The 121,896-nt window shown below is 35.2% G+C and overlaps 1 protein-coding gene across 2 annotated transcripts; it reads left to right on the top strand.

Moving 5' to 3' along the window:
• Positions 1 to 60,591: 60,591 nt before the first annotated feature.
• GABRA1 (gamma-aminobutyric acid type A receptor subunit alpha1) lies at positions 60,592 to 115,668 on the top strand. Of its 2 annotated transcripts, none has more exons than XM_015141354.3 (10): positions 60,592 to 60,897; positions 63,282 to 63,370; positions 66,629 to 66,741; positions 80,249 to 80,316; positions 87,862 to 88,082; positions 90,293 to 90,375; positions 97,621 to 97,764; positions 106,969 to 107,121; positions 111,375 to 111,577; positions 112,821 to 115,668. In XM_015141354.3, the coding sequence occupies exons 2-10, from the start codon at positions 63,297 to 63,299 to the stop codon at positions 113,130 to 113,132; spliced, it is 1,371 nt and encodes a 456-aa protein (XP_014996840.1). In that variant the 5' UTR covers positions 60,592 to 60,897; positions 63,282 to 63,296; the 3' UTR covers positions 113,133 to 115,668.
• The last annotated feature ends 6,228 nt before the right edge of the window (positions 115,669 to 121,896 follow it).

The following is a 121,896-nucleotide window of genomic DNA, read 5'->3' on the forward strand; positions in this document are numbered from 1 at the left end:
CAGTAGGTTGGGGACTTAGAATTTTATTTTGAGTTCATTGAAAGAAGCATATGTGTTGGTTACAGAAAGGATGTGGGATGGAGCAAAGGAAGAAGAAAGGAGGACACAGAATAGGAAAATCAAGAATTAGAGATATGTGTTCAAGGACTGCAATTGTCCAGTAGTAAGCCTGAACCAAGGTGAGGAGGACTTTGGAATGACTGTCTTTAAGTGGTAAAAACTCTATACCTCTTCTTCATAAGAGCTCTGTAAGGCAAGGTAAAGGTAAGAACTCTGTAGATCTCTTCTTAAGGTCAGATTTCTGAAGCCCTAAAATGATAACTGCTCCTTTGGTATCTCATAATTAAGCCCCAATTTTGAGAAATTCTTGTAGGAGTTTTACCTTATGTATATTAAAAAAATCATAAAGTCTAATAAAGCTCTCATCACTTTTACACCAAATGTCTTCTGAAACTCATAGAAATGAAAAAGGTGGAAAAAGTTAAAGGCCAAAGACAGTTGAAAAAACAAACTATTATTAAAATAGAGGATGGTCAGGCGTGGTGGCTCACGTGTGTGATCCTAGCATTTTGGGAGGCAAAGGCGGGCAGATCACTTGAGGTCAGTTCGAGATGAACCTGGCCAACATGGTGAAACCTCATCTCCACTAAAAATACAAAAAATAATAATAATAATAATTAGTGGAGTGTGGTGGCAGAAGCAGGTAATCTCAGCTACTTGGAATGCTGAGGCAGGAGAATTGCTTGAACCCGGGAGGCAGAGGTTGCAGTGAGCCAAGATTGTGCCACTGCAATCCAGCCTGGGCAACAGAGTGAGATTCTGTCTCAAAATAAAATAAAATAAAGAAATAAAATAGAGGAAGTTCAAGCATCCTGGTCATCTTGAGATTCCCAATTTTAGTGCTTAAAAGGAACATGCACAAACGTTCATCCAGAGCTACATATATTTTGACCACTATTGCCCTTTCATACATAAAAATGCTCATACACTTGGACAAACCTTCCTATCAATTTTCTTCTTGTTAACCTGGACAAAACATAAGCCAATTTTTTCACTTGAGCAATAAGGAAGATTTTATTTCTATAGTTCTCTAAAGCAGTGAAAACAAACATGTAGAAAAAGTTTATTACTACTATGAGAAATACAATCTGTCTCTTAGTAAACAAAAGAAGATGTCACTTATCTTAAAAATATTCAGTAGAAAATTAAATTTTGACTAATTTACTGTTCCATGAACAGCGCTACCTTTGTAACTATTTCTCCTGGAAGATCCACAAGTCTCTGAAAGTGTTATTCAAGTTTTCCCTAGAGTCTAAAGAAAATAATTTGCTAATGGACTTTCGTTTGATCTGTTTTCAAAAGCAAAGAAGGGCACAAATGATTAGCATCTGAATGTGAGATATAAGAGAACTTCCTTTAAAAAATGATGCTCTCATAATAAAACAAAAGGCATGATAAATGTTTTTGTCAAATCCATAAAAGAAATAATAGAGAGGACACTGCCTTCCCGCATGAAGGATGTACAAGGATGAGGAATATGCCTTGGCAGATCATTTGTACATTACTTTTGGATATGGGACTAGCTCACCCTTTTTAGTATAGAGTTGTAAACAACTGAAGAGGCTTCAACATATTAATCAATACTTAGTTCTGCTCTTGCAACTTCCATGTTTTTTAAATGTATGGCTTTAGGCTTGTGTTACCTGAAATAAACTGATACCATGATGGAATTAGGTTTGAGATAATATTTTTAAAAATACATTTTTGGAAAAATATTTTTAGAGTAAAAAATAAAATTTACAAGGATACATAGAAGTATAATGTAGAAGTTTTCTTTTGTTTTTAGCACCCTCCGTTTTACTCACCAGACTTAACTGCTATTAACAGTTTCTTATTAAATAAAATACGAAACATAGAAGAAATTAATTACTAAGATTACATAAAATAACAGTACGCATATGCAAATTATTTTGTGATTTACTGATAACTTTTATATACTTTTAAGATCTTCATACAACTTTGTATGGAGGGGAAACAAATTTAGAAAGAAAAGTGGCAAATTATATCACTTAGCTAATGACTGGGGGTAGAATTTTGATATACATCTGCTGTCTTTAAGACTATTATCCAATACAAATGGACATGCTTATGCAATCTGCAGAGGATATCACTATGCAGTGGAAGAAAACAAGACAATAAAGATTCCTAAAAGCCAGTTGGTAAATGAAATTAATTTTAGAAAAGCAATCTTATGGTAGCATAGTACATAAACATCATTAACATAATGTGAGGAAATGGCAATATAAGAAACAGGAAAATCGAAGAATCTTTCCTATGCTGTTAAACTAAGCACTAAACAAATGAACGATCAAACTCAAGTTAATATTGGACTCTTGCCCTCAGCATAAGAAATGGTCCATTGCAACTGATAATCCATTTCCAAACACTATACATTATATTAGATATGCCTGGAATTTCTACTTCAGAGTTTTCAACAGTAACACCATGGAATACAGATTTCAGAAGATGCAAAAAACAAAACAAAACAAAACAAAAACCAAAAAAAAAAACCCAAAAAACAAAAAACAAACAAACAAAAAAACAGGATTACACAGACTTAGGTTAAGCAGTATACCATATTTTTTGTCCCATCCCTTTGGATATCACAATAGACACAAAGATATTAAAAGCTCAGTGGATTTTTACAGAAAAGAAACCTATTTAATGTTGTTTATACTAGGTTTTCTCTAACTTATTTGACTCTTCGTCCCATTATTGAATTTACACTATTAAGTTCACTGGACAATATTTTAGGAAATGCATCTACTTATATGTAGGAAAATTGGGACTGCAAGCATAGCAAGTCAGTTAATGGAGTAAAGGACACTGTCTATCACATGTCATTTTATACTTTGTTCTTGTTCTTGATTTTGTAGACAAAGGTAAAGAAATCTGTGGACACTTTGTTGAGAACTCTCACAATTAATTCTAAACACTAACATACTCAAGAAAACTTGATCTGTGGAAAGACATTTTTAACCTTTTATTGTATATACTGTTTGACTTATTTCAATCTACATGGATACAATCAATCAATTAAATAATGAATCAACACACATTTTCTTTGTTTACGATTCATTCTGCAGGACTGACGTGAAATCTGACTCAAGAGACTTGCAATTTAATTGAGATGGCTAGGGCATGGATACACTGGCAAATTATAAAACTATGAAATGTTAAATATACATTATGGGAAATGTCACAAGCATGAATGATTAATTACTGAGAGTGTTATGCTGTAAGTTCGGAAGCAGTGAGATCACAGTGGGCTGGTTGTGACCTGGGCTGGTGATGAGGTTTCTGAGATTCATGTATGCTAAAGCATATATTTATGGCTAAGTTCAGGCACAGTTTGAAAAATGGCAAAATGCTAAAAAGCAGGCAAGTATACTTATAAATTTGCATTTTTGAATTAGAAAAGACATTTACTGGTAAGAAAAAAAAAGAAGCTAGGAAATTGGTCAATCCACAGAACTTCAAGAAGATGGCTTTGAATGAAAACAGTGAAACAAATGGAATGAGGGACTAAAACACGTGTATTAATTAGTTGAGCACATTACTCAATCACAGTTCATCATCTTTGCCCACTTTTAAAGGACGAAATGCACAAATAGGTATCCATTTAGATGGGGCTGAGAGTTAGGAAAGGAATGGAAATTTCCCAGTGAGGCAATTCTAAGTTTTGGCTCAAGGATTGTAAGTAAAATTAGACATCAGAAATTCATACAGAGATATTTCTCTGAATCTATAAGTCAGGAATTAATTTGGATAACAAAACTGCTTAGAAAACATAAGGAATGTAGCTAGATGGAATAAATCTAACAATGCAGGATTTGCTATATTGTTTATATGTGTAAGTTTATTTGGGCTTATAATCTCAAATATATAGGTATTATTGCTTGGCATACTTTAATGAAATCTGTGTTTTCACAAATATGAATATAGGCCACGTAGATTACTTTCCCCAGAATTTTAAAGCATAAAGGAAATTACATCTAATTGAGTCAACCATCTTTTCCTTCATGTAACTTATGAGAGCGCTAGGCAGAAATAACTTGATGTATACAATGAGTTCTCCCAGTTCTGCCTCCTACATTATTTTGACAATACTGTAATCCAAAAAAATAGACATTAAGCCCCAGAATAGTGCATTTAAATAAATATTAATTTTTAAAACATAAGATTTTATATATATATATGTTTTTCTTACATATATGCATGTAAGTTTGCTCAAAGAAGCATGCTGAAATGCAGTTTACAATCAGGAAACATGATCTGAAAACTGTTAGTTAAAAGCTGAACTACTTAAATGCTCCTCCTTTACTGAATCCCAAACCATATCACAGTTCAAGACATTTTTACAGAACAATTAAAAATGCTAATCCAATAATAATTTGCCAGACCTAACAATGATCTAAACCGTGTCAAATCTATTCTGAACCAAAATCATCCACAGTGAGTCAGTAGCTCTAATTCCCTTGCTCAGTTCAGACTACTCTGAGCTGTGTTATTTCCAGTCATGAGAATGAGCCAGACTCATCAAGGAACCAGCAACTCATTGAAATAAAAGGACTTAAATTAAGCAGTTGGATGATCTGCTTTTTGCTTCTTCTGAGAAAGCTGATGACATGTCTCACGTATCCATTTGTTCATTTAAAAATATTTGTTGAACACCTACTATATGCTGTGTACTGAACAGGGCACTGGGAAATAAACGGGAAAAGTTGACAGTGATGTTGCGCTTGTGGAACATACTAGTTTAGTGGAAGAAAGTAGACACTAAGCAAATATTTTCCCCAAAATTAGGGCATTTGATTGTGACATGCATGCAGAAAAAGAAACAAAAGTACTTATAAGAGTAAATGATACAGGGGGTCTCCTAAGCAAATGTTGCAGTTAGAAACTGGAAGCTGAATCCAAAAGCAATAGTCTCTTAAACTAAATTTGGCTGGTGAGCGAGTAAAATTTTTTTGAATGTGTAAGTGATGCAAATCTATGCAGATACTTTATATCCTGACTCTTCACACCCCTTTTCATATAATTTCTGTATTGGGCTCATTGCAGTTAAAATAATGTTTATACTATAGAGAATGGCTTACAACTGCATGAGCTATGGAAGGATGAGAAGATCTAGAGCCAAATTTTTGTTTTGGCAGCTTTACAAGCCTATAGTTTTTCAGATTGTTTAAAAATGCGATTATTATATTTATTTTAGCACATCTATTATTTTAATCTGACATCTCTGGATCATATTTAAGTTAACTCTGACTTAAAGCATATGACAGTGTTTAATTCTTGTCTAATTAATTTTACCTCTTACTTTGACTAGTGGAGATCAAACTATGTATTACGACAACATAGCGGTATGATCATGTTTAGAGAAAAAATACCATTGGAAACTAAGAAAAGCATAAACCTGAGCATCATTCCATGCTGGAAAAATATAGTACATTTGAAACCATTTGTCATCTCTGAGTTACGGATTTGAAGAATTTAAAATTGTGTATAATTTAATATATTAAAAACATATGGGTATAGATGCATTTCACTTGCATCTATTTTGCATTTATATATGTTTCCATTCTTCAGAGTACCTTTCTCTTTGTATTTGTTTCTTGAATGGCAGGCCGTTTTTCATTACACCTTGCTTTGTAAGACTTGCAAAAACAAAAGGAAAAGGAAAACTCCTACACTTCACGAATATAAAGGGATGTAATTTGTGAGGTTATAAATGGCATCTTTTTACTGTAATAAAATAAGCCAAGAATAAATAAAACAGAATTAAACTGAAGCCCATTAGTGAGCTATGAAACAACACAAAAAGGGACTCAAAGGATTTAATAGCAAATCTTCAAAGAGCATTCTTTTGTGTAATAAATGTTTGACGAAGGAGGAAAACCTGCTCAAAATGCCCTTCAGCATCCCAGGATTTCCACTGCAGGTAGGTGGGGGAGAACCATGTTTTCCACATAGGTAGTAGCGGCTTCCTTGTTTCTATTTGAATTCAAAAAAGGGAAATTGGGAAGCATTGCAATAAAGTCTAATTCTAACATAATTTATTTTTAGTTCTGTCAATGACTTAGAAAGTTACTTAACTGCCGGGCGCGGTGGCTCAAGCCTGTAATCCCAGCACTTTGGGAGGCTGAGACGGGCGGATCACGAGGTCAGGAGATCAAGACCATCCTGGCTAATACGGTGAAACCCCGTCTCTACTAAAAAATACAAAAAACTAGCCGGGCGAGGTGGCGGGCGCCTGTAGTCCCAGCTACTCGGGAGGCTGAGGCAGGAGAATGGCGTGAACCCGGGAGGCGGAGCTTGCAGTGAGCTGAGATCCCGCCACTGCACTCCAGCCTGGGCGACAGAGCGAGACTCCATCTCAAAAAATAAAATAAAATAAAATAGAAAGTTACTTAACTTTCCAAACCTCAGTTGTCACATCTGTGAGTGGGTACTACAACAGTCTACTGCAGGATGTGATTGTGAAGAATTCTTTGAAATGCAGCATGTAAAGGGCATTATTGCACAGTGCAGCATACAATAAGCTATCTATTATGAGGAACATTAAAACAAAGAAATTGTACGCTAAACACAAAAGAAGTAGGAAATAGAGATACAGTGATTAAATAGAAGTCAAGAGAAGAGGGGACTGTAAACATAGTAGCATTTGATATATTTTTGTGGTTTCAACACATAAAGAAAGGAACCATATTTAATAGTCTTTTGAAGTCATATTTTGTTTTCAGAAGCTATGTAATCCAGAATCTATCCCTCAACCCCGAGCACCACCCCAAGTTTTATATTATGCTCTCAATTTAAAAATGTGCTTTGTTGTAAAAGAATATCTTATTGGTTAAAAAATTCACATGGGTATTACTAGTGACTACCAGGTGCTAGAAATAATGAAGAGGGTTTGAAAGCATCTAATTTGGGATTGAGATGATTCTGCAATAGTTTCTTAGTAACTGTATAATATCCTGTGGTGGAACTTTATATTGTAATTGATACTTGAGGAAAACTTAGACATTCTGGGGCTAAACAATGATTTATTATGTTAAATATGTTTGAGAGTTTCAGTTCTAAACATTTTAATGCATTGGACAAATTATCATTGCCTAACCCTGTTCTGTCTGTGAGTTAGGTAAACCGGTAGTCATCAATTGGATGATAAGGTGCAAATGAATTGTTCTGTTCGCCCTGAACATAAATGCAGCTGACTCTCCTTAGTGACAGAGTATAAATAGATCATGTTATATAAGGCACATTGAGCTTTTTTTAACCTTTCAAAAGAATTAGCATTGCACATAGCATTACTATTTAGGAATTTCCTCCACATAGAACATGGTGTTTAAAAGTCTACTCCTACTGACACCCATCAAAACCAAGAGAGCAAACAGAGATTGAGAATCTGTATTTTGAGGAGTCTTTGTAGGTGAACATAGATTTATGTAGTCATAGGCACAGATACCTTGCCCAACACTGCAAATTGGAAGCTGGTTAAGTGAAATTTCTATTTAAGAGAGAGACTAGCACAAACTATTTCCTTAGTTGCCTGTCAGGTGGCTATTTTTACTGACTTAGTAAAAAGACAGATGGCTATTTTTACTGACTTAGGAAATAGAGTAGTACACAGTACAGTCCTTAAATTTCATACCTACTTTGAAAGTCCTAACTGCATTGTTATACGTTGCTAGTAGTAGTGACAGCCAAGAGATATAAATCTGTTTAATATGCAGAGGGAAGACCGCAGCCTACTGAGGATGCAATGCTTTAGAAATTCATGATTCACCCGGAAATTCATGATTCATAGTTATACTCGTGGTTCTCCATAATTTGCCCCAATGAGCTGTGTCTAAAAAAACACTGTGAAGATCCAGGAGAGTGTAATCCTCTTTTATCCGATGCCAATCAACATGATAATGACAAGACCAAGCTTCTTGAAGAAGACAGAAGCTTTACACGAATCTTGCGGTATCTTTGGCAAGTGGGGACCATATTGGGCGCTTACGGATCTGGGCAGTTTTCCCTGCAGATGGAGATGCAGTGTTCCCCTGATCTATGTGTACTTTGTGTGAGCCAGGTTGTTACCTCACCCACATGAAAGAACATCTGTTCATTTCCCTACATCTATGGTATCTTTCTATCAATCTCTTTCACCATTGCATGTGACAAGTGTGTATTAGCTGGAAACTTTGGTGGAATCCAGATATTATATTCTGTTCCTATCATTGTACTGCCTTGGCAACACCACTGACATGAGAGACAAGTGGTAATTGTGGATTCAGAAATATTGGAAACTGGAAGAGTTATATTTTCTCACCTGGAGCACATTTTAATAATACTTGGAAATGTCTGGACATATTTTAACTTCATATTTGTTCTGCCAGAAAATAAATTGAATAGTCCTTTAGGAATTATAAGGCCAAAGTGAGGGAAAATCAACCAGAGTACTGAGTGAATCTCATTTTATTATAGAATCTGGGACTGACTGTCCATATAATTAGGTAACTAATTAGGAAAAATAATTAACATCTTAAGACTCTCAGTTCATCATCTGTACATTGGAGACTATATTTCTCTGGAACATTTTTTAGAGAATTTTTAATTTCTAAGAAAATGTATATCAAATAGTCATTTGAAGATTATAAAATACCATCTTGTAAAAAATAGTTAGCAACAATTATTTGTATATAAATTAAGAATAAATGGCCAAGAAAGAAGTTAATTACATTAGAGTCTGAAATTATTTGATAATTAACCAACTGCAAGTGCATGTATTTGTGTATGACAAAATGACATATGAGGATAAAATATAATTGGAATATGTTGATTTGTTTATTAATATTTTTAACTGAACTTATCCTGAGTAAAAACATGATAAGAAAGTAACTGTTTATTGATTACCACAGGGTTAAATTTGTCAATTCCATGACTCTTTCTTTTACTGAAGACCTTGGAATAAAATAGGAAAAAAATGGGTTAAAGTTTAGGAATAAAGTGAACATACTTTTGAGCTGATGAAAGAAAATATCATTATAGAGATGAAAATCCAAAACAACAGAAAAATAAATTAATGGCCAAACCATTCAGTTCCTTTTGAACAGTCTGTTTTAATGGCAATTGCAAAACATTAACCTGAGAAAAAAGGAATTAGTGAAGCGAAGGTGATTAGATAAAGGTGCTTTAACTAGTCATTTTTCAGCTGCCACAAGATATAGCAGTTCACCAATTCATCCAGTCTTTTTCCTTGCTTTCGACTAGTATTCAATATAAAGTCTTTTATCTGTGGATATAAGTTAGAGTCGCAAAATTCAGAGAAGGCCGGGGTTTCAGTAGAATAAATGTTTGGATTCATTCTCGCATCTCTACAGATGATGGCAATGAGGTCTAGAATTGTTCTATGCTTTACCTGAGGCAAGTCTCCTGACAATGGGTGTTTCTTTTCCAATACACTATGCTGAAAACTTTTGAAACTTCTTAATAAAATACTTATCAATGAACTCTCTGGTGGGTTCACCAGTGATTTTGCTAGAAATTAAGATATGACAATGTAGTTTTCTAAGGAAATAGCAAAAGGGTATACTATTGAAAAAACCTTTTTCCCAATACTTCTATTTTTTTACATTTAAACACAAAGCAATACATATTTACTAAGTGTTCAGAAAGAAGTATATTGAATAAAAAGTAAAGAGCTCTCTTATTTTACCCAATCCCACTTTTTCCATGTTTTCTTTCTTAATTCAAGTGTATTCTTCCAATCTTCCTTTAATAAATTGATGTGCTCATACATATATATCCACATACAAATCCTCAGAAAGACTTTGGCTACAACAAGCTAAATATATTAAAGAAGCCAACTTGTGCACTAAGAAAATTCATCAGCTCATTTTACCTAAAAGTTTAGATAAAAGTAGGCTTCAAGGATATACTAATTCAGTGCCTTGGGCAACATCTCCTGGTGATTTTCTGTTAAGCTCTGCCTCCCCTGTGAATTGAGCTATTAGCGGGATGGCTTCAGCAGTCCTGTGTCTTACATTCCCATACAGTGACATCCTGAGAAAGAGAGGAGAAGGGAAAGAACTTTCCTAGAAGGTCCCCAAGAAACTTCTTTTTATAACACACAGGCCTATACTGGGGCACTTTCCTGAACCAATCACTGTCAAGGAAGATGGGTTTGGAGAATTTTGGGTGAGACTACTTTCTATGGAGGCATGTGATACATGAAGAAATATGAATTCTTCAAGACAATTTGGATGATCAAGAAGGGGAAAGAAAGGTATGGATGATAAGCGGACAATTTATCATGTTCACTACACACATACAAATAAACAATTCTTTCTCTTTTCCTGTGTCTCTCTCTCTATATAAACATAATAACATATCTTGAACGTCTTTTGTGCCATTGTATACAGCTCTACCTTACTGTTTTTAATTGCTTTATAGAAGGCTATAGTTCAAATATACCACAGTATCTTACCAATCTCCTAGAGATGTGAATCACTTTTTATATTTGTCAAGCCTTTCTCTTAAATTTGAAGGAGGCTTGAGTTAAAAACTTTTCAAAATTTGGAGGATGCTCAAGTAAAAATTTTTTAAATGACCCTCATTGCAATGTTAAAACCAAATTAAAAATACAATCCTAGGTTATCTACATCTTATAAACATTTATATGAAACTGCTGTAGGGGACAGCAATGTGTGCCTGGTCCTGTGAGCTTAAAATACATACTGTAAACAGTAGTTGGTAAAGTTTCAGACACTATATTTCTCTGGTTCTCATGTAAAGCAAAATGAAAATTCATTAGCAGTGAAGAAAAGGAAAATGAGTGTGGCAAAATGCTTTTTTCAAAAAGCATAAAGATCCAGTTGAAGCCAGTCATAGCAGCCCACACCTGCAGTCCTAGCTATTTGGGAGACTGAGGTAGGAGCATCCCTTAAGGCCAGTCCAGCCTGAGCAGCAAAGTGAGACCTTGCCTCTGAAAAAGAAGAAAAAGATCCAATTGAGACAGAATTTCTTCCTAGGAATTCATTTTAGATAAAATATTATGAAACCAACTTTGAACTAATTAAATATCTAACTTTCCCAACTAAGTGAACAACATTTAATTTATCCCTTATCTAATGTCAATGCCTGGAATTTACTTCCGTTCAGTGGACTGTAAGTCTCATGTGATCAGGGACAATGACTGTCTTGTCGATTATTATATCCCCAGAGCCTAGCACTGTGTTTGGCCCTGGAAAATAGTAGTCCCCAATGATTATGTATTGACTGAATAAATAAATGAATGAAATCAAGAACAGTAAAGAATAGTATTGACCTTGAATTTTACTGGGGGTGACAGAATAAAAGTAGTTGTATTTCAAGATCAAATCCTAAGTGCTATAAGGAAGGGCAAAGGTCCTATGTGACAAGGGAAATTAATAACAGTTAAAAATTAATAAGTTAAAATTAATAGAAATAAGGACTCACTGAATGTTTAAATGATCATACTCCTATATCCTACCTATATGAACTATTACAGTCTTATTTTAGGGTTATTTTGTTGCAAGGAATAGTGAAACACTCAAGTAATCTCAAATAAATAGAAGGAGAGAATTTACTATAATGAGAGGTGTATTTCATGGGGATTGAGGTACACAGACCACTACTCAGCTGGGAATCATAGAAACAGAGCCAGTTCTCTCTCTACTCATGCCCAATCATCTTCTCTCACACTGACACATTACTAATTCGGCTTCTTCATGCTCTGAATAAATCATGGCTAGAGATTCCTTCTCCCTCCTTGTGTTCTTTTGCCTCTTTCTTTATCAATTTATTTGAGACATGGTCTCACTCTGTCCCCGAGGTTGGAGTGCAGTGTTGTGATCTTGGCTCACTGTGGAGTCTGCCTCCTGAGTTCAAGCAATTCTCCTGCCTCAACCTCCCAAGTAGTTGGGATTACAGGCATGCACCACCAAGCCCGGCTAATGTTTGTATTTTTAGTGGAGACAGGGTTCCGCCATGTTGCTCAAGCTGGTCTTGAACTCCTGAGCTCAAGTGATCCACCCGCTTCGGCCTCCCAAAATTCTGGGATTACAGGTATGAGCCACTGCACCTGACTGCCTCTTTTTAAAATATAGTAATTGTACTTTGTTCCAAAGTTTCACTGATTAACACCTTTAATATCCTATTTTAAAAATGCAAACTAAAATATCTTTTTTTACTAAGCTTCTATTTTCTGTTCAAACAGTAAGTAGCCAGCCACCCTCTGTAGGCTACATCTAGGGCAATGTATGGCTCAGAGTCATGTAACATACTAATCTTTCAGCAGGGTTGTAAACTGACAGCCTTTCTGAGGAGTTCGTGGGAAAGTGAACAGGCACAAAATAGATACAGAGCAAACATTTCCTTATTGGCTATTTTTTGAAACTATAAAATCAATATATGTTTATCTCTATATTTCATTATATATACTTGTATATTTTCTTCCAGTGTGATTTTATTTACATAATTCCAATAGCATATAAAAATTTTAAAAAGAGATGTAGGTTCACACTTTGCTTATTTTTATAGATATCTCTTTTTCTGGTTGCTTATTTATATTACTTACTCCCTTAGAAAACATCAGTTTAAATGACTGTATAATGATCTCTCTTATGAATGCATCACATCTTTATATACTTACCTGGAGATCTCCTACCATCAGACTTGAAGACACAGTAACAAAGTAGTAAATATCATTTTACCTGAATATTTCTATGCACTCTCATTAGATTCTTAGGATTGATACCTAGAAATAAATTTTTGAATTAACTATCGTGAACTTTTTAAAGACCATCAAAATATATTGTCAAATTGCTTTTATAAAAGTTTGTGTTTACTTTTGGTAAAAGTGAAAGATGCTATTATTTCATCTTCAATAATTATCCCTAGCGTGAGGCTAACGACCTTATCTGGTAACTAGACTATTTCTATAAAGTACGAAGAAGGAATTTCTAAATAATAGAAAAGGCATTGATAGTGCTTGGAATACTGAAATCTAGACTTCATTGAGAATGTATTTCTTGTTTTGAAGTTGCTTTCAAATTTACTTTTATAATTTGCAACTTATGTAGGCTAGCCACTAATCAAAATGGTCTTAAAATTTGTATCATGAAATGTTAGACCCCAGACCATCAATACAACCATAATAGTTTTAATTAATTAATTAATTAGTTTATATTTTTTAGTCTCAGATATTAAATATGCACGCTAATCCTAGGCTGTGCTAAGGTAGTGGGGATGCAAATACGAATAAAATGTTTTTCCACAACTCCAAATTACAAGGTAAGAAATAGACAGGAAAACAACCTATTGCATTGCAAAAAGTGACATAAAAGAAGAATACTTGCAGAGCTATGGGTGTTGAAAGGAAAAAATGAGTAATCGCCACGAGAGACAAGCAAGAGCGTCTGCCTAGAGAAATGACATTTCTCTCAGTATTAATACAGAAACTCTTATTTGAAAACAAACAGTAACTGCGTAAGCTCGTGGCTGGAAAAGAGAAAGAAGAGATAGATTTGGCCAGATAGTAAAGTGTCTCTATGTCAAATAGCTTGGAATTTATTGTGAGAGAAAGAACAAGACACCAAAGGCAGAGGCAAATTAGAGGTTGTTGGAACTATCCCGGGAAAGATGAAGAGGTGCTGATAATGCTGAGTCCCTGGAAAGCAGTGAAGAGACTTGGTGATATTCAGGAGATAAAATCAATGATGCTTATCGACCAATTAGATGTGGTTGCTTGAGAATGCAGAGCTGAGTCTTTTTCAATGGGTTTATTAGTAGATGGTGAATCTGTGAACATAATACAGAGCCAGCCGGGGGCAGTTTGAACTGTATTATGTTTTCAGTGATCAAAAGATATGGTGTGTGTATGAATTTGGAACTTTTGTGGGGAAGCTGAAACTGGTGAAAAAAATTTTAGAGTCAATGTGAAAAGCAAATCACCTAATGTTTGACAGATCAGTAGGATGACTATAGTTTACAATAATCTATCATAAATTTTGAAATAGGTAGAAGAGAATAGTTTGAGTGTTTCTAGCATACAGAAAAGGCATATTTAAGGTAATGATATCTAAATAATACTGATTTGATACTTATGAGTTCTATGAATAAATTAAATTATCACACGTACCCCCAAAATATGTACATATGTTTAAATTTTTTAAAAAAGTAGATAAGAAATTTGAGAGTCAAAAGCAAATACATAGAATATAAATCATATTCAAAAATATCAACTAGGGAGAGTATAAAAGGAAAGAATATAATATACCAAATGGAACACTAACAAGAATAAATGTCTTAAAATTATACAGGACAAAAGAGCTACTAAAGGGACAGAATCAATGTTTCTAAAATATTAGTGCAGTGTCACTAAGGAAGAGAATTAGTGTTTCAGATGCTCAAAAATAGGAAATGATCAACTATGTCAAACACAGCAGAGAGAGCAAGTCAAATGAGAGTTAAGCTTTGCACAGGGCAGTGTCACAGCCAATGAAGTTTATCCAAAGTGCAATTATTACTAATTAAAAAATTTTCCAATGCCCCACCATGATATCTTGAAATATACTCAGCATTGGCAATTTTCTTTTTTCACTTGGAGAATGAAAAATAAAACTAAGACTAAATTTGCCCAGGGTTTGTAATTATGGACCCTTGCTGACCTGAGCCATTTACATTAGCTTTTGAGGAGGAATAAGTCAGATTGTACTAGATGAACTAGAGAATAGTGATAATTAGATAGTGGAAATATAGACTACTGTCTCAAGAATTTGATGATGAGATGAAGACTACAGTAGATGTAAGAAACTTCATTGTGGACTGAAAATATAAATGGAGAATGCGTCTGAGGGTGAAGAGTTTGAGGATAGAGGAAGTAAGTTAAACAGTGAGGAGAAATAGATGAGTCTGACAACTCAGTGCTTTAACCCAAGATGACAAAGTCTGAATTTTTATTCAAAATGGCAGTTGTGTTTTTAAAATTCCATAGAGTTAAGATTTAGTAGTTTTATATGGTATTTCTGGTCGACAGAATGAATTTTCTTTCTGACCAGTTCAAGCATACAAACCCCTGCAACTTGCCACCATAGTCAACATGCCCAAAGCATCTGGTGAATTTTTTTTTTTTTTCTGAGACAGAGTCTTGCTCTATTGCCCAAGTTGGAGTGCACTGGCGTGATCTCGGCTCACTGCAACTTCCACCTCCCAGGTTCAAGCAATTCTCCTGCCTCAGCCTCCACCTCCCAGGTTCAAGCAATTCTCCTGCCTCAGCCTCCTGAGTAGCTGGGACTACAGGCACATGCCACCATGCCTAGCCAATTTTTATATTTTTATTAGAGATGGGGTTTCACCATATTGGCCAGGCTAATCTTGAACTCCTGACCTCGTGATCTGCCCATCTCAGCCTCCCCAAGTGCTGGGATTACAGGTGTGAGCCACTGTGGCCTGCCCCATTTGTTGAATATTATCCATGTATACTTTGTACATTTCAAATGCCATGAGCGTGGCCAAGAATAAAATGTAGAAAAGCATAACATTCCGCTGGATAAAAAATTATCCTAGTACATCATGCCTCCTGGAGATCTATTAGGACATACAATCTGTGAGTGGAGAAATTCTGTCTGTCTTCTTCAATACTTGTCTCCAGGACCTAGCACAATTTCTGGTACATGCTGGACATAATAAAGTGGATTGAGTAAGTGGCTTTTGGGAGCACTAGATTGGAGACCTTAGATCCATAGAAAACGGAGTTATTCATTTTCATATTGTAATGGGGAACAGAAGAAGAAATGAAAAGATAAAAGTCTAATAGTTGGTCTCTAAAAGCAAATTAGCACTGGAGAAAAGATACCAAGCGTTAAAGAGAGGAGAGGTGAAGCAGGCATGGAGGCCTTTATATTGTAATCATTCACCTGTTTCCTCTGCTTTTCGATGTCTGCTTCCTATGTAATTTTCTCTAATCATAAATCTATTACCCCTTTCTTTTTCTCCCCCCACTTTTCTTCTTTCCGTTTTTGCTAGTGAAATTTTAGCATTTAATTTCGTAAAGTAACAGCCTGCTGGCTGATATTCTTCTGTGTGTTAGATAAAGAACAACCGGTGTCATTTTTTCCAAATTATAACTTATGTCCTGCTCCACACTGTTTTCAGGAACAAGTCTAAAATCCTTTAATTTCTTAAGCCCATGCTTAATTGGCCATATCTATTTCCCCAGTATTAGTCTATGTCTCTTTTCTCTCTTCCTTATCATGTTTTTCAATTGTTCTCCTTTTCCTTATTAGAGTCTTTGTACCAGCCATGCCTGAAATGCTTTGTTCAATCCACTTTCCTTCTTACAATTAACTGCTACCGACTATGTAGACCATGGTTGTTTCCCTAATTGTAAAACTTCACTCCAGGCTGTGCTCTTCGTAACAAATCTTATTATACATTTGTTAATTAACTGTCTGTTTTTTTCTTGTGTAATATCATTTGCTCCTATAGAATATAAACCTCACAATGTCAAGGATTTGCTGATTTGTTTATCTCTATCTTCTCATTGTCTGATATAGTGCCCAAACATAATGGGCACTTAATAAATAGTTGTTGGAAAAATAAATAAATGGGCTGGGTGTGGTGGCTCATACCTGTAATCCCAGTGCTTTGGAAGGTAAAGGTGGGTAGACTGCTTGAGCCCAGGAGTTTGAATGCACCTGGGCAACATGGTGAAACCCCCTCCCTATAAAAAAATACAAAAAATTAGTCTGGCGTGGTGGCACGTGCCTGTAGTTCCAGTTACTCAGGAGGCTGACGTGGGAGGATCACCCGAACCCAGGAAGTCAAGGCTGCAGTGAGCCAAGATTGGGACTCTGCACTGCAACCTGGGCAGCAGAGACCTGTCTCAATAGATAGACAGATGATAGATAGATAGATAGATAGATAGATAGATAGATAGATAGATAGATTGATAGATTGATAGATAGATGCATACTTACATACATTCATACATATATACATTCATACACACATCTATTCATACATACATAGATGTTGGGGAAAAACCATGAGCCACTAACAATTAGTATAACCTTAAGTGAGTCTCAAGGAAAGGTATTTGGGATCATAGTTCAGAGAAGATTCAGTGTAAGGTTGATTGTCAATATTGTGGTGAGAAAGTGGAAAAGTTGAACTTTTGATTAACTGAATCCTAACTACCTAAAATTCTTAGTAACTAAGAATTTTAGTTACTACCTAAACTTTTTAATACATTTTAATGATCCAGAAATTCATTGTTTCTAAAGATGTTATTCCACCACATTTTTTTATTTTGATAATGTGTATACAACATAAAATTTACTATTTTATCCCTCAATTTTAAGATTTAATAGAGACAATGTAATGGTAAACACTGGTTAGGTTTTATTCTCCAAGTCTGTTTCTTCTATTTACTGTAGTCACTGTTATACTCTGTTTCTCAGTGATTCTATTATTTTGATTTGACCATATGGCTGGGTTGTAGCTCCTTGGATGTGGATTGTGAGCCAAAGCTGATATGCACCCCTTCCATACCTGCTCCATAAAATCCTTCCATTGTGAATTCTTCCATGCCTTTTCCTCATCTAGTGGTTGACTGAGAGGACTCCAGAGAATAACAGACACAAAAGCTGAAATGATGATGGTTTCCTGAATGACCATTTGGATGGTGATCTTCCACACTGAACCACTTTTGATCACTTAGTATGGAGTGAAATTTTCAATCCCCCCCTGGATGCTTTGCAGTTACAGAAACGGCATTACCCTAACAAATACAACTTTCTGCAGCAGATGTAAGTATAAATTAATAGCTTTTCCAGGTATTGGACTAGTGAAACATATGGTGGGTGCTTTTCCTTTCATTTGTTTTCTCTTAATGACCAACATCTGGAAGTTGATGGCAACAATTGGGAAGACTGCTCTATGTTACCAGTGGCAGAAATCCTAGCTAGTATATGGTGTCCACCGTTTTGGAGTTGGCACAATTCTACATAGGATGTCAAAGGAAGACCTGAGTTTACAGCAGAGTATAATGATGGTAGCTACGACAAAAAGGTGGTGGAATTTATTTCTGCTAAAAATATCTGAAGTGCCTGCTGCACCTTTTCCAAATGGAATGCTCCACTTAGAGTAATTTGCACATACATCCAATCCCAAATTGCTGCAATTCCTTACTACAATTCCTTACCTTGCTGAGCTCCATTCCTTACTATTTAGGGAAAAGGGTCTCAGCATAGACTCGCCATGTCACTGTTGGCTCTCTTTTCATCCCATCGGGAAGGTAAGAGGGGAGTACAGGATTGCAGTGACTGGGGAGAACCTGAGCCTTAACTAAAGAGGAAGGGTAGAAAGTATTCCTTGTGAGAGAGAGGGAGGAAGTTACTGCCTCTGCTCTGAATCGCTATATTTGGGTGGTTCTGATAGTGAACTCTGCAATAGAAAATGTAACTAAATTGTCTCTTCTAAAACAGTTAAAACAATACTATTAAGAGGATCTGGGTGTTGGGGAGATATCTAAGTTAGAGAATCTTATTTAGAATGATTTTTTATTTTTATTTTTGGTAAAACAGCCAAAATTACCAAGGTGTGATGATCATACTCCCTTTGCTTAAATTAATTTAGTGGCTCCCCATTAGAAAAAATATCCAAATTCTTGAAGAGGCCTACAGGGATCTGAATAATCTTGCCCCTGCTGAGTCCTGTAGATTTGTCTCAGGACAGTCTCCCTTTCTCTGTCTTTATTTCAGGTGGTTCCTTTCAATTCTCCAAGACCAGGCTCACTTGTATCACATGACGTTTGTACCTGCTGTTCCTACTACATGGTATGTTTTCCTTGGACCACAGTTTTTAGTTAACTAAATACCATCCCTGAAAACCTTACTGAGCTAGTGCTACCTCAGGCTTTCCTTGACTCCCAGGTCCTTTCATATGTCTATTATGGAGCATACCGTTTTATTTGCTTAAAATATGACCTGCTTCTGGGGCTCATTCAGGTAGGACACCTCTCTAGTGTCTTTTCCTATAGATGGAATATATTTCCTACTCCATTGTTGGCCAATTTTACCTTTAGCCTTGCTTTGTACAATAAAATGCTAGTGGAAGTGATGATGTCATATACATAAACCTTTAAGGGTGGGATAGCTAAGGTAGGAGATGCTCTTTTAGCCTGGATCCAGCAAGAAAAATTGCAGAATTGCAGCTGGACCCACATAGGATGTTAACATGAGCAATAAATAAATAAGCCTTTATTATTATAAGCCACTAAAATATTGCATATGTTTGTTAATTCAGCATACTGTAGTAAAAGCTGACTAATGCAGTGTCATAGCATGCTTTTTTTTTTTTGACATGCAAGGAAAGATGACATGATACTATTAGATAGCTCTAAAGTTCAAGTTCCTATAGTCAATGTCTGCTCTGCCACTTGGGACTTTACGTTCTTAGACCACATTATTCAATCTCCCATAGCCTCAATTACTTTACTTGTAAGATTGGTATAATAATATAGAATACTTTCATAGGGTGATGGTAAGGGTTAAAGGAGTTAATACTGTTCAAGTATTTATACCAGTTTCTGGCACAGAACAAGTCCTCAGTAAATGTTAATTATTAGTATTCATACGACTCATCAAAATTTTCAACCATATATTTTCTATGATTATTTGATTAATGTCTGTTTCTGCCACGAGACTGGTAGGATTCTCAGAGTAGAAACTTCACTTACTTTGTCATTTGTACAGTGAGTAAAGAAAATGATTGAAAGAGTAAATAAAAGAAGGTAAAAGCCCAAAGCTATCATCAGTTATGGTAGTTAGAGTAACTCAAAATAAATACTATTAAAATTTTAAATTACTTATAAGAGGAGTAATATTTCAGGTAATACTAGCTTTATGCATCAAATTTTATAAAATATAGACTTAAGTAAAAACCAGACTTCTGGTTGAACTCTACAGGATGCAAGTTCCTATAGTGGTTTGCACCGCTGGCCTAGTGTCAATAGCATTGCTATTTCACAAGGGTCAATGGTGCAAATGCAAAAAGGTAATCATTTGTCAAGATATTTTATATCCTTCTTGAAATCTTTTTATTATCAACTTTTATTTAAGATAAAAGGGATACAGGTTTTTTTTTTTTTTTTTTTTTTTTTTAACCTGGGTATATTGCACTCAGGTAGTGAGCATAGTACCCAATAGGTCTTTTTTTCACCCTTGCCCCTCTCCCTTCCTGCCTCTAATAGACCACAGTGTCTATTGTTCTCATGTTTATGTCTGTGCATGCTCAATGTTGTGCTACTGTAAGTTAGAACATGTAGCAGTTGTTTTTCTGTTCCTGTGGTAATTCTCTTAGGATTATGGCCTCCAGCTCCATTCATGTTGCTGCAAAAGACATGATTTCATTCTCTTTTTATAGATGCATAGTATTCCATGGAGTATATGCATCACATTTGCTTTATCCAATCCATCACTGATGGGCCCCTAGGTTGATTCCATGTGTTTGCCATTGTGAATAGCATGGCAATGAACAAATGAATGCACATGTCTCTTTGATATAATAATCTATTTTGCTTTGAATATACACCCAGTAGTAGGATTGCTGGTGGGATGGTAGCTCTGTTCTTAGTTCTTTGAAAAATCTCCACATTGCTTTCCACAGTGGCTGAACTAACTTACATTCCTACCAACAAATGTGTCCCTTTTCTCCACAGCCTCACCAGTATCTGCTGTTCTTTGACTTTTTAGTCATAGCCATTTTGACTAGTGTGAGATGGTATCTCATAGTGGTTTTGAAAATATTAATAATTAAACATCTAATTCTTGAAATTCATGGTGGCTAAAACCAATCCTAATATCATATAACACTTGTTCTCAAATTCTCCCATTGCAATCGTCAGTCTCTCACAGAGGACTTTTTTTTGGTATAAAATATAAGCCATAGTGTTTCAAATCATCTTCCGTGATTACAAGTCAATGCCCATCCTATCTCTGATAACACATCTCTATTTATCGAGCTGTTGTGCTTCCCAGTTTAGCCTCGTGTGATGGGCAACGCCCTCTCTCAGAGGCTAGAAATTCAAGAATTAGATTACATAGCATAGCGTACATGTCTGGACTGGTAAATTAGTTGAGCATGTCCTCAGGCATAGACACGTAACCTGGGAAGACTCACTGAGAATGGCACAAGCATTAGGTGAGATTAGAGCTGGCAGCAGAGGTATCTTGGTGTTGAGGGCCATGCGTGATATACTATACTAACATTCACCAGAGACAGCATTAATACTAGAACCGGGGTAGGGATTGATGTTGAAAGTAGGACTCAAGAAAGTGGTTTCAACTATGTTCCGATAAATCACCTACATTCCCAAATGGTTTTACTTCTACACGGCACTATTTGGAAACACTTGCAAAGAGGCAGGTTCTTGAAATTAGAAAACTGGGAAGAGTCTCCATGGTAGAAATAAAGTATATCATGTTTCATTATGAGACAAATAACCATAATAAACACATACAAAGTCATATGTATTTTTTTCTTTTTAAAAATATTGTAGGCCGGGCGCGGTGGCTCAAGCCTGTAATCCCAGCACTTTGGGAGGCCGAGACGGGCGGATCACGAGGTTAGGAGATCGAGACCATCCTGGCGAACACGGTGAAACCCCGTCTCTACTAAAAAAAATACAAAAAAAAACTAGCCGGGCGTGGTGGCGGCGCCTGTAGTCCCAGCTACTCGGGAGGCTGAGTCAGGAGAATGGCGGGAACCCGGGGGGCGGAGCTTGCAGTGAGCTGAGATCTGGCCACTGCACTCCAGCCCGGGCGACAGAGCCAGACTCCGTCTCAAAAAAAAAAAAAAAAAAAAAAAAAATATTGTATACATTTATGAGGGACAAGTGTAATTTTGTTGAATGCATAGATATAAAGTGATAATGTCTCGACCTTTAGGGTATTCAACACTCAAATAACATACATTGTACAAATAACGTAATTTCTCATCATCTACCCCTCTCACACCCCCCATCCTTTCAAGTATCCATTGCCTGACGTTCCACTCTCTATGTTCATGTGTACACAATATTTAGTTCCCATCTACATCAGAAATTGGAGTATTTCTCTTTCTGTGTATGATTTGTTTCACTTAAGATAATGACTTCCAGTTCCATTCATGTTGCTGTAGAAGATATGATTTTATTGTTTTATGGCTGAACTGTATTTCATTGTGTGTGTGTGTGTGTGTGTGTGTGTATACATATATATATCACATTTTCTTTATCCAGTCTCTTGTTTATGGAAACTTAGGCTAATTGCATTACTTTTCTATTGTGAATAGTCTGAAATACACAAATGTGTAAAGGTATATTTTTGATACAATGATTTATTTTCCTTTGGGTAAATACCCATTAGTAGATTGTTGGATCAAAGGGTAGTTCTTTTAGTTCTTTGAGAAATCTTCATACTGTTTTCCTTAAATGTTGTACTACTTTACACTCCAAACAACGGTGTGTAAGAGTTCTCCATTCTCTGTATCCTCGCCCGCATCTGTTTTTGTTTTCATTTTTTTCTTTAATAAGGGACATTCTAACTGGGGTAAGATGATATCTCATTATGATTTTAATTAAGTCATGTTTATTCTTGATCTTGTTTTTATTCACTTCCTTTGCCAGGTGAATGCTTTCTCACTTTCCAAGCGTAGCAATTGGAGATACCAATAAATGATGAAATACAGGCACTTTGATTTTCAATTGGTGCTATATTAGAGTATGGCTTCCATCGATTATTCTTTCCGGATTTGGCAGAACTATTCTAGTGTGAAGGTGTGAGGATAGGAAGGAATGGGTAAGATAAGAAGCATAGGTAGTAGAAAAATGCTGGTAATTTTTCAAATAATTAATTAAACAATAATGTACAATAACTAGTTGGTCACCAACTGTGCATTTTTATAGTTACCCAAAAGTAGACGTTAGTTTATGTTCTTAAATGCATATAATTTATTTTTTGAAGTCAAGAATATCCAAGAAAAGGTTAAATCACTAAATAAAATTCACAATAATAAAATTGATTCATATAATAATAGAAGAAAGTCATGTGATTATAAAAATATTACTCCCTAATAAACTCCTAGTATTTGAAAGGCACTTGATTTTTTTTTTTTTTTTTTGAAATAGAGTCTTGCTCTGTTGCCAGGCTGAGTAGTGCAGTGGCGCGATCTCGGCTCACTACGACCTCCGCCTCCCAGGTTCGAGCAGTTCTCCTGCGTCAGCCTCCCTAGTAGCTGGGATTACAGGCACGCGCCACCGCACCCAGCTATTTTTTTGTATTTTCAGTAGAGATAGGGTTTCACCATGTTTGCGAGGATGCACTTCATCTCCTGACCTCATGATCCACCCACCTCGGCCTCCCAAAGTGTTGGGATTACAGGCGGGAGCCACCATGCCCGGCCAAGACTCAATTTTTTAACATACCAGCCTTCATATTATTTAAGAATTATTCTTTCATTTTTACTTTCATATCTCTCCTTCATTCTCTTTTGTCACGAAAGTGATATGATTAATCAGGGTAAAACTACCTAAATGAAAATATGTCTATTTTACAATTGTTTTGCCAAAGATAATGGAAAGGCTATATGGAAGTATTTTGTTTAAAAAATTAGTAATCAAACTTATTTCTGTTTTAAAATACAGTCATGGAGATAGCTTGGGTAAAAAGCAGAAGCGTTTTATAATAATAAATGTTAATTGATTTAAACAAAGGAAGTTTAGAGGTGTGATAAGCTTAAGAATCTAAATTCGATGCCAGGCAACACCTATTAATATACTTGACGTCCATAGAAAAACTGAGGGTTTTGTTCTCCCCCTAAATAGGTGTTTGCTGTATTACATTGTCATCTCTCTAAAGAAAACTTTGATATCTTGGATACATTATGCAAGCCTCTGGCACTCCTGTGTTTTGTAGGATGCCTCCTCTAAAGTGTTTGGATTGCGTTAGACTGTGCTGATTGTGGGCATACTTCGTCTGGGCAGAATACCAAAGGGACAAAAGCACATTCCTGAGCCTTCAACATAAAGCACTCCATCCATGCAGCTCTGGCACCGGAGGGTGAAATATCAATTATTACAAACATATTCTGGGCACTTTAGAGACATTACTCATTCTTCTATGTGTAATGGGAATTTATGTTTTCAGGATAAGAGAGGGAGTTGGCAGGTGCAATGGGAAGCATTGCAGTAAAATTTTTCTCTACAAAGGGAGATGTTGTCTGTAGAGAGCACGTGCAAAACCTCTGGCATTACTTAATCTATTTCTCTTGGGGTAGGGAAGCCAGTTTACATTTTCCAGTGAACCATATCCATTGACGATTGCTTTGATTTCATTGTACAGGAGGCTTAACAAACAGCCAACGGATTTATGTTTTAGTGGAAAACACGACATAACCTTCAGCAGAAAAGCTCCTTCAGAAAGAAACTATGTGCTTAGACTGCCAAGTGCATTTAAATGTTGCAAACAGTCTAAGAAAACAGGACATCTGTGTGCCATGTTCACCAGGCTGAGTGTCCTTTGAATTATGCCCTTGGCGATGAGTGTATGCACAGTAGCCCCTGCTTCTTGACTTCAACTCCTCGTGTATCTCTCTGATTGATGTCATAGAGGCTGGAAAGAAACTATGTAATAGTAAAATTTTCCTGTTCCCCTTTGAGGGATTTATGCATTTAAGAGATACTCCTATTTAACCCACACATTTTGTTCTCTGTTGAGGGCAAAAGCAAAGCAATGATGTGGATAACACAACATGTCATTTCAAAAGATCTTTGTCTTTAATTGGAAAATTAAAATTGTGAACTACCTAATTTTGGAAAATAAAGAAGAGTATAAAGAATTACCTCAAAAAGTTACCCATAATTCCACTGCTGGAGATAACATTTTGTTTTATTTCCTTTATGTATCTGTTTGTATCTGTTGGTACATTCCCATGTATTTGTTCCTATCCAGATACATAAGTATTTACAAAGACATACCACATTATATCACGGTTCTTCACTTATCCTTATATGTTGGACATTTTCTCTTGTTAACATAAGTTATTGTAAAGTTTAATTTTAAATGTTTTTAAAATATTATATCATATGGCTGGTCCAAATATATTTATCCATGTCTTTCCTAAGAGATTCTAATATCCTCATTCCTTTTTTTATCTGTCTATGATATAAAGCATACGAAACAGCATGCGATTGAGAAATAAATTGTGTTGCTTTTTTCCCCTCAAATTTGTTTATTTTTAAAATTGGCATATAAAATTGTATGTAGTTACATGAACAGCATGATGTTTTGAAGTATATATACAGTGTGGAATGATGAAATCTAGCTAATTAGCATATGTATTTCACACAGTTAATCACTTTTATGGTGAGAACACTTCACATCTATTCTCCTAACATTTTTCAATAATACAATATATTGGTATTAACTATAGTCACCATGCCATACAATAGACTTCTTAAACTTTTTCCTCCTGTCTAACTGTAAATATGTGAATTTGTGTTGCTTTTGTCCAGAGAGTTGGCTTTTGTTAAGAGTCTAGGGTAGAAAATATAACAGGTGGTGAAGCTAGCTTGCCTCATAGCTGGCTAGAATAAACCTTCTACGCTGCAAACTTCTCCTGAAACTGTTCCCTAATATCCAAGAAATTTTAATTCCAACTTTGAGCTTTGACCTCTTTAAACCATGTAAGCCATTAGAAGAGATACTATTTGAAGCACTTCTTCATCATTTCATTGTGAATGACTTTTCAAGGGGCAGATTTCAATGCTTACCTGAAGAATCAGTCTGAAGGGACTAAGGGAAAAGTAAGAGGGGGATGCAGTCCAAAATTACCAAGAAACGGGGTTTCCCTGAGAGGGTGTAAGGAGGCTCTAAATCTCGTCTTAACAGAACAGGGTGATCTGGGAACCTGGAGCCTCTTTAGGGATATTTACTAACTTGGATTAGACATATATAGTTCATTCTTTACCAGATGTTATAACGAAAAGAGACAGGAGTGAACAAAAACCTAGGTTTGTTCATTTTATAGAGAGTATAACAACTGCCAAGGCAAGGACTTGGCTAAGTTATCTTGACAACTCAGACTTAATGGATTTTTTGTTTGCTTGTATTATAGGGATAACATCACGACAGTCTGCCTTGTTTTTCAAGCAGAGATACTACATTTGGAACAGCGTCAAGAAAAAAATACAGAATCAAATCTGATGTCTATGGTTGGATTTTATGTAGGTCAAATACCGTGAGATTTTATTTTATGCATATGAATGGAGGGAGTTTTAAAACCAAAAACTTGTTGGTCCTATTCAAATTTACAAGGCTTTGTCTCCAACCTAGGTTCTGTGGGCTGAATTCCAGCTTTGTTGCTTAATTGATGGGTGTAATTAGAAAGTAAATGTTCTCTGTTCCTGTGGCATTCCAATACAACATTTGGAGACATAAGGATATATACGTCATTCATATTTATGTAATGTGTGAGAATCTTGAGAAATATTTTTTTAACTCCTTATTTGAAAAAATCGGAGTCTCTCATTCCTCAGTGTGTATTAGAACATTGCCCATGCTGTTCCTCTACCTGGAGCACCCCTCAAACCTCAACGGAAATCAATCTTTCTTTCTTTCTCTTTCTTTCTTTCTTTCTTTCTTTCTTTCTTTCTTTCTTTCTTTCTTTCTTTCTTTCTTTCTTTCTTTCTTTCCTTCTTTCTTTCTTTCCTTCTTTCCTTCTTTCTTTCTCTCTCTCTCTCTCTCTCCCCCTCCCTCCCTCCCTTCCTTCCTTCCTCTTTCTTTCTCTTTCTTTCTTTCTTTTTTTTTTTTTTTTTTTTTTTTACAGTCTTGCTCTGTCACTCAGGCTGATACGGTACACTGGCGATTTTGGCTCACTGGAACCTCTGCCTCCCGGGTTCAAGCAATTCTGCGCATCAGCTTCCCGAGTAGGGATTACAGGCGCCTGTCACCACGACTGGCTAATTTTTTGCATTTTTGGTACAGACAGTGTTTCGACATGTTGGCCAGGTTGATCGTGAACTACGGACTTCAAGTTATCTGCCTGCCTCTGCCTCCCAAAGTGCTGGAACTGCAAGCGTGAGCCACCACGCCAAGCCTCCCAAAGGACTTCCTCACTTACCCCAAGATGTTGCTCAGATGTCATCTTCTCAGGAATGTCATCTTCTCGGGAAGGACTTAGATGTGATCACTTTATTTAAAATCTCACCTCATGATCTGCAGTTTCTATACCCACATTTGGCTTTATTTTTCTTTCTAGCACTTAACATTTTACAACGTGGAATATAATTTTTATATCATGTGTTTGATTGCCTTCTACTAGGATGAAATCTCCGTGAGGGCAGAGATTTGGAGCTGCTGTTTCACTGGTACTAACTAGCACCTAGAGCACTGCCTTACACATAGTAGGAATATATAGACATATGTTGAGTGAATGCTATTAGTGCAAGATTTTTTTTTTATCAATAGATAAATTCAGCTATATACAGCTTAGATTTATTTTAGAAAACTACCATGATCAAGGACTCTAATAGCAGCAACAACCCAGAATACCTGTCTGAATACTTACAATATTCTATTTCCAGATTTAGGCAATTATTTTAAAATTAAGTTGGCTGCATTAATTTTAAACTGAACAATTTATCATTGATTTGAGTATCAGCTCCCAAAGTCTCAAAATTTCATTTTTGCAAGATGTGTTTTAGCTTAAAGGATATTCTTCCTTTCAAAATATTTTCTCAGTAACAGGAATTTTTTTTACACTTTGAAAGACTACAAAGGAAATTACAATAGAGTATTACCCAGTTTCAATCAGTCTTTCACCAAAAACATCCAAAACAGGAAAGAGAAAATCAAACAACAGTAAATGACATTCTGAGAAAAACAACAACATTGCTGTTTCAGATTTCTTGACTTTCTTTTCTTTCTCTTTCTTTCTTTTTCTTTCTTTTCTTTCTTTCTTTCTTTCTTTCTTTCTTTCTTTCTTTCTTTCTTTCTTTCTTTCTTTCTTTCTTTCTTTCTTTCTTTCTTTCTTTCCCTCCCTCCCTCCCTCTTTCTTTCTTTCTTTTTTCTTTTTCTTTCTTTCTCTTTTTTTCATTCATTCTTTCTTTGTTTCTTTCTTTGTTTCTTTCTTTCTTTCTTTCTTTCTTTCTTTCTTTCTTTCTTTCTTTCTTTCTTTCTTTCTTTCTTTCTTTCTTTCTTTCTTTCTTTCCTTCCCTTCCCTTTCTCTCCTTTCTTTTCTTTTTCTTTTTCTTTTCTTTTCTTTTTTCTTTTCTTTCTCACCCTCCCATCTGTGTTTAAGTGCATGCATTTACTGGAAGAGGACACAAATTCATAAAACTTGTTTTCAAAAACACATTATCTATTTCAGCAATCAAACCTGATGCATGAATTTGTTAGCCACTTTAAATTTGAGTAGGAATTAATTGTCAAATAAAAGATTATGCATTTCACTTATCACTCATTTATTTATTCATCATGTACATATGTACTTATTGAGTGAAAGCCCACTATGCAGAAAATATTTTTCTAGTCTTTGTGTTATCTTCAAGATAAATAGAAGAATCTTTTTATCCTCCAGCAACTTATGCTCTGTGGTAGAAAACCACTTGAAAATTCAGGCTGTGTGTGACTGTACTTAGCCAGCTTCCCACAGGGATCTTTCATAGTGTTGCTCTCTCCATGGTAATTGATGAAACTGTGCCTACAGTACAGAGTCTCTGTGGTCCTAAGTAGTTGGTGTGATGCAAACAACTTGCTAAAAAGGCAGGTGACCATACATGCTATTACAGAGGTATTATCAGTGTGCTGTGGGAGTAATTAATTCTGACTTAAAGTTTGGAGGTTGGGAAAGAGTGGCAAGAGATAAAATTGATGTAATGCGATTTAAAGTCAGGAAAGTTATTTGGTTTAAGTGAACTGTTAGGGCTATTGGACGTAAAAGATAGAAAATATTTATAGATCATTTCTAGTTTAATAAAATTATTGATCAGGAAACTGAAGTTCAGAGGGAGGAAGTGCCATTCCCTAAGTTATAGGAATAGTTAAATGCAGTACAGAATTCTGACATCATTTACTAGCAACTGTTTACTATTAGATATTATTTTCAATTCAGAATTTAGCTTTCCTTTTTTTCAACAAAACTCATGTTTTTTAAAAGAATCTCTTGATTACTAACATGGTCTTGGTCAAACATAAGGAAATTGTAAGGTGAAGTGTGTTTAGTATGAAAAAACTTTTAGATAAAATGATTTTTAAAAATCCACTTCAGGGAAAAATCATTAAAAAGAAAATTTTATGCAGGTTTTCTTAACTATATGAACTTAACATTATAATTTTGTATTTTTTTCTTCTCATGCTTAAAAAATAATTTAACCATAGCAGAAATAGCATGTGATAGCAATAACAAAGGGGATTATCTGAGTTATTTAGAGATTGTAATAATACATTTTAAAATTTAAAAAATCCTTTAAGTCTGCTGCGACAAAAAGAATTAGAGCTGGAAAAGTTGTCCTCAAGAAATATTAGCACATATATTAGGAGGCCTCAATTTGGTTCAGTTGCTGAATTCATCCCATCTGCTTCCTCCCCACATGGTGACTTTCTTGGGAAAAATTATTTCGTTTAAAACTAGTTAAAACTGGAAAAAAATATATATCCATAATATGAAACAGCATTTAAGTCATCTTTTCACTTAAAAAAAAATCCAAGTTCTGAAACCTTCAGGTAAATAGTCATTGACTCTTGGGTTGACCTTTAGCTATGTCTGTAGGCATGGAGAACACTCATATTCTCTAGGAACACACACTTGTAGGGTAAAATTTCATCAGCTCAATACAAATAATATACATGAATGTTGTATATCCATTTTTTTTTTAGTGTTCAAATAAATTACAAACCTCACTCATTAACTCATTCAGCAGACATTTTTGAGCACCTACACTGACAGTAGGCCCAGAATATGTAGTGGTGTACATGTAGGTGGGTTCTTAACTGTAATGTACTTGCATCCTTCCTTCATTTTCATCCATTTGTCTTAAATTCAGCTTCAGACCCTTAATAGTAACCAACGTCTGTATTGCAAAATTGTATTTTCTTTTCCTATTTTTCTTTTTTCTCACGTAGGAATCAAGTGTGACATACGGAGCCATAGAATTACAAATTATGTGACTAATGGCTCTTCTTTTGAGATTATCACTGACTCCAAACAAGAAAATTTTCATTCCTAATCTCAGCAATACACAGCAGGCAATGCTGCAGATAAAGGGAGCAACCAGGTTTGTGTTTTGCTTATTTATTTTTCACTGAATCTAAGCAATTTCATATTATTTTACCGCTTTGTCTACATATATCTTGCCCCATCTACAATATTACAGGCTTATAGAAAAGAAGACAATGTTTTATACCCAATAATTTATATCTGCCCTGGCATGCGGTTGGACTTTATCTGTGAAACTGAATTGAAAATACCATTTGAAAGAAAAGTTAAATGGAAACACTTTATAATCAAATAAATTCATATACTTGAAGAATTATGAATCTGTTGTTCAAATGATAGTCACTAACATGTTTGAAAGACTGCAGTTCTAATAGTGTGCTGAAAATTCAGAGACATTATAAAAATATTAATTAAATAAAATATATTGTCAAATTGTTACAAACCCCAAATCTGATTTCATCTAGTTTATGAGATATCGGATTAACTTTAGAGCCAGATTAGCACCTTGTTTACTAAACCTTTTCTGTATTTCCAAAAGGACTCATTATTTTAAGGCATTTATGAAAAGGAAAAGAGATTATTTGTGTGAATAGTTATTTATTTTCCTATTGACAACAAAACTAAAGACAATCAGAAAATATTAATGTCAGACATAGTTGAAAAGTGAGATTATCATTACATTTTCCTCCCATATTTTAGGATTGTAAACTTTTCACTATTTGAGGTTTTGAGTATATGTTGTATCTATTATTCGAAAAAGCAACCGTGACTTAAAAACAGGCAAAATAACAACAAAATAAAAATAAGTGATTTCTTACAAGATTCCTTGGCATATTGTTTACTTACATATAACTTAGAGTTATTTATAAATAGTCTGAGAATACCATGTAAAAATACCATACAAAATGCAAAATGTAATGAAATGACTGTTAAATAAGACTTTTAATAGCTTAAGAGTACAACTGAAAAGATGTCAGTGATTTATCATACCTTTGAGTTTTATGGAACACTGAAGTACCCCATGATCTTATTCCAGGTTTCAAAGTTCCTAAATTTTAATCTAGGAGAGATACAGGAAGCATAAGCAATAATTCAGCAGATGACACTGATGCCCTTAGGTCTAGAATCAAACCCAATCTAAAGATGTTGGTTTCACACCTAAGTATAGAAATAGCACTTAGATATCTGTAGAAACTATTTATCATAATAGCAGAATGGGCAGCAGGTGTATTTGCAGTGGGGTGGTAGAGTGGGATGAGCAAGCTCATATGATTCTCAGTAAAGAACCGATACGGTTAAATCTGTTAAGTAATTCTGAGTCTAAGAGTGTTCCATACCACTATCATTGGCTTTTCTGCAAAGTCAGTAATTATCATTTTTGGAGAAACTTGTGGTTTAAAACTTTTAAAAATATGTTCATACTTTCAGAGTCACACTTAGTCTTCTTTCTCCTGAGATATTTGACAAATACTCGTTAAGGAAAAGCCATGTGAAATGATGTTGAAAGGTGTTTCATGGAGGGCAAACATGTTTCCCTTTTTTTATATACTTGCTTTGGTGTAGAGTGCAATATGGGACAGAATCCCAATAATGCTTCTTTTTCATCATCAATCCTATGATACTAACTCAATTTCCCATCAAGTATATGAAAACTATAGAACGATCCTGTGGGATAAAAATCAGAATTAAGACTATTTTTAAAATACATGTCTTGTCTTGCTAAAGCACAGTGCTTTCCTTTACCTTTCATAAATTGCATAAAGCTTCGAATTATTTGTTCAGAATCACAAAAATGTAAAGTTTTCCTCTTCAGTGTGTCATAGTAAAACTGCTAATACACACAATTTGCCAATAGATTATGTTCTAAAAACAAACCAATAGTGGTAAACTTTCAAAGTAAGTAAGCTTAGGAAAAGTAAATTTGATTTCTGTATCTTAATGCCATACAAATTTATGAATGTTAATGGAATAGTTTCAGAAACAAGAGTTAAAAGCTGCACCTGTATTCCAACAAAATATCAATAGCTTTCATTCAAAATTTAAGTCGTCTAAATGTTTTGACTATACAACACCCAATACATTGGACAGACTGCAGGTCATAGTCAAGATTCATTTTGAAGAATAAGATGCATACTGTATCCTCCTCACTCAAGGAAAGAATAAATAGAGTCCAAGGGGTATCTATATAACTCACAATAGTGTTCCAGAGACTCACTTTGTCTGAGATCCTCCTCGACTGAAGAGATCCATATTTCTAACATTCAGAGATTGCTGCATGAATCCCAAAAGTAGTTGATCCATGACTTATGGAATATGTTATCAAGTACAAGGAAGGCATTATAACATGAGGGTCAAGAGCACACACTCAAGTTCCTTAGTTTAAAGTCCTTGTTCTGCCACATAATAACTATTTGATCTTGGACAAGTTGCTTATCCACTGTGCCTCCATTTCCTTAGCTGTTACGTGGAAACATTAATAGTACTTACCTCAGAGTAATGATATAAGAATTAAAGTTACTACTTATAAAGTTTCTAAAATACTGCCTATACATAGAAATTGTTACATTAAATATGTTAAATAAAATACACTGGGAAAATGTTTGCATTGTAGCTTCCTCTTTAAGGTCATAATGCATAAATATATTAAAAGCTCCAGTCAAAAATAAACGAAGATATGTCTTGGTAACAAGCAACTCCAAAATATCAACAGCTTACAACAACAAACATTACTTTTTACTCATGTATTATGTAGGATGATTTCAAATATTGGTTCTGACACTAACCAGCAATGCGACCTTGGGCAATTGACTTAAGTTTCTGCACATCAGGGTCCACATCCGTACAATGAGAACAATAATAGTGCCAATGTACCAGAGGGTAGCTGTGAGGAATACATGTATTAGCATATGCAATATGCTAAACACAATAACTGGGAGATGGTAAGCATACTCTACATGTTAACTTTATGATTTAAATTCTTTTTCTATCTTAAAAGCAAGGAAACCAATTCTCAAACGATGAGGTGATTTAAACAAAGGTAACCCAGCTATCAAATCAAATGATGAATTAGAAACCCTCAGTCAGTTTGAACTAAATTAAATCCCCTTTGTACTGTTTTGTTTTCCATTAATTACTGGGAAATTCTAATTGTTATAAATACCTATGATAGTGCTATTGAGAAATGTGATCAAGAATTTGTAAAGAAATAACTTTTTCCTAGCGTGTTATATTTCGGTGAGACATAGAACTTGCCACATTTATATGCACAGAGACAGAATGTGAGAGAATGAGATGGCAAAAAGTAACGATACTGGTCACTACCATTGTGATTTTATGTATTTCCCAGTCTAGAATAGGAGATGTGAACAGTAGGGAAGGAAACATTTATCGAGTACTGATTAGGCTTCTTGCACTATGCTGCACCACACCCTACACCTCACTTACTTCCCAGAACAGCAACCACATAAAATAGGTTTCAGGGTCTACAAGTGTTATCCTGGATCATGGCAATATTATTCCTAGGCTGATACTTTTTGATGTTCTTTCTGTCAATAATTTCAGCTTGCACAATAGCATAAAGTGGAAAATACTATTTTCCACTTTGCTAATGTCCCATTTTCTAAGAAAGATCTCTCTTGATCAAACTATGGAAAAGAAGCTTCATGCTAGTCATATCACTCATCACTCCTTGAAATTGTAATGTACATCGATAATCTGCATCCATCAACATTAATCAAAGCATCATAAATGCAGGGGAATTGTCTGTCTTGTTCATCGCGTAATCCCCAGTGTCTAGGATAGTGCCTGAATAAATGAATTCATCTGGGAATGTAAAATAGAATGAATGAGGCTAAGAGATTAAAGAAATTTATCCAAGCATTCACAGCTTGTGTGTTGTACAACTGGAATTTGCGCTACAGATTTGAGTCCAAACCCGGTGGGCATCCCATTGTGCCAACTGTTTCTACCTTGCTTCAGCAGTTAGTCTCACTGTGGCCATGGAGAGCAGAACAATGTGGTATTAGGTTAAACCATATGGAATGCTTTTCTGAATTCAGTGACAGTAAGTCTATTGTGTGAAGTATACAAAAGAGCTACCCTGCTAACGGGAAGGATATTTTGTTATAGAAGAATCAGTAAGTTCAAAGGCCCATATGTCAGTGGAGAACACAGGTTATTCTAGAAACTGACAAAAGGCCAAAATGCTTGGAAATTAGTGAGTGACATGGGGAGGGTTTGAAATGAGATTGGAGAAGTAAGCAATGTATAGATTGTATATAGCCCTGTAGGTCATGCAAATAAATTCAAATTTTATTCTACATGCAATAGAGATTTACTGGAGATTACTAAGTAGAAGAACTATATAATCTGATTTGAGTTTTTGCAAAGTCACTTTGGCCACCATGCAGAGAATGGACTAGGAATGGACAAAATCTAAGTACAATAAATACATACACACATACACCTTCACACCCTATATGCTGCCTTTGAGGAATGTGTCAAATGGGGAAAGAGATTATTTTGCACAGGTCCAGAAACATAGTGACAGTGAAGTTTCTATCCAGATGATAGCATCCCAAACCTATGAACAGTAGAATATATTGTCTCCCCCCATCGTTCAGATGCCTGCCCTCTGAAGTAGCAAAAATGATCTCACAAAAAATGGGATCCTAACCTATTGATAGCAACTATAAACCAAATATAATTTTATGTGCAAAATAGTCATTGTATAAAAACAACCTATAAATTTCCTATTATCCTAAAGCATTTTATTCTCTATACTATCCAGTTGCTAATACTTTCTTTCATTTTCTTTTTTATGACCATATGATTCTTCCATCCAAAACTCCTCACCAGCTCTCCATTTTCTGCTATTTTCTAGAATGAAATTCAAACATTTGAAGTTCCTCTTGATCTGATCCCCATAACCTTCTCCATTCTTGACTTTATCAGCAATCCCTACTCATCTCTCTTTCTTTCTTTTCTTTCTCTCTCTCTCTCTCTCTCTCTCTCTCTCTCTCTCTCGTGTGCAAGCGCGCGCGCGCGCGCACACACACACACACACACTCTCTACTGAGGCAGTAGTAAATATATTATCACATTCTATTATTTTTCCCATGGTGTAGTATCTTTTGAGAATTTTCATTTTTAAAATATTTGGTCTGACAAGCTTCTTTTCAACCTTCAAAGTCTTCCTCAGAAAGCTATCCATGGTACTTCCTTAATGGGAGGCAGATATACTTTTAAAAAGTTCTATACTCCCTGTGCATGGATATATCAATTTATTATTTATTGAATTATTATTTATTTATTACTAGAATTAGTTTTCTGTTGAGGGACTGCATTTCATTTGTTTTATGTTTAATGGGTACAATGTCATTGCACTCAAGATTGTTTAGTCATTCAACAAATATATTCCAGGTTAAATTATACCTTTCATATATACAGATATTCCAAATATCTAACATGCATGCAGAAATAAAGCAGATTATGTATAAACAGTAGAACCAAGATAACTATTATTAGCCCTTTGTCAATTCCCAGTTACCAAAATGTATTGCAACTTCATAAAACAAAAGAAAATATAAATCCTCAGTGGAACTGAAAATATTCTTAGAAGTTCTAATATTTGTGTTTGTGGTTTTGGAAATCTACATATCTGGCATATATATTATAATGCAAAAAATAAAATGAAGTCAACTAAAAAGCTTTATTATTAAAAAAAAAAAACCTTATAAAGAACGTGTTAATGTATTGTGGATACCACCCTCTTTATTGTTCTCATTTAAGCACTTCAAAAATGATGTTTCCACTGGGGGCCACCACCACAATTTATAAGGGTTTTGGTCTTTATTCATTTATTCAATACACTACTGAACTTTGAAATTTAAAAAAACTGTGAGATGGAACAAAACAATGCACTATTTATTATTTGAGAAAGCAGTAACTATAAGACTGCTGTCAGTTCTGGCAAATGAGATCACACTTGTGAAGGTATATGGAATAGGTTTTTTAAAGTCTCTATTCATAATTTTGGTAATATGCAATACTTCCTGAACTCAGGACCACAGAAATGTGGAAATAGAATATGCATGCAATAAAGAAGAGGCCTCAGTGAATATGTTTTTTTTGTTGTTGTTGCTGAATATTATCATTTCTTTCTCAGAATCCTTTGCTTTCTTTCACAAGGACACTGGAATATCTGCAAATAACATACATGAAAATAGTGTTCTAATGAATTAATTACTTCAGGAAAAGGATCACAGACTTCAGCATAGTTAAGTGAATTCCACTAGAGAGCAGATATTTGTGGGAAGTGTCCTTGTTTGACTTGTTCTCCTCTGTAAACACTGCATCTGAAACAGTGGAGCAAGCCAGGGAGAATCTCGGCATTTGTTGGACTAATGAATGATGCATTGAGTATGCAACTTAAATTTAAATGAAAATGATAGTATTACTTTCAATGGTTACCACATTTGCTGCATTTTCCAATCTGTTTTTTTCTCTGAAAATATATAGACATATATTTCATTTTTTGTGAACTTTTCATGAATAAAATGTAGACACATTGTTCCCTCACCCCAAACGGTACAGTATGTATTTTCCACAAATAACACTTTCTTCAATAACTATTTTATAACCCTCCAGATCAGAAAATAAAAATTGGTACAGTATTACCATTTGAACCTAAGTTCCCATTCAAATTTTGTCAACAGATTTAATAATGAGAGCTTTATCTTGTTGGTTTTGGCTCTATCCAGAAAAGCAAGTTACATTAATTAATTGTTGCAACAGATTCTTTCATCCTGAATGAGCTCCTCAGTGTCTTTCTATCTTACGTGTCATTGACAAGTTTAAAGGGGACACGCCCTACATTCTGGAGGATGACCCTCAACATGGATCCATCTAATGCTTCTTCATGTCCTGAGTAAGGTCATGCATTTTTGGCAGGAGTGAGTTCCACGGAAATGATGTGGCATATTTCTTGGTGCATCATCTCAGAAGACACATGATATAGACCAATCCTTCCCCAGGCGATTTTAGCTTTAACCACTTGGAGACACAGGGTCTACTGAGTTCTTACACCTTACAATCACCATTTTTCCATTTGAATTATTAGTATATTGTAGGGCAGTATTTCACAATCATGCCATAAATTTATTCCTCAGCAAACCACCACTAAATGGCTTTCATATCCACTGACAGTACCTGCTTTAACCAACCATTATCTCTGATGGCTGCCAAGTAGCAATTCTCTTATTCCCATTATTCCTTTAAAATCCATTGGCATTCCATTGTAAATAGAAATTATATCTCTACATTTGTTTATTTTCATATATATAATAGACTAAATATAATATGTAATGATTCTAATAACTCATTTATGATGGCAGTATAAAATGATGAGCTTCTATTTTATTCATTAGGGTTGCAATACATTGTTGCCATTATTTATTTTAATGCCCAAATCATCCCATTCAAACTGGCTTCTATATACTTTTGACATGTCCCCAACATTCATTGAACATTGCCTTAATGTCAGGTGCAATAGAATGTGCAATCATGCTTTTCCTGCCGTTGTCCTGGAATCAGTCATTTCTCCAAGAAGCTCCGGCTCCTTTTAGTGAGGACAGCATTTAGAAACTAAGATTATGACCCTTGACATGCTCATTGTTATGGGGGTATCTTTGCTTCTAGGCCCTTTCAGTGGACAGAGCTTGGATATATATGTATATGAATGCGTATACAACTATAAATGTTTGTTGAATATGTATATTATAAAATCATGAGCCCATAGTGAAACCTCCAATTTCAATCCAACACCTCATGCTTATTTTTCATTATTATATTTTCTTTGTCTATTAATAACTTCTCTTGCTTTGAGAGGTTCCATTTTATTCTAAATGCAGTTACTTACTTGCTCAGTATAACCAAAATGTAACTGTGAAGGCCTCTTTTCTGTCTTTGCCCATCTCCTCCCAGCACTCCCACTATTGGCCACCCAGCTTCTGGTCAGCTTATCTATATGGATCTCTAACCCTCCCTAATTGCCCTGCATCCCTGGTCACCATCAATCCCACCAGCCCACACCTCATGTAGCTCTCCCACCTTCCTCTCTGTCACCACCTCACATTCTAGTTTCCATGTGTTTTCCTCCACATGCTAAAGATTAAAAAAACCAACCAAACAAAAAAACAAAAACTGGTAAACATGTTTTAACAGTATTTTTGTTTATTGATGATTACTTCACAAAAGATTCATTTAAGATAATCCGTACTGTGCCTTCTTAGAATACCAACCAAAAAATAAAGAAGAAAAGAAGAAGGAAAAATTCTAGCTCTTTCTTTTTTATTTTTGGGTCACATTATTTGAGTCATCTAAAAAAAAAATTCTACAGCTGTGCCTAAGACTTTATCTCTTTGCAGTTCTAGCCTCAGAATACTAATTAAATTTAAAAAGTGTTTATTGTAGTATTCAAGAAATCTGTCAATTGTAATACCTGGTATTAGAGTTAAAATGTTGTGATATAAATGTTAGTTATATAAGCACTTGTAAGCTGCTTTTTTGAGAGTATTCATATAAAATTTTATGAGTTTTAAAGAAATAAAATACCAAGCGACCACATGTATTATATGCAAGGCATAGTCCTTACTTAGGGCAGATTTACTGGCCCCCTTCAACAAGAGAACATTGAGACAAATGTATAAAATAGTTTTATAAAATCTCGGAAGTGTCCACCTCTTACAGTTTCAGTACATACTGCTTCTGACTCTAACATTAAATATATACCTAGAGATTATCTTCTCTTTTCTTCAAAAAATAAATAGTATTGTGATGATATTCAGATAAAATGTTTTTATCCATAAATAATAGAACATGCCATTCAAAGAGGGTCTGAGGAAATGTATTACCACATACAACAGGAAACCCAGTGCCAATAACGGTGAAGACACTAAGTTTTTACTCTGCTAGATCAGTTTTTTTGTTGATTTTAACTGAACACTGATTCAGACAATGCCCTTACATGAAGTTGGTTGCATTATAGGAGAGAAACTCGAAGCTTAGAAAACAAGTCTTCTTCAATGGACGGTAATCTTGCCTAAAGTTTTTTTTGGGAAGTAAACATTATCTTTACCACACTGAACAGTAAACAATGCAGCCGTTGGTTCCAGAATGAGACACTATCTGTATCTTTCAAACTCTTTTGCTATCCAAACATCCTTGAAAAAAAAAAAAAAAGATCAGAATCAAAAGCAGTAAGTGCTTTGCCTGTAAGATTCAAAGATATTCAAGATACCTACAGAACCCAGATGCTGAGTCCTTTTGTCCTCTGTTCTCCTTTAGGATATTGGCAGTTGTTACTTATGTTTGCAAGATGTGTTCATCAGTTTCTTGGTATCATATTGGCATATGCCCATTGTAAGTGAAAAAGAAGGATGTTCCTACTATTGCATGTTTCTTGTGGGTAAAGCCACATAGATAGATTTTCCTGCATGTCTCTCTTCAGTATTGAGTCATACATTCATTCCTAATCCCCAGCCACCAAAGGGTGTGAGACCGATCACAATTGTCAGCCTCCATTTTCTTTTCTGAGCCATTTGCAGGTCAATATCCAAATAAATTGAGGTCCTATGGCAAAAAAAAAAAAAAAAAAGTAGGCAGACAAGGCAACCAACTGAGGTTTTTAGGCTCATGGATTCCAGAAATGTTGCTACTTCTATGCTCTATAAATTTTAAAAATTTCTTTTGCAGCATAGCCGTCGAAAATGGCCTTTCTTTTCCACATAGATGGATGGAATATAAGCAATTACAGAAACGTTATATTTTGGGCAAACCGTAACTAGGGAGCTAGATGGAGCATGCAGCCTCATTCTAGGGTCTAATCATTTAAGATTCTTCCTCCGTTTACAAGGTTTTAATTCTAGATGTTTCCCTCATTTTTACCCTAAAGACAAGTGACATTGTATATTAGCATTACTATCTCTTTAAGGAACCTTTCTCAAGCTTCTGTTCTAAAGTGCTACTTCTTATTTATATCTTTAAAAAATATGAGTAGGATTGCTCCTTTTTATATTCCCTTGTGAGCTTATCATTATCTTCTTCATCAAGAAGTCATCTCTTGAATTACCAGAGAGCCAATTAGTATGATTCTGAGAGCAACTTATGTTTGAATGGTCTCTAAAAATGTGTTTTATGGAAGGAAAGTGAAAAATATCCATTTGATTAATTTAATCACTAAAGGTGAAACTTCTTTTTCTTAAAAAGTCAATACTTTCCCTCCAGTAGATTGGCTTTTCTTTTTCTCTAAGCTAAACTTTTATATCCAAGAGTTCTGAAACACATACCCTGCTGTGATATAATGGGATCTTACGGAACTGGGTTACTAAGTATTTCTAGAAACCTAAAGAAGATTCTTTAATCTTTTAACCAGTAAAGTCTTAGCAGAATATAATAAAGGCCTTTTTTACTACTTGAAAAAAAATGTGTGCTCATGTCTCTCTTCCTTAAGAGAAGTAACTACCTAAATTCTTATATCTGGTTTTAAAATTCTGGTTTGAATTATGTTACATTTAGTTACTAAACAGAGGACTTTTTAGTCTTTGATCTTGGACACCGGTTCAAATGTTTCTTTTGCTGTTTTTTTGTTAGAACTCTTTTCAAAATCATGGCCAGATATAAAAGACTACACATTGGGTATCACGTACACTGCTTGAGTGATGAGTGCACCAAAATCTCAGAAATCACCACTAAAGAACTTATTCATGTAACCAAACACCACTTGCTCCCCCAAAACCTATTCAAACAATAAAAAATAACTAAATAATTTTTTTAAATCATAATTTTACTTTCTACAAAAAAAAAAAAATCAGAAAGTGTGTCCTGTTCACATGGTTACCTATTGACTTTGCAGAAGGGAGAAAAATGGAATCCTAAAATGGGTCTTTCTCCTAGAATAAGTTGCCTTAGAGTACATCAGCTAGTAAATTTTGAAGTAGGGTTCAGAAAGCCCTACTTATCTTCTCTTACTGTGTGACACTGAAAAAGTTACTTAACTTCTCTGGTATTTTTGTTTCCTCATCTGTGAAGCATAGGCATTACATTAAATGCTCTCTAAAAATCATCATTCCATACACTGATTTATTTCAGAATCTGTGGTATTTTTATAATTTGCATTACTTTTATAAACTGGTAGTCAGTATGTTTCCTAGACATGAGGGAATGCCTTTAATTCTCAAAAAGTTTTGTTTTGTAATGTTTTAATGATTCAGTTCCATGATTTTTATTCCAGTGTTTTTATCTCCATATGTGCAAAACAAAGACTGAGCTTCCTGACCCATCTTCCTAACAAATAAGCTATCTATTTCTGCCTCTTTTCTTACTGATCCTATTGCTGTTTGGAAAATAACAAGTTGAATTTAATTGGAGTAGAGTTAAATTGATATTCAGTACTGTTCTTTTCTGTTGAATTTGCTCTCTAAGAGACCATCAGAACTTTTCATAGAATAATAATAGTAGTAATATGCACCACTAGCCACTACAAATTCTCTTTGGAAACAAGTTGAAGTACAAATAAAAATAAGAAAAAAATATTTTTCTATAAGCAGCCTATTTTAGAGTAATATATTTCTAAATACTCATTTGTTATTTTCTAATTAAAATATGTATTTATTAAGCTCACCAGGTAAGCAAAACCATCACTCAATTTTTCCCTCCAGTCTGTTTACTCAGTGTCTGCCATGGTCGGATGAAGACGGTGATGCTTTCAGCCAAAAATTCTTGTGAGTGGTGGTTCTTGGATATATTATTTAGCATGAAATGAGGCATTTCATGGGCTTGAAAGAAAACAATATTCCTAGAGAAATAATTTCAGAGACAAGAGTCTTTCTAAAAAAATATAGATGGTGGTCAAAACCACATGGTTGTACTTGAATACTAATTCCTTCTACGCTGACTGATTTCTCTCAGAAATTTACTTGGCAGAATAGAGGTGATGAGAATTGTGGCCAGGATATAAATGATAGCAACAACCACCATTACCATGAAAAAGACAGTTTACCTCCAACCATCCCAAGAGGAAGACCCTGATAAAATCTAATTCCTCAGCTTGGAACCACACTCAGAAGTATTTTATGGCGCTTCTTAAAAGATTGCAAAGTTGGCCGGGCGCGGTGGCTCAAGCCTGTAATCCCAGCACTTTGGGAGGCCGAGACGGGCGGATCACGAGGTCAGGAGATCGAGACCATCCTGGCTGACACGGTGAAACCCCGTCTCTACTAAAAAATACAAAAAACTAGCCGGGCGAGGTGGCGGGCGCCTGTAGTCCCAGCTACTCGGGAGGCTGAGGCAGGAGAATGGCGTAAACCAGGGAGGCAGAGCTTGCAGTGAGCTGAGATACGGCCACTGCACTCCAGCCTGGGCGGCAGAGCGAGACTCCGTCTCAAAAAAAAAAAAAAAAAAAAAAAAAGATTGCAAAGTAAATGTTCCACAGTGAAGATGGGGGATTGTTCAAAAGCTCACAGTCTCCTCGGAATTCAGTGTGGTAGGAAGTTGGGCCAGGAGCTAATGAAGAGAGATATGGACTATTAAAAAAAAATCAGACATGCTAAAGGATCCTAAGGCTGTTATTGTTTCCCCAAAAATGATCACTTCCTTTGAAATCAAGGCTGTGCAGATTTTCACTTATGCATAACCACTGGCACTTTAGTGTAAATGGTACTACTTTGATGGAAGTGACCTTGGCTTCAGTCCCAATGCCTGAGTAGCCATAGTGATAAATGTCACTGTGTGCTGTCCCTAACCAGCTTCTAAATGCTAGGAAGGGTGGGCCCTGGGAAAATGCCAACCTCTTGACTACCTAGAAAAGACTATGATCTTGACCGGTTACGGTGGCTCATGCCTGTAATTCCAGCACTTTGGGAGGCCAAGGCGGGTGGATCACGAGGTCACGAGATTGAGACCATCCTGGTCAACATGGTGAAACCCTGTCTCTACTAAAAATACAAACATGAGCCAGGTATGGTGGCGAGAGCCTATACGCCCAGCTACTCAGGAGGCTGAGGCAGGAGAATGGCTTGAACCTGGGAGGCGGATGTTGCAATGAGCCGAGATCGTGCCATTGCACTCCAACCTGTGTGACAGAGTAAGATCTCATCTAAAAAGAGAAAGAAAAAAAAAAAGGAATAGACTATGCTCTTATTCTGAGGTACTAAGAGGTCTGCAAAGTGGCAGAGAAACAAAAACTATCTTCAGCATAGAAGCTGCTGTTAGTGGGAAGATCCGACTAAATGAAAGAAGTGTCTGCAATCTTTGTGCAGGTATATAAGGGTTGTTCTTAAATAAAATTGGAAAATGGGAGGGTATCTTAAAATTTTTAATTCATGGAAATTATTTCCTCAAATAATGGGCTTTCTTTTGGTATAACAGTGAATGTTCTTAATTTCCTTTGATATTGGATATGTTCATGGAATGGGCATTGTTGCATGAATAAACACCAGAAACTTTTTATTAATCAGTCAGAGAAGTTACTGCTGTAGTAGTTTGGGATTTCTTATATTTGTTTCTTGAATCCCACAAACAACGTCCCTTATCCATCCTCCATGTTGATGCCGGGAGGTCATTCAAGAACACAAATATAATCCTGTTTATCTTTGCCTACAACTGCTTAATAATACCATGTTGCCTAGCATACAGTGCCTGTGTTCCTTAGATTGCTACAAAAAGCCTTTCACAATTTGGCCTTTGTCTACCTCTCTAAATATGTAACTCTGTCCCAGGACAACATATCCACCCTCGAGACAAATTCACTTCTGTTCAAATGTATGAAACATGCAGAAGTTCTTGGGAAACATGATGTTTATAACTCTTTTCCTTTATTACACTTTCAACCTGTATTATATTTCCATTTTTCCCTCTATTTAAGAAACTTCTATTCACCCCTCAAAACTTAATTGAGCATCTTCTGAAAAGCCTTCCATAACATAGTCAGAATCAATCACTCTTCATCTTCCCACATCCTCAGCATCTAGGGCAATCTCTAGAACATGACAACTTCTTAATAGTTATTTTATTTATGTAGGTGTTATTTATGACCACACTTTTCAGGATTTTTAATCATCAAATGTAACTGCAAAACCTTTAAGAAAAATGTGGAATATGCAAATGTATCTGGAATTATGTCCAGTTACTGTTAAGTAACAGAGACCTGGCTACAATGGCTTAAACCATTACTGTTTTATTTTCCTACCAAACATCTAATGAAGATGTCAGTACACCAGGGCTCATATGGTAGCATCACAAAGTAAAATGAAGCTTCATTTATAAGTTTTGTTATGCTAATTTGTGGATTTTATCCTGAAAGCAACCCAATGTCACAAAACTGTGGGCTGATGGAGTTCCATCATTACACAGAATTTCCAAGCAGAAAAATAAAACAGGGAAATGGCAAAATGGATGCCCCTCCAAGCTCACTTAGAACACTTTACAGGACTTTTCTCATAGTAGAATCCAAAATTAGACTTACATTTCATTGGTTTCCACCGTGAAGTATAGACTGAGAAATACAGTATAGGCTGAGGAATAGCATAAGATTATAATCCTTCCCCAACTAACTAAATGGGGTTCTATTACTAAGAAAGAATATCAATTCTTATAATAAATAAATAAATTTTGCTAGATGTTTTTCAAACTATGACAACTCATTTTCATAAAATGTTACTATCTCTAGAAACGTGCATTCTTTGTAACACAGTTATGGAAACACTTGTTTAGCCGATCTCTTTTAGTTATGTTTTCCCAGTGTAACAACATGTCAACATGTTGGTTGGCAAACCAACAACAAATTGGTTTCCAATTACCCAAGAAGTAAATTTCAGATCCCTGTGTATTTGATATTCTATTAGATCAAAGCCTACTTTTTCAGATAATTTTATGTGTTCCCTTTGATTTTGTGCATTTATGAAACATTTCCTTTGGGATAATAATAACAATCCTTTTTTCTTTGGAGATATTTTCCAGACACTCATCCTTTTCCTTCCAAAGGACCAAAGTCTAGAAGCACCTGGAATAAAGCATGGGTCAGCTATATCCTCATGCTACATGATTGATTTAGGCACTTCTACCCATCGTATTGTGTAGACATGATACATCTGTTGTCTGACAGCACCCACTAAAAGAAAACAGAAATGTTATGTGCTGTATTTCAGCCAATGTATAGAGCGACACTTTTCAAACAATGCAGATAAAAACCATCAATCATTTTGTCCCGTGACTGAACCTAACAATCTTTGAAATACTACAATTCTCTATCAACTGATGACAAAGCCGTCTGCTTCATAAGTGAAGGAACATCTGCAGCATAATGATGCTTCATTACAATATGGGCTGCATATTGCACAAATACCCTGGCTCAGGAGCTGGGTAATTCCAAGGTTCAACTCCTGGCCCAGGCATTGGCTAGCTGGGAAATCCCAAGCAAAGGACTTCTCTTCTGTGAGCATGCATTTCTGTCTCTGAAAGGAGCATCACAGCATTTTACTGAGCACCTTTGAAGTTTAGAAAAAGTATGTAAAGCGTTGAGCTTAGTTCTTGGAGGATGAGTCTCTCAATAATTTGTTGGGTTTTTTTGTTTGTTTTTCTTCTTGTCTTCTGCCTTCTCCTTCTGTTTTTCCTTATATTTCTATTTTATTTTATTAGTATCAGAAGTATCTATGTTTTAGTAGTAATAAGAACAGTGTAATTAGTTATAATAATGTTTAGTTCTATTTCGGAAGTTTCTAAGTACAGGTATTTTTTTCTCATTCTGTTCTAGAAATCCATACACCTGTATTTGCCAGTGCAAATGTATTCCTTACTTTCAGAATACTCATGGCATCAATAAACTTTAAGGCTTTTAAAAATAATGAGGAAAGTGAACCAGTTCGTAAAGTTAAAGAGAAAGCAGCTACCCCATTTGATTACCTTACTGTGGTCTATAATTTTCAGTATGATTTTGTGCCAGTACAAATGGCTAAATTCATTAAGTATCCATTTTTTCTCACCCATTTATGTCCCAGCCATACTGCTTTTCTTTCTCTTTCTGGAAAAGAAAACCAAACGTATTCAATCCTAAGGTCTTTTCTATTGCTGTTTTGTCTTTTGCTCTCTTTCCTTTCCTCTTCCCCCTCTTTCTTCTTTTCCCCTCTCTCTCCCTCCTTTTCACTCTCTCTCCTTTTCCTTGTCATCTGACATGTCATTTCCCAAAAATTCTACATTGAAGACCTTATACCAAATGTTATCACTTCATAAAGCCTTTCCCTGACTATTATAATTAAAGAAGTGTTAGCTTATTTCACTACCCTTTTTATTTAGCTTCATAGTATATATAACCATCTGGAATTTATACAAACACACACACACACACACACACACATTCACATATTTGTTCCTGTTTCTGCTCAGTATCAAGAGAAGACGGAAATTGTCAGTCATAGTCAGAACTGTATTCCTGGTAACTGGAATAATATCTGTCACAGAGAGGGTGCTCACTATATGAATAAATGAGGTAACGCTAAGTGTGTCTTTGTTAAACAGGAAGAAAGGAATTCTCAGGCTATTTTTTACTTTTCCCTTATTGAGTTATTTTATCTTCTTATCACTTTATCTTCCTACATTGTATCAAGAACTATGCAATGTCTAATACTTTACCCCACTTGCAGGCTAACACTTTCTCTTCCTGCAGTTTCATAACTGCTGGAAGAAGATGTAAGACTTCTGGGTCAGAGACAAAGGGCTTTGTTATTCATGGGACAGCAAACAGCATGACATCATGTTTATATCAGTGACCTTTACCCCAATTGCCACAGGGCAACGTGAAGAGGGTCAAATGACATCTACAGATGAAACTGGGTGCACTACAGGAGGAAAATCCTCAATTTAGGAAACCCACCTCTTTTACTATGAGAAGTAAGCATACCTGCCCCTTGCAGAGAGAAACACTGTCTCTGTCTTCCATGACTATGGAAAGAGCAAATCTGGTCTTTCTTCAGGAGAGAGACACTACCTCTATCTTCCAAGGCTGTTTCTTACAGAGAAATACTTGAAAAGGTAATCTGGAATAAAGGTAGGCAAAGTCTATGTTCAGAGGATGTGCAGAAATGCAAGATACACACAGAGAATTGTCTCCCTATAAGTCCCTCTAATTTTTACACTTCAGCCCAGAATCTATTTTGCACTTCAAGATTCAATCTTCTGTATGACTTTTAAAAACCATCTGTTTTCTCTGAATACTCCTGGCCCTCATGGAACTAACAGTCTTGTACTACTAAGAAAACCCAGATTCTGCATCTCCAAAAACATATTCCCAGCCCCACCCCATCCTAGTGATCACTGCCTCATAAATAGTTTAAGTGCTGCCACTGTTTCTCAGGCTGATATCCTAAGTAAAGCAGACAGGAGATAGTCAAGTAATACTTCCCGATGAGAAAGGAAGCCTGGTTAACCTTTGAAGCATTTACAAATATTAAACCCAGCAGGAGAAATTAAAACATGATTGCAGTCAGAAAAATCCTCTCATGTGAATAATTATTAATGGTACGGAATACTGTGCAGCCATAAAAAAGGATGAGTTCGTGTCCTTTGCAGGGACATGGATGCAGCTGGAAACCATCATTCTCAGCAAACTATCGCAAGAACAGAAAACCAAACACCGCATGTTCTCACTCATAGGTGGGAATTGAACAATGAGAACACTTGGACACAGGAAGGGGAGAATCACACACCAGGGCCTGTTGTGGGGAGCGGGGAGAGGGGAGGTATAGCATTAGGAGATATACCTAATGTAAATGACGAGTTAATGGGTGCAGCACAGCAACATGACACATGTATACATATGTAACAAACTTTCACGTTGTGCACATGTACCCTAGAACTTAAAGTATAATAATAAAAAAATAATAATAATAATCAAAATGCTCCTAATCAGCATGGCTTCAATACTTTGGAGCTAGAAATGTGCTTCTCTTAGTTTGGAATGCAGTCACAATTTATAGTTAGAGTCAGGACTCGAGAAGGGAAGTTGTATTTCACTAGATACCTAAGCACCACTACTTGAGCTATCAAGTATTTGAAATTGTTCAGTAAAAACTTTTTACTTTATCCATAATAAAGGTATGAACTGATATATAGGGAAATATGTTCTTGTTTAATTTCTGCAATAATAGACCTAATCATTGGTATTGAAAGAAGAAATAGAGAAAGACAGAGAGTTACACATAATTCACAAACTGCAACATTAGCATATTATGTTTATGTACATAGAGATTCAGGTAGCCTGGGAGTAATCGTGCATTCTAACTGCGTCTGCAGTAATGGCACCTACAGTGATGCTTTCCTCGAATTACTGATTTCTAACCTTAAGACAAATACAGAGTATTAACTTCAATCTATAAATTTAGAAACTGAGTCTCAGAGAGGTTTTTAATTATAATTTAAAAGAATATACATTGTCAGTTAAGGCCTAAAATGTTTTATGGAATATTTATCGTGTGCCAGAAACTGTGCTAAGCACTTTAGTTAAGTTATATAATTTAGACCTCATAAGAAAACATTTGAGATGGCTATTATACCTGCTTTTCAGGTGAAACATCAGATATTAGTTGGTTAAGTAGCTTGTCTCAGCTCAATACTTAGCTGAGCCACGTCTGCCTGAAACTGGCCTGTTATAACTCCACCTGGACTTTTCCTTCATTGTGTTTGTGTTGAATGAAAATCTCTCTGCCATCTTTCTGCCCACCCAAGCCTGGGAATTTAGTTTAGCCCCTATCTCCATCCTCTGCCCTCGTTTGGTCTCAAGAGATGTAGAAAAAGTGTCCACTTTACTGTACCACACTACAGGGCTATCAAGTTAATCTTCACTACCTACTCTTCTGAAAGGCAAGCATATTTAAGCTGAGTGAGAAACAAGATATGCTAACTTTATCCACTGGGGTTCAACAGGAAAATGAAATGATCAAAGTTCTAAACTTAGAAGCATTTCAATAAAATCTTGAAAAAACATTATTGACGACTTGATTTTTTGTTCATTAGACAGAAACCTATGCTCTCAACTCATAGAATATATTAATGGATGTCCAAAATGTATATTCATATACAGAAAAATTATTGTATTTCTTTTTAGAATGATATAAAGAAGAGATACTTTTTTCTTGACCATGAAGTTAACCATTTATGTCTCCAGAAACAGTGAATGGATGTGTTACATTATGTAAGGGTGAGAACAAAGGAACTTGAGACATTTAAATTTATTCTCCAGTTTAAAAGTTACTCTCCTTGCTGAGGCTATGTGAGACAAAATATTTGCAAATGAGAGACAGAGCATCCTTGATGGAATTTTGGAGCTGTTTACTTACATAACTGTTGTACAAAACTATAGAGCCAAATGTAAACATCCTTCGACACAGGTGATAAGAGGGGTTCACTTAACAATGAGGCTATGAGAATTACACAACTAGTGAAGAGTTCCAAAATGTAGAGACAGAGAAGTAGAAAAAGTACTCTGGTTTCCATAAATATGCTACTAACGTACTCAAACATACGTTCTGTATGGTATGTAGAAACACAAAACGATTTCTCCCTGAAACAACAACAAGAAAAGAAGCAGAAGCAGGAGAAGACAAAGATGAAGATGAAAGAAGAAGAAGGAGGAGGAGGAGGAGGAGGAGGAGGAGTAAGTCTCCATACAGGTAACATTGCAAAAGTGAATTGGTATTTATGATGTGCATTAGACACTTTTTCTTACTCAAACATATCTCTTTAGTTGACTGACAGTTTCCATCTCCAATCATTTGTTGTTGAATTGGCAGTAGACCTCTAAGCATGTTATTTGGAAAAATGTCTAAGATTCTGAACTATCTTATTTCTGAAGAGAAGTGTTACTCTTGGGTGACTATATAATTAGGAAGACAAAGAAAGTGAGTATGAGTTTCTAGCACTGTGCTTCCACTTCCTTCTCAACTTCTAGAAGTGAATGAAATCGCAACAATTTTGAGAACCCAGCTCTTCTTGGGTGATAATTATAACAAACCTGTCTTTGTAAACCTAGAGTTCAGACTTTGGAATTTTAAGCGAACTCTAGGTGGCATTGATTTATGTCTTCTATATCTAGGAATCTAAATGTCATTATTTTCTTTTTCTTTTGTTACTATTTCCTGAAAATTTTTCACTATATATATATATATATATATATATATACACACACACACACACACACATGTTTTTATATATATATATACACATACTCATAAAAAATCATACCATATGTAAAGCATAAAATGAAAAGAGATAATTCCTGTCACTAGTTTTATGTATATGAAATGCATATCATTGCATATGCATTTTAGACCTATACTTTATCTTGTATATTCTATATATTTTGTAAAATAGGAATAATACTATTTAGATCTTTGCTCATTGAATCAGCTATACAATGATAATATCTTTTTGTGTCAGTGGATAAAGATATACCTCATTATTTAAATGTTCATATAATTTCATGATGTGAACATACCAAAATTTATTCAACTATTTTCCTATTCTCATTTATTATGTCTCTAATTTTAAAGGCACTTGCATTAGTCCTACACTAAACTTCCATATGCTTATACCCTGCACACTTGCATTCAAATATCTGTAGAATGGATTTCTAGAACTAGGATACTGATTTAAAATTTGTATACAATATACTGATAATTTGATAGCCACTAACAGATTGTCATTTTTATTACCAACAACTCAAATAAATACTGAATAGTATCACTTTTTAAAAAGTTTGCATTAGTCTGATAACTGTGACATCAAGTTGTTTTAGTTTGCGTTTCTATGATCGCAATTGCAATTGAGTATCTCCTCTCATGTTTATTGGCCACTGGTGAAATTTCCTTGTTGGCCTATTATTTTGTCCTGTGTTCTCATTTTTATGCACATTGCTTGATTTTTTCAAATTGATTTCATTAATGCATAGGATATTTGTAGGTTCCTTCTTTCACCAGTAAATCATTTTTATTTCTAGTTGGGGGTGTGAATTTAATTTTAATGTGTTTGTTTACTTGTATTTTTGTTTTATTTTATTATAATGTGTATAATCCTGTTCCATGCATTAAATAAAAAATTACACTGCTTTGGAAAACTTCCTTTTCATATACAATTTCTTGATTATGTATGGGTCTTTTCCTGAGTTCTTCATTGTAATTATAGCTGTACAAGTCTTTCTGTGCCAGAATTATTGAGTTTTATTTACTATAGCTTCATGTATATTTTTATATCCGGTAAAATTTCTATGCCTTGATTTGATGGTTTTGCTCACATTAACTCCTTCAGAGAACTTCTGGATTGATTTAACTAGTTCTAAAAATAATCTGATTAGATTATTTAGTGTCTTTTTAAAGATTTTGTATACAATAAATCTTGGAAACTCCAAGGTCGTGTACACATGTATATAGGTATGAATTCTTCAAATGGGCAGGAAAAAGTTTACCTGAATTGGCATGTCCTTTTAATATAGTGTGCCGCTCAATGAGGAAATCTCAAATTTGGATTTAGATTTGGAAACTAGATAAAAACAATGATGAGTACAAACGACAGTTACTGAGGCGTCTTCAAATAAAACTGTGATTAAGAAATAACTACTTATATTTTCTAGGAGTCATGTTTATTAAACTGTTATGTAAAATTTTAGTTTTCCTTGACATCTGACATGCTGAACTCTGAGAACTATATTTATTTTTTATGTCTGCATTAACATACTTTAATAGAAGAGCAACCTTAGAGTAAAAATTATCTTTCAAAAGGGAATAATGAGAACAGAATTTGTGACTACAATTTCAAATTTTACAACCACATTCTCTGTCTGTACTCATGAATTGTTGTTGTAGAGGAGTTACTGTAAAGGTTATAAAAATTTTATACTAAAATGTTCTCTTTTTCCCTCTACATTTTCCTGGTACTTCACAAGCTCTTATCAAGGGAGATATTAGTTCATCTTTTTTTTTTTTTTTTAATTTTCTTTTGTTTTTATATACTTTTCAGAGCAAATTACACGTTGATTTTAGGAAACATAAGAAACGGCCCCATCTTGTAATGTTTGTTTGTTTGTTTTTGGAATTAATGGGGCCCTCCATGAGCACATATGTGGGAAGCAGATGCCCTTCTATCTGAAAACAGGGCTTGTATTTGAGCCTTCTTTAAGACTTTGACAAAGGCTTTCTGAACCTTGACTAACCTTCCCCAACCATGTTCCTCCAAAGCCACAGGGCAATTCTACTGAATTCGTTGACTTGTTTGGGAGCCTGACAAAAATTTCTCCAGGCACTGAAATAATAATTTAAACATATGGCTGTCAGACTGACTTAGGACTGTTCAATCTGTGAAATAGCTAGTTTTCCTAGAGGTATCAAGTCTCCCAAGGTCATACAAAAAGTAACTATAGTGTTTTAACATAGTTCACAGAGGTAATAATGAAGGATAAGAACAGAACATCATTCTAGTTCTTAATTTTCAGTCACTGTTTCTAAGTTTTGATTTTATTTCACTTTGATAGTTTAGAAAAAATATAAACAAACTTTTAACTAAAATTGGTCTATATAGAAATTTTGTTTTCAGTGCAATCATAGTTGATTTTTGTGTTTAATCTGAATTTAATAACATTGATATGATTCAATTGATACATAATAGAGTGAACTTGCCTGCTAGAATATTCTAAAAAATAAATAAAACAAAAAATATGGTATAAAAATGAGCCTCTGTGAGAGCATTCCCTGATTCTTTCTTTGTCTAGTAAAAGTTGCTTTTCATTTCAGAATTTACTGAATCCAAACTACATGACTTCTTTTTCAGTATTCCTTTCTGATGTTTTGTAAATTGTTTTTTGCTTCAGCAATACCTATTCCAGTTGTTAATAAACATGTAAAACATGACAAACATAGGTTAGTTTCCTTTAGTTTCTTAGTCATTGTTTTTCATTCAATTGGTTTTGCATTCCATTTTATTTGATTTGAATTTTAAAACTTCCTTTCCTTCCTTCCTTCCTTTCTACCTTCCTTCCTTCCTTCCTTCCTTCCTTCCTTCCTTCCTTCCTTCCTTCCTCCCTCCCTCCCTCCCTCCTTCCTTTCTTTCTCTTTCTTTCTTTCCTTCTTTCTTCCTTCCTTCCTTCCTTTCTCTCTCTCTCTCTCTCTCTCTTTCTTTCTTTCTTTCTTTCTTTCTTTCTTTCTTTCTTTCTTTCTTTCTTTCTTTCTTTCTTTCTTCTTTCTTCTTTCTTTCTTTTCCAGCAACAACTGTTTATTTTCCAGCAAGAACTGTTGCTTGCTTCTTTCTTTCTCTTTCTTCCTTCCTTCCTTCCTTCTCTCCTTCCTTCCTTCCTTCCTTCCTTCCTTCCTTCCTTCCTTCCTTTCTTTCTTTCTTTCTTTCTTTCTTTCTTTCTTTCTTTCTTTCTTTCTTTCTTTCTTTCTTTCTTTCTTTCTTTCTTTCTTTCTTTCTTTCTTTCTCTTTTTCTTTTCTTTTCTTTTCTTTTCCATGCCTGGCTAATTTTTTTGTTTTTTTTCTTAGTAGACACGGGGTTACACCATGTTAGCCAGGATGCTCTCGATCTCCTGCCCTCGTGATCCTCCCGTCTCGGCCTCCCAAAGTGCTGGGATTACAGGCTTGAACCACCGCGCCTGGCCTTATTTTTTTTTTTTTTTCTTTTCTTTGTTTTGAGACAGAGTCTTTCTTGCTCAGTCACTCAGGCTGGAGTGAAGTGACGCAAACTCGGCTCACTGCAGCCTCCATCTCCCAGGTTCAAGAGATTCTCCTGCTTCAGTTTCCTGAGTAGCTGGGTAGCATGTGCCACCATGCCTGGCTAATTTTTGTATTTTTGTAGAGACGAGTGTTCACCATGTTGGTTAGGCTGGTCTTGAACATCTGTTTATTCATCTAGAGCGTGCTTTCTGGGCCAAATCCCAAGTTATCATAGGGCTCAGTCCACATTTCTGAGATTTATATGAGCTTATCATTGATATATAATTACTCAAACGTGAATATTACTTGTTTTTAAAATGCTCGATTTCTCCTTACCCAAGCAGACACTTTCTCTCTCTCTCTCTGTCTGTGTCAAGGTTTATTTAGGTCAAAAAATAGAGAGAGAGATAGGAGAGAGGTATAGATATCAGTATCAGTTTAGAAGTATAGATACCAATATTGATATAAAGATATAGATATTGATAACTAGTAGAGTGTTTATATAGCTATAGACAAATAGATATCTATATCCATATTTGCATATCTATATCTCTCACTATGTATACATAGAGAAAGATAAAGGAGAGACTATGAAATTTTCTCTACAGAGAAATTTTGGTGAATGTTATTATAAGCAAAATTGGAAATGGGTTAGGTTAAGAGAGATGCTTTTGTGTAATTGTAAATTATAGTAAAAATATAATTACAACAATTTTCTACATTTAACACAGGGGCACTAGTTATGTCTGGAGATATTTATGTATAGCCATAGTAAAAATGCATCTATATCCGCAAATTTGTGTTCATTTCATTCCACAAAACACAATTATTACAAACATCAAGAATTGTGAGCTATTGAACAGATGGTGCATTAGTGTCTTAATTCTTGATCTTTATTCTAGTAAATCCTTTGGTTTCATATCCTTTCCACAAATCCTATGGCCATTCAGGGCATGATGAATGATTTTTTAAATGCTGCTTTAATGTTGATGTCATTTTTTGTGTTTTATGATTTCAAACAAATATGTAAATGCAACTGTCCAGTAGGATAATGAGACCACATTAAACTCTTCAAATATTTAAACTAGACATATCCTAACATGCCAGCAGGTTGTGAATAAGTTGAATGCAGTTTCTAGCTACAAACATGCCTAATGGTTTTCATTATTTTTGATATATAATCTCTCTAAGTTGATTCTCTCACTTAGATCTATGTTTATTTCTGCAAATAGACAATCGTTGTTACTGATCGAATATGTATTCATTCTGTTTACTTTAACAGAGAAAAACGTAAGTAAACATACATTCTTATAGTTTAAAAGGAGTTTACACATAGACTATGTGTGTACATATATTTGTGCCTTTAATTTTACCAAAGAAAACACATAAACATACTGAATGCCTGACTTTAGCTACATATTTTTTTTAAATTGCATGTTTCCTCAATCAAGTTATATGGGATACAGTATTTTAAAGTATTTAATCTAGAGAGTTGTGACAGCATTTTAATAAATTATATGTATTTTCTTACATCCTTCCTGACTTACATTAGTCATCATGTTACCAATTTTGTTTGGAGAGTCAAAAAATTCTTCTTCAAGGATTTAAAAAATAATTTATATATTATTTGAACTTTTAAAATAAATAAGTGTTTCTAATCATCAGCTTATCATCATTTTTCCTAACTCTGAATAAATCTGCATTTACCTTCTTGGGTTGATGGGTTAGACATCTGTGAAAAGAAAAGTCTTTGAAAGAAAATGGGTGAATCTGGGTTACATTTGAGTTGCTGATAAACTGAAAACTGCCAAAAGAGGAAAATTGGATAGTGCCCTACTTACATAACTGTTAAATAGACTCTGATTCTCACATATGTATTTTTATTCCTGATGAGTATTTGTTGCATCTTATGGAAAAATAATGTAAATGCATCTTTTGGGGAGCCTGTGGTTGACTGTACTAGCTGTGCTTTGAGCATTCACTGTGGTTGGCTATGTCCTGTATTATATTCTCTTCAAATGTTCCTGGTTTAACGTGTATGTAAAATACTCTATGCCCAAGGACCACGTAGTGAAAATTTCCCCCACTCAACACCTTAAAAATAAAAATATGGGCCTAGGATTAAGTTGGCACAGGAACTAGTTTTTCCCACTATCTGTCTAAGTGATACTTTTATTTCAATGGTATGAAAAATGCTGACAATATTGTCAGTATTATTAGTTATTTAAACATGCTGTAGATAATGCACTAAAATGCAAAGCAAATAAAATTTTATGGTGAGAAAAAAAGAGAGAGGAAAATTGTCATTCATTAGATGTCTATTAGGTGTCACACAAGAGGGCTATCTGATTCACATTTGTTTTCCCATGTAATGCCACCATCAGCTTATAAGATATCATTACTTCATTTGAAAAATTCAGCAATGTGCCCATGGCCTTACGGTTCTGAAACATCTGTGACTTCAGGTATATGTTCATGCATAATCATTTACCGTGCCATGCTAACCTGGGTTCTACTTCTGTAAAGATCAGGTGAAAAATTACATAAGCTTTGTGATCTGTCAAAGTGGTTGGGGCAAATAATCTCTAAGTTTCACTGGACTGCAAACACTTATGACTCAAATATAAATAAATGTTGTTTTTGCTATATTCACCATGTTTCTCAGTATGCTGAAATACTAAACGAGACTTTCAGCCTGGGAAAAATAATTTGTCTAAATCACCCAGATGACAAAGATGTCTAGATTAATGAACAATAAAATAACATATTACTTAAACCACATTTATTTTCTTTAACTCCTACTGAGCTATTATTTCAATATCATTTACAAAAGAAGAGACACCTCTCTGGATATGCTAGTAGAGTCAATTAAACATGGTGGTCTGTATTATACACAGAGGAATTAGAAAAGTGGGACTACTTAAATGAGTATAATGGAATATTCCATATAAATATTCATATATGTAATGTATAATGTTAAAACACACTTTCTGTGTATATATCTGAGCCATTCAAATACATTTTAAAAGATCTATTTGGTCTGAGTTTCATCTAAAGTTAATTTGGTATTTTATTATTTTTACTTATTTATTTGCCTTCACTCTACATCATTTTGTAAATGATAAAAAGACACACTGAATAAATGAGAACACTCTTGCTATTTTTTTTCTCATTTGGTTCACATTTAGTTAAAGAAGGTAAAAACATTTCTCTGTTGAATAGAATCAGCACCACTTCATCAATTAGGTCAGGGCTTCCTGCCATTTAAAATTGACAGGAAAAGCAAAATGTGCCAGACTGCAGCACTGGAGATAGAGTTATTAGGAATCCCTAGCATCCCTGGTTCTAGATTTGACCTCAAATTCTTTCTGCCAAGATTTTGTAACTATTAGGAGGGTCTTGGCCACTGGCCTCATGAGACAAAAGAAAGGTAGTTTAAATCTCTGAAATACTAAAGTAAGCCTGATTCTATGTTCCAGTAGGATGTATTGGATCATCGAAATAAAACTCTTGCCATGAATAAATAATAATAAATATTCAGAGATGATTTTCATGTGACTGATATAAAGATGGTCAAGCATGGATATAAAATGAATGAAAAAGATTTTACTATGAGCTCAGTCTCACAGTAAGGAAACAGAGTAATGTAGAAGTGTGGTTAAGAGAATGGGCTTTGAAGTCAGAGCATTTGGTTTTGCATTTTAGTGTGGATACTCACTAGCTGTGTGACCTTAGCCAAGTCTTTTGATCTCTCTAGTCTACAATTTGCAGAATGATTTGTGTAACAGAAATATTAAGACCATCTCTCATAGAGACTCATTTTGAGAATCAAACTGAATTATTATGAAAATTACTTTGCACATTACTTGGCACCAAACAAACACTCTAAGAATATTAAGCACCATGGTTATTATCATTTTAAAAAACTGACATCATTATATGCACACATAGTTTGAAGTGGTTCATTCTGGCTAAAACAAAACACAAGAATATCAAAAATTATATAAAATATTTAATATAAAAACACAATATAAAGTAAGTATTTTCTTGTCATTAATTTATTATATTTTATGGTAGTATGTGCGTATATTAAAGACATCTCAGATGGAACACAATAAACCCATCCATAATTAGAGTATCAATTGATGTTTTGGAGTACTAAAATATCAATATTTTTAGACACAATTTACGAAAAATATAGATGTCTCAAAGCAAATTACATGTATGTGTATGTACACATATGTGCATATATATATTATAAGCTGATATTCATAGAGAATCATCCAGTAAAATCTATCTTGTGAGTATTGTATTTTAAAGAGAGAGTCATAGTATAGGTATTTCCATTTCCATATACACACTATAGCCCCCAAATTATTTAATATTTATTTCTTTAAATGTATGAAAATGCTGTGCAATTGTATCCTGTTTCATAATTACATAAAAATTTTTAATCTGAAGCAGAATGTAATAGGCATTGCTCTGAGACTATTGTTCACATGATGAAGCTTGAGTGACTTTGTTTGCAAAACCAAAATCAGCAGAGTGATTTGGTTGTATTCCATTAGATAAAGGATACAAAGTTATTTTCGATTGGTAGAAGATCACTAAAGGACCTGCAACAGTTTAGCCAGGAGAACACTGAAAACTCAGATTTTTATAACTGTTTATTTTCATTAAAACAAGACAAAATTGTGAAATTGCATTGTAGATGATGTAAAAGAATCATGTTTTCTAATTGTTAACTTAGGATTTCATTATTAATCATAAATCTCATTAAATTCAGTTTTATTCTCAAAACTACTCAATAAATTAATTAATCAATGGATAAGTAAATAAAAATTGGTTAATGACACATAGGGAAGCCGTGATGTTTCTTCAGTGAATATCTTTAAGCATACATCAGCATTTATTATATCTGAACATAGCAGGCAATTAACTACTGCCCAGAAACAGGGGTATCTTAACACAATCTTCAAATCTCTCTTCCAAAATTTACCTCTAAAATCATTTCCCAGTTGACACTTGACCACAAAACTCAGAAGGTAACCAAGCCCAACCCCTAATGTGGTCTTCAATTTTATATTCCTTATTATTGCAATCACCTTGTTTAAGTTTTAATCATTAAGCTGATTGTATTGCTGCACAAGGTCAAGAAGCACTTGTAGAATCATAAACCCCAAAGTGGTTATGGACTGGCTACTCAGGTTTTTTTCTTCACTTGCTCAGGCTCCACCCCATCCGAAACGTCTTCTCTGCTAGGAGCTCACTAGGAGAAAATGACCAGTGAGCTTACCAAAGCTCAGACCTTATTCACCAGGAACATTGCGTGGGGCACGTCACCTTTTCAGTACCTCCTGCCATAACTGGACGCAAGTGCTGAAGGGACAGCTCCCAGTGATCTAGGTTTTACTAAGCGCTCCCAGGAAGGCAGCACTCATCCCCTCTCTGCTACAAACAGCCATTCACAAAATCTGAGGAGGAAAACACAGTCATCCCTGATTCCTTGGAAATTTAGTTAGACTGATGTTGAAACACACCCCCCTTTCCTAGTGTATAATTATTTGTGGGTGGAGAGCTACCAGGGAGGGTAATAGAAGAGGCCGGAGACGGGGGAAAAAAGTAGACGAGGATTTCGTCCTGACTTCTAAAAATTCCCCCTCTCCCTCTCCCATTTTCCTAATCCGAGAATGATGGAGCTCGAGGCAAAGGAATGATTCCGGAAATGGAGATATGACTCTCAAGCCTACAAATGATCAGGATGATTTATTAGTTAAATATTCTTCGTCCAGGAACCCAGCACAATTCAGAGGTAACAGCGCCTGCGTTTTCTCCATGATAACACAGACAAACAGTTGCTTAAAAAGGTAAAAACCCGGTTCCGGAGGGTGTTTTTGCTGTCCTCTAAGCTACAGAAGAACGTGGGGTGGAAAGCGCTCCCAACCCGAGAAAGTGCGACTCTCTAAACCCAGTAGCCAATTTCCTACCTGCCAGAGCTCTTTCCTACCAACCGTCACCATTCGTGACTCTGCAAGACACGGGGACTTAGACATATGTGTGGGAGTGTGTGTGTGTGAGGGAGAGAGGCGAGACGAGTGCTCTCTCCACACGTGTAACCCTGCATCTCCCTGTTTCAGAGCTTGCGTTCATTCATATGCAGGCAGTGGTTTAATATTTGATCAAAGGTAGAATAGTTGCACTGAAGAGTTGTATTTTTAATGGGCTCACCTTAAAATCGGGTGTTCATAAATTGCAAGTGTGGAAAGACTCTAAGTGCAGTCCGTATGTCTCTCACCCTTTCTACCCTTCCCTCCCCCATTGCCGCTCCCCCCAAAAAAGAGAAGCTTGCAGCAGACTGTAGAAGGATTTGAGCCTGCAGCTAGCGAGAAGGGGATTAGGGCCAGAGTGGTGCAAGTTAAATTGTGCTGCATATAAAAAATGGGCGGATTGGTCTCCAGATCCAGAGGCTGGTACCACCTTCCTTTCTAAAATAAAATCTCTCTGGCATGAAGTCACCGCCTATTTCACATCCGGTTTGCCCTGGGACGTATTACTACTGTCTTGGTAAAGAGAAATCTTTTGTTGTATAGCTGCAGATTGGATATTGGGAAGCAAATTTGGGTGTGAAATCTTCAGCAAAGGAGCACGCAGAGTCCATGATGGCTCAGACCAAGTGAGTGAGAGGCAGAGCGAGGACGCCCCTCTGCTCCGGCGCGCCCGGACTCGGACTCGCAGACTCGCGCTGGTTCCAGTCTCTCCACGATTCTCTCTCCCAGACTTTTTTTCCCCGGTCTTAAGAGATCCTGTGTCCAGAAGGGGCCCTAGGTAAGTGCGACTTTGGACCACGATACACAGACAGAGCTTTGAACGTGGCTTTTCCTAGCTGGAGAGACAGGAATGTTATAGTCGGGGGGGGGGGGGGACGGGGGGGAGAACGGGGGGGAGATGGGAGAGAGAGGGAGAGAGAGAGAAGAGGGAGAGCGAGCGAGCGAGCAAGGGAGCGAGCAGGACAGGAGCCTGATCCCACAGCAGGTAGAAACAACGAAATGTTTTTCTTTCAGGGTGAAACCGCAGCGATATAAGAGCATTATTTTTCCGCTGTCTTTCTTCTTTTCTTCTCCTCTTTCTTAAGCATATTTGAATGTATTCCGCAGGGTGGGTGGCGGCATGTTGTTTGGGGCTTTTATTATTTATTTATTTATGTACTTATTTATTTTTGCAAGGGGGAGCTGGGATGAGTTGGGGAGGGGCGTTGGGGGCCATCATCTAAAGTTAAGACGCTGGGACAGAAAACCTGTCTCACTGTTCCGTCATCCTAGGGAAGGCACTCTCTTGTCCTGGCTGCAAAATCGCCTGTTTCCCCCTTTCCAGTGGACGCTGGTGAAATGTCCTCTGGTGTAGGGGTCTCTCCCATTCTGAGCACGAAAACTCAACTTAGTCTTTGATATGGGTGGCATGGGATGGTAACATTTGGAGTGTGTGTCTGGGGGAGGGGGAGGATGAAGGTAGAAAGTGGTAAGACTGCAGCTTAGCCTTTCTTTTAAACTATTATGTTTGTATTTGCAAGAAACTTTCTTAACAACTGAAGTACCATGATAGATTTTGTTTTTCTCTTTTAAAAATGTCAGAAGAGGGCAAAAAGCGACGGTGCCTTGTCAAAGGATTTTGCTGTGGTTTGTTTACCCATTCAGATATTCAATCTTTTTTATAAAGATCAACAAAAATTAATAGGGCTAAGAGAAGTTGTTTTTCCCTCTTAACAAATGATAAATATTAGTAAAAGGGTAAATTAAAATTTTGCAATTTAGATGTAGTATTTGAACATAATATTTATCCAAGATTTCTTGTCATAGTCAACTAATCTGTTTCAAAACCAGTCACTAAATTACTAAATTAAGTAAAAGCTATGATGAAGCTCAGAGTTCTTATCTCTAGACCATTTCGCTCTAAACATATTATGTTTCATTGCTTACATGCCTGTTTGTAATGGTTTTTAGTGATTTAAATGATTTCCGAGAGTGCAGAAAGCATTTTGTAGATGTATTTAAAAGCATATCACATTAAGCTATAGAAGGTTTAGTGAAAAAGAGGCTGTAAAAGATTGCAATCTATTAATCACTTACCCTACAAAGATGTATAGATTAAATACTTTTAACATTCCTTATATTATGACTGGAATTAATTACAGCACATTAAAATGTTACCATAGCTGCTCCTTATTCAGGTAGTGCATTGAATTTCGAAAACTGATACCACACGTAGACTATATACATTTTTAATTCTGTAAGCTTTCTGTAGTCCTCCAGTTCTCCAACATTCCACTACCAAGTCTAAATTCAACAATCAGATGGTGATTGATTGCACTTTACCTAAGAGGTAAAAAAGATCCCTTTATTCATGCAAAGCAAAGCACTCCAGCTTCCATCTGTTTGAGATGAAACATTTTCTAGCAGCAACCTGGCAGAATTTGAGAGGGCTTGAAAGATATGTGTGGGCATGTTTGTGTGCATTTGTGTGTGTGGTTTGTATGTGAGAGAGATCAGCACATGGCTTGACTATAAAGTGTGTCCTTTAGCTTCACAGAAACATTAGGAAGCATATTTAACAAAGCAGTCACAGGCACAGAATAAAAGCACGACTCCGGCATTCAACAGTGTGTTTCCTATGTTTTTAAATAGAAAGAAATACAGTTGCTTCTGAAATCAAGGTACCTGCAGAATTCAAAGAGGAATTCAGCCATCACAACATGTTAACCTATCCCATCCAATCCCTAAATATGTTCTTCCTCTTAGAGACACCAGCTTAACAATTTTAATGCACAGTTCACTGTGGAAACTCAAATCATAAAGGTCCAAATTTTCAGATGATAAACAAGAAGAAGAGAACAAACCAAACTATATTATAAATATAAAATCCAGAGATAAACAACTCACAGTTTTTATGTTGAGCAATACTGTCACCTGAAAGCGTTTCAACTTGTATTCTTTTACAGGAGAATAAGGACACTGATATGTTTCTGAATGGAGAAATGGAAGGGAAAGTGGAGAATGGATGGTCCAGGTTTCCATTGCTTCCAATGAGGTGTCATATCCCAGTGAGGTCATTTCCTGACTTCAAAGCATTCATCTAAACTGCCTCAGTCAGCCCTGGTGGTTATAACCTGATGTTTCTTCCTACAGACATTGATATCTACTTATTCTACTTTTCAGCTGCTCCAGCCCGCGATGAGGAAAAGTCCAGGTCTGTCTGACTATCTTTGGGCCTGGATCCTCCTTCTCAGCACGTTGACTGGAAGAAGGTGGGGACACTTTTTAAAAAATCTGCATGAAAATTTCATTAACTTTTCATTTATTTTATCGGGGGAAGAAAATTGTCCTCAAATGAATTTATGACTAAGGGAATTCAGAAAACTTAACTGCAATAATTTCCAGCTAAGAGTAAAGAGCAGCAGTATGAAAAAAAAAAATCAGTATATTTGCATGTTAGTTAGAATACACTTAGCAAGTCATTGTTAAGACATATATTAATTCAACATTTAAGTCTTACATTGAACTTTTCGCTCTTCAGCTGGAACTAAACAAAACATGCGGTTTCCTAATTCTTAGAAAAAGTTACCCCAATTAGTGGTTGCATACTATGTAAGCTGATTTTTTAACAAGAAAATTTCTAGCCTATTGTAAAGACCATACAATAACTTTTGTATTTATAGAAATGGAAAGTTTTAAATAATATGTTTAATTTGAAAATCGTGTCTCTATAAAAGCATGTGCATATCATATTTTGAAATCATTGTCTACATAACAAATAAAGGTGGACTATACGACACAAATATTTAAGAACTTTGGTAAAATCAAATTTCTCTATTTAAAAAAACAATTACTAATTGTTTATAAAGCTTAACCATAGTCAAAATATGTTCTAATGATCCAGTCAAGCATGTTAAATTAATATAGTAGAAACTATTTACATGACTAAGTATTACAGATTTTTCTTTATCTGCTTTTGTATTTCTTGTGCAGCCTATTTCTGTGGTCCCTAAGAAAGTCAGACATATCATAAAAACATGAGTTTATTCAAAATGTAATGGCAAGTGAACTCTTAAGAGTTAAGATAGGGAGATGGAATAGTCTGGAAAGACATATGAATTTAGGAAGGTTTATTTTAATTCAGAAGTTGTCTGTTGTTGTTTTTTGCTATTGTGTAAGGTAAACACTGACAGACAGGCATTATTATCAGATATCCTTAATGTGAGAAGTTAAATGTCTTTACTGCTTTTGAAAAATTATATGAAGTGTTACTATTGCAATGACCTGTAGATGGAGTTAGTGCACAGTGTTTTATTATATAGTGGTTCATATAGAATCAAAATCAGGTACTGTAACTGGCATTTCTCTTCAAAATATATATTCAGTTTAGGAAACACTACATTGGCATGGGTGTTTAATACCAAATGAACAAGCATCTTATTCGTAGGGTTTTTCTCTGGCAATTACAACTTGACATAGCAAGTTAGAAGTGAAGATGAAGTGTCATTAAAAAATCACGTAAAAGAAAGATTTCTATCCCTGTTGGGAAAGCAGAACTGGTGTTGGGGAAAAGGCAGTGGTCTCTTTGGGCATCTGTATTCCAATGCAAACAATTGGTGAAAATATTTGTAAGATAAAATCAGGAAGAAAAGCATTTTCTGAGTTTTATATAAGCTGTAAAATCTTAGAGGGTGTAGGTAACGGTAATAAGCACTCTATATTGTAAGAATTGTTTTAATAATCTAAGTTTATTTCATCATGCTACCCCATTTCATCTTTTCTTTCTTCTTATTGTATTGCTTTCTTTCTCAGAGTTCCCGATCAGGGCCTCCTCACAACTTAGGGTGTTCTAGCATTTCTTTTCCATTTTTATCAAGATGACCTTCCAGTATCCTTGAAAGATGCAGGCATGGCAGTTGATTTTGTGACAATAAGTTTTTATAAATAATTGCATTCATAAAACTATTTTTGCCTTACTGCTGTCATCTGCCAGTGAGACCTACTGGAAGACACTTAGCTTGTTGAAAATTTGGTTTAAAAAGCAGCAAGAGGTTTAATTTTGCCATAAGAGAGTAAGCTCTCAATCTGCATGGCATCAGTGTTGAAATTAGGAGAATGAAAAATTGTTTCAAAGAGGCACATCACATATATCCAATATTATGGATAGCCTTTAGTTTTAGTAACTTTACCAAATTAAAAGTTTATCAGAATAATAGCCATTGCATTTTGCCGATACAAAATTAATTACCTGCAAAACAGTGTTTGGTTTTGAAATGATATTTTGATCGTATATCTTGCTGCTGTCAAATAAGTGAATTCTGGTTTCAAATGTTACTATTTTTCTTATATTTATCAGTAATATCAACACATAGGAGTGAACCACAAGGCATATTAAGTAGAAAATACAAAAGTGATCATTTGTGGCAGTTTCTTAGTTTACACCCTGTATTCATTTTGCTTTTGTACTCAAGGTCAGAACTATGATTGAAATATATCAGTAAACGTGATCCATCCTAAGATAGAAAACTCTTCTCTCAAAGGATTTTGGAGTTGTCATGCTAATCATCACATAAAATATGATTCAAGGAGCATAGATAGCAATGTGATTGATGTAGGAAATACACAGTTTTTGAACTGAGGTCACTATGTGGTTGAAACACAAAGACTAATAATGGCAAGGGATACAAGCTGCATCTTCAACTAGTAACGTTCAAATATAAGTAATTATCCCAATAGAGAAGCAGGAAAATAAAGTTTCAGACCAGAATTTGAAGAAAGTTAGGTAATAGGTCAAGTTTTGCTCACAAATAGGTGTGCCTTCTTAAACAAAACACTAAAACTGTACTACAGCTTAGTCGACTGTAAATTAAGATTATTGAACTTGATCTTTCTAAAGGTTCTGTTTACATCTAAGACTAGAAATAATGAAAATTAATTAGCTGTGTGAACAGACAAATTTTAATCATTGGGTTATGAATCTTAAGAGGAATGGAAATTTGCACACTGATGTAAAATATAATTTTCCTAAGAAATATGTTTTATCTAAATCTCTTTAAAGAACATCAAGAAAACCCCGCCAAAACACAAACCTATACGAAGTGAATGAAGAAAGGGATGTTGGTGGGTTAAAACTTAGGCTTTTGCTACATGTTCAATTAAAAAAAAATCAGTTATTTTGGTAACTCTTTTTAATTTGTTAAGAAGTTTCCTATTGTTTTTTCACGTGCATTAGCATTCTTGCTTGCTCAGAGAAGACATGCATTGTAACGTAACATACATGATAATTCAAAAAGTAAACAGATAGAAGTCATTTCTCATAATTTTCCTTTCACATTAAAAAATGAAAATTAAAAATATAATTAAATGCCCAGAGTTTAAAAATAACATTCTTTTTCACCTTGTGAAAAAATAATTTTCAAGTTAAGATTCAGTTGAAAGCAAGGTAGAAAAACTGAGAAAGGATTTATTTGGAAAGAGGTTTTAGTAGAAATGTATACTTTAGCTATTGCTTCTCTTTATGTTTTTTTCAGCTATGGACAGCCATCGTTACAAGATGAACTTAAAGACAATACCACTGTCTTCACCAGGATTTTGGACAGACTCCTAGACGGTTATGACAATCGCCTGAGACCAGGATTGGGAGGTAGGTTGCATTATTGTATTTTTGTTTTAGAGAATAATATGAAATCTCTACTATTACAGCCTTACTTTACCTCTAAATGGTCAAATAATAAAAATGGTAACATGTAATTTAATGATGAATCTATTTTTAATAGATCACTCTATGTTAATTCAAGTTACTATGTAGTTTCCTATCCACATGTAGTAAAAAGCAGACACAGACTTCTAATAATGACACGAAGGAGATGCTACATTTATGTGATAAGCACAGTACTTTCCATGAACGATTTTCTCATATAGGTAAACACTGGGATAATATTCTATCTTCCAGCACAAAGACTGCAGCTACCTCACCTAGTACTACTATGTCTGCATTTAATTCCAGCAGGGTATCTTTGATTCTGTTGGTTCAAACATTTATTTTGGAATATTACATATTGATCCACTATTATGTGTTAAATTGCCACCACCTCTAGGCTAATAAGGGAATGAGATAGATGGTAGCGTTGTAGTTTAACTGTGCATTTGAACTTATACCCTAATTTTCTTAATACAATTTTATTTTTCCTGGTATATCAATTACTCAGTTATATTGATACATTTCTGCTTAGGAAGAAGACAGCACTTAATAACACAATATGTGTAACAATAAGAGTAAATAGTTCTAGGAATTGCACACATTCGAATAACACTTGAATAAGATAATTAAACTACCTTATTTGGTTAAACAAAGACTAATGAAGACAAATCAAGATAGTGATCTCAGAGTAAAGCAAGTGAACCAAAGAAATAAATTATCATTCAAAGTCACACAGTAAACCAAGGTTAGAATCCATGATTCCCAACTATAGTTGATACTGAACCTTTCCTAAAGCATTTGTAGTAACTATTTAATAGCAATATTTAAATAGTGATTAAATGGCAGTATTAAGAAAGCCACCTCTTCTTCATTTAGATAGCACAGATAAGCAAAGAATAAAAAGCTTACAAATTCAAACAATGATTTTTCAACTAAATGGTTGCATGGATTTACAGTTACTTTTAAAAAAATATTTTGCATAGTGTAATGACATGGATGTGCATTATGGGTCTATTTTGAAGCTGCCAAACGTCATTAGTGTCTCAGAGGTTTAAGGGAAACTGCCTTGTCAAAGACACAACCCAAATATATGTCAAAGGTCTTACCAGGTGTCCTTTTTAATCAATTTCAAACACTCATTTTAGGACATACTATACAAATTTCCTCAGGTTTAGACTTCACCAAGTTTATATTCAGGTTTTAGAAAAAATTCTTTAAAATAGAGTGATCACAAAATGGGGAGCCTAATTGTGTATATGGTATGTTAAAATACTGCTTGTGTACATTTAAACATCTCAATTGTCTTCAAAAGTTTTTTTATTCATAAAATTTGCAATCAATTACAAAACTAGTTAGTTGAGGAATGTATGTAAAGAAGAAAAGCCAGGCTAGTGATATAAATTTTACATAGCAAGACTTTTGAAAATACTGGTTGGAGGCCGGGCGCGGTGGCTCAAGCCTGTAATCCCAGCACTTTGGGAGGCCGAGACGGGCGGATCACAAGGTCAGGAGGTCGAGACCATCCTGGCTAACACAGTGAAACCCCATCTCTGCTAAAAAAAAAAAAAAAAAAAAAAAAAAAAAAAAAAAAAAAAAAAAAAAAAAAGCAAAAAACTAGCCGGGCGAGGTGACGGGCACCTGTAGTCCCAGTTACTCAGGAGGCTGAGGCAGGAGAATGGCGTAAATCCGGGAGGCGGAGCTTGCAGTGAGCTGAGATCCGGCTGCTGCACTCCAGCCTGGAAGACAGAGCGAGACTCCGTCTCAAAAAAAAACAACAACAACAACAAAAAAGGAAATACTGGTTGGAATGTATCTGATGACTTTACCTCATCTCCTTCCTGCCCTGTGCTATCATTCCCTAAAAAATCAGCAGAATTTCACAACATATTTAAAACATTTCTCTTCATCCTGGTTTAGAAAATTCTATTTAATATTTTGACACGTAAATATGAGTATTATCTGACAGATTTGTGCATCATCTTCAATTTATTAAATAATTTTACACACAAACTGTTAAAATATTAGCCATGTGGTTATGTTATTGTTCAGAGTACACGTAGCAAGCTGTGACTGTTCATTTCCTTTTAATTGTATGTAATAACTCTTTAATAAATGTATACATTAACCCATTCATCAAATAAATTTTAGGAGAAATTATTTTAACTAATCCTCATATGCATTCCTAGACCCTGGAGAGCCTTAGACCTTGAAGATATAAAGATTAGACTGAGAGTACATTGAAAAGCTAATTTTCAATACTGGTGATACTGGTAGATTTGCTTACAGGAATAACTACATTAATTCCTATTGTCAATTGCTATTTTTGTAGAATCTACTTTTATCATCTAGTTAATCCCAGAAAAGAACAAAAATAGATATGTATTTCAAGAACAAAATAGTAGTTGTCCAAGTATACACAAGCTGTCTTCCTTAGAGTGAAATGAGCCTAATTGCTATAATAATTCCAGGACTTGAGGAAATTAACAGTGGATGTGCTTTAATCTTTACTAAAGATGATTTTTCTGATATTTCTGATTCCTGGTAACAGTGACTTCTGAGAGTATGACAGAAATTAAAACAAAAAAGTAGTTCAAATATTTTCTCTATTTTTATTCTAAACATCCTATTGGAATTTAGTACACTTAAATGTGATGGATTTGAGAACTTTGATACTGACTAAACTTTTTTTTATATTTTTTTGGGGAAATTTTTTTAATCCTGAAGGAATAAAATAGCACATGTTTATTACTTATATCTACAGAGTCATGAACATTTTAAAGTAGATTTTGAGAAGGTGTCTGTCATTAGAGAACTATAGTTTAAAATACTAAGTATAGTTTTAGGACATTTTGAAAAACATAACCAGCTATAGACTTAGAGAAACGTGATAATACCATGATTGCTGGCTGCTATTAAGTTGACATTATCGTGGCTTTCTTTTTAAATTTTTGCAACTTTGAAGTACTTAATTTTATTTATTTACCATAAATTTTTAGTACTTTAAGTATGACATGCATCCCAGTAGATCCCAATTGCAAAACAGACCCTCTCTTTTTATTATTTATTTTTTTTCAGGAGCCATTTGCCTCCAGATGAAAAGACTATATAAAGGAAATACGTGAGATTATCATTTGCTCATAAGGGAGTAAAAGTTTTCTTTTAGTAATTTTATGATCACAGCTAGGATGATTTCCTCTTGCAAGATAAAGGTGCCCACTATCTTCTTTATTATGACAAAAGTCTTTTTATAAAAGTAACAACATTATGCAAAAAGCAGGGATTTTTGCTTCTGAATGTCCCCAGGAAATAGAAAAATGTGATAAGCTGAGACTTGAGACTAGTACAAGAAACTCCTGTATTTGCAAATTCATCATGACCTGTTTTTTAGAAACACACACTGCATCAGAAGGTATAGCACTGTTCTTAGTAGACATAAACCTTGGGTTCAATAACTAGAAAACAAAATATATAACTTGGTTAGTCTAGATGATAGGAATCAGTTTGCAAATATTATAAAACTATTTTAAAAGGCTGCCTTTTCAGAGATAAGAGCAATCATGAGGAACTGCAAATAAAAGGACGACTAATAGAGATCTCTAGGAAGGGATTTTTGAAGATAGGAGAGCTACAGAAGATTAGAATAAGTGGAATTCTAAAAATTTAATATGGTCTATTTGGGATTGAAAAGAGAAAAATAAGTCAGCTATGTTCGTAATTTAAGTACGATGTCAACAAAGAAACTTTTAAATAGACTTGAGTTAAAATAATCAGTATCCAGAAAAAACAAATAAAAATTATCAGTAATTGCTGAATGCATTCTTGTCTATAATCTCTTTCTTTGTTGGCAAGGTGTAGGGGGCTGCTACATTCTTGCAATGAGAAGCTGAGCAATGTTTTTGGAAGAACTCTTACCTAAAGCATGGTCAGTGTAGAAGAATAAAATAAGGAAAAAAGGATAAAAGTCAGAAAAAATGGGAAGATAAGAAAGAAAAAGGTTAAAAAAAATGAAAGCAAAAGAGGATAGAAAATAGAGAACAGAAGGGAGTGAGAGGAATCGAGGAAGTGAAGGAGAGCAACACAGAGGAAATTAAAAAGGAGAGGAATTAATCTCATGAGCCTGGGGAGACTCAAGTGTCCCTTGATCAGTTTATATGGCTCTTTTAGTTTTAAATCAGGATGAAACCAAAATTTTCCCAGGAAATTCATTTTCCCAAGTTTTCTCCTCTTTGCCTATATTGTAATATATGAAGGAAGCCTGAATGTTCTCCAACTTCCTAAAAAATTAAATAATGCTCCTGCTGAACTGCACCCATCTGTGTGAAATTTCAGTCACTTACATACTGGCTTCCCCTGCACTTTGGGCGTGGGACAAAAATAATCCATAAACAGAGATACGAAGCTGAATTTTGAAGGAAGATAATCAGGCTTTTATGGGTACTTAATACTCCTCCAGTGATATGTTTCTCCTCCCTTTTACTCCACCATATAGACAGGCTACACTTTATTTATGATAAGCCAAAATCTCAGGTGAGCCACACTGATACACAGTTTATCACCGAGAGGCCATGCCACCAAGCTAAAGATTTTTTCTTCTGTACACATGCTCATTTTCACACATCTAACTTACAGAAAACATATTATTCTATAAACACATTCATTTCACTTCTTGGAAAACAAATTAGGGCAGATACTTCTTTAACTAGAACACAAACATGATATAGCTGAAGGAATGAGGTCTTAAGTGAGTCACATTTTGAAAGAATTTCAGAAGAAAGAACTTTTCATCCTCCCTCTCCCTGTTAATAGTAGTTCCTGGAAATATTATTATACTATCTGAATCAGTCTTCAACTTAATATCAGTGTATAATATCTTGGATGATAAATGCCTCTCAAAAGTTTTGTCCTCAAACCACGTGAAGACAGCAAAGGAAACAGAGATAGTTGTGTATTCCTAAAACAACAAACCCTGAGAGAAGAGTGGAGAAGCAGATGGTAGAGAAGTAAGGTTGTAGATAGAGAATGGACTACCTTTATCCCTGCTACACATTTAACAGATATTTAGTTAACATTTTCTTTTTTCTGTAAATGCTGTAGATTTGGATTTTTTGGTTTGGGGGGTTTTGTTTTGTTTTCATTTATAGATTTTTTTTTGACAGCATCAATTAGAAGAGCGTTAGTAACTGGAGCTGTCTCTGAATGTATTTTAACAGTAACATATTATTTTACAAATCATTTATGTCTCAAAGCAGACTTTTTCCTTACCATCATATTTTTTCCTAATCTTGAATTATTTATGCCAATATAAATCCTTTAAGACTAACCTTTAGCCTAATTGTTGCAAGAGATCTCAGCTTTAAGATGTAAGAATTCCCAACTCCCTAATGCAAGGCAGCTGGGTTGGAAATTCCCTACAGTTGGCAAAATGCTGTTGGCTTCTTAGGGAATTGGCTTGGGTCTTGGGTTCCATTTCCTTATGTAAAAATAAGAATAAATGGAAAACTAAGAGTGCTCTAAAAAGAACAATTTATTTTTTTGTGTAACTTTGTAAAGTTTAGGTGACTCGAGGATAGGGAAAGCAGCACAGTTTAATTCTTTTAAAATTCAACTTTGACCTCTCTCGGGATGATAAGATGTCTGATATTCATGTGATTTTTTTTTTATATATATATCCCTTGTAACATTGAGATCAGAGAGAAACATTTTGTTCATGTTCAACTAATGTTAAAATACCTGTTTTGTATTTATATTAAAAAAACAAAATTTCAAAAAATAGGACAAAATAATTTCTGTCACAATGTGATAGCATTAGATAAAATAGTCTAAATTACTGACAATTTCCAAATAAAATTAAAAGATGGTTAGGTTTATCCAATCTCCTGTTGTTGTTCTTGTTGTGTTTACTATACCAGAGAATAGCCTTTAGTATTATGTTTTGAAATTCTACTCTGGAATCCTTCCTTTTGAATTTGCTGTCGTTTTCTCTGTTGCTTTTAATGCAAGGTGTGGAGCAGATGTTCAGACTTGGGCAAAATGCAATACATTTCCACAGAAATACTGTATCTAGACATTTCATAATTCAGCTAAATTATAGAGAAAAGGTAGTTACCAAAACCCCAAGAGGAATTGTTAAAATGAACAGAGAATACCTTTTAACATTTACTGACGGAGGTCTGCTGTCAGCTCATGAAGCCAGCTTGTCTAATGAATTTAACCTAGATACCCAAAGGAATGTTCTAGCGTGTTTAGAAAACTTGCTACTTTCATCTTTTCTGTGGTATATAAACCATCTACCTGATCAGTGCCAATATTCTCCTGAGATAAAATGAAACTACTGTGATGTTTTTCTTTCTGTGCCTGCCTTATTTCACTTAGCATAATCACCTCCAGTTGCATCCATGTCGCATGTTCTCACTCATTTGTGGAAATTAAAAATCAAAGCAATTAAACACATGGACATAGAGAGTAGAAGGACAGTTATCAGGCAGGGTAGGATAATGGGGGGAGGGCGATGGGGATTGTTAATGGGTACAAAAGGAAATACAAAAACATAGGAAGAATGGCTAAGACCTAGTATTAATAGCACAACAGGGTGACTATAGTCAATAACAATGTAACTGGACATTTTAAAATAACTAAGAGTATAATTGTATTGTTTTTAACATGAAGAATAAATGCTTGAGGGGATGGATACCCTGTTTTCTATGATGTGATTATGACGCATTGCATGCTTGTATCAAAACATCTTATGTACCACATAGATATATACACCTATTAGGTATCCACAAAAGTTAAAAATGAAAACATTTACAAAAAAGTAACCATTGCAACTATGTCCAAGTTATAATGTGCACAGTATTAGTAAACAGCTATGGTTTATTTTTTGTGCAACTACTCTTGACCTTTCTATATAGCTTCCATTTCCCATGTTGATTCCAGAACCAATATGGGATTTTAAAAAAATGTTGTCTATAGATCATTGCTTTTTTTTTTTTTTCCTGGCAGAATCAGATTTCTATACTTGAAAAATAGTGTAGTGTTCCTGAGGTGAGAATCTCATTTGCTATATATCACAGACTGCCATTTTTGGAAAACTTAAGAGAAAGCAGGGCCCTAAGTATTTGCATATTTCTGTAAGATTGTTAATAGTTTTATTCTCATATAACTAAATGCTACCCTGTGAACGTGAAATAGGATGCCTGAGAGTTATCACAGTTTGCACAATTTTGATCAAGACTTATACTGATTACACATTGCATGCTTGTATCCAAACATCTCAGGTACTCTGTAAATGCATACACCTACTATGTTCTCACAACAATTAAAAATTATAAAAATTAAAAAAAGGACTTCTACTGATCAAAAGAAACCCATTTATCCAACAGCACAATCTTCTCTGAAGGTTAGCCCTCTCTCGATAGAAACTGCTCAGATTACAGCATATGGAGAGAATTTATCAGTGGAAATAAGATAAATAGCTCCTGCAATAATATTGACCTTTCTTCCTAGGACAGGCTTGCATCATCTGAGTTCTTGGAATCCCAAAACACCAAAGAATCAGGGATTGGTCAAACACCTTGAAACTTGGGTGTCTACCCCCATATCCAGACTTAGTAGTTGAATGCAGTCAAAACTAAGTAACTCTACATACCATCTAAGGGATAGTTTCCAGTTTTTCTAAGGCATTAATTGAATAGAGAAGAAGGACAGGGGACAAAAATGTTGCTCCAATCAAGCAGGTCACCAGGGAGCTGGAACATTGCCTTATCCAGGAATATACATTGATGTTTATATAGGAGCCCAGGATATTTTCAGTTTCCAAACAGGACCATTTTAAAGTAGGGTTTTGAGGTACATTTTATTATAACGACTAATGGTAGTCCATTTAGTCTCCATGTAGTGCCTACCTCTGTGAATCAACAGACACAAAGCAGCTTAAATAAGGCAATAAACCTCCTTCATCAGTTATGAACCCACAGAACTGGGTCTAGTTGAGTATTACTCTGAGTTCCTCAGCAGACAGTGTTTCCAGGGAAAATATGGCTAATACCATATTAAATAAATGGTTATGATAGCACTACTAACAAAATACCACCTACAATTCTTTCTTATTCATTCCCTCCTCCATTTTTTGTTACAGTCACTCTTGCAATTCACTATTCACACAGCATCAACTATCTTCTTAGACTGTAAGTAACATCATTTCATTTCATTTCATTACCCAAAGACTTCCTACTGCATCAAAATAAAGGTCAACTGCTAGCTGAAATGCTCAGGGATCTTCAGATATGGTCCCACTTACCTCTAGATTGTCATCTTGTACCATGATCATCAGCATCACCAGGATCCAGATATACTGCACTTTCTGTTTCTTAAACATAACACATTTAGCACATTTATTTTCACCTCAGATCCTTTGCCTCCTTCTTTTTTAAATTTTTTTTTCCTCTCCCTGGATCTTACTAAATTTTTCCCATCTTTAAAGTCTCATTTCAAGTTTTATCTCTTCAAATGACATTTTTTTCAGAACATTTATAATCTGAATTTAATTAGCAGAATGTGTGCATATGTGTTTTTGCATAATTCTGTAGGTACTTAAATCTCTATATATCCCCTAATCGACCTAAAATATGTTTTTCCTAAAATAAGTATGTGGTTTGCTACAGAGGAACAGAAACATTTACAGTTTTACTCATCATTGTATTACTGTTACCTAGAAGAGTGCCTAAGTGGCACATAGAAAATGTTTAATAAACATTTATTGACTAAATTAATGTACCCAACAGATGCCTCTCAAAGTGTTGTGGCACCACAATGTTATTTGAACATCACTCCAATGCTGTGTAGTCATTTGAGCAGGTATTATTTATTCATTCAAAATGTAAGAATAGAGACTCAGAGAGATTAAAGGCTTGTACCTAAAATCACGCAGTTTGTTCTCGAGAAAAATCAGAGTTTAAATCTGAGTATTTAGATGCTTCATCTATTGTGCTTACTACTTATTTTACTACTCTGATTTTCTCATTGCTGCTTCGAGTACTAATCTCACCTTTTTGAATTGTCGCTTTAAAACATATGTTATTTCAAATCTTATCAGCAAGATACCAACATTGTAGAAAATTCCCAGGAAAAACAGATTAACTGTTGTCTGGGAGTTAGGAATTGCAGTATAGTATTTGTATATATGTTTATACATATACAGTTTGTATATTTGTGAGGATGTGGTTTGAGGAAAATCATTAAGTTTCTATTTGAATAGAAAGTGGATGTGTTAGACCATTCTTGAATTGCTATAGAGAAATAACTGAGACTGGAGTAATTTAGAAAGAAAACAGTTTTTATTGGCTCACAATTCTGCAGGCTGTACAAGCATGACACTGGCATCTGCTTGGCTTTTGATGAGGGCCTCAGGAAGTTCCAGTCATGGCAGAAGGGGAAAGGGGAGCAAATGTATCACGCGGCAAAAGCAGAAGTGAGAGAGAGAGAGAGAGAGAGAGAAACAGAGAGAGGGAGAGAGAGAGGGAGAGAGAGAAAGAGGGAGAGAGAGAGAGACTTTTAAATGACCAGATCTCATGTGAACTCAGAGAGAGAAAGAGCTCACTTATCACCAAGGAGATGGCCCAAGCCATTCATAGGGATCCACCCCCAAAATCCAAACACCTCCCACCAGGCCCCAGCTCCAAAATTGGGGATTACAGGTCAGCATGAGATGTGAGCGGGGAACAAATATCCAAACCGTGTCAGTGGACTTATGTGAATGGTGGCATTCCAGGGAATTTTACTTGTTTTCACATCTTTCTGAGTTTTTTAAACTTATATTTTGAAGTTATTTTTTTTAACAACACAAAGTATTATATTGTTATATATGCCTCAAGCTTTTGAAATATCTTAGAGTAGCAGTGCCAAATAATTTGGGGAAACATGGGTAAACAAGATTGACCATATTTATTTAAGACATGATTCCTCAGAGACATTAGGATGTTAATGTTTGCAACAGTGTTAATTAGCAGAGTTTTCCAGCCACATAAGCTTCCCCCCACCGCCCCCCTGTCCCCACTGGACACTTGCTAAGAGCTGATGACAAATCAAATGAAAGAGAATTTCTTGGGTATGTGGCAAAGGAGATATACTAGAGGGGAACATATGAGGAGTGGTTGTTCCCCTTTTAAAATTATTCTAACGCCCCAAGTTCCAGGTAATATGCAGAATACATTACAATCTGCTTCTTCCTCTTCTTATGCCTTCACTCCTCCTTCCATTTAGTAGTTGGTCACTGCAATCTCCCACAGGCATCTTTCAGTTTTGAGACTTACAAACTTTGCAACCTAAAGCCTAGGGATTGAGAGTATGGTTGGAAGAGAAAAATAATAATTAGAGAGTAAGAAATCAGGAACTCTTTAAGGATACATGTATGGTTAGAGTTCATGGTGAGTAGCATCTTTCAAGAGACGCATGTGGGGACTCCCAGTCAGGGAACTTGTCTTGTAATATTGGAATGGTAAGTATTGGGAAATCTCAGAGCCAAGTGTCTAGCAGAAAACAAGATAAAAGTACCTGAAGATGATGAACTGGTATGGTAAATAAGTTTAGGAGAAAGGCTAAACAAAATATTAAAGAAACAGACTCTCAAAATGTGGTTTTAATCATGTATGTGAATTTATTTCTATTTTTGCCATATCTTTAAATGGCACAGTAACAATTATGCATGGCAACATGGATGTAAACTTAACTATATTTTGTGCTGTATTTTATTGGTATAATAATCCTTATAAACATGCTTTTGAGCCTTAACTAGTTTATTTCAGTATGGTTACCTACTAACAATCTTAAAATAACAGAGAGAAATGGCCCATATATTTGCCAAGTGGTCACCTTACCCCTTCAGGGCTTTTTATCATGCTAAATAATGCAGATTGGCGGCTCCTAGGCTCCTAACACCTTTGGTAAGTCAATTTTGTAAAGCTAGGGACTTCATGGAATTACCTTAAAGTGTAGAAATTATGCTCCTCCCACACTCAAGAATTACATAATAGTGATAAAGGACTCCAGGAGAGCTGACCTTGGCTACAGAGTACGTGCAAGTGTGCAGACCAGGATTGGCAGGTATTCCCTAAGTGAACATGCATCTCAAAAATAAAAATATTTAAAACATTTTTGACTCCATATATGTTACTAAGTTTCATAAAATATGCATGGTAGATCTTACACTTTGTTATATGAAGAGAACCAAAGTTGAACCTTGGAAACAAAGAGAAGTTGAGTCAGCAAATCAGGAAAAAAAAAATGTGTAATGGGAATATCTGACCATACCAAGATTTATGTATAAAGATAATTTAGATTTTAATTCTTCTTGGTCACCCAGTCTGGAAACACCTAATTGCAAGAAGTTTATCTATAAATAATAAGAAATAAAATTATTTACAATAAGGTGCATAAAGAATTTAGGGTGAAAATATGACTGAGGGTCTGTCATCCTTTTTTTTTGTACTTTCTTCTTGATAATAAAGGTATATTTTATTATATCACAGAAAATCCAACTGACGGTGCCTTTATTTGATCCAGAAAGGAAAATATTGGAAAAAATAGCAGAGAAAAGAGTGAGCTATTTACTATGATAAATACAAGCTTTTGTGAACAGATAGCATAGATTTTGTTTATTACTATTTTTCATTGAAAAGCAGTCCTGAATTCTAATACAGTACAAGCTCTTGATGAAGTCTTAAGAAATAACAGATGTTTTAACTAAGAAAAAGAAATAATCTAGTAAAAAGTATATATGTAAAGAATGTGTGTAATAGAGAGAACATATAGTGGAAAAATGGTGCTAGAACGAATGAGAATAGGGACATCAGAAGAGAAGTATGGTTAAGGCAGCTGAAACAGTGCTGACAACCGTACATGTCACACTACCCCAAGTTGATGCAGCATGTTAAAGCTACGGTTGGAAGTGAGTTCTAAAACCACTACTCTTTATTTTCATTGTCATAAGCTATGTTCTCATTTTGAACTTTTAAAAGGGGAAACTGCAGATAATTCCTACATCAAGGGACTCATTTAAGCAGTTTAAAGTCAATTAATTTTTTGTGCAAATAATATTGTATTGGTTATTGAAGGGAACATCTCTGATTCAAAAATTTTTTTTAGCTGACTTACACATTATGTATAGTGTATAATATGATCTTGTTGGGATAAATTTATACTGACAGTCTTAACTCTTCACAAGTAAATTGCTAAGGGAAAAAAGCCAGCTCTTGATTTCTAAAGGAAATAATCATTTTATAAATTCATGAACTTACAAAAGGTGAATCACCTTTTTTATGTTACATGACAGAGATACAAATACCCTGGCATATAAATATTTGTACATGGCTAGAAAGATCCGCCAGGTGTTTGTGCTACTTTTGGAAAATATATAGTGTACTTTAGCAAGCTTTATTAACTCTTCAAGGACTCAAGAGTATGTTTTATAAGTGTTTGCTTTCTGGGACTAAATCATAACTGAGTTATCCAAGTTATTCCCTGGGAAAAATATAAATTAAAAATAATTTAAAAAGTAAATAAAATAAAATAGAAATAAATTTAAAAAATAAAAAAATAAATGAACTGTTAAAGATACTTGACTGCATTTTGCAGAGCTAAAGATGAAAATTATAAAGTCATATTTTTTGTTTTCACCCCTCAACAAATTGTTTCTTTTCTGAAAGCATTGTTTTTCTATTTCTTGGAGAATGGCAGTATTTCTCTGGAAATATCTGTGGTGAGTTGTCATAGTACTATAGTTAATATGCTTTATTGGTTGATATATGTGCCATCAGAGGACAATAGAATAAAACCACATGGAATGTGAAACAGAATATATTAAGTGAACTTTGTCTGTGCCATAATATGTTCTTCTCATCCTGAAAATTGAAGAGACTTACACAGGATGTCATATTTTCCCCAAGAAAAATATGAATAACTCAGTTATGATTTAGTGCAAGAAAGCAAGCATTTATATAACATACTCTTGAGTCCTTAAAGAGTTAATAAGGCTTGCTAAAGTACACTATATATTTCCCAAGAGTAGCCTAAATACCTGGAGGATCTGTCTAGCCATGTGAAAATACTTAAGCTTAAGCTATACCAACATGCTAATGTATTTTCATTATAATGTGAAGCAGTTTAGTATCATTTAGTCAAGTATGTCCACTCTTGAAGAATTCATTAGGCAGCAGCTGAGTTTTCCATAAAGTCTGCCTCCCAAAGTGGCATATTTAGGCTTCATTCTCCATAGAAAATATTAACTGTGAAATTTTATGTGTAAGCAGTAAATTATCAGGACTACACAGTGGACCAATTTTAGAAACAGCTAATCAAAGCCAATAAATTTCCCATTTGGGTGTGAGTATGTGGTGGTGAGATCTAATAAGGACTGTTGATAGACACTCACTCTCCCAATTTCCTGCTTCACCAGAGCGTGTAACCGAAGTGAAGACTGATATCTTCGTCACCAGTTTTGGACCCGTTTCAGACCATGATATGGTAAGTGGACGCTGTCTCTTTGGTTTTCTTGGAGAATTTCTAAAATTTAATTTTTCAAATAAAAACATAAACTAAGTTTTTAGGGAGCAACCTGAAAAGTCTTGGCTAGATCTTTGTGTCTTTCTCTGTGTAATATGTAATATGTAATAAAATATTAATACAATAGAAAAATACTCATTTGCTTCCCAGATCAGACCTATTTCCATGATTTTCAACCACTGCAGTCATCTTTTAAAAAAAAAATATCTAACATGATTGCTTTGCCTTGGTTAATACCCTGCAAGCCATGCAGTATGAGTTACGTTTCATTTTAGTCAGTAGGCCATGTTGATTCAAGGATGCAGTTTTCAGGTAACCAGAACTGTTATAGAATGGCCGTGAACATTATGATTTCTAAATTATTTTTGGCTACTAAAAACCAAAAGGAAACCAGTGTAAAAGTTGACCAGAATTAGACAAAAATATTTAAAACACACCACTAGGAAACATTCTGCTTCACTGCAAAAAGCATTCGTTAAATTAGTGTCCAGAGTGGAAATATAATGAATCTATACTTGCTCTTTTTTTCCAGTCCAAAGAAATTAACATGAATTTCTCTTCTGTCTGATGGGAGTTATAGAGCTATACAGAAATTGTATAATATTACTGAACTAATAACAGCCAAGGTTCTATATAAGCAAAACATCATAAAGTGGTCATGGAGACATACCATTATGAATATTTCCAAGATATATTAAGTGAATACTATTTTTTAAATGCCTCATGTTAGCACCAGTTTACTGAAAAAGTATTTTGATTTCAACATAGCTCACAGCGGGTCAGAATAAAACTTAGAGAAAATATGAATGGCAGAGTAAAAGCCCTCACAATTTCTGAGGTAAACAAACAAATAAACAAACAAACAAGAACTATATTTAATCTGGTGTTTTTGCAATTGTATTTACCCAAGGCCTTTTTTGTCATTTGACCCCTGTTTATGTTCTGTAGAACTAATATTCTGTGAAGTGAACTTTGGGAAATTCTGGCCCAGAGGATAATTAGATATTTTAGATTTTAAGACAAGCTTTGAAATATGCCAACTGGACCAAGAAAAACAGGTGGTATATATAAGCAGCAACAGAGTGGTAACTAAGAATGCAGGTTTCTGAACCAGATTGCCTGCGTTTATGATGCCAGCTACTTCACACAGAAGGGTATATCCTTAGGGAAATTACTTAATATCTCTCTGGATCAGTTTCTTCATGTATAAGGTGAGATTAATAACATCACTTAACAAATTTTAGCCATTACTAATATGCAAGAAATATAATATGAAAGTCAATCATACTTGTGAATTTATGCATCTTACAATTAATTTGGAATTATGATCAGTCTGTAGACCACTTTATTGAAATAACCTGTGATACAATGTATTTTGCTAAATTGACAACTTTCTGAAGACCCATTGTATTTCTCTCATGTTGCAACTCAGTCTTCCCACACTATTCTCTCATGATACTTTTATGATTAAAAATATTTGTTAGGTACCAGTCATGTTTAAGGTCAAATACAAACTGTTCTGCCTGTATTCCATAGAATCCACAAATGATTTTGCCACTCTCTGTCACTTGTTCCCAATATTAACTATTTGTTTTAGTCCTGCTTTCTGCTAGGCAGTATAGTGTTGGCGCTGGCAGGGCTGGCTCTGGGACTCAAGCTGGTTGAATTCAAATCCACCATCAGCAGCAGCATGACACTGAACAAATTTCTTAAGCTTCTAAGGCTCAAAGTCTTTCAAATGTGTATATTATTATAGTTGTCTATTCCTGCAACATTTTTATAAGTTTTAAATGAAATGTGCAAATAAAGTGTCTACAATGGTGCTCAATAAATCAGAGCTATTATATTATTTTTACCTCTGAGCTCCTTATCGTGCCATGCAGAACTCATGGAAATTTCTTCTTCTCTCTACCCATCTAAATCCTATTTTTCCGCCCAAATCATTTTCATTAGTCCAATAACAAATTGACTTTCCATTTTTGTATTCTAATCACATGTATTGACTATAAAATACCTTTTAGCTTTCGGCCACATGTATAGCACTACTTTGTAAACTTATTTCTCTTATTTATAAATAAATATCTTATTTTCTTAAATTGTTGCCTAGAAGGTAAAGACACATGTGTTTCACATCTTTCACAGTATTAGTTCATTGTTATTTTAAAGTAAATGTTAAATTACTATTTTTTTTTTTGGTGATAGGTTTAGGAGCCTATAATATTGAAAAAAAATTGAGGTCTTGTGGCACCTAATAAATTATACCCTGTTTCCTCTCTGAGTTCTGAAAATAGAGATATAAGACAATAGAGTAGGAGGCATGGGGAATGAAAACATCATATATATATTACTAATAATGATGATATTACATAATGTGACTTATATCTGTAGACAAGTGGGTTTGCTGAGAGTAGGCACCAGAATCAACCAGATTAACCCACCCAGTCAAGGCAGTGTTAACTTTCTTTTACTGGGGTGTGGATTATACATGTAAAACTTCCAGCATCGGAGAGCACAGCAGAATTTTTCACTCTTATAGGCAGCCAGCAGCCACATGGAAAAGACAAGAGAAAAGGACTGAAATGGGTAAAATTGATGTATTTTTCCAAATTAACCTATCAGATTAAATTCCCTTTCTTCCTTCTTTTCCCCAGTGGAAGAGTGTGAGGGAATTGGGAGCATGCAGAAGTTTCTTTTGTCTCGTTGACGAAAACATCAAGAGAGGGCATGGAACATTCAAAACATCACACACTGATGGCAATCCTCATCTTACTACTTATAATAACATAAATTTTGCTTAATGGCCGTTCTATCTCAGTCTCTGGCACCTGGCATGGTGCATCACAGAGTCAATGTCCAGTAGGAGTTGTTATAGGACAATGCCCAAATGAAGCCACAGGCGATCAAAAGCTTTTCTCTTTTCTTAAAAAAAATAGGTGGCATGCCTTTGAGTTATTGCTTCAGATTAATTGTGATTTAATAAACCAATGCTGGAGTTTTTGAATCTTAGAATAGGCTTTTTGATACACCTTCAAACTTGTGATTATAATCTACATTTTATATATCACATTTGGTCAAATGTCAGATAGGAATAAGGAACAGAGTGTCCAACCAACAATATTCCCTATTGCCTTAAACCTCTGAACAAGACAATGTTTCAATTGCTCTGTTAAAAATCAAATTAGCCATGGGTCTGCCACTGGTTTGCTAGTAGCTGGTAGAAATTGTACCTGGCCACCTTGCTTTAGAAGATTAATCATTTAAATTATATTATGGGAGAATTGTGTACAAGAAGCAGCAGCATGTCTTAGAAGAAATCAAAATCAGAAGGCAGAAAGACAAAGCTGTTTTTCAAAATGGGAAAAGTTGTATAGTTTTTAAGGTGAGTACTAATAAATTAATCTATATTAATAACATAGCAAGATTTAATGCTATTGAATGCTTACAATACATTAGGCACCATGCTAAATGCTTTCTAGATAATATTTCATCTAATCCTCATGCAAACCTTTTAGCTAAGTATTATTCTTATCTACATTTCCCAGAGAAGGAAAGTGACCTGCTAGCTAAGTGTAGCAACTTGAACCCAGGCTATTTAGCCCCGGAGACTCCATAGCTCCCAAGGCATCTGACTTCATCTAGAATAGAAAACAAAATTAGGACAACTCTCTAACTTTATTTTAAAAACCATTAATTGGCAATCAAACAGAACATTCCCAGGGCACTAGGTTCTGACAGAAATATCGAGGCAGTACAATCACAGAGCCTTGTTTTCCATAGTGCTTAAAACGTATTAAGTCAAAGTACACACAGATGGTAATAAATGGCAGAGGCAGAAACACTTCAATACAATATTTATTTAGGGACATAGCGGATGTTTTGTCCCGGATCTTCAGACTAAGACTCACATTCTCCAGGGACCTACTCTATTGAACAGAGCAACTCAGATTCTTCACTTGAGTGGTGGGGACTAGAGCCTGGAAACTTCAGCAAATTATTTAAGAGAGCTTCTCCTTTGTCCAGCCTCTCTTCCATGGAGTCCCCTCTTTTGCATTTTTTTTTTACTTAACTTGGTTTCGACCACCTTCTTACTTTCCTTAGATTTCTTTCCCTACAATCCTTCTAAAGAAATAGCACATTTTCATGACCAGCTACATAAAAACCTAATATAAATTTGTGTTGATAAAATAATAAAATGGGAGACAGATAATAATTTCTAACTTTTACTAAGAGCTTCCTATGTTCTAGGCACTGTTAAAAGATGTTCTCACAAGTATCAACTCACTTCTCACAATCGCAGAGTGAATTGTCCCACTTTATAGATTAAGAAACTGGGGCCTTAGCGAGAGTAAAATAATTACCTAAGGCCACTCAGTGGGTAGGTTCAGAACTTACATCCATAGTCATTATGCTATAGTTCTGCTGCTCTCCTCCCTGTTTTTCCCAACTTCCTTAAGAAGGGGCTTTGGCCAGGTGCAGTGACTCACGCCTATAATCCCAGGACTTTGGGAGGCTGAGGCAGGAGGATCATCTGAGGTCAGGAGTTCAAGACCAGCCTGACCAACACTGTGAAACCCCATTTCTACTAAAAATACAAAATTAACTGATCCTGGTGGCGCATGCCTGTAAATCCCAGCTACTCGGGAGGCTGAGGCAGGAGAATAGCTTGAAGTCAGGAAGCGGATGTAGAAGTGAGCTATGATCACATCATTGCAGTCCAGCCTGGGCAACGAAGAGTGAAACTCCTTTGGGGGAGAGAGAGAGAGAGAGAGAGAAAGAGAGAGAGAAAGGAAGGAAGGAAGGGAGGGAGGGAGGGAGGGAGGGAGGGAGGGAGGAAGGGGAAGGAAGGGAGGAAGGAAGAAAGGAAGGGAGGAAGGAAGGGGAAGGAAGGGAGGGAGGAAGGAAGAGAGGAAGGAAGGGGAAGGAAGGAAGGGAGGAAGGAAGAAAGGAAGGGAGGAAGGAAGGGGAAGGAAGGGAGGGAGGAAGGAAGGGAGGAAGGAAGGGGAAGGAAGGAAGGAAGGAAGGAAGGAAGAAAGGAAGGAAGGAAAGAAAAGAAAAAAAAAGAAAAAAGAAAAAGAGGGGGGCTTTGGCCAATCTTCATCCAGATACCCACTCTTGGTCTAATGAACCATGCCCCAGCTCTTATAGAGCTAGCTTCTGGGAACTACCTGCTGCTACCACGACAATCACACAGGGAGAGTTCTCAGAAATGGGAGACCAAATATTTACACTCTTGGTTAGGCAGAAACAAATTTTCATCAACTGCTTTTATTTCACTTTGTATTTCAACTTCTAACACTGCAGAAAATGGAAATGAAGATTACCCAGTGAGTGTTGCTCGTGTGTGTGTGTGTGTGTGTGTGTGTGTGTGTGTGTGAATGGTACAGTATTAGAAGGAAGAATGTTCTAAACGAATTTGGGGATTCCATTGTCTGTCATTAGCACAGATAAATAAAGCTGCTGGTAAACATAATAAACATGCGAACATCAGGATTTTGGCAGATTTTGACATAATTTTTTGAAACTATTGCCTTTGGGATACATCTTGTCAAAGATTTGGTAGTACATCTAATTTAAGTTTAGTTTATATTTAACATGCATTCTATTTTCAAAAAATCTCTTTGGGGCAAGCAAATAAATGAACCAAAGGTTAGATTCATGGGAATGTGGTCACCTTAGGCATCCTTGGAACTTTGATTTGCAAGTGGCCATTCATTCCTTCTACTGTTCACCAACCTAAAGTCATTCAGTTGGATAGAAACTAGAGCTTATACTGCTAAGTCCTGAGTAACAGAACATTTCATCATATATTATATCCCCACCTCACAAGCTTGTCTGTCATCTAGAGAGGAAAAGCTGCACGCTCTGAGGTAGATCCATCCACCCAGTTTTCCTGACAGGCATTGGCACATTGTATCATTTGCTGATATCATCCACAGTCTCCCCTCCCATGGAAAATACTATTCTATGCCTGTCGTACACCATCGTGAGTTTTTCTTACAGTGCCCAAGCCTAAACAGTCTCTCCTTTGTTGAATTTACCAGGTGCTTAAGAAATGTTTGTTGGTGAGTAAATTCCCTTCATTTATTTATCACAGTGCCTTTCATCTGACACTTTCAAACACAAAATCCTAACCAACAAACAAGGTAACTTGTCTTGTCTACAAAGAAAGTCTGGCACCATATTACACTTCCTTGTTTCTGTCTCAGGAAGCAATTAGTACTATATCTGGTGCATTATAATACATTTAATAATAATTGTTAATTACTTGATCAGTAAGGACTCAGTAATGCCAAACAAGTGCCAGAGAACGCACCTTCATTCAACGTTCACCCAGCATTGCTTAAGCCCTTGGAAGGAGACATGTATTTAAGTTCATACACAAAACTCCCAAACACAAACATTGTTTTCTTTTGTAGGTCCTAATGACGATATGTATAAGATTTTTAAAAAACTGCTTTGTGATGTAACAGGGCTTAGAGGATTAGGAAAATGTAGCTTGATGTTTTCAAGTTAGTTCACTTTCTGGTTTGGAGTATACTAAGATTAATGGAGAATGTGGCAATCTCTACTTCAAACCATTGAGCTCCAAATTTAGTGCCAGGGTGGCAAGTACTGCAAGAAAAATGGCTATTACCCTTTTCAATTTTAGGAGCTGGTAAGTCACATTGCTTGTTTTCAGATTAGCAGATGTTTATCTCTGGGTATTGCCATAAGGAATGCTGTGTTTATTCAAATAAATAGATTCCCTGGCTATGAATGATGATGAGCTTCAAACATTTTTCATGTGGCTTATACACATGTACAATCACAAACACACACTCTCACACACTGACACACTCTGCATTCTTATTTTTTGTTCTTTTTCTTTTTGAAAAGGATCCAAGTTACCAATAGAAGCAGTCTCTTTGTTTTCATAATCTTCTTTAATGTGTAGGATAATTGAAAGTCTATGTACATTATCTGTGAAAAAAACGTTTATTTAGCCAAAAAAAAAAAAAAAAAAGATGGAATTTTTACACCCGTATTGGAATCACAGTTTACTTGGGTGTGGGCATGAAGTTTTCAGAGACAATGAGAGGGCCCCCAAAACACTAAGCTTTACCTGTATGGCTGGAATTGTCCAACTTAAACATTTTTTTCTATGCATAATACCCTCTAACATGAGTTTGTTTTAAAATTGTGATATATTCTATTTCTTCTAGTGCTGCTGTGATAGGGTGGAGGTGGGGTGTTACTTTCCTTTTACATATCTGAGCCAATAATTGGAAAAATTTTTCTGACCAAAAAATATGTCAGGCATTTTAGATTTTTTTTAAAAATCATTACACCAACCAGTGATTCTCCTGACATCAACATGTACATGCTATCACACGTTTACTTCTAAAAACATCACCTAGCTAACATTTTACTTCCAAAGTTGCAAAAATTATGCACTGTCTGTGTTAGATATTTGCATTGCAAAATACAGCACAAGTGAACTCTTCGTCATTTTCCAAAATTACCTAGGAATATACAATAGATGTATTTTTCCGTCAAAGCTGGAAGGATGAAAGGTTAAAATTTAAAGGGCCCATGACAGTCCTCCGGTTAAATAACCTAATGGCAAGTAAAATCTGGACTCCGGACACGTTTTTTCACAATGGAAAGAAGTCAGTGGCCCACAACATGACCATGCCCAACAAACTCCTGCGGATCACAGAGGATGGCACCTTGCTGTACACCATGAGGTAAGGATGACTGCACTATCATTCATGAATGTTTCTGTACTTCATTCCCTTCCACTTGTAAGCTATCATCAGGCTGATGAGCCATGGTGGAATATTTGCTTCCTTGTTTTTCAGCCTTAACAATGTTAAAAATCTCTCCAACCTGCTCTAATTCCCTCAATAGAGGATGAAGTATTATTTATGCAAATGTTTATTTGCTTACATCTAGTTTTATTCTTAAATAACTTTCTGTAACTAGGTGGATTCAATATAAGGAACTTCCTCTCTCTATTATAAAATTCACATATTCCTGCATTCCAGGAAGATCTAGATTACATTTCTAGAAGCTGTCTAATGATTTACATCTGAAAACATTCCTACTAAAAATGAAGTAATAAAAAACAGAAAATATGGAAAGTTACAAAATTCATAAAACACAGATTCATGTAGATATAGGTATTTGAAGAAGTATTTGAATTCACAGTGGCTTTGATAGCTAGATGAGAATATAGATACTATTAATTTTGCTCAAACTAAAGACTACACATACATTTCTGTTTTATGAACATTTCCCCCTCTTTAAGATTTCTGTAAAGCCCAGCATCTATTAAGTGTTTGATAGCTTATGATCGAATGAAGGAAACATGAATCAAATAAAGTTTTGAATATTATATAGAAAAAAAAGAGATGTTTAAAAGTATTCCTCATTTGTGAAAAATTAAGAATTATCTGGAACTCATTCTTGAGAGCAGCAGTAGTTTATTCCCAGATGACTTGTTAGATACAAGTTTTTTACATTTGGTCAACACTTAGTAATTCAGATTTTTCAATTATTTCTTTGGTACAAAAAGATAATAAAGGCAAAATGCTCAATTTAGTGGATTGTATGAAAGTACAGTAATATTTTATCTTTGGAGAAAGCTGCCAGAATGCCTAGCTTTTCAAACACAAACATCCAAAAGAAAAGAAAAGAAAAGAAAAAATGCTTCAAGAGACACTTTAGATATTGAGCCAACGAATGGAAATTTAATAGGACTTAAAAAAAAATCTAAAAGATAAAAATAGAGGACCAATGAGCACATGTGTTGAGAACTTTCTAGATTATCTAAGCAGGACCTACTGGTATTTGAAATTTGAAATATTCTCCCCCGATGAAACACCCTACACTTGGCTTTGAGCCTAAATCCAGTATTCATTCTTCTTCGATTGCAATTTTCTGAGGAGAGACTTGCATATCCCAAGTAGTTTATTAATTAATGGTTTCTGATGTATGCAATGTTCTTCATCTGTATCTTTCATCACCTAAAATTTTCCTTTGCTAATGTGTTTTTACTTTCTTTAATAATTTAAGAATGCAATTTAATCATTAATTTAATCATTAATCATTAATTACACTTTGTATATTTGGCTATAAATCTATCTTATTACATTTCTTGAGCTACTTAATATAGGTAAATATACTTGCTAAAAATCATATGAAGGGCATGAATATACATTTCCTTACAATTCTACAAACTGAAAGCAAATATATTTCAGTGAACTTCTTTCTTAGAAATCCAAAAAAAACCAAAACAAAACAAGAATAGATTTCACATCCACAGAACATCCCAGAGACTAGAAAGAAGCACAACAGAGTCCTAGCTTCAATTAGATGGTGGGTTTGTAAATAAAACCAAATGGTTTGCAAGTAGTGAGATCATATATGGAGACGTTGTATTAATCTTAATCTCACAAAGCCTGAGGACACATCTCCCTTCAGCTTTTCTTTCCTTCTTTTATGCATTTGGTGCTATTTTAGGGAAAGAAACAGAGAGAGATGCGCTTAGGAGAAATTCTCGTTTCTTCTGTGCTATCCATGTCTTCCTCTCAACCAAAGATAAATTAGTATTTACGCAAGTGTTTATTTGCTTACTTATAATGTTATTCTCAAACAATTTGCTGTAGTTGAGTGGATTAGTTAACGGTTGTTTTGGAAAATATTAACAAGGCTTGCCCATTGTACAGTATCAGGAGTTGCCTTTTTTCTTAAAGCAAACAAACAAAAGGATAGAATCCACTCATTATTGTAAATATGTATTTTTAGATCATTTGATTATTAACAGCTCAGCATAACCCTACAATTTATGCCTACTTTGTTAATATATTTGCTACAGTTAATAGCATTCCACTTGTACTTATCAAGAAGTATCTAATCTATGTGGCTCTTGTTTGTATTCTATGTTTCCCTTAAGGCTGACAGTGAGAGCTGAATGTCCAATGCATTTGGAGGACTTCCCTATGGATGCCCATGCTTGCCCACTAAAATTTGGAAGCTGTGAGTAAATTTATATGGATTTTTCTTGATTGTGAGTCATTAAGCACGAGAGATCTCTAGCTATATCTGTGAGAAAAGCACATAGATAAGAGAATCAAGAAAATTTAAACAGCAATATACTGCATGGGCTTTCCATAAGTAGTGCTCTGTGACTTCACTTTTTAATGTTGCTTCAAGAGACAGGTTATTCTTTATCTACTGAACTAGAAAACATGGATTAAACTAGTTATTGAAATAATTCTATTTATGCTGAAGTTGTATTTATAGAAAAAGAAGTGAAGTATGGATGCTTTTACCTCATGGATAGTATTTTACTCTCTATTAATGGAGATCATTGTGTCTATTTTATATCTTTACTGACACTTGTTTGATCTTAAAAATAATTAAGTTTGTTTACCAGATTAAACTGTTGGTAGATGGCAAAGGACAGTGTTTCTTAATAATAAAGCCTATGCTAAACTGATGTTGCAAAAAACACAAATACCCTAATCATAGTCTTAGAAAATTAGCTGATATGTCTGTGTATCTCGTGGCGTTAATGTATGTATATATATATTAGTGCTCTTGAAAGTATCCTGGATAAATGCCCTTCATAATAACTTCCTGGGTTTCAGCTGTTTGAAAATATTCAGAAACACCTTGCAGGAGCCAAGAGAAAAATGACTGTGAGAGTCAGGTTCCCCGGTCTTTTCTTTACCCCTCTGCTTTTGACTGGTTTACATGCATGGAATGAGTGGGAATAATGTATTCTTGGTTTCCTGCAGGGGAGTTATGTACAAGGACTGAGTCAACTCCTGGACTACCTAACCGATTTTCTGTTCTCACTAGACAGGCAGTCTAAATGACTATTTTGGTGAAGATATGATTCATAGAAGAATAACAGTGGTAGTGTAGGAAGACAGAAAGTAAAGAAAATAGCAAAAGGCCTTCGGGTTCCTAGCAGCATCAGTCCTGGAGAGAGAATTTTATTTATAAATTCCATTTTGTACTGAAACTCAAAGATAAACTACTTCAAAAACTCTAGCTTAAACAGAGTTTAACTCCCTTAAACTCTGTTTAAGGGTAACTCCCTTCTCCCTGCTCTTTTTTTTCCCAATTTAACATACATTATTTAATATGAACTATTATGTTTTCTCCTGAATAACAGACCCATTTGTAATAATGATAATACGTACTATATGTTACTTACATGTCATAGAGTATATTAAATATTTGCACATTTACAAGTTCATCTAAATCACAACATAACCTTACAGTTAGGAAGATCATATGCCATAGTTTGCCTGGGACAGTACTGGTTTAAGCCTAATATACTGGCATAATTTTTTTAAGAGGCAAGGTCTTGCTCTGTTGCCATGGCTGGAGTGCGGTGGCACATCATGACTCACTGCAGGCTTGACCTCCTGGGCTCAGGCAATCCTTCTGCTTTAGGTTCCTGAGTACCTAGGATACAGACATGTGCCACCATGCCTGGCTGGTTTGTAACCTTTTTGTATGGTTGTGGTATAGACAGGGTCTAGCTATGTTGCCCCATCTGTCTCATACTCCTGGTCTCAAGTAAACCTTCCACCGTGGCCTCCCTAATTTCTGGGATTACAGGCATAGCCACAGTGTCCAGCCTGGTATAAATACTCATAATTCCCCCTTTTATCTTAAAAAAGTCCTAATTTGGAAAATGAACTGCATATTTTTAATGTTCATTCAGGAATGTTTTCAGCAGTGAGAATAGCTGAAAAAAGGAGAGTTTATCATTTTATATAAGATATGTGAAAGTGAATGTTGATAGATTTCTGATTGGTTCAGCATCCTAACAAGGCCACTGTCTTCAGATGTCTTTAGATTTTCCTTCTCATCACAAGGTGACTGCTGTAACTCCAGCCATTGCAACTCTGTTCAGGATAGAAGGTAATAGTTGGTAAAAATGAAAGGAGTAGTGCCTATGTAAGAAAAGATAGAAACTTTCCCTAAAATCCTAATAGAAATCTACTTACATCTCATTAATCAAATGTCTCACATTGCCACTGATATTTGCAAAGAAGACTGGAAGTAAATATTTTTAACTGGACACATTGTCAACCTGAAGAATATTGGAGGTATTTTAAGAAGAGATAAATGTATAGTGAGTAGAAAACCGTGTGTCATATAAGAAAATTGAAGCTAAACAAAATAAGTAAGCTGTTTTCCACCTCAGAGCCATATGCTCTTTTCTTTGCCTGAATTACTCTTCCCTTGGTTCTTAGTATGGCTGACTTCTCTCTCTCCACACGTCGGCATAAATGTCATCTCCCTGATGACCTTATCGAAATTTGCTTACAGTCTCACCAGTCTTGTTGATCGCAATGCACATTTATTTCATACCATTTATCACAGCAATAATGATTCCTTTTATTTATTGTTTAACTTTTTATTGTCTGGAGACTATAACGTCATGAGAGAAGGACATATTTTGTTCAGCTTTTCCTAGCAGAAAGGCAAATACACTGTAGGTTCTCAGTAAACATTTATTGAATGGATAAAGGTTACAAGACTCAGGCTTTAAATGCCCCTTCACTGTTTTTGTTTTGTTTTGTTTTGTTTTTGTTTTTTTGTTTTGTTTTGTTTTGTTTTGTTTTGAGACGGAGTCTCGCTCTGTCGCCCAGGCTGGAGTGCGGTGACCGATCTCAGCTCACTGCAAGCTCCGCCTCCCGGATTCACGCCATTCTCCTGCCTCAGCCTCCCGAGTAGCTGAGACTACAGGCGCCCGCCACCACGCCTGGCTAATTTTTTGTATTTTTTAGTAAAGACGGGGTTTCACTGTGTTAGCCAGGATGGTCTCCATCTCCTGACCTCGTGATCTGCCCGTCTCAGCCTCCCAAAGTGCTGGGATTACAGGCTTGAACCACCGCACCTGGCCTGCCCCTTCACTGTTTAGGCTTCAGAAAAGAAAGATGAAGACCTGTGGAGAATGAAACAGAGCAGACTAGACATTGAAGTGCAGGCTTTGATGGTCATGCTTAGTGGAAGGGAACACCATGGCTAGTCACCACTGCCTGGCATTGGCATGAGAAGAGGCAGAGGCAGTCCATTTGTTGTCCAGTCATTTCTCTGACCTGGCCTAATTAGCATATTTCAAAGGTGAAGAAACTGAGGCATGAGTGGGCTAAAAATATTTTGACTCATTTTTTTGAAGTAAACGTCTTGCCGAAATATCAGAGACAATAATAGGCAAGAGGAGTTTTCAATAATTTAGTGGAACAGTCTGTAATAAATGTTTATGAGTATTCTGAAGCAACCTCATCCATATAGTGATAAAATCTAAAGCTGAGAAGCAGTGTTTCTTACCATTCTCTATTAGATTCTGATTGTTAAGGCTAACTTAAACTTTCTACTGGTTGTGGATAAAGCTCTCTTTATAAAGCCAGCTAACCCGAGGACAATGCGCGTGATACAACTGTGATCGTTTCACTGCTTTTGAGAAATATACCAAATAAGGCTTTGTTTCCAAAAGAAGAGATTTGGCTTACAGATTCTGACATAAAGACCTAGGCAAAAGCTGAATCTAGTAAGGCCTTAATATATGATTGGTTTTTTGACCAGTTATCTAAAACAGTGTATTATAAACACAGAGAAAGGAATGAGTCAAAATTTGAATGAATTCTGAACAATTTACAACTTTAGAAATCATTTTTTTTCATGTGGTTCATACATATGGAAACACAGAGACTCATAAAAGCAAAATGATAGTGTCAATTAGCAGCTCTCCTGATACTCAGTAATATGCGTTCCCAGTGTTTTACCACCACAGAGTTCTTTCATAACACCAATCAAAACCTTGTTGTCTTTTTCATTTTATTAATTAATGTTTTTGAGATAGGGTCTCTCTCTGTTGCCCAGGCTGGAGTGCAGTGGCACAATCATGGCTCACTGCTGGCTCAACCTCTTGGGCTCAAGTGATCCTCGTACCTCAGCCTCCTGAATAGCTGGGACTACAGGCACATGCCACCACACCTGGTTAATTTTTAAATAAATTTTTGTAGAGTCAGAATTTTGCCATTTTGCCCACACTGGTCTCGAACCCCTGGGCTCTATAGATCTGCTCATGGGAGCCTTCAAAAATGCTGTCACTGCAGAAATAAGCCACCATGCCCAGCCACCTTGTGGTCTTATTTTTAAAACTTTTTTGGGGGGAAATATAATTTATTTGAAATTGTAACTTAAAATTTTTGGCTAAGTAACTGAAGACTCTTTTTAACCTCACTTTTCTTATGCTGATGTCTCCATTTGAGTACATTTTCATAGGAACTACTTTCTGGTTACTAAAATTTAAGGAAACAATAGGATGTATCATCTTTGCTAAGGCCTTAAGTATATCTGTATTCTCCATCTTAAAATACCAACTTGCATCATGTGAATCTACCCTTCATTTTGGAAGGTTCTCATGGAGAGACATGGATAATGAGTCATCTGCACCTTCACAAGGATGTCATGCTTGTATTAGATGGCCTACACATTTTCATATGCAATGGTGCTTCTATGAAATTGCAAGAAATGAGACACCAAAATTATATAAAATGAAAGGCAATGGTAACACATTTTTCCCCCTCTACAACTATATTAGCAGCTCAGTAACAACACATGACAGAGGATAAAAAGATAGGGTGCAGACATTGTTGCTAACGGCAGTGCAATATAAAAGCAAGAGTTTTAGTTTGCTGTGAAATGACACAAGATCTAGAATTGGTTTCATCAATAATTGCATGACCACCAAGTATCTTGCTTGGCTTATGAGAATCTATCTAATATACAGTTTTGCCTAGAAAAATACTTACAAAACACAATAAAGTCAAATGAATGATATCCTAAGTCTTTATCTTGGTTTTCCCAGTTATTAGTAATGTTGCCTTAAACAAGTCATTTTATTTTTTGCCTCAGTTTACCATCTGTAAAATGCAATTAAACTCTATGACTTTGAGGCATTTGCAAATTGAACATTCAATCATTCCGTATTACCATAAACTCATTATGTCTTCTTAGGTAAGACACTTCCATTAAAAAACAATTATTTATCATATTAAAAAATTACTGAATGTGGTTATCTACAAATTGTAAGCAATACAGTCCTTCTCAAACTACTGTGCTCTCCCTGCTTCTAAGAGATTTGTAAATCACATTTTACAGCCCTTCTAATAGACGCAGTACTCCTACTATACACAATGCTGAAATGCTTTCATTTTTAAGACTATGAGGATAACCACAACTAAAAAGGAAAAGCAAAGATAAATTCAAATTATTTATGTCATACTTTTACATGTCCCATGAACCACTAAATTAAGTTTTAGTTCATTCTCTTAAACTTATGGAAAATTTTGTTTTTAAAAACCATCTGATTATAAATTGATGCAGAAATGATGTTGGAACTGGCAGGCTACCCTTGTAAAATCGGGGAACACTGGCTACATTTTTCTGCATCACTCACCTCAGCGAAAAGTATTCAATACTCTAAAACAAAGTATTAGAAGCTTTGTTTTTGGGACTGAGAGGCATGGCTCACGTCTTTTTTCAGAAAGCCTTATTTTCATGTAAAAAAGCAACCACAGTTTTACACCCCATAATATTTTATCTGGGGAAAAGGTGTATTGGAGAGAACACAAAATCCTGGTTATTTAAGTGGGGATTGAGTCAAACAGAGGTGCATTATGACTTTTATGAGCCATAGGCACTTGTGCCTTTGGAGGCCATTCCTCCAGGAAGAAAATTAAAATTATTTCACGACTGAGTTGCTACAAAAATGAATATAATCCAGATTATATTATATTCACTTTATCTTTGGATTTCAAAATAAATTAAAATATTTTTGTGGCCTCCTAAAAGTATTGAGGGCCTTGGGCCCTGTGCCTAATGGAGAAGTTGGCTGTTGGCCAACGAGTCAAGCTCTTATCATAGGCCAACATTTACTATGATGCCTTCCCCTCAAAAACATTGGAAACAGCTTGCTTTTTCTAATGTGATATTTTCATAAGTTTTAAACCTCATTCTGTATCTAAATAGAAGAAAGGATGTACTATCATTCCAACGAAATGGGTGTTATAGGACTAGAAATCAGAGAAGGTACGGAATTCCTTCTTCTCTTTCTCTCTCACTCTTTACAATCTCTCCCTCCAAACTGTGTAAATTATCTATCAGAATTATGACCTAACCTCTCATTAAGAGATGGCCAAGTTCAAAGTGACATGGCAAATAAAAATGATTGAGAAGAAGAGCTATAGAATGTAACTCACCATCATGGAAAATATCTATGAGAAGGATAATCAATAGAAAAGAGGAGAGTAAACTGAGACTTGCTAATGTACATGCAGCAAAATATCCAGTGATTTTTACATTTATCATGACCTTTGCATTTATCATGACCTTTTCCTGGCTTAACAATAATTTGGACCAAAGCTACTGCCTCTAACCTCATTTCATCTCTCATATGCTTCACTCTAGTCAAACTGGTCTTCCTCAAACTAGTCAAGCTTTTATCTGCAATAGAAGAAAACACTTGTGAGGCTGAGACAGGAAGATTGCTTGAACCCGGGAGGTGGAAATTGCAGTGAGTCAAGATGATGCCACTGCACTCCAGCCTGGGTGACAAGAGTGAAACTCTATCAAAAAAAAAAAAAAAGGAGAAGGAAGGGGAGTGGAAGGGGGAGTGGGAGGAGGAGAAGGAGAAGGAGAAGGAGAAGGAGAAGGAGAAGCTTGTTAGTTTGTCTGTTGGGCAAACTCTTCCCCAAGATTTTCACATGTATCTGCCCTATATATGTATAAATGTCACCTCCTTTGAGACGACTCTGTCTGAGCCCCTTACCTTACTTAGGATAAGTCTCCATCCCTTCATTCTCTATCCTTTCACTTGGTTGTGTATGACTCTATCACACTTATCTCTACTTGAAATTGCATATGCTTATATGTTTTTGTCCCCACTGTTACAAATGCATATTCCGTAAGATAAAGAACTTTTGTTCTTATGTTCACTACTGTATCCCCAGCACAATATTTTGTCCTTTGCAGATCCTTATAACCATTTGCTGGAAGAGTGAATAAATGACATAAAAAAAATCTGAAAATGTGTTTTAGTTTTTATAAATTAAGGGATGTGAGCCCTTCTTTCCTAGCCTGCCCTCTGGAACTATGATATAGAAAATGTGAAGCTGATAAAAGGTACTAACTAAATAAGAGAATTGAAGTGGTAAAATATATGGGTTATTTTCTACTGTTTCCTTTTAGATGCTTATACAAGAGCAGAAGTTGTTTATGAATGGACCAGAGAGCCAGCACGCTCAGTGGTTGTAGCAGAAGATGGATCACGTCTAAACCAATATGATCTTCTTGGACAAACAGTAGACTCTGGAATTGTCCAGTCAAGTACAGGTAAGTATGATTTTGTTACTTCAGATATGCAGGAAGAAGCAGAAAAATATTTTGTGAGAACTCAATGAGTCATTCAGTAACACAAGTCTAGGAGAGAAAACATTTCACTAAATTGGGCATCCATTGAGCTGGGAAATAATGTAAACACAGTAAACCTGTGACCTTGGACATGTCATTTAATGCCTCTTGACCTCTCTTTCTGTTTGTTTGTTTGCAAATTGAGAAATTGGTTATATGTGATTACTGTAGCACAGCAGGTAGCTATGTGAACTCTTAGAGATGAACATCTGGGTTAAATCCTTACTCCTCGACCTTGTCAGTTGTTTGTAGCCCCCTTGCAGGGTGGTTGGAAGAAATACATTAAATTCATAGAGAGCACTTATCACAATTCCTGACACATAAACAGCTTTTCATAAATAACTATTTGTATAGTCTAGGCTCCACTTATTACCATTAGTTAATGAATTTTGCCAAATTTGTAGCAGTGATTATTACACGTAGGACATCAAAAAGCCAATCGTTCTACAATTTCATTTGTATCTCTAACCAAGCATCTTCCACAGCTAAAGCCAACAGAGTCATAACCACATTATTGATCACTCCATGTGGGAATTAAAAGTAGATGGCATGCCATCCTTTTTAGTGTAGTAACTGATTTACTAATTCTATACTCAAAACTAGACCAGACACTATGGAAAAGCTGGACTCACATCTTTCATGTTGTTTCAAACAATGAGATAAAAGTTTTGTTATTCAAGTATCCATTTTGTGCTATCTGAAATGTGATCATTAGACCAGATAATTGTAAATAAAAGCTGGACTTAAACAATTAGAAAAATATATGTCCCACAAAGCCTATTATTTACTGAAAACTTTAACAAGGGTCAACAATTACTTTTTCAAAATTATGTCTTTCAAAATTTAAGTTGATTTTATTCACTGTTATTTGTGATTTCTAAGGAAACATGATGTAGTAATAAATAAGAGGAGTGGTGCTAAAAAACTTCTTCCTCTGATTTCAGGCTTTATATTTGGAGCCTCACAAGCATAACACATTCAAATAATAGGTCAACCTCTCTTACTGTGATTATTAGATAAGTTCAGATTGACAGGATCTGTCTTTTGCTTGTTTTAAAGCCCCTGTTGCTAGCCTAGAAGCTTAAATGTTTATGTCTTTTATTTTTTAAAAAATGGAGACTGTTTTTCTTTTTTTCTTATTTCAAATCCAAGTGACATAGTGGAAAGGTCATAGGTTCTGTGGTGAGGAAGATGTGAACTCAAGTCCTGGTCCTGTCGCTTAGAAACCTTGTGACTTTGGGCAAGTCATTTGTTCACTTGGAAACTCTAGTAGTGCCTAACTAATGACAGTCCTGTATTTTGTATTAAAGGTGAAATAATATAAAATAGTGCAGAGTGTTATATAGTAGGCACTCAAAATGCTAAGTAAGAGCTGTTGCTGTAGTTCTGAAATATCCCAAAACATGAAAAATGCTCAAGATTTTTCCTTCTTACAACATACTATGTTGGAAAAAATACGAAAATAAGCTGTGTTCTGTGTTTACTTTTTAAAACTTGAATGTCATTATAAGCTGGATATAATGGCAGTCACTACAGACTAAATGATAGATAAGCTCAGATCTTGCTGTCATGGAACTTGAGGTCTAAGGGAAATTGAACACATAAACTATAATTATCAAAATTGGTAGTTTAAGTGCTGTGATTAGCATGTGTTTTTTTTGTGATGGAAGAGACCATATCTGTCTTCTGTATCCCTATTATTTTCTGTAGTAGTTGAGACATAGGAGGCATTGAACAAATATTTTTAATTAATGAATAAAAAGTGAATCCAGCCTAAGATGATCTAGGAAGGATTGTTGCAGGGGTTGACTTTTCATTTTGTTGGTTGGAATATATTGGGGGGTAAATAATCACTCTCTAGGATCCAGGCAGATCACATAATGCACACATAACTTTTCCTCAAGGAAATCTCCATCTATTTTTGTTAGAAAGGAAGTTAGAGAATGTTGGGAAACAATTCAAATGCAGTAGTATGCAAGCCATAGTGCAAATATGTATGAAGTCTCAAAGGTTGCTTAGAGGAGGAAATATTCCTACTCTAGTTTTAGCTTTAACAACCTTAGTCATGTTACGATAGCCCTCTTTATGCCTGAGATCCCATGTGTTCAAAATTAGAGGCTTAGTCAAAATAATGGAGGCCTTCCTCACCTTTGGCTTTCAAAGGATTCAACCTATCTACATTCTGGATACTCAGAAAAAAAATATGCAGTCATTCAATAGAATGAGAGACAGTGGCCCAACCCATTGCCACCTATGAGGGTAGACCTCTTGGTTGGGTCCATTAGAAGTAATCATTCTGTGCTAGAGCAGTAAGTTCACCTACATAAAATAAAAGCTTTTTCCTGTCACCACATAGTGAGTATTGGTGGGTAAGAAGAAGAATGAGCAAATTCTCAAATGGAAGCTCAGTTTGATATATGTTTCAACTCCACAATAACACACTGTATTACACTTCCTCTGGGGCCGCTTTAGCTCACCAAGAATCCACCTTGATAGATTTCAGTAGAAAGAAACAGAGACCTTTGTGTAAGGGCTGCAGTGCTGTATTTTACATCTCTTTGTGGAGCCCTGAAAACATTAAAATAAATGACCTTGAGTACCATTACCTCCCTGTTTCTGCCAGAAGACTAAAGAATGATGGTGAGAGAGAACACACACATTGAGAATGACTAAATAAAAGACATCTTCTTCTACTTTAAAATTATCCCTGGAGAGAGAATAATTCGATCCCCTTGGTAGTTTATAAAGTGTTGTCCTATTTGCCTGCCACCAACACATGTGAGAACAAACACACAATCCTACTGACCTCTTTGAGGTCAAAATATTTTCTAAATCACTTCATTAACATAAGAGGGAAAAAGATGGAAATCCTAGCACAATATTTGAATTTCTAGTTCAGTACAAATACATTAGAGGTACAATTTCTTCCTTGGATTCTGCCATTAAATTTAGGAAAATAATATTTAGTTAGAGCCTCAGTTTTAAGTGCACTTACTCACCTGGCAGAAAAATACTATTTGACAGAGTATATGGCAGAGAAATAAGCAAATGGGAAAGATGATCCAGTTGGTTTTCAAATCCAATGTGTCTTTATTATTCATTTGTTTGTCCATGTATTCCTTAAATTGCTTGTTCATTTACTGTGTCTGACACAGTGACTGGACTTGAAGAAGAGAGTTGAAAGGCACAAATCCCCTGCCCTTCAGAAGCTCTTAGTTGAGGGAGATAAATAGCTAACATGCATTGGCATTGTTCTATTCTTCATATCCAATACTCACAAAAATCCTAGAATTTAGGTAATATTATTATCCCCATTTTACAGATGGGATATATGGGGGCCCAGAGAAGTTTAAACATTATTCCAAGGTCACACAGCTGGGAAGTGGCAGAACTAGGATTTGAACCTGGGTTGTCTACCTGCAGGGTATGTACTCTCAACTATATGTCATACCAATAACAGGCATCAGAGACACATAAGATGTGGAAGCATATTTGTTAAGAGTATGAACCCTGAAGTTATACTACAAAGATTTCAATGCTGGTTTTGCAACTTAATTACTGTGTGACTTTTGACAAGTCTTTTAATTTTTCTGGTTTTTTTTTTTTTTGTATATATCTTTTTCATGAGCTATTGTGAAATGGAAATAAGGAAATGTATGTAAACTGCCTAGAAGAGTATCTGGTTTGTAAAATGTATGCACTAAGTGTCCAATATTACTATTAATAATAAGAGTAGGGCTGGGTGCAGGGACTCATGCCTGTAATCTCAGCACTTTGGGAGGCTGAGACAGGCAGATCAGATCACTTGAGCCCAGGTGTTCCAAACCAGCCTGGGCAACATGGAGAAATCCCATCTCTACAAAAAATTAAAAAATTATCTGGCTATGGTGTTGCAAGTCTGTAGTCCCAGCCACTTGGGAAGCTAAGGTGTGAGGATCACATGAACCCAGGGAGGTAGAAGCTGCACTGAGCCGAGATTGCACCACTGCACTCCAACGTGGGTGACAGAGTGAGACTCTGTCTCAAAATAGTAATAATAAATCTAGTATAAGGGAACTACATGATGGCATAAAGGAAGAAGAAGTCATTTCTACTTGATATGTTGAGGGTGGCATAACCCCTTGCTTCTTTCCACCCTCACCACATTATCCTTTCTAAGTAATTTTTAAGGAGAGCCCATGCAAAAATTACTACAGTGACTTAAGGACATGAAATATAACTTATAAAGAAAAATAAAATAATTCAATTGGGTGTGAAGCATAATATCAGTGTCCAGAAAACAATAATAAGGTAATGTCATGCAATGTTTTAAAAACACACAATGATGACTGCAAGTTCTCCATATTTACCTAAATAAATTTGATTATAATAAAATTTGGTAAGTTTGGTGAAAAAGAAAGTTTCTTCTGAATGACTATTGTTAATCCTTAAAAGAGATGACTAAGAAACGTCGTAGGATTCTCTTTTTTGGACACAGAGTCTTCTCTGCATGAGTTGATGTGATGATGATCCTGAAGGATCAATATAATAAGAAAAACAACTGTCTTCTTTGACTAAGGAGTAACAATGGTGATCAGCATTCATCCAAAGAGCCAAGGGGCTTCCATTTATAAAGACTAGTACATGGTCTCCAGAGAAATAATTTTAACTATAGAATGCAAGTTCTGGGGGCAGGGGGAAAGGACTTCTGTGGTCATTTGGTCAAATCATTTATATTTCAAATGAGGACATGGCCCCAGCAAGGCTAAATGATCTAGAGCTACGATCAGTGTCCCCTTATCTCTATTTAGAATCTCTGAAGCAATTAAAAAACATAACTACCACTTTTGCAATAATATTCTTGATAGAAAAATCATTTTGCAATATTAGTATCCATAGAAAACATCAAGTTTAGAATACTTGCAAGGAAAATGACAGCTTCACAAAGAATCAATGTTCAATACAATTTTGTTGAATGACCAAGTCGGTTGATTCTCTGAGCTAGAGAGAGAATACATGTCTGTGTTTTTAATCTTCATGCTGTAAATCTCCATAGAAATCGAATTTTTAAAAAGTACTTTCACTCATATTATGTAATTTTATCCTCACATCATCCTAGGAGACAGTTAAGTTAAATACTATTAATTGGACAAATCAGGAAACTGAAGCCAAATGAACCCACACAAGGTATTTACCTTCAAGTAACTAATATATGAGAAAGCAAAGATTGAAATCCAGGTCTAAACAAACCTATAATGCTATTTTGGAAAATGATATTAGTTTCCTTTCTTCCACTCTCCTTAATTTTGTATTGCAATATATCAGAAATATTGTCACATCTAATTTAAAAGCTTCCTTCAGGGTTAAAAAAACTGCAAGAATATTTGAATTACAATTCTCCTAGACTGTTGAATTAGAGGAAAATAATTTGACATGCTTTGTGCATAAGCACTTGATGTCTAGACATATTATTTCAATCCAATTTAGGTGACTGGGTTTTTTGTTTTTGTTGTGTTTTTCTTTCATTTTAAAGCTATTACAACATGATTCTGATATTGCTCCCCTTTTCTTCCTTATTTGAAAGTTTTGTGCCAACACTCTTAAAATTGTATTTAATTTAGGAAAAGGTTTCAAGACATTGGAATATCTTCTATTTCTCCTGTAATCTGTTAGGGAAAAAGTTGTTTATAAAACAAATATAATGTCAAGTAATAGCTTTTCAGAGCTCAAAAAATTATATTCTTTTCAGGATCTTTGCAAAAATGTCATGTTGAGAACAACAAAAGATAATGGAATGTATACACACACTCATTTTTCTGACATTATATAAAGATGAATTTTTTTTTCTTTGAGCTGGTGACATTTTGCAGGCTGCAATGGAATGAATTGTTAGGAATAATAATGCACGCCCCTGAGATGGTGAAGTGTAGCATGGGTATGTCCACACAGGACTATATTTCAGTAGTGTTTTGGGAAAATTGTTTGTCTACATTTTTCTAAAATCTGGATCACTTCTTTCTTTTCAAATGACCTTAAAGGTATCACTAGAGGAACACACAGAAAATAATAAGAAATTAATCTGGTAACATTCCATTTGTCCTTTAAAAGAAAGATGCTTGTGCATTTTGTTTTGATTGAGTGACTGTAAGCCTCAGTGGATCCATTTTCACTATAGGCAGGTATTAAATACCGAGGATATGGCCGGTCATGTTACATAACCAAATAACTATTATTCTCTTTAATTAGCTTTCAGTTTGGTGGGAGGGGTATGTGTAGTTAAATAACTAAAATGCAAAGTATGAGATATTATAAATATAAACAAGAGTTGTAAAGTTGAACAAAGTAAGTGTTCAGTAAAGGGCAGGTGCTATTATCAATAACAATTAATAATGAAATCAGGCATAAGTACATAGATAACTTCCTGCTAGAGAAAGCAGGATGTGTTATTCTACCAACACTTTTATGAATTCTGATTGAGGAGAAATGTGAAGAAAATGGAGAAACAAACTAAAAAAATTTTTTTTAACATTTTAACATGGTTACATAGTATCATCTTAATTAGAGCCATTATTCTTTTTTATCCCAATATTGTGCTTCTGACTGTTTTGTAAACAAGAAAACTAAGAATAAGAGAGTTTAAGTGAGTTACCAAAAGCTACACAGCAAGAAAATAGCAGATCTGGGTTTTGAAGTCAAATTCATTTGCTTCCAAAAACTAATACATTTTGTTCTATAGGACAATAATTTCTATTCCACTGAGGACCTGGTACTTGGGCTGGAACCAGCCTATAGACAAGCAAAATATTCAGCTGCAGAAGATAAGTAGAGTTTTGTAGGCCAATATATTGAGATGTTGAGGTGTTTGAAGAGACAAGGGAATTCAGTGCATATTAGAGCTATGCTATACATAGTCTTAAACAAAGATTAGGAAGTTTGCTTATTGTTACTTTGTAGAACTGGAGTCAGTTTATACTGTCACACAAGAGAGGGGCAACTGTTTGCTACTGGCCTCTAGTGTATAGAATCCAGCAATGCTGCTAAACATTCTACAATGAATAGGACAGCCACCTTCAATAAATGATTTTCTATTCAAAATCGTCAATAGTGCTGAGGTTGAGAAAGCCTAATGTTGCTAGTTGGACTCCATTAAGATATTTTAAGTTAAAAAAAAGAGTGGCAGAATTGCACATGTGAAAGATCACTCTACATCAAAATTTAGGATAAATTGGAGTTAGGATGTGACTAGAGCCAAACAAGAAACAAAGAAGGCACGAAGGAATGGAGGCAAACAAGACACAGTCTACAAGGGAAATAAGCACAGTGACCATGAGGTCAGAAGAGATAGAAGCAGTGATGATGCCCAGGTGAAACTGAAATTGTGATGATCAGCTGACTCCTTCCTCTCTCTTTCCATAGCACTATCTAACATCCAGTGATTAATTCCTGGTTTGTAGCTTGAGTGAACCGACCAATGATAGTGCCACTAGTTAAGAAAGGATCTCAGTGAAGAAGCAGCATTGCCGCATGCTGGTCATTCTTTTGCAGAAAAAGTTAGCTATGAGAGTTTTGGACAAATCTAATTGGTGGTGTCAATGAAAAACCAGCATCTGTGGGATGAGATATTGTCTAGTGTAGTTTTGGGAATACAGATTAACTGTTAGTTATTTTGAAGATGTGGTCACTTACAAATGTAAATTTTGTAGCCATCTGCACATCTAGACAAAGATGACACTAGAAGCAGGGGTGAGAGGAAGAACTCCTTGTTACAGACAAGAGAAAGTAAGGAAGAGAGTTGAGGGCAGAATTATACCTCATTTTCTTCAGGAATCCCTACTTTTACTTTGAAGAAAAATGAAAAGAGTGGCCCAACAGATATAAAGAATTTGATAAATAATTTTTATTGAAATAATCAATGAGTGAGCAAAATAGATTAAAAATGAGATATAAAATGAAAATAGAAATCAAGAGTGTACTATCAATAAGGCCAGGACAGGCATTACTTAAAGCTGTGAAGAAGGTGTGTAGCCAGCTCCAGCTCCAAGACTGAGAAAAGGGCTTTAATTATAAAGATTAACAGGTTCTGAACAGTGGTAGTCACGTGATAGGGGCTGAGGTCAGTGGCACATAGACTGAGATAAAAATGTTAGGTCAAGTAGGGAGAAGTTTGGAGAAGAAAGGAAGGAGAAAGATGAGTTCTAAAGAGAATGGTGCTTTCTTAGCCATAACACGTCTGTTTTTCTCCTATCCATCCACAGATAATTAACCCTATGTTCTGAGTGAATAAGGCTAAACAATTCTAAGATTTTTAACTGTGAAAGTGTAAAGCAAAAAGAGAAACAATAAGACCCTCCTGCAATTCGGGTTGTGTGGCTACTGCTTTATACCTCTAACTGAAGTCAGAATTTGGAGTATTTAAGGACCTTGGAGAGCACCTAACTAGACCACTGTTTCCCACATCAGTCTAGGAACTGGGACAAACTCAAAAGCTGGTTATAAATATACAGATTTTCCTGGCCATTCAAAGAATGGTTTGTAAATCTAGTTGGGATTTGAAGAACTGCATTCTTCAAAAGTTTCCCAGGTGATCCTGGAAAATAAATTCTGAGAAACAAAAGGTTCTAGCCCACTGTCTTTATTTTGTAGATCAGACCATGCTAAATTACTCATCTGATGTCAAAGAGATACTTAATGCAGTGCTGGAGCTAAAATTAAACTGTCCTGACATACACACAAAAGCTTCTTCAGTAGGTATTGTGGATCTGCTCTGTAACGGACACACTGGAGACCCATTTTCTGTTTCTGACCCATTGGTCTATGTCACAGGGTTTAGCATTTTGCCTTCTCCATCAGTTTAAGGATTGGAAAGCCAGTCTTTAAATATAAACTCAAGTTTGTTCCTTCAATATGTGATGTATTTGAATTAAGAGGTAAGATATCTTTAAAGACTCTGGCACCTCAGTCATTTTACTGTGGGTTAAGTATGTTTCTTTTATTTTCCGGATAAAAACTTTTTTCTCCAAGAACTGGATGTCACATGGAGAAAGGATGTGTCTAACTCTCAGACGTTTGATACTCATAGTAAATCTCAGAGATTACTTTTTTTCCAAGGTCAAATTGCTCATCTTTCTTGTCTGTTTTTCTTCTCAGGAGAATATGTTGTTATGACCACTCATTTCCACTTGAAGAGAAAGATTGGCTACTTTGTTATTCAAACATACCTGCCATGCATAATGACAGTGATTCTTTCACAAGTGTCCTTCTGGCTCAACAGAGAGTCTGTACCAGCAAGAACTGTCTTTGGTAAGTGCCAATCAAGATACACACCCAAGGAAAGGTATGGAGGATAAGTTATGTCATATCTGTGACATTGCAAAGAGAAATTAAAAAAAATTATACATTCAAATACGAAGTTCATACAACAGAAAGGTTCAAGAAATTGCCACCCTCATTATGGTATGTGGGTTTTTAAAAAAACCTTAATTTAACTAGCATGCTGTTTTAGTGTTTATGAATAGATAGTATTAATGAACATTTGATTTGATATTTTGAGATAAAAATGAAGTGAATCAGGCACAAAATGCATAATATTAAAAATACATAAATAAAAACTTAATATTTAAATAATATATTTGGAATATATAACATGAGTCACTGAGTTGTTCGAGAAGCTTAGAAAATATCAGCAGAACTACTTATTTACATTCATAAAAAGCAGGGTTTCTTTAAGTAGGGAGAGCTAATTAATGACCATCGTATCAGTACGGGAATATGCCACTTTACCTGATGTGTGCACTTCTGTAGAGTTACATGCATTCATTTTTTCTATTATGATATTTTTAATGATCTACATGCTTCAAGTTAAGAAATATAATTGAGTATTGTTTAAAGGGTAAACAACCTTTTACTAATATGAAGACTTATTTCCTTATGCATTATTTTAGAGTGTGCATTTGATATGAAAAGATATTTCCTGCCTATATCCCAGTATACTATCTCAACTGTATTTTACAGACTGATAAAAATGAAAGATTCCAATACAATATCTTCTAGACACAGAATGCAGTAGTGAACTGAACACAAACCACCACTCTCCTTATGAAAATTGCATTCTGAAGCTTAAAATTGAGTAATCATAAAATCAAATACTTTTATATTAGGCACTATTCTATACGATTAGCCTATATTACTTAACCATAAAACAAATTCTGTCTGCCATTATTCTTTCTGGTTTTAAAAGTGAAATCTAAGAAACAACAGATTAAGTAATCTGCCCATAGTTAGGAGCTATTAGATGGAGCCAGGACTAAGACCCTAGCATTTAGCTCTGGAGTGTGTTCACCTAATAACAATGCTGTATCATCACCTCTGAGCTATCCTGCTGCAATGAAAATAATTGAAATGGGAGTATTGTGGTTAACTTCATTTGAAAATCACAACTACATATTTATTGGTTAAAGGTGCAATTATCAAGGTTCATTCCACAAATATCAACTAGGCACCTGCTGTTTTTAAGAGCTGTGCTAAAGGATAAAAGCCTTAAGAAGCTTATAGTCTAAACTGAGGATTATTCACCTGAAGAAATTCCTATGATATCATCTTTCAATAATATGTAGTGTATGAAAAATCAGTTATCTCAGAAAAAAAAACAGGACTCTGCTACAAGTACCAGAAACGTGTATTTTCTTCTGAACTTGGCAATATGCTTCTAGATTGGCAAACACCAAGTCATTGCTCTGACAATAGCCTAAGCATATAGCTAAATTAATATTCAGAATAATTGCAGCTGCAGAACAAAAGAACAGTTCATTGCATACTCATTCTTTCCCATTACCACGTGTCAATATGAACTAGCAATGAAGTCGCTGAAGACTAAGTCTTGTTAAGATGCTTATATCTGTGTGAGTATGCCTTTTTCTCACTAGGAAATTAAAAAAATAAATGCAGGACATATTTATGTTTTGTTTTATTTTAGTTTTGTAGTCTGAGTACAACACTATATTGAAAAAGGTTATTTTAAAAGGTGATATTCCCCTTCCCACACCAACAAATTCTACTCTTTTGATTTGAAAATTATTTACAGCATTTCAGATGATGTAGGTCAGAAAATATTGCTATTAACTTTTCCAGCAATCTTATACCTCAACAGACTCATGGCCTTTGATGAACATAACTATATGTTTGTAAACTTAGTTGTGACAAGTATTTCTGTGTTTCAAGTTTTATGTTTCTAATATTTTAAGTTCACTAGAGTCACGAATACAATTTTCTAGACTTTTCACCTTTTAACATTTATTTTGTACACGTTTCTATGCTTTTTAGTTTGACCTCAGCACATTTTTTTTTTCCTGATCTCTGTGAGATGCCTAGAAGGATCATGTGGATTTAAAAAGAATAAAAGAACCAACCAAACAAAAGTTGTACTTGTTAGTATAACCATTTATTAAAAGACAGCCAGAATGAAACAAGGTTGCAGTCTATCTTACGCCTTAAAAGACCATATTCTTGGTTTTCCATGCTGTCTCTCATTTGGAGGCAATGTGGTCACTTAATTTTGCTGCCAAATACATCCAAGTTTGAGATTCAGTCTCACCACCTACCAGCTGTATGGCATTGGCAAATTTACTTCCTCTTATGGAGCTTCAGTTGTCTGTTAAATGAAAGTACAAGGAAAGGAAAGTAATGCTGTTTTTTTAAAAGTGAGACAAATAAAATAAAATATATACATTGTCAGGTTCGGTACTTGGAACTTAAAAGCTGTTCAACAAATCTATGTTCTTTCTCTTTTCCTATAACAGGAATTGTATTTTCCTATGGCACAAATTGTATCTTTATGTTAATCTTCTTAACTGCTCTTAATTTATGGACACATTTGGTTTAAAAATACCCATTCCCACATTACTTCTGACAGCTGACTACATAAACCAAATTTATTTTAAAGAATTGAATTTATTGTAGTAGAGATTTATCAAAAAAGACTAAAGTTGTCAATTATAATAGTCATTAGTTTTGCCCTTATTATCAGGCTAAGTGCTAAACACTTCATTGCATTACCTTACTTAATATTCATAATAGCCCTCCGAGTTAAACTTATTAAATCAACTTACAAGAAAAAAATTTGATAAACCCCAGAAGCTCAGGATTTTAAGGCAATATTCTCAAGGTCATTCAGCAGTTATAGAACAGGGATTTGAAATTCGGTTGCCCTGAATTTTAATTACCCTAATATTTGCTAAAGTTAATATTGACATGTAAATTCAGGAGCTTGAATTTACATGTCATTGCATTTAATCCTCATGATAGTCTTTTGAGTGAGTGAGCAAAAATGTCCTTCTCCTAGAATTTCAGCAATGGTATAGACACTGGAGAGAATGAAAGACAAGTCATCCCTTTTATAGATATGGGGACAGAGATTCCTACAAGTTAAATCACTTAGCAGAGGTCATAGAGCTAAGTGTGAGGGCTAAGACTAGTCACTGGAAGAGGTTAGAATTATTTCTAAAATACGTGGCCTGATCCACCCTGAATGGGTAACTGTGAACTGTTTTTTTAAACATTTTCAAATGGTTTAAAGGGAACCTGACAGCATTATACTTTTGTACTGAGTATAGTGCATTACATATAGCAGGTTGACAGTATTTGGTAAGTGAACATTAGAGGGTATCATCTTTCTCATACTAACTTATATAATTGTGTAAGTAAATCAAAATGGGCTAACTTGAAAACTTATTTGAATAGAGGACATTTTAATCACTAGGGGTGGATTTGCAGAGTAGGAAAGATGAGGCAGCCTTATCAGAAAGAAAAAAAGATTGTAACATTTGAACAATTGTGTTCAAATGTTGGTACTGCTACTTCTTAGCTGTGTATTCTCTAGCAAGTTTCATAAACTGTATTATTATATATATGTGAGTGTGTGTATATGTGTATGTATATGAGACACACATGTCTCTATATATGTCAGATTTAGGAATTTCTTTAAAAGTGTAGCTATTTTTGAATCAGGAAAGATAGTGTAAAACCATGAGTCAATAATGTGGCAATTATCCTCAAATTGTTCAATTATCTATAAATTATCAAAAAGTTATTGGCTTCCTGTTTTATATATTTGGGGCACATAGAATATTAAACAGAGCTGAGTATCCAGAAGTTGCTTGTGGATCACAGGCAGTGAAGATCTGTGATTTCTAGATCAAGAACTAGGTTCAGTGAGGAATATTATTTCTTGCCTTACCCAGGACGCCCATGTTCAAAGTGCTAATTTAAAGGAACTTACTATTTTCTTAACAGCACCTCAATAGCAGAGAATTTTATTCCTACAAGATATCTTCCTCAGTGCTGCCATTCCATGAATCACAGACCACACCGGAGTTAAATTAAGACTTGTCAATTCCAAACCAAAATAAGATGATCTAGAAACCAAATTCTGTCATGATACTGTTGATTTCCTTTTGTTCAAGTAGGCTGTCCTATCATGGTAAAATTTCATAGTATGAACTGGCATCACGTATGGTTGTTGTTTTTTTTTTTTTTTTTTTTTTTTTTTTCCCTTACAGGAGTAACAACTGTGCTCACCATGACAACGCTAAGCATCAGTGCCAGAAACTCCCTCCCTAAGGTGGCTTATGCAACAGCTATGGATTGGTTTATTGCAGTGTGCTATGCCTTTGTGTTCTCAGCTCTGATTGAGTTTGCCACAGTAAACTATTTCACCAAGAGAGGTTATGCATGGGATGGCAAAAGTGTGGTTCCAGAAAAGGTAAATCCTTTAATAGTCACTGTAGTACATCACTATGATGTCTCTTTAAACCTATGAAATGGTATGTTTGGGTCTGTGGTCTTGGATGGAGTATGCAGAATAATAAGGATTCTTTTTTTCTTACGTCATAAACAATTAAGTGCCGTGATAATTTCGTTATTGCTAAAGGGAGAGGTCATTCAGGTGACTAGATGTATAAAGTGGAGGAGATAAAGGAGAGAGAGTTAGGCGAACATTTCTAGTCAAATATGCTTTCCTGTGGTTTCTCTTGATTTGAGAACAGTTTTGATAAACCTAATATTAGGAGCAAATAAACTTACTCAAATCCTTTATTTACCAAGTGCATTATAATTTCGTAACTTGAAAGTTATATTCTTTTGGTTATTTTCTGAGCCTAATCATTTGGTCATAAATGTATAACCATAATGACTCAATTAAATTAAGTTTGCCACATGAACCATCCCTAGTTCTCCGCAAAGTCAAGGGCAGGCACATTTTCTCTTTCCAAAATAGACATATGCTTTGGGGATCATAACACACAGAAAATGACCAAGAAATGCCTCATGGTAGAAAATGTTCAAGTTGAGAATACTGCTGCTTCCCTCAATTAGAACCTATTACACAGTATGGATTTTATGTCACAGCTTGGGAGGATAACTCCATTTGTGGGGTTTGAAGAACAAGCATGTCAAAATGCAAGTAAACTTTGGGATGCTATGATGAAGAGCAAAGACAGAGACAAAGAGATTTTAAGATGTTTAGAAATAATCTAGAAGGAGTCACTTGACAGCAGCTTTTCTGAAACTTGGTTCTACCGAATATTAGTTTCTTAAGATACTCCCTGAAAATTCAGTTCTATGTTGATGCCCTCTTGAATATTGCTACATACTGTATTTCCTGGTCACAGCATATTAAAGGGGCTTAGAAGTTCTATAGTAAATAAATTGTTTTAACTGTGTTCATCCCATAGTTACACAAATGCATTAGATAAGAAAATCTTCTGTAGTGGTAACATTGACCATATTTGATAAAATCTAAGGTGCTGCACTTCTTGATGACAAAAGGCTATTAAATACTGTCTACATTTTTAATTTATTGTAATAAGACAGGCATACATTATGTTTTTAAATTCTTAAATAAGGCACAGATTTAGGTTGCAAAATTAGGGCCACCTTGCTCAGCAACTTATACTTTTGCTTCTCACTGTTTACTAAACAAAATGCATTACTCTTTCTTTCTACAGCCAAAGAAAGTAAAGGATCCTCTTATTAAGAAAAACAACACTTATGCTCCAACAGCAACCAGCTACACCCCTAATTTGGCCAGGGGTGACCCAGGCTTAGCCACCATTGCTAAAAGTGCAACCATAGAACCCAAAGAGGTCAAGCCCGAAACAAAACCACCAGAACCCAAGAAAACCTTTAACAGTGTCAGCAAAATTGACCGACTGTCAAGAATAGCCTTCCCGCTGCTATTTGGAATCTTTAACTTAGTCTACTGGGCTACGTATTTAAACAGAGAGCCTCAGCTAAAAGCCCCCACACCACATCAATAGATCTTTTACTCACATTCTGTTGTTCAGTCCTCTGCACTGGGAATTTATTTATGTTCTCAACGCAGTAATTCCCATCTGCTTTATTGCCTCTGTCTTAAAGAATTTGAAAGTTTCCTTATTTTCATAATTCATTTAAGAACAAGAGACCCCTGTCTGGCAGTCTGGAGCAAAGCAGACTATGCAGCTTGGAGACAGGATTCTGACAGAGCAAGTGAAAGAGCAAAGTCATGTCAGAAGGAGACAGAATGAGAGAGAAAAGAGGGGCAAGACGGTTCCAAGATACAAGAAAAAGTAGAAAAAAAAAATAACACTTACCTATAACCCCTAGGTCATTTGTAGATATATATTTCCAAATATTCAGAAAAAAAGATACTGTATATGTCAAAAATATTTTTATGTGAAGGTGTTTAAAAGGATAAATTATAAATGTTTCATGAAGAAAAATCTTAAAAAAATCTATGTCTTTATTACACTATGGTGTGCTTATGTTTTTGTTTTGCTTTTTAAACTGATGTATAGCTTTAACATTTTGTTTCCAAAGCTGAAGATCCCCATTATTTCTCTTTGGAAAAAAAAATGCCTAACGCATTATTTTGTCATAAAACGCTCTTTTAAAATTCATGGAACTTTCATAGGCAAAGGTGCGGTTGCTCATTGTAGAGCACATTTAGTCCAATGAAGATAAATGCTTTAAACAGATTTCTTCACTTTCATCTGAGCTTTTACCGCTGGACTCAAGGAAGAATAATTTTAACAGACATGTATACTCAATAGAAACTAAACTAAAATAATTTAAAAATATTCCCTTTTTCACCCTATTTTCAGATAGCACATGAGCCCAATACTCACTTAATTCTCGTTATGAAGATGTTTTTAGAGGGGCAAAAATATTTTGCAAGCTCTGGAATTGTTGAATGTATTCTTTTATATAACTACATTAAAAGCTTTAGATTGAAATTTATGACTAGCCAACAAAAAATAGAATATATAAAAGATATATGTAAATATACAGCATGAGATTGTACATTTTTTACTTTTTTAAAATTGTGTTCTTAAAATATTGTGTAAGAATCACTGCTCTTAGCTGTTAGAATGTTGTTAAATGCTATGGAAATACATTTAGAACCTGCATTTAAGAACAGAACAGCAAGTAGGAACCACGTGGAACTTAAAACATATGGGTATGAAGTCCACTTACGTAGACAAAACTTATAATTTCCAAACTGTTGTCTAGTATATAGTGATCAGTTGCTATCTGTTCAAGTCATGCCATACATTTCCCTATTTTAGACTATTGTAATATAGAAAGAAAATGGAAAGCATTAGTTGGAACTAGAAAATGAACTGTATATTATGCTATATTTGCTAACACCAACTATTTCAATAAGTGTTGTACCATATGTAGCATTAAATATAAAATACATAAAAGAATGTACAGAAAATAGCTTTTATTGAGTAATATTATTACATTTCATTTATACTGTAGCAATATATTTGTAGGTATACTATGTAAGGGCTTTAAATAAAAGAGGTCCATTAATACTTCCTTATAAAAATTCTAGTCTGTTTCATTACTGCCCAGATGTTTTAGAGATAAATATTTATGCAGAAGGTATTTTTGAAGTCTCCTTTTGTCTGATAGAGTTTAAAAGATATTTAAATTTAGTGTTCAGAATCCACAAGTCACGGTCTAAACACACTTAGAATACTACAGCATAAACCTGTTAGCATTATTGCCAAATAAGACAGTTGGGATCCAAACCCAAGTTTTGAGCAATGTTTTTCTCAAAAAGCTGCTATCCAATGATATAGGAAAATACACCGTGTTTTCCTAAACACACTTTTCTTTTTACATGTGCTTCATTGTTTGATTTGGTCCTGCCTAAATTTCACAAGCTAGGCCAATGAAGGCTGAATCAAAGACATTTCATCCACCAATATCATGTGTAGATATTGTGTATAGAAAATAAAATAAATTATGGCTCTAACTTCTGTGTTGCTGTTTATCTTGTTATTTTTCGGCGTTATCCTAATGTGTTTATTGAGAGCATTTTACCTTCCAGACTTCTCATGGCTAACTTTCGGTCTGTATTTTGCTCCTTAGATGTGAATATTTCTTATTAGTCTGCTTCCTGCTATGCAATGACTGCATTTCTATCATTTCTCAGTTTGTTAGTATATGTGGATAGTATTCTACTGTATAAATGATTGCAAAGTTTATCAAAAACAAATTATTCTATGTAGCTTTTCTACAGTGCTTTGCTAAACCATGTAGTAATAGTTAAGTCTTCCTTGAAAATAAAGATACACTCTTATAGGGGACAGTTCCTGTTTACTCCCAGGAAATTTTTTTAAAAGATGACACTGAATGTTTATTGCACTTTAGTGCAGTGAAGTGGCAATAAAAACTAACATGAATCAAAGGTTGTTTATGGCAGATGCATGTGTTGCTTTACGGAGTTTAGCAAAAGCTCTTAATTTTATGTCATACTGTATTCTACTACAATAATAAAGCTAACATTATTCAATAATAAAATGGAATACTTGACTTTCTTTTCATGTTTTGAAAGGACTTTTCATTGTTCTGTTTTAATGCATTTTTACATTAGAAGCACCTAAAAGTACCAACTGCTAGCAGGAATCTAGACCACTAGAAAGATACTAAAAAATATTAATAGTATGATCCTAAACTATGATTTAGAAAAAATATTTATAATATAAAAATGAATTAAACACCAGGTTTCTGGTATTACTGGTAGCACTTTGAAATTTATGAAATATAAACATAAGAGAATGAAAATTCTGAAATGATCATGGAATTTGCTCATATGTATTGATAGCATAGGAAATTCATTTTCCATTCTATCCTGAGACACTGATTTAATTGTTTTGAGGTTGCATCTGATCATTGTCATTTTATAAGCTGTCCTGGTGACTCTCAGTATGTAGCCAAAGTTGTTACATCGTTAATACTTTTCATTTTAACTTAAATTCCTTAAGGTTTCCATAATCAGTCACATCAAGGTAAAAAAATACTTATAATCACAAAAAAGACAATAGAAAAATCATTTCAATGATAGGCATAAAACCATAATTGGTTTCTACACAACAGACCACATGAGACAAAATTTCTGTTTTAGATGATGGTCTTGCCAGAACAACATAAATTGTATCTTAACAAATAAAACCTACATATTCCCTAGTAATGACTCACAACTTTATAAAAACTCACAATTAAAAATCCTCCAACAGAATGATTTATTCAAATAAAACTGTCAACATAAACTAACTGAACCATCACATTTGTTGATTTCTGGGTTCTCATAAAAAAGAATGCAGTGAATGATGACTATTTTGGCTATCAAACCAAATTCATGTCAAGGCTCACCACATAATTATCAAAGAAATAACAATAAGAAAGGGCTTGGCATTATTGCTGACCATCTGTTTGAAATTCATTGTACCAGTTATAACCTTCTGTTGGAGTTTACTGATATCTATCCAGCTCTTATGACCAGCAATAATAAACATCTAACTTGACTATATTATACTCACAATTCAGCAAAATAGTTTAACTTCAAACGTTGATTTAATTTAATTTAACTAAATTCTACTAACACTTACTGAGTATTTTCCCTAGACTAAATACTGTACTTGATGATGGGGATGTAGATGTAAATATGGCCATTTTCCTTGCAAAAATAATGGTTATGTTGGGGAAGGAAAACAATCAAAGATAATAAAATAAGTATTATGATAAAGTAGAGGATGCTAACCAGTATGTAAAAGAAGTGCCTCGCCACTTTTCATAAGGCTAGCAAACTGGATTTGTAGAAACTAATGATGTTCAAGTTGAAACTTGAAGTATAAGAGGAATTGAAACCATCCTGTACCTGGACTATGAATGAGTGGACTTTGGATCTAATGCCAATTTTGTGAGTCGTTAGCCATTAAACCACAAACTAAACATTTGAAACCTCTAAGATCCCTCTAGCTACTGGGATAGATACTGAGTTTGCAGAGATGAAGATGACAATATAATCTTGGAAAGCTCAAAAGTTCATAGAGATTCAGAATGAATCTAAAATTAGAATACTTCCTGTATTACATATAATTACTGAAAAATGTGCAAGTATAGGAGACTTACCCAGGGAGTAGTATGAGGGAAGACTTTAAATGAAAGTGTTAGTCCAGCTAGCTTTTGTTTTGCTTTAGCAATATAAACTTTATTTTTTCAATACAAGCTCCTTCAATTCAAGACACCTCTGTAAGCAGTGATACCAGCCATTCAGTCCATCCCTAAATAACTGAGGCTCCTGGGAATATAACCATGTAAATGCAGTATTTTTTACATTAGTTGAAGACAATGAGTGTCCTTTAATAATTGTTAAGACCAGAAAACAAAAAATGTCAGAAAGAGACAAATCAGGACTGTAATGATTTCCGATCAAAACTCTTGCAAAATTGCCCTAGTTTGATGAGAGACCTGAGCAGCATTGTTGGGGTGGAGAAGGACTCTCTGGTGAAGCTTTCTTGGCATTTTTCTGCAAAAGTTTTGGCTAACTTTTTCAAAATACTCCCATATAAGCAGATGTTATCATTCCTTGGCCTTCCAGAAAATCAACAAACACATTGCTTTGAGTGTTGCAAAAAACTGTTGTCATGACCTTTGCCCTTGACCAGTCCACTTTTGCTTTGATTGGACCACTTTGATATCTTGGTAGCATTGTTTTCAGGATTGTACTGGTAGAGTCCATTCCATCTTCTGTTACAATTTCTAGAAGAAATGCTTCAGGATCTTGGTCACATTTATTTAAATTTCCGCTGAAAGGTTTGCTCTTGTCTGCAACTAATCTGCGCATAATAGTTTTGGTACCTATTAAGTGGAAACTTTGCTCAACTTTAATTTTCGGTAAAATTGTGTAAGTTGAACCAGTAGAAATGTCTATGGTGTTGGCTCTTTGTTCTGCTGTTGATTGTTAGTTGTCTTCAGAGTATGATGAACAAGATTAAAAATTTTATATTTGCAAATTGATGGAGATGGTCTGCTGCTATGAGCTTCATCTTCAACATTATCTTGGCCCTTCTTAAAAATAGTGATCCATTTGTGAAGTGTCTGTTCATATCTTTTGACCACTTTTTGACGGGCTTGTGTGTTTTTTTCTTGTAAATTTGTTTAAGTTCTTTGTTCTTTTTGCTTAGGACTATCTTGGCTATGCAGGCTCTTTTTTGGTTCCATATGAACTTTAAAGTTTTTTTTTTCCAATTCTGTGAAGAAAGTCATTGGTAGCTTGATGGGGATAGCATTGAATCTACAAATTACCTTGGGCAGTATGGACATTTTCACAATATTGATTCTTCCTATCCATGAGCATGGAATATTCTTCCCATTTGTTTAAGTCCTCTTTTATTTTGTTGAGCAGAGGTTTGTAGTTCTCCTTGAAGAGGTCCTTCACATCCCTTGTATGTTGGATTCCTAGGTATTTTATTCTCTTTGTAGCAATTGTGAATGGGAGTTCACTCATGTTTGGGCCCTCTGTCTGTTATTGGTGTATAGGAATGCTTGTGATTTTTGCACACTGATTTTGTATCTTGATACTTTGCTGAAGTTGCTTATCAGCTTAAGGAGATTTTGGGCTGAGACGATGGGATTTTCTAAATATACAATCATGTCATCTGCGAACAGAGACAATTTGACTTCTTCTTTTCCTAACTTAATACCCTTTATTTCCTTCTCTTGCCTGATTTCCCTGGCCAGAACTTCCAACACTATGTTGAATAGTAGTAGTGAGAGAGGGCATCCTTGACTTGTGCTGGTTTGCAAAGGGAATGCTTCCAGTTTTTGCCCATTCAGTATGACATTGGATGTGGGTTTGTCGTAAGTAGCTCTTATTATTTTGAGATACATTCCATCAATACTTAGTTTATTGAGAGTTTTTAGAATGAAAGGCTGTTGAATTTTGTCTCAGGCCTTTTCTGCATCTATTGAGACAATCATGTGGCTTTTGTCCTTGGTTCTGTTTATGTGATGGATTACATTTACTGATTTGTGTATATTGAACCAACCTTGTATCCCAGGGATGAACCCGACTTGATCGTGGTGGATAAGTTTTTTTGACGTGCTGCTGGATTCGATTTGCCAGTATTTTACTGAGGATTTTTGCATCTATGTTCATCAGGGATATTGGTCTAAAATTTTCTTTTTCTGTTGTGTCTCTGCCAGGCTTTGGTATCAAGATTATGCTGGCCTCATAAAATGAGTTAGGGAGAAGTCCCTCTTTTTCTATTAATTGCAATAGTTTCAGAAGGAGTGGTACCAGCTCCTCTTTGTACCTCTGTTCGAATTAGGCTGTGAATCCATCTGATCCTGGACTTTTTTTCGTTGGTAGGCTATTAATTATTGCCTCAATTTCAGAGCCTGTTATTGGCCTATTCAGAGATTTGACTTTTTCCTGGTTTAGTCTTGGGGGGGTTTATGTGTCCAGGAATGTATCCATTTCTTCTAGATTTGATTCTTCTCTCTTTTCTCTTTATTAGTCTTGTTAGCGGTCTATCAATTTCGTTGATCTTTTCAAAAAACCAGCTCCTGGATTCATTGATTTTTTTTTGAAGTGTTTTGTGTGTGTGCGTGTGTGTGTGTGTGTGTGTGTGTGTGTGTGTGTGTGTGTGTGTTTGTGTCTCTATCTCCTTCAGTTCTGCTTTGGTCTTAGTTATTTCTTGTCTTCTGTTAGCTTTTGAATTTGTTTGCTCTTGCTCTCTAATTATTTTAATTGTGATGTTAGGGTGTCGATTTTAGACCTTTCCTGCTTTCTCTTGTAGGCATTTAGTGCTATAAATTTCCTTCTACACACTGCTTTGAATGTGTCCCAGAGATTCTGGTATGTTGTGTCTTTGTTTGCGTTGGTTTCAAAGAACATCTTTATATCTGCATTTATGTAGACAACAGACACATGAAAAGATGCTTATCAGAGAAATGCAAATCAAAACCACGATGAGATACCATCTCTTGCTCGATAGAATGGCGATCATTAAAAAGTCAGGAAACAACAGATGCTGAAGAGGATGTGGGGAAATAGGAATGCTTTTACACTGTTGGTGGGAGTGTAAATTAGTTCAACCATTGTGGAAGACAGTGTGGTGATTCCTTAAGGATCTAGAACCAGAAATACCATTTTCCCCAGTGATCCCATTACTGGGTATATACCCAAAGGATTTTAAATCATGCAACTATAAAGACACATGCACATGTATGTTTACTGTGGCACTATTCACAATAGCAAAGACTTGGAACCAACCCAAATGTTCCATCAGTGTTAGACTGGATTACGAAAATGTGGCACATATACACCATGGCATACAATGCAGCCATAAAATAGGATGAGTTCATGTCCTGTGCAGGAACATGGATGAAGCTGGAAACCATCATTCTCAGCAAACTATCACAAGGACAGAAAACCAAACACTGCATGTTCTCACTCATAGGTGGGAACTGAACAGTGAGAACACTTGGGCACAGGGCGGGGAACATCACACACTGGGGCCTGTCGGGGTGTGGGGGGCTGGAGGAGGGATAACATTAGGAGAAATACCTAATGTAAATGATGAATTGATGGGTGCAGCAAACCACCAAGGCACATGTATACCTATGTAACAAACCTGCACGTTGTGCACATGTACCCTAGAACTTAAAGTATAATAATAATTAAAAAAATAGTTATCCATTTGTAGAGTGCTACTGATTTCTTTGGGATATTGTCCCCATAAAATTTCTGTAACATATCAGTGATTTCGCCATTCTTCCACACAAGCTTCTCCATAAATCTGATGTTTGATGTTTGTTCTTGCTTCAATTTTAGCACAATTGATGCTATCCTTAGTGCCTCAAACTAGATCCAGAAACAGAATTTTCAACATAGATTTCAGATCCAGATTTTAAAAACTGGAACAGCTTGCTTAATTTTCCCACAAAATCAGTCTTATTCTCAGTAATACATTGGGATATTTATCACTGAGATGTCCCGTTTCCTTCAGCAAAAGGTTTTTAATTTTTAAATTTTTTTTTAAATTTAAATTTTATTTTACTTTCCATTAAAGTACTCTACTACCAAGTTCCAACAGATGACTCAACTGGTTCTTTATAAACAAAAGACAACCCAACAAGAACACAGACTTACATTTTTCAAAGGAAGTAAGAATATATCTTCTTTCCTTGAAGAAGGATGGGGGCTGACAAAGATTCTTTGCTTGACTAAATTGTCATCAGGTTCATGAGCCTTCCTCTAGGCCCATCAGTGCACTTCCTTGTAAGAACTAGGTTTAACAAAGAACACTGCGAAATCAGTTTATTAACAAAGAACTCTGCTAAGTAAATTTAAAGAACTGCAATCATTGACATATCTTATCAGGTTTCTAAACCTCCACCATCTCCCACGTCTGATCACCCTGGCCTGTATTCAGCAGTAATCCAGTCCGGTTGGCTTAGCAAGACTTCCCCTTTCTACCAATACTTCCTTTTAGCAATTTCTATCCTCTGACCCCATCCAGCTTCTTGGCTGCAAACCCTCATTGATCCATGCTATGTTTACAGTTGAGCCCAGCCTCTCACTCCCACTGCAAGACTCCAAGACAGTGGTCCCTACAACTGTCGTGATAGTGTTGAATAAAGTCTGCCTTACCATGCTTCAAGCTAGGATTTGAAGGATGATTAGACACTTATCAGACACTTTGGTGATGGAGATGGAAGCTGGTGATAAGAAATAGATCC

This window comes from Macaca mulatta, chromosome 6, assembly GCF_049350105.2.
Source record: "Macaca mulatta isolate MMU2019108-1 chromosome 6, T2T-MMU8v2.0, whole genome shotgun sequence".
In the NCBI taxonomy this organism is placed as follows: Eukaryota; Metazoa; Chordata; class Mammalia; order Primates; family Cercopithecidae; genus Macaca; species Macaca mulatta.

Coding starts and splice junctions, on each gene's coding strand:
- GABRA1 (XM_015141354.3), top strand. CDS start 63,297: ATGAGGAAAAGTCCAGGTCTGTCTGACTATCTTTGGGCCTGGATCCTC. Junction 88,083..90,292: donor ACCTTGCTGTACACCATGAG/GTAAGGATGACT, acceptor GTTTCCCTTAAG/GCTGACAGTGAGAGCTGAAT. Junction 107,122..111,374: donor ACCAGCAAGAACTGTCTTTG/GTAAGTGCCAAT, acceptor TTTCCCTTACAG/GAGTAACAACTGTGCTCACC.